The 144,179-nt window shown below is 33.5% G+C and overlaps 3 protein-coding genes and 2 long non-coding RNA genes across 18 annotated transcripts; 3 read left to right on the top strand and 2 right to left on the bottom strand.

Moving 5' to 3' along the window:
- The first annotated feature begins 14,413 nt into the window (after positions 1–14,413).
- LOC127151334 (uncharacterized) lies at positions 14,414–17,639 on the top strand. 3 transcript variants are annotated; one of them, XR_007824240.1, is made up of 5 exons: positions 14,414–14,585; positions 14,767–14,806; positions 15,865–15,925; positions 17,026–17,071; positions 17,465–17,639. It is a non-coding gene; the product is annotated as an uncharacterized LOC127151334 (long non-coding RNA). The 3 variants fall into 3 exon arrangements; XR_007824238.1 differs by having other exon boundaries at positions 14,748–14,806; XR_007824239.1 differs by lacking the exons at positions 17,026–17,071; positions 17,465–17,639 and having other exon boundaries at positions 15,865–16,982.
- A 14,481-nt stretch (positions 17,640–32,120) lies between these two features.
- Positions 32,121–68,146, bottom strand: LOC103493434 (SNF1-related protein kinase catalytic subunit alpha KIN10-like). 9 transcript variants are annotated; one of them, XM_008454150.3, is made up of 11 exons: positions 67,937–68,146; positions 67,589–67,797; positions 65,245–65,612; positions 55,785–55,916; positions 55,483–55,668; positions 50,316–50,648; positions 43,989–44,078; positions 34,877–34,966; positions 33,330–33,455; positions 32,975–33,187; positions 32,121–32,451 (listed from the first exon to the last, which is right to left on the bottom strand). In XM_008454150.3, exons 2-11 carry the CDS (start codon positions 67,776–67,778, stop codon positions 32,338–32,340), a joined length of 1,842 nt encoding a protein of 613 aa, XP_008452372.2. In that variant the 5' UTR covers positions 67,779–67,797; positions 67,937–68,146; the 3' UTR covers positions 32,121–32,337. The 9 variants fall into 9 exon arrangements, with proteins under 9 accessions (XP_008452372.2, XP_008452373.2, XP_008452374.2 ...); XM_008454151.3 differs by having other exon boundaries at positions 67,589–67,790; XM_008454152.3 differs by lacking the exon at positions 34,877–34,966.
- Positions 68,147–77,446: 9,300 nt separating this feature from the next.
- On the top strand, positions 77,447–81,099 carry LOC103491927 (uncharacterized). 3 transcript variants are annotated; one of them, XR_007824015.1, is made up of 4 exons: positions 77,452–77,615; positions 79,127–79,239; positions 80,022–80,084; positions 80,724–81,099. It is a non-coding gene; the product is annotated as an uncharacterized LOC103491927 (long non-coding RNA). The 3 variants fall into 3 exon arrangements; XR_007824013.1 differs by lacking the exon at positions 79,127–79,239 and having other exon boundaries at positions 77,448–77,615; XR_007824014.1 differs by lacking the exons at positions 79,127–79,239; positions 80,022–80,084 and having other exon boundaries at positions 77,447–77,615; positions 80,724–81,051.
- Positions 81,100–90,568: 9,469 nt separating this feature from the next.
- LOC103491925 (acetolactate synthase small subunit 2, chloroplastic-like) lies at positions 90,569–118,299 on the bottom strand. Of its 2 annotated transcripts, none has more exons than XM_008452047.3 (12): positions 117,895–118,299; positions 115,875–116,088; positions 115,672–115,755; positions 115,475–115,543; positions 110,260–110,343; positions 97,908–98,063; positions 93,400–93,486; positions 92,930–93,034; positions 92,683–92,805; positions 91,992–92,144; positions 91,052–91,117; positions 90,569–90,972 (listed from the first exon to the last, which is right to left on the bottom strand). In XM_008452047.3, exons 1-12 carry the CDS (start codon positions 118,149–118,151, stop codon positions 90,889–90,891), a joined length of 1,482 nt encoding a protein of 493 aa, XP_008450269.2. In that variant the 5' UTR covers positions 118,152–118,299; the 3' UTR covers positions 90,569–90,888. The 2 variants fall into 2 exon arrangements, with proteins under 2 accessions (XP_008450269.2, XP_050947343.1); XM_051091386.1 differs by having other exon boundaries at positions 90,882–90,972; positions 91,052–91,110; positions 117,895–118,298.
- A 14,493-nt stretch (positions 118,300–132,792) lies between these two features.
- Positions 132,793–143,224, top strand: LOC127151176 (uncharacterized). The gene is given in 12 exon segments (XM_051090598.1): positions 132,793–132,844; positions 132,847–133,003; positions 133,053–133,183; positions 134,756–134,833; positions 134,836–134,935; positions 134,937–134,964; positions 135,881–136,006; positions 136,008–136,178; positions 142,023–142,193; positions 142,534–142,606; positions 142,809–142,841; positions 143,004–143,224. Coding segments are annotated over 12 exon segments (1,341 nt in total).
- The last annotated feature ends 955 nt before the right edge of the window (positions 143,225–144,179 follow it).

Genomic DNA, 144,179 nt, shown 5'->3' with positions numbered 1-144,179 from the left:
AAGTCCTCAAATCCAGGGGAGTTTTATGTTCCTCGGATTTTCATACATTTTTTACATAAGTATGCTTTGAGGACAAACTAAAGTTTTTAAGTTGGGGGTGGGTAACTAGTTGTTAAACTAGGTTGTTAATTTTTTTTCTTTTAAGCATTTGCATGACTTGGGTAGATTAAAATTGACCAATTTTTTTTTTAGTATTATTCTGAATGCATGAATGAAATGAATGTTGTTTGCTTGAATGAATGCTTGCAAAAGAAAATGCATGGATGTTAACTTTTTTGCAAAGTTTCTTATGATGATTGACTATGATACACCTCTCTTAGCAATTTTCGTTTTGATTTTAAATAAGATAAAGAACCATTTATGAAATTGAGGTTAATTTTTAAACTTTTCATCTCTTTGACTCATGAATTAGAAAAAAACCCCTTTGTCGAGCCATGACGAACCTAGAACTCTTTAGAAAAGGATAGAATGCTTAAATTCGCTTGTTGTCACCTTGAAAGAACGGTCAATCATAGAACCTAATAGATTAAATCCAAGATTAGAGTTAGCCAAGCCGGAGCTAAGCAAAAAGCTTGCTACCAAAAATAGAATCCCTAAAAAAAAAAAGTAACAAAATGCATACTTTTAGCAAAATACTTCTATAAAAAAAATACGATTAAGTCGAATGTTAGGATTTTTTCCGTGATCAATTAGGATTACCCGATGTTAGTGAGGTACGAATCCCTACGGAAAAAGCCTATCCTTTGCCTTAGTAAGACCCGTACAATTTTATCTTAGAATTTTTCTAGTTAGTTTCAATGTTTTGACCGAGGGCCGAGTTTAAGGAGGGATCCTTCCCGCTTCAGAGTCGAGGGAAAACAAGCCTAGGGCATTTTTTTAATTCTTTCGAAGCATGTCTAGTGAGTTGAAATAGCAAAACTTAGATGTTTTATCTAAACATGATTTCAATAAATGAACTTTATTAAAAATCAACCTCAAATTGACTACTTGCTTCTCTTGAATATTTAATTAATAATAATAAAATTACTTTGTTGAATTGTTAAGACATGAGTAACATCCTTTGCATATTTGTTTGAGTTCAATTCTTACAAAATAATGTGTGAATCCCTTGCATGATGAATGATTGAATGTTAGCACATTTTTAATTTTCTTGCTCGGGACGAACAAGTCTTAAGTTGGGGGTATTTTGTTAGGGCTATTTTAGACCTAACATTATTAGACTAATTTTTCCCAACCTTTATCCATTTACTCACTAAAATGTCATTTTTATGCAGAATATGAAACTTCACCCCGATATGAGTCCAATGCCACTTAAATCACTTAAATCGGAGTTATAACGAAGAAGAACGGTCAAAAACAAATTCAAGGGCAAAACCGAGAAATTGGACGAACAAGATCGTGCCACGTGGCTGGCAGTTTTTAAAACTAATTCCACTTTTTTCTCCCATTTTCCCTTTTATAAAATCCCTCATATTTTTTGGGAGGGAGATAAGAAAATCAAAGTAAAAAAAAAACTATCTTTCTCATTCAATTCTTGTAGCAAATTCTTGAAACTCTACCAATAAAGATTACTTTTGTTAAATAAATGGATTCTTTCCTCAACATTTTTTCAAGAATTTCATCAATCTTCATGGGCTAAGGTAATCTTTTGAGACTTTTTCTTGGGTTAGATTACCATGTTTTCTTTGAGAATTAAATTCCTTTCTATATCTTTTCAATTTTTTATTTGATTGCTTATTTCCCTTTGCAATTTCTTTTGAAATTTCAATGAAACAAATACGTTTTCCCCATCAATTTTTCATTGAAATTTCTTTACAAATTCTTAAAGTGCTGAACTTAAATTTTGATTTGCAATGGTTTGTTATGTTGAATTAATTGTTGAGATTGTTTTAATTTTCTACTAATTGATTCTTGCTTAACAAGTTTGAAAAGGGCATTAATTTTGCTAAGGGTAGTGGATATCCCCTCCTTAGCAAATCTTGAATAGGATAAATTTTTCCTTGGTTTGAACATGCTTTGGTCGCTGAGATTAATCACGTTTTAATAGAGATTTGGTTACTTTCTTTTTGTAAAAATTCCATTCTTGTAAATTCAAGAAAAGATTAATTAATCTTCTTTCTTTTTCAATGATAAGAAACATGGTAATTACCCAAGAAAAAAAGTCCCTCTACTAAACTTGAAAGAAAAAACTTTATTTGAATTACTTGTTGTCACTAATCATTCCTTAATGCTTGTTCTTTACTATAGTTCAAAAATGACTTCGACAAACCCCCCCTTTTTTGTGTTTCTAATTTTCTTTTAGATCTTGAAGATACTAATCGACCTTGTTTGTGAATCTTGAAGTTTTGAATCTTAAGTGCTCTCTAGGGTTCGACACCCTTCTTCCCCATACTACTCTCAATTTCCACAAAGGTAAGAAGGGTTAAAAAGATAACTTTGAAAGGTAATTGAGGTAATCCTTAACCCTCATATTTCATCTAGTCTTTCTCTATTCTTGTATTCTTTAATTTTGAACTAGGAATAAATTCTTGTTTTGCATACTTACTGTAACAACCCAACTCCTTATACTGAATCGAAGTCATTACTAAATATAGAACAAGTGGTTTAAGTCATGAAATTTATTAAAGACGCATAAGGTTTAAGAAATTTTATTTATGAAAATTTAAACAAGGTAGTTATGCAAAAAAAAGTGTAATGCATTCTAAAGTCCTACTCGGGCCCTATCTACATAAAAAGATGCTAAGTAATGAAAAGTACTCAAACTCAAATACGAAAGTCTAAAATAAGGATAAGCGGAAGCAGTAGTCCCTATGGCCCTCCACGGTCACTTCGGGTCGCTCGCCAGCTTGCCCTTGCCCTTGCCTCGTCCTCTACCTGAAAACATAAAATGAAGAGAGTGAGTATAAAATACTCAGTAAGGGACCCACTACTAGTCCCACTAGGTGCCTGTTAACTTCCTGTCAGAGTCCTGTAACTGGTACCCAATCTCTGGCACGTTCCCGAACACGTGCAACATGCGCTCCCGTAGGAACGTATCTCTGGTCTTCGGAGCCCCGGGGGGAACACCTAGGACAGTCGGGATGCGAGGACCCCGTTGAGTCACTCGAGTCATATCTATATCCATGCTAGACTGGCGTCCCTTCGGACCACACAGTCCTCAATAGGTGGTGATCCCGAAGGACACCCATGCAGGTACGACTCTAACAGATTAAGCTAACAGGTACCCTAATTGCAGTATACATACACATGGCATCAGCATATAACATATCACATAAATCATCTCTGCCCTCTCCGTCTCGACATTCGTCGTATAGCTATAACAGCTCTCGCCACACATAACAGGCTATAGTATAACCATACCGTCATTTACATCATACTAACATTGATTTCAGGCATCGTACCGTCTAATCCTCAACATGCAAAAATTGGAGTATACATCGTCTCATATTTCTAAGCATGGAGCTAGTAGTAGAATCTCTTACCTGGAGATTTACTTGACGAGTCCTAACCGCGAGGCAGTACGCTTTCCAAGCGACGAGGTCCTAACTGTGTAATATGCCAAGATTCGTAATTAGGTCACCAACGACTAACGGTTCAAGACTCATTTGAAATGACTTACCCTAGAGAGAGGTTGCAGTGCTCAAGCCCCTACTGAGGAAATCCCCCGCTGCAGCAGTTACTTGGTCCAGGACGTCCCTTAAGGAGAAATAATCTAATTTAATTCCAAATTAAATCATTTAGTGCCCAAAAATATTGAATCTTACTGGATAATGCCAAAATAGTTGATTTAATTACCAAAATTAGGTGGAAGGGGCCAAATTAGGCTTGGCGGCTCGGCTGGAAGGAGAACAGGGATCGGCTCGGCTCGGCGCAAGGATCTTGCGCGTGCGGCTCGGCTCGCGACAGCAAGGAGGCGCGCGCGTGCGGCTCGGCTCACGACAGCAAGGAGGCGCGGCTCGGCTTGCAGTGCAGGCGGCGCGGCGCGGCTTGCACGCGGGGAGAGCTGGGCACGTGTGGGCACAGACGCGGGTTCGGTTTCGGGTTCGGGTGAGCGGGCGTGGAGCGGTTCCGGGTTCGGGTTCGACGGCTGGAGGCGCGCGAGGCTTAGCTGCTGGATTTCAGTCGGCGCGGCGGCTGGCTGACGAACGTTCAGGCTGTACTGCGTCGGATCTAAGCGGCGCGGCATGGCTGGGCGTGTGAGCGACGGCGTTGCGGACACGGCTGGCTGGCGAATCGGCTGCGGCTCCTCAGCGCTGGATCGGAGCGACGCGATGCGGCTGGCTGCTCTTCCTCAGATCGACGCGGCGCGGCGAGTTTCGGCTGCAGACACGGCGCTCGGCTGCGCGGACCGGCTTAGACAATTCTTTCGACGCGGCTGGAAGCTCGGCGACGGCTCGGTTTCGACTGCAGGCTCGGCTGCGCTGCTGAACAGAGAGGGGGGATGCTTGGCGGCTCGGGTTCGCGGCGGCGGCGTGCGGCGGCGTACGGCGGCTAGGGTTTCAATAAAAAAAATTTCCTTTTTCTTTTTCTTTTCCCCTCTTTCTTTCTTTGATTTTTTTTTCTCTTCCTCTTTACGCACGAGTCCCAAGGCCTTTTTATAAAAAAAAATGACTCTTTTCTTTTCCTTTTAAAAACCCAAAACAACCCCTCCTCTCTCTCCCCAAATCTCACCAAAACAACCAACTTTAGTTTAATAAGGCTTCCCTAATTATTTCCAATAAAAATAAAATAATAAAATAAAAAGTAATACTTATTATCCTAAACAAATATGGATTCCCAACCTTAATTACTCGAGAAAATCAAAATGGTAAGGTTCTTCCAATAAATTTAAAAAATTTCCATAACCACACTTAATATTGATGACAATGGCCAAAACAAAATGAAATATCGAATTTGTTGGGCGTTACACTTACATCCATAACAACCTATCATTTTGATAACGACTTACCTCAAATAACATCCTTTCAGTGCTGTGACCAATTCCCTTATCTGCCATCAATAAAATGATGCAGATATTCTTCAAACATACAGTTAAATTTCTCGGCTTCAACTTTGGGAGGCTTGGTCGCATCGACAACCCCAAGACTTGGCCCCTCAATCATGGCTTGCTTTAAACCATTGAAGGCGACTTGACACTCGAGGTTCCCACTCCAATGAGTGTCTTCTTCTCTCAACAACCCACTTTGGTGGCACTCCACCACATGACCCAGCACGTTTATCTGGCTCTGCATAGAACAACACTTTCCTCCCTTGGCATCGGTAAGACTAAATGGCACCACGGGGAACTCGTATGCTCCATTCCCAGTGACACAAGTCGTCTCGAGTCCCTTTGCCTTCGTTGTTCTTACTCGATCGTACCTTGATCGGATGTCTGACTTTGGGAAATACTCTATCCCACATGGGCGGTCAAACAGCCTGGTGAATGCGGGGAGTGGATATTTGCAGCGAACTATGAGCTTACTCTGGATATGGCGGTCAATACACTGTTGTGGGTTTCTGTCCTTTTTCAGATAAAGGATCGGGACTCCATACGGTGCTTGTACAGGTCTACTAAATTCTGTACTCGACAACTTCTTTGACTGTTTTTGAAGTTCAGCTACCTCAGATGGCATCGTGTGATGAGCATTCTTCGCTGGTGCTTTTGCCTCTAGCGACGATTCTATCCCATGGTTGGTCATCTTTTGTATCGACAAGGACTTGGGCCAACTTTTTGGCATTACACCATGGTACTTCTCAGGAAAACACAGAGTGTCTTTGGGGACCGTCTCCCCTAGTTTTCCTAACGCCCCAAACAGGATCACTGTGGATGGTGGTTCCTCTTGGACGGGACTCTTGTCTAGCTCTACTAGTCGGTCTTTATGGGCCTTGCCCGATGGATTCGCCGACGACATACTTCGGTCTTACTGTCAATTAGTCGATTTGACTCTGATACCACTTGTCACAATCGTAACTTTCAAACACGATTATGCGGCACTTGTTCTGCTCGGTCAACAAGTCAGCCATTCAATATTCGAAACCCGCGGACAAACTCGCGGTAGAATGTAGCCTCCCTCCACGTTCTCGGAAAAATGTTTTTATAAAACGGGAGAGAGAAAGTAAACAGTTGAAAACATCATAAAAGAAAACATTGAAGACTTTCAATTGCAAAGGAAATAGCTTAGCTTGCAAAGAGTGCGACAAGGCTTGGGCGGGGTCGGACTACTCATGTACCCCCTATAGTACATATTGAGTTTTTTGGTCTTGGCAGGCTTGCATATGAAAAAGTCGAAATGTCACACTGTGGCTCGGCGACACGAAAACGAAAGAATTAACCTAGACTACTTTCAAGACATAAAGATAAAGCGATTTAGGGATATTCGGACATACGGCCATAGGTAAATAATACCTTGGACAAGTATGCCCTTGACACCAAATACCTAGAAAGCGACATTAGTTCAACAGTCAACCTCAACGCAACTTGAACCTTAGCTTTATGCCTACTTCAACTTAATTTATTTCTCTACTAAATGATAAGAATAACACAATGCAGCAAAATAAACAAACAACTTCTCTTTATTAACTTGATAACTTGCATTCTATATATAATACAATTAATTAAACTTTTTTTTTGTACAACAAGCACTTTAACAAAGCTTTCAAGCCTTCAATGCCTAGTATAACTCCTTTAACTACAATGCCTGACTTGTTCACCTTACCTTTCTTTACTTGGCCTCAATGCCTTGAGATCTGGAGAAGGTAAACTTAAACAATAAGTCAAATCACTAGAAGAAATATGACATTTGATGTCGATTGAAAAAAATGAAAATGGATGTTTGTTGTCGGTTTTTAAAAATGTGGATGTTTGTTATCGGTTTTAAACTAATATCAAAGAGGAAGAATTAATGTCGGTTTAAAACCGCCATTAAAGCTATCCCTTATTTTCTTTTGTTTTTGTAAAGTTAATATTTCCCTTTTAGTTTAGGGTTTTATTGCTTTTTTCTTTAACCCATTGGCTGTTGTCTCAACATCTCGCATCTACTCTTCCTCCATCTTTCGTCTCCTCTTCTTCCATCTCTTCAATCTCTACCGTCACGAAGTTCCAACTCTCCTCCCTTTGCCTCTGACATACTCGCTCATGTAGTTCCATCCGATGGCGACGCCCATAATCGTGAACACATCTTACTTAGGCTCACTAGCTACCATGTTTTCGAGGAACATCTCAACCTTAACTCATCTAACTACCACTATTATTCCCTCTCCGACGTCAGAAAAACTCTAGTCACCGACTTCTTGAAAGCTACATCCGATTTGAATGCCGATGAGGTACATGTCATTATTGCTTCATATCCATTCTTATATAGAAACTGAATTGCATTTTTAAAAACTAATCACTCAATTTATGTCGAGTATCAATGATAAATCCATATTTATTATATATGAGTGATTGCAGGCTCTTGAGCTCTTAAAACTATTTGATACTGATGGCAACAAAAAGATTAGCAAGAATGATTTATGTGGCTTCTTAAAAAGGAACCCACTTCTGATTGCGCTTTTCTTGCGGTGTTTGCTACCTAGCTTGTAACTAGAAAGAACATAATGTGTCTAATATTGTTGTTTTATGAATGAGTTTTCCTTCTCTTGTTTGGTCTTTGTATTGTTATCACCTCCTCGAATGTGTTTGATTATTAGGAGGAACCCAGATATAGGAGAGGGTTGGTGTGACACCCGTACCTAAGGAAAAAAAATTGACTAGGTAGTTAAGAGAAAGTGTTTTGTAAAGAATAAGGCTATAAGAAGTAGCCATTTGGAGTTTTTATGTGAGTTGATGAGAGGGTGAGGAAACCTTAGAACGCGGGTTGAGTTTCCTCACAAATTGAAGACTTGGTGATGAGGGGTAAGGAAGTTTTTGGGAAATTTCCTAAGGATACTTAATAGGCCACATGTAAAGGTTTAAGCTAAGCATGGTTAAGTTAAACATCAAGCTTCCACGTGCACCACTAAGAGTAGGAGCTGGCAAATTATTGAGAGTTTAAGGATGACCAATATGATTTGAAGTTAGTATAAACAGAGGAAAGAATCAGATGAAGAAGGATTCTGAAAGTTTGGAAAAGAAAAGCTAAGTGTTAAGTTGCTGTTGAAAGACTACGCGAGAAGGGGAAGTGCAAAAGCAATATGAGTTTAAGTCAATTATTCAAAGTTTTTATGAGTGATTTCTTACTTTAAGTGTTTTATATGTTAAAAGCTTTCTTTCAAAGTTTTTACTTATTCAAACTGATGATTTATATATAAGTCTTTCCAAAGAGATTTTGAATGAAAGCTTATACTATGTTTAAGGTATATTTTATGATGTTCAAATGAATCTGAAATTATGTTCAAACCATTAGTCTTCTTTCTATTAATGAGCTAATTCTTATGTGCACGTAAAGAGTAAAGGAAATTATGTAGAAAAGGACTGCATGGTGGAATAAGGTTGGCCAGTGCATAAAAGATGTGTATTGTGTTAGGCGGCCTGAGCAACAAGAATGGAATCAGGTTATTTCCAAATGTTGTTCATGAAAAGAACATCGCGGTAGTCTAGACACGAGATGATGAGTCTTGCGTACGGAATGATTCATGTTTTTGGTGAAAGGATCGTTTGAAGACTAATGTGTGTTTATGCATGTGATGTGAACTATTATATTTATATTGAAATGTATTCCAAAAAGGTTTTCTTTAAACTTCCTCACTAAGTCTTTGACTAATGTTTTAAATTTTCACTCCTTAGGTGATCAGACGTTAAGGCTAAAGTAAGGAAAGGTTAAGAAGCTACTAGGCGAGAAGAGAACCAGACTTTTAGTTTAAGTTTGAGCATTGTTTTCTTGTACTTTGTAAAGTGTTGTAGAACACATGGTTAAAGAGTTAATAAAATAGTGTTTCATCTTATTCTTTGGTGTTAAGTTGTTTATATCACCTAAAGGATAAAGTTCTGTCTAAGCATAAAGTAATTAGGCAATTAAGCAAAGCTTAATGACCTCAAGCTAAGCGTTTGTATTGAAAGCAATTAACAACAACCCGAGACTTACGTGGAAACCCGAGAACCGGGAGAAAAACCATGATACTTTAGTTTTTATTATTTTCCTTATGAACTGAATACAATAGGTACAAAGGGAGAATAAATAGAGTACAATAGGAATAAGAAAGGAAAAGATCTAGGAAATATTTAGGAAATAAAATCTTATATATTATTCTTTCCAAAAGTACTATAGGGCAAAACCCTACTAACTCTAACACTCCCCCTCAAGTTGGGACGTAAATATCAATGAGTCCCAACTTGCTAACGCAAAGGTCGAAATATGGTCTGAGAAGCCCCTTGGTAAGAACATCAGCAATCTGTTGGCTTGACGGAATGTACGGAATGCATATGCTTCCACTGTCAAGTCTTTCTTTGATGAAATGCCGATCAATCTCAACGTGTTTAGTTCTATCATGTTGAACTGGATTGTTAGCAATACTAATAGCGGCTTTGTTATCACAAAAAAGCTTCAATGGTGTCTCACATTCCTGATGAAGATCTAACAAGACTTTCTGGAGCCAAATTTCCTCACATATTCCCAGACTCATAGCTCTGTATTCAGCCTTAGCACTGCTCCTGGCCATAACACTTTGCTTCTTACTCCTCCAAGTTACAAGATTGCCCCAAACAAAGGTACAATAACTGGACGTAGACTTTCTGTCAATAATAGATCCTGTCCAATCTGAGTCAGTATATGCCTCAATGGTCTTTCTATTTGTTTTTCTAAACATCAAGCCTTTACCAGGTGTATTTTTTAAGTATCTTTGGATTCTGTTAACAGCTTCCATATGTTTCTCATAGGGAGTCGCATAAACTGGCTGACAACACTCACAGCAAAGAAAATATCAGGATGAGTATGGGATAAGTAAATTAATTTACCTACAAGGCACTGATATTGTTCTTTATCAACTGGAACTTGATCATCAGAGTTTCCTAGTTTACAGTTGAATTTAATAGGAGTATCAGCAGGACGACATCCCAACATATCTGTCTCGGTTAGCAAATCAAGGGTGTATTTTCTCTAAGACACAGAAATACCTTCTTTAGATCTGGCCACCTCCATTCCAAGGAAATATTTCAAATTTCCCAAATCTATGATTTCAAATTCATCACCCATTCTCTGCTTTAATAGACTGATTTATGTTTGATCATCTCCAGTCAAAACAATGTCATCCACATAAACTATTAGAATAGCAATCTTATCTGTCTTGGAAGCCTTTGTAAATAAAGTATGGTCAGAGTGCCCTTGACTGTACTCTTGGGACTTGACAAAGGTAGTGAATCTGTCAAGCCATGCTCTCGGAGACTGTTTTAGACCATATAGAGATTTTTGGAGTTTACACACATGCTGACCAAATTGGGCTTCAAATCCTGGTGGGGAGCTCATGTAGACTTCCTCCACAAGGTCACAAGGTCTCCATTCAAAAAGGCATTCTTAACATCCAACTGGTATAGAGGCCAATCTTTGTTCACAACAATAGATAGCAGGACTCTAACAGTATACAATTTAGCAACTGGAGAAAAAGTTTCTAAATAGTCAATACCATAGGTTTGACTGAATCCCTTTGCAACTAACCTTGCCTTGTGTCTATCAAGCGTACCATCTGCTTTGTATTTGAGAGAGAATACCCATTTGCATCCTACAGTTTTATGTCCCTTGGGTAGAAAACAGATCTCCCAAGTTCTATTCTTTTCAAGAGCGTTCATCTCTTCCATAACAACATTCTTCCATTCAGGACACTCTAAAGCAGTGTAGATATTTTTTGGTATTATGGTAGAGTTAAGGCTTGCTGTAAACGCTCTAAACTGTGGAGAGAGATTATCATAGGAAACATAGTTGCAAATGGGATGTTTAATGTATGATCTGGTACCTTTTCTCAATGAAATTAGAATGTCAAGAGAGGGATCATACTCATCAAGTTTCCTTGTATGACTCTGTTCAGCTTGATCGTTACTGGTTTCTATTCTAACCTCAGTCTCATCCTCACGGTTCTTTTCTTCCATATTTTCAAGAACAGCAACATCAGACTTGTCATTCTCACTCATCGTATTATTTAGTACAAGGTTTTATAGGGTTTTCCATACCTTGGTCTCGAGGAGGTTTGAAATCTTGGATTGGAGCCGGCGGTTGACTAGTAGGGGACCCAACTTCCTTTCTGAGATTTCTCCTTTAATATGTTTTCCAGGGAACTTGGTTTGTGGTAAGATTATGGGATGAGGATCAATGTCAGACACGGTAATAGGAGTAGATTCAACAAATTCAACTTCATTCACACTCTCCCCTGAAGATGGCTAACGGGAAAGTAGGATTGGTTTTCACAGAAAGTAACGTCCATAGTGACAAAGTATTTCCTAGACGGCGGGTGAAAACATTTATAACCGCGTTGGTGAAGGGGATACCCAACAAACACACAGGCCTGAGCCCGAGGGGTAAATTTGGTTTGATTAGGACCGAAATTATGGACATAAGCGGTGCACCCAAACACACGAAGAGGAACCTAAAAAAAAAGACGAGTAGAGGGGTAAGACTCCTTAAGACAATCTAAGGGAGTCTGAAGGTAGAGGATACGAGAAGACATTCTATTGATTAAGTGAGCGGCTGTAAGAATAACATCTCCCCACATGTATGATGGAAGGGAAATGGAAAGCATAAGTGAACAGGCTACTTCCACAAGGTGACGGTTTTTTCGTTCGGCCACTCCATTTTGTTGAGGAGTGTAGGTACACGAGGTTTGGTGAACAATCCCCTTGGAGGCTAGAAATTCACTAAGGTTATGATTTTGGAATTCCCGACCACTATCACTTTGAAGAATTGCAATTTTTGTATGAAATTGTGTTTTGATAGTATGATAGAAGTTTTGGAAAATGGATGGAACCTCAGATTTAGCTGTGATAAGGTAGACCCAGGTAAGACGGGTATGGTCATCAATGAAAGTTACAAACCATCGCTTTCCCGAGGGGGTGGTGACCTTGGAAGGACCCCAAACGTCACTATGGATGAGGATAAACGGTTGTGTAGGTTTATATGATTGTGAGGGAAAAGAGACTCGATGTTGTTTAGCCTGGATACACACATCACAAGATAGAGAAGAGACATCAAGTTTAGAAAAAAGGTGGGGAAATAAATATTGCATATATGTAAAGTTTGGGTGGCCCAGCCGAAAATGCCACAACATACAGTCTTGTTCAGAAGTGCTAAAGTAGGATGACAGTGAACTAATCCTAGACAAACTACTACATGAGGTATCATCATCAAGGATGTAAAGTCCCCTGCTATGCCGGGCAGTGCCAATCGTCCTCCCTGAGCTCATGTCCTGATAAAAACCAATTCAGGTAAGAAGATAACTTTACAATGCAACTCACGAGTGATCTTGCTTATAGATAACAAATTGTAAGATAGTTTAGGGACATGCAAAACATTCTGGAGAGCAAAACCGTCAAAAGGAACTATTTGTCCTTTGCCAGCAATCGGAGTTAGAGAGCCATCGACTATTCGGATTTTTTTATTACCGGCACACGGGGCATATGATATAAAGTGTTCCGAGGAACCTGTCGAGTGATCTGTAGCCCCCGAATCTAAGATCCAGGGATTCTTCCCATCAACGCTAATAAGCCCAAGGGACTGAGGCATACCTGACTGAGTAATGGCACCCAGAGTCGGAGTCTTAATCTGGCTTGTAGTAGGATCAGTTGATTGAGAAGTGCTAGCAGGGGTAGTCTCACTAATGTAGGCACGTCCTGAGTTTTGTTTCTCGTTGGAGGATCGTTTCTTACCTCCTAGGGGACGACCGTGAAGTTTCCAACACTGATCCTTGGTGTGCCATTGTTTCTTGCAGTGCTCACACACAGGAATTGGCTTTCCACTGTTCTTGTCACTGTCATTATTTGAGGACCAAGCGCTAAAGGCAGCGGAGTCAATGGTAGGGGTAGTCAATACACCCATGGCATTAGTGCGATCCTCTTCCAGGCGGACTTCAAAACAAACTTCCATTAGGGAGGGAAGAGGTCTTTGTCTGAGTATACGACCACAAACATTATCAAATTTAGGATTAAGTCCTGCAAGGAAGTCATAAGCACGGTCAGCCTCTTCAAGTTTAGCATATTGTGTACTATCATTTGGTGTGTCCCAAACTGTCTCTCTACACAAGTCCATCTCTTGCCATAGGAGAGAGAGCTTGTTAAAATAAGTAGTTACGTCCAAGGTCCCTTGTTTGCAATTATGGACCAAGAAAAATAATTTTGACCATTTAATTTTTCTCCTGAAAAATTTCCTGTAGACGAACCCAAAGAGCCAGTTATATAATTTGACGGTAAATTAGGGAACAAAGTTACCGGGTTCTTGGAATACATCGGTAACTCGGTTGGTTTGGAATGCATCGAAGATTCGCCCGCTTCAATGTCCGATCTGTTCTGGGGTTGATCAATTCCGTTACCAGAAAACAGCGGTTGCTGTAAAGAGTCAACGTACAGCGGATGCTTACTGTACAGATTTGACAGATTTACGGTTGAAGGTTGCTGTCCGGAGCTCATAACCGGCGCGTGAGGATGCGGATGGCTGGAGGGGTTTGACAGTTGGACATCTGACGGCGCGTAGAAGGGAACAGGCTGGGTGGTGACATGAAATGGCGGCGACGCGTAGGTCCACGTGCCGAACACGGGCAGCGCGTGCATCACCTTCTGGTCAGACGGTGGCACGTACGGCTGCGGAACCACTCTCATTGGGTAGATCGGCGGTTTCTATAGGTTCTGGAGCAGTTTCTCCATGGCGGCGGCAGTGACGGGTTCAGTTTCGATCTGGGTTTCTCCTAGGTTATTTTTTAGGATTTCGTTATTGCTTTGCTCTGATACCATATTGAAAGCAATTAACAACAACCCGAGACTTACGTGGAAACCCGAGAACCGAGAGAAAAACCACGATACTTTAGTTTTTATTATTTTCCTTACGAACTGAATGCAATAGGTACAAAGGGAGAATAAATAGAGTACAATAGGAATAAGAAAGAAAAAAATCTAGGAAATATTTAGGAAATAAAATCTTATATATTATTCTTTCCAAAAGTACTATAGGGAAAAACCCTACTAACTCTAACGGTTTGACGTTTTAACACGTTAGAATGCTTAGTCATACAGCACCTCGTATTGCTTGTGGGGCGGGGTGTGATAGTTGGGGTTTTCCGTGAATATATATCGGGTAGTGGAAGAACATATATATTTTGCTACATCGCCCCCTGTGAAATTATCCACTCCTGAAACCTACATCATATATAACACTGGGGCAAGTCATTTTTCTTATGCTTTGTCAACTCCTTGAAAGGACATTTTAATATTCTTGATTGAACTTATTTGAATAGAGTTTAATAGGTTGAAACTGTCTTTGAGTTCTAAGTTCTTCAATATTCAATACTGACATCTAATTGTCCAATTATCAGGTAAAAGTCCGGTTGAGAAGATTATGTCGCAGACTGACACATCAAATCTAATCTTTTATCTTTGATATCAATTCATCAACCTCTCTCGGTGGTCATTCCCCATATCTAAGCTGAAAACATGAATGGTTTGCCTCAGAAAGCACGCAATAGCTAAAGCTAATTTTGTCAAATCTATAATATGTATTTCTTGAATTAATACATATATCAAATCTATAATCTATATTTCTTGAATGCAATTTATGATTAATTTTTTTACCTAATATTCTCAACTTACCAAAATGATGCAGGCCATGAATTTTTTTGCAGGATTGTTGCTACTCCTGATGCTCGAGGAGAATGTTTTTGGGTAACTGCTACCGTAAACTTTCTTTTCACATTACTTTTTAAATTATCTCCTCTAAATTAATTCTCTTTTATCTGTTTGAGTGTACTTATTTAAGGTGTTTCAGATGCATAATCTTTATTCTTCTATGTTATGACTTTATTTATTTATTTTTGTTTGATAGACTCAGTTCTTAATCCACTGATGTAAATTGATGCTTTTTTAAATATAATTTAATATTATATTTGTTTTCTGTAGAACTTGCAAATAATGTCCAAGAGGTTGTTTCAACCAAAGCCATACGTTCTTTGCCTAATTTTAGGAGGCTACTACAATTGAATGTCTATGTCCCTCTAAGATCATCTTTTCACTTACATGCTAATGTGATTAGGTGCCTAAAGATATTAGGGTGAACTAATTACAAAAGTTTTCCAGAACTTTGGTTGGAATAATAGATGACTATTTAGCAGGTGATTCAGAAACATAGTTGCTCACAGACTTCTAAGAACAAGTAACTATCTTTCCTATGGGTAATTTGGTGTCACCAAATATTTGTTCGCCAATATTTATTTGAAGCTTTCTTAATTCTGAAAGTCAATGACACAACAAAAAGGATTTATTCTCAAATAAATAACTTGGTTGTGATTGTTAGTGATTGGCCTGCAAGCTACACTTGAAGAGAATCTCATCCCTTATAGTTTTAGAATGTGAATTCTGTAAAGGAACATTTGTAGGAACTACTAGAGTTTTTATTATTTATCGTTGTCACTGTATTTATTTCACAAATACTTGTTAAGTTTAAATGTTATCCATTGATCATTGGTGCATCTCTTTTCCATGTAGGATTTATATTTATCTGGAGGTTCTGCTTTAAGTTTCTATGTTACTATAGGTGTATTTTTCAATTTGAAAGGCCTTCTTTAATTTTCCCTCTTATAATCATAAAGCAGGAAGATCACCATCAGTTATTCTGTTTAATTCACCCGAGTGTGATTTCCAATAGCAATGCTTATAAAATGGTATTTGGTATTTAAGGGTTTCCCTTGTTTGAGTTGATTTTAATATAAGCGGCTTTTGTGCAGGTAGTATGGTTGAAGGTTGAGTTGTGCAGGTGCTGGAGGAGAAAAGATCTGTGGTTCTGAGGTTAATACTATATTTATTGGGCTTGGCTTTTATTCTTATGTGATAGTATATATTGGTTATTGGGTGATTGCCATAAACTCCATGATGGAGTGACTATGTTCACTTTAGGAAAAATTTTGAAAAGAAAAAGATCCAATGATTTTGATTTCTTAGCAGTTTGCACCACCTAATGTTATTGAGTTCTAGTCATGTTTGTTCGTCTCATACTCATTATATCTTATCAGCACGATTCCTACATTGTTTCTTCCTTGAAGGCTTTTCAAGATTTTTTTTTCCTTTTTCAATGTGATGGGTTACGACTTATTGGTGGAGACAAGCCTACTTCTTCTGCTGAACTAACTCTTCGTGTGATTGTTTAAAGAAGATGGTTCTTGAAACTTTTGTTGTTGTTTTTTTTTTATATAATTTTTTCCAAAGTTGAGGAGCTAGAAACAACACTCATGGAAATGGTCACCGAAGATAATCGACATCCTATTAAGTGCCAGGGCACAAATCTTTTGTTTGTGAGGAAAGCTTTCTTATACTTGTTTTTATTAAGTGTTAGGGTAAAAATGTGATGGGCTTTCGAATTTTAGATACTATGCTTGCCCGGTCTTATTGTACTTAATTGAGGCTCCTTTTTGTAGTTTGTTGCAACAAAATTTACCCCATATAGACCATGGTGACGAGGGATGATGTTGTAATTTGAATTTTTGAAGTACAAGGACTTGTATGTATGCCTTTGACAAACTGAATTTTAATCTTTTCACGAGGGTGAGCAATAGTTAAATCTAGATGAGGTTGGGGCATTTAGAGTTAGATTAATGAATGGTTTCTAACAAACACTATAGTAGCTTCTTGTCATATTCCATGTTTATTGATTAAACAATACTTTGATTCCACAGAACTTTAGTTGCTCCACTTGAGAGGCTAAAGTTGGAATATATAGTTCGTCTAATGTGACTAGTTGTTGAGCATAAATTTACCTGTGTGGTTCATAAATTTACATGTGTAGATCATAAATGCGAATCTTTAATGTCTTGAGTATCTTTATTTCTATTTCATTCTCTCATTCTTGTTTTCTTCAACCATTCTAACTTGATTTGAGTTGCCTTTTGTAGTTCAAGATGGTGGCGAATGAATAGGTCTTAATTTTGATAAAGTGAGGTAAATGATTGTTTTTGTTTTGTGATGCCAACAATTTTGATTATGAATGTTGCCTTTTGTTTGCTCAAAGAATAATGAAAATATGATTTGTGGAAGAGATTGGTGCCAACCATTGATACTGTCTCTATGTTTCTTATTTCCCCTTTCAAACAATGTCCTCTTATTTTATGAGTTCGCGATTAATCTTAGTTCTTATTTACGTTCTTATTTTTGTTCTGCATTGTGCTTTTGAAATGGTATGTGCTTTAGAGGGACTGATGCATTTCAAATAATAGAACAGATTTTGCTGCATCTTTTGTATTATTTGAATTTAAGTCAATGTAAGTAGTGCCTTAACTTTTCATTTAATAAATGATTTAAACTCGCTTTTTCTATATATTTTTCTTTGTGTAGTTCAATACTAAAAATGCATATAGGCAAGAAGAGATTGACGAGATTCAAATAAAATGGGCAAGTTTTGTTGGCTGATTTGTGTAAAGTTTCACTTCTACATGTTTCTTTTTCATCTAGTTAAGTTAGTAGTTACTTTAGATTGCGGAGGAACTTGTTGTTATACATATACTCTAGTTTTGGGTTTTTCTGCTTGTAGCTTTCTACTTTAAGTTTTTGTAGGGATGGGCAGTCCTATAGTTTTTGGAAGGGTGGGCGATCTTCTACTAATTGTGTTGTTTATTATATAGAAAATTATTATGTAGTCATGATCTTACATATTATTGGAAGATTTTGAGTATTTGATCTTATAATGTCGGATATAGTGTGTTTATCCATATGTGAGTATATATAGGTGTTGGATGATGTGTATTTTATTGTAGTATTATTTGAAAGTGTGGAAGTGTGTGTTGGTATTTTAGGTATTGGATCTTGTGCATTGTAGATAAAATAGAAATATTATTGGTTTGTCATAGAGTATCAGGCATTCTAGCTAGCGTAGAAGCAATTTATTTTATATATATTTTTAACAATATATAATGATGAACATTTGACATAATACAAGACAATTAATGTCGGTTTTTAACTATTTGGCATCATAAAAAATGGACAATAATGCAACAAATAATAAAAAGAAATTTGTGAAAACGGACACAGGAGACAATGTATAAAGTTGGTTTTAAACTGACATTGTTGGGAATCTATAATGTTAGTTTTAAATAGACATTGTTGGCATCTTTAACGTCGGTTTTAAACCAACATCAAAGCATAATCAACATTAATGGAATTTAATAACATGATCATAAATGTTGGTTTAGAACTAACATTGTATCTTTTTAATGTCGGTTTTAAAACGAAATTGTTGGTCTTTTTAATGTCAACTGACATTAAAGGGCTTTAGTAACAATATCATAGATGTTAGTTACGACCTTTTTAATGTCGATTTAGCCAGTTTTGCTTAGTGAGTGAGATTTTAGAATTTTTTAGGGGATAAAATACAATCACATAAATTCATTTTTATTTTCATAAACAGGCTTTTAACGACTCATTTAAAAAAGAAACATATAAATCACAATTCACACAATTAGATTTCACTCATTTCTTTCCACAAAAAATATGAACCACTTCCACACCTAGACTTGGGATTCAGTTCACTAGCATCTTTTGGTACTTTCCTGTTCATTTCTTGTGGCTTATGTTGTTGACTCGAATGCATTTGGCCAACTTCTCAACTCTGTGTGGTCTTGCACCACCATGGTTGCTTTTAATCGTTAGGTGCACATAATAGCTAGTTCATTGACAGAAATAAGGCTAATGGTTTACTCGCATACAAGTATCACAATCATCACATAGAAACTTTAGTTTTCGTTTCAAATAATAACATCAACATCGACAACAATACAGCGCTTAAGTATTTATAACAACATAAAGACTCATAAAGAATGCTTTCAAAACTTCTTTCATTTAGAAATTCACTCGCAAAATACTTAATTTCCTTCTTTTCAAAATGCACAACTTCAGCTCCTCGTTTAGTTCTTTCTCAACACGCAGCACAACACTTAGTAAAATCTCAGCAAATCCTCTGAATAATAACACTTTCTTTAATCCTTTCAATCTTATTTATATTACTCCTAAATCGGATTAGTCATCCTTGAGCTTTTTTCAGCTCACCAAGCTTTTACTTACAACTTTATACGCATCATCTTATAACTCATCAGGTCATGCACTAAGCTTAAATTTAATACGTAACCAGCTATCAAATCAAGATTAGACATTCTCTTGAAATGCTAAATCCTTAACATCGACTTTCTTCTCGTGTCACACCAAAACACCTAACTCGTCTTGCATAAATATGCTTAGATACTTCCCTATGTCATTACTTGGACGCGTACTTTCTTCTTCTCGCGTTGTCCCACTTCAACGCGAATTCTCAAAACACATACTTTTTCTCGAAACGTCTTTTCTTCATACTTATTTAAAATGTCCCCTCTATTCCAGACTTGGGCCTCATAGTATAGTTCACACCTTGACCGGAAAGATTCTTAAATCTCATCGCTTAACAACACTAGTACCTCATTCGCAAACTCGTGCTTTTCAAACTTTTTATCAACACACACCGAATTCATCTTTTGCAAAAAACTTTCTAAACCAGTAAAAAAAATATACTTTAGAAATTTGAAAGCATGCTTAGAAACATTTAACCAGTAAACATGTTTAGAAATCATCATTCAAATCATTTTTGTCACTCACAATTCGAAGCTAGACTCTCAGGTTTATAGATTTGTTCAATCCCTTCTTGACTTAAAATTCAAACCACATTTGAGTAGTCAAACCTCCTAGTCTGGTTATTCCACTTTTATGACGAGTAAATAATGACATTCAAAAGTCATTTTCAACCTCTAGCCTAGAGAAATTTCCTTATTTCGGTAAACTTTTCAATTATACTAAGTTAAGGTCATTACTAAAAAGAAACAATTACGAGAGACACTTTCTTGAAAAGAGGAATACTAAATTTTCATTAAAAACAAAAGACTGAAACATTGATACATAGATGCAGAAACAAAACTGAGTCCCCATATGACATGTCATAGATCCTTCTCTGTCGCTCGCCAACTTTTCTCTACCTTTACCTTTGCCTGAAATATTGAACATAGAAAGAGTGAGTATAAACATATACTCAGTAAGAGACCTACTACTAGTCTCGTTAGGTGTCTGTTAACTTTCCATTAGAGTCTTATAAAGAAATACTCCTACACTGGCGCGTTCCCGAACACACGCAATCTAATGATCCCGAAGGAACATCTTTGGTCTTTGGTGAACCCAAAGGAACACCTAGGACAAAACTGGTTTTCAGTGATCTTGAAAGAACATCTAAGACAAACTGGTCTTCAGTGAACTCGAAGGAACACTTAGGACAATCAAGCTGTAAATGATCCCGTCGGACCACTCATATACATAACATCTCATGAGACTGGTGATCCCGTCGGACACCCATATGGGTGTGACTCTAATAGCAAAGTTAACAAAACGTTCATTCATAGCATGTAACATATCATAAACATCATAATATGATATGAATATTAATCATAATGTTTTTAATCATGGGATTAATATACTATGCATTATCATCAACGTAAATCAGTCATCAACATCAACACATTGTGCATCTTAGTTACATCAATGCATAATGGAAAATTACATGCAAGCTTTTAACTTCAGTTCGAAAGTCTAGTAGGAGAATCATTTACCTGCAGATTTTAGCCAAATAAAGTACTCCTTACAGTAAAAATCCTCCAATTAATTTGATCCTAATCATAAAAGAAAAATTCAGTATCTTAATTAATAAAATTAGCAATTGACTATCTTCCAAAAATTCTCCCAAATTAATTAACTTCCAAAAATTGGGGTTGAAACCAATTCAACCTTCATTGGAAAAAGTCCAAGATTAAATCTTCAAAAAATTTAGCCAATTGAATCTTTAAAGAAAACCCAATTAAATTCAAAATTAAATTAACAAATTATTAATTTAATTTCATTAGCTTACCAAGATTACTCAAATGAAGGTTGAAAAATTCTCTTATCCTTGATGGAAAAGTTTATCACTTCAAATCTTCAAGTTTTGTCAAAGGGATCAATCATAACTAAAATTGGTGAGACGACGACAGCAAATGGTTATCTAAGAAGATAAATAACTTTTTCTTTTTTCTTTTTTCTTTTTTCTTTTTTCTTTTTTCTTTTTCAACTTAAGCATTTCAATGCTATTTATAAATCCAAATAATAACAATAAGATTTATTATGATTTCCTTTCTCTTTTAGGATATATATATATAATACCAAAATATACACATATCTTCATTCCCATTATCTTTCTTCAATAAATTTCTTAAATGTACAAAATCTTAGACATTTATAACCCTTAATAATAATAATAATATTTCTTTATTATTATTATTATTATTATTCTCTCACCAAAATATGAACATATTTAAATCATCATTCTCTTCTAAATATATCAGTTTTTTCATCCAATCAAATCAACCATCTCTCTCCTCATATATTATTTTCTTTTTCAAATAAATATAATTATATTCGATCCTATAATTAACTTTACTTTTCCATATTAATTATTTATACAAAACCAAAGATTTAATATCATATTCCACCAAAAATTCAAATTATATATATATACATACATACATACATACTCAATTAAATCCAATTCCACCAAAACCAACTTTTCCCTCCAAGATCTCAAATTAACTTAAATCCTCATTTCTATTAATCGGTAACCAAATCTTCTCTAATAAACCGTTCATAACTTCCAACATGAATTATCTTAACCCAACAATTAAATTTTAGTTCCAATCCTTAATATAACACTAAAATAATTCAACATAATTAATAAAAAATTCTTAAAGATTTGGGATTTTACATTCATTTTCCCAATAATTATATTTCAATATATAATTATCAATTTTCCTTTTAAATAAATCAAATTCCTTCTCTTTCCTTATTTACTCAATCAAATCAACTTCTTTCCAGAATCAATATTTATCTTTCTCCGAAATAATTAATTATTTTTCACAATAATTAATTATTATTAATCTTTCTCCAAAATAATTATTCTTTTACAAATAATTATATTTTTCCAAAATATAATTATTTTTCTTTTTCTTCGTTAATAAATGTCTTTTCTCCAAAATACAATTATCTTTTCTTTAAATAATTATATTTCAACAAATATAATTATCTTTTCATTTCACATAATTATATATATATATATATATATATATATATATAATTATCAAATCTCCAACAAAATTTCTCCCTACAATTTAATTAAATAACATCAATAATTATTTAACTTAATTCAACTTCAACAACACTAATATTCCATAACTTTACTTAATCCTCTTAACCTACCATTTAATCAAATCTTAATAAACACAACATGCCAAAACCTCTAATTAATTAAATATTCATCCAACAAATATTTAATTAATTTCAATCCTCACAAAGTCAAATAATTTTCATTAAATAAATTCAAAATAATGCCCAAAAAAAATTAAATCTAATTAAACAAAACTAAGATAATTAACTCCAAAATTATCTTAATTTTGGGGGCGTTACAAGTCAAACCTCCTAATCTTTTTATTCCACTTTTATGACGAGTAAATAAAGACATTCAAAAGTCATCTTCAACCTCTAGCCTAGAGAAATTTCCTTATTTCGGTAAACTTTTCAATTACATTTTGGTTACCTCGACACATCATTTTTTTAAAGGTATTGTAATTCAACTTGGGGGTGAGGGATTTGAACCTGATACCTCTTGTCCTTGGGTACGTACATGTGATAATTGAGTTGAGTCATGGTTCACCTTAGAAAATTTCGAAATGTTCCTTTGCCTACCAACAAATATTTTATCCTTAGCAACCTATGTTTAGAAAAACTTTCCCTCGAATAGATCTTACCTCTGAGTTGATCCTTTAATCTCAAATACGAGTATATATTTTTGAAATACAATGAAAATGCTCGACTACATTTAAAACATACCTTCCTATAAACTTAGGTAATCAAAAGAGTGAAAGATCTACAGTTTACAATTTACCTCCCCGTTAAGAAATTTCGTCCTCGAAATTTAGAGATTCTTAGCTGAAAAGTGTAAGACATTTGCTTTTCATCTATTCTTCTGTCTCCCAAGTTGTCTCTTCCACTTTGATATGTCTCCAAAGAACTTTCACAAGTGGGATCATCTTGTTTCTCAATACTTGTTCTCTCTTGTCAAGGATCTGCATCGATTCCTCTTCATAGGATAGATCTTCCTTTAACTGTACTAATTGTGCTTTTTCAAAACATGTGAAGAATTGAAGATATACTTCCTCAACATAGAAACATAGAACACGTTGTGTATCCTTGCAAGTTGCTGGCAACTCAAGTCTATAAGAAGCTGGTCCAATTCGTTCATTACCCAATAAGGTCAATATATTTAAGACTCAACTTACCTTTTCAACTAAAACGAAGAACACCTTTCCACGAAGATAACTTCAAAAATACCTAATCTTCAACCTCGAACTCTAAGTCTCTTCATCTCTTATCTACATAACTCTTCTAACGATCTTGGGTTGTTTTAAGATTCTCCCTGATCATTCAAACATTGTCAATTATAACTTGGACTAACTTAGGATCGACTAACTTTCGCTCTCCTATTTCATTCCAATACACTGAAGTTCTATATGGTTTACCATACAAAGCTTTGTATGTAGCCATTATGATACTAGAATAGTAATTGTTTGTAACGCCCCAAGTTAAGGTAATTTATTTTAATATCTTAAGTTTAATTTTAATTAGTGTTGGTATTAATTTGGGTGCTAATGAAATTTTGATTAAAGTTGTTTGTTTAATGAGATTTGTATTTGGGAGAAATTTGATTAATTATATGTGATTATGTAATTAATTAACTTTGAAGTTGGAATAATTATATTATGTATATAATATGATTATGTAAGGATATTTATTTTGGAGGAAGATATTTTGTGGAGAGAGAGAAAGAAATTTAAAATAATAATTATATAATGGAAAATATAATTATTATTTAGTAAAAGATAATTATGTTATTTTATTTGGAGAAAGGTTGATGTGATTGGTGGAATTATTGGTTTAAAAAGGGAGATTTGGTGGGTTTTAAATGAAGAGAGAGAAGATTTGATTGTTTTGAAATAAAATAAGGAATAGGAAAAAGGGAAAATAATAATAATTGTATTATTATTATTATTTCATTAAATAGGGTCAACAACAAAAAAAAAAACCCTAGCATCATCTTCTTCCACACAAACCCTAGCCTCAAGGACCCGCTGCCGCTGCCACTTTCCCGTCCGTCAGCCACTGTCGTTGGCCGTCTCTGTCTTTGCAGCCGATCGTCCGCATCTGCCCAAGCCTTCCTTCATCGAACCGGCCATCGAGCCATCCCCGCCTCTGACCGTCTCCGTAATTCGCAAACCACTGTCATCGTCGTTTAGTCTGTCCGTCGATCGTCGAACGGTAGCCGATCCACGCAAGTCGCCACGCCCCTTCGTCGAGTTTCCTTCATGCGAGCCGTTAGCTGATTCCCTTCATTCGCCATCAATCACTGCAATCTGAACCGGTTCGCCTTCAACCCGACCCGTGCGAGTACGCCCGCGTCAGCCACCCGCATGGATCCGAGCCGCGCCCCTAGCCGCCACGCAAGCTGCAGTCTATCCGAGCTGCACGCAGCCCCAGTCGAGCCACCCTTGTGCGTGCCAGCCACCCTACGCATGTGAGCCGCCTACCCGAGCTGCCTTCTGTCTTCTAGCCAAGCCGCCTAGCTGTTTCCCCTGTTTTTCAAGCCGTTTGAGTTGCCAAGTCAATTTTTGGTCCTTTTCACCTATTTTTGGTAAGTTTTGTTTGGGTTTTGGTTGTTTCCCAACAAAAATCAATTTTAGACCTTAAATAATTTAATTATGGATTTAATTGAATTATTTTCATGTTAGGTCAATTGGGGGTTGAACCGAAGAATTTTCCCAAACCAAGGATAAATTTGGAATTATCTTCAACTTTGAGTAAGTTGAGATAATTGGAATTAGACCCTAGGCAATTAGTAATTAATTTATTAATTTTAGTTATTGGGTTCATTTGTGCTTAGGGCTTGACTGTTGGGGAGCTTGATCGTGACTGTTAGGATAATTTTGTTGTGAGCTAATCTCCAGGTAAGAGATTCTACTACGAGACCTCCGACTGAAATTAAGAGACCACATGTATTTATGGTTATGCATGGATGATAGCTAAATTGCATAACTTAGAGTTATTGATGATGACTGACATTGTATTGATGATTGATGTCATGAACTGATGTTATGTTATGATTAGTAGTATGTTATTGAGGATGATTACGTTATGTTCATGTTTACGATATTGGTTAAACATGCTATGATTGTTATGATATGTCACGTTTATAAAAATGTTATGACATGTTACATGCTACGGATAGGGTGTGCTGTTAGCTTTTCTATTAGAGTCGTACCCACCTGGGTGTCCTCCGTGATCACCACTTTTTATGACTGTGTAGTCCAACGGGATCACCAGTCCAATATGACATAGACATGATTATGAGTGATTCGACGAGGTCACTCACAGTCTAATCGTCTTAGTATTTCCTTCGGGTACATTAAAGACCAGTTTGTCCTAGGTGTTCCTTTGGATTCACCAAAGACCAGATATGTTCCTACGGGATCACAAATTGCACGGGTTTGGGAACGTGCTAGTTCAGGGGTACCACTTTACAGGACTCTAATAGGAATTTAACAGGCACCTAGCGGGACTAGTAGTGGGTCCCTTACTGAGTATATTTTTATGTTCACTCTTTCTTGTTTAATTTTTCAAGCAGAGGTAGAGGTAAGGGTAAAGGCAAGCTAGCGACTGACAAGAGGCGACCGAGGTGAGCCATAGAGATCATTTTGCTTCCGCTTTATGTCATTGTTTGGATTCCAGTATTTGCATTTTTATTTTATTCTTTTATTTTTATTTTATTTCTTTAAAACTAGATAGGGCCCGAGTTAGGATTTTATTTTCAGACTTATTTTCATATACATTTGTTTATGCCTTTAATGAGAAATTCGAGGTTTTGTTTTATTTTTCTATTTTAAATTTATAAATTTTATTTATCTTTTAAATTAGTAATGACTTCGGCTTAGTATAAGGAGTTGGGTCGCTACATGTTATAAGAAAATTTCATAAGTGCTAAGTGGGTATCCCAACTTCCCTTAAAATACATGGCACAAGCTCTCAATATGTCCTATAGGGTCCGGATAGTCCTCTCTAACTGACCATCTATTAGCAGATTAAAAATTGTATTGAAGCTCAACTTAGTTCCTATAGCTTTCTACAACCTAGGCCAAAACTTGTAAACCTTGGATTTCTATCTAATACTATAGACATTAGAACTCCATACTGACTCACTATTTTATCAACGCAAAGCTTAGCTAGCTGATCTAGCGTAATTTTACTCTGATTGGTATAAACTGCCATGTCTTGGTGAGTCTGTCCACTATAACCCATATACCATAGTATCCATTGGAAGTATGAGGTAATCCATAAAAGAAATCCATGGTGATATGCTCCCACTTTCATTTAGGCACTAGTAGTGAATAAAGAAGTCCTCCTAGCCTCTGGCTCACTAGCTTAACTTGTTAGACATGTTAGACATGTTAGACATACTCTACTATTTCTTACTTGATCATCCTAGGCCACCAATATGTCTTTCTCAAAGTTTTGTACTTCTTGGTACTGTCTGAATGCATAGCATAAGCTGAACTATGGGCTTCCTCTGAGATAACATCCTTAAGCTCTTTAATGCCTGGAACACATAGTCTTCTCTACTTAACTATGACTCATCTGATCTCAACTCAAACTCTACCTCTAGGCCCTGCTTAGATTTTCCAAGCAACTTCTACAAATTAGTCTTCTGGTTGTCTCTTCATAATCTTAGTCATTAGAGAAGATCTTATTAGGTTTATGTTCTAAAACTCGTAGATAGTGAATGTAATTCGTTGATCGTTATTAATAAAGTGTTATTATTGTAATTTCAATAAAGTGTTATTGGTTATTAGTTTTCTCTTAATAACCTAAATCCAATAAACTAACATCCTAAGTTGTTTGATGAGTCTTGAACTCTACGTAGAGACATACAGAGATCAATGTTTGAGATACAATGTAAATGATCTATTGTATAAGGATAAGGCTGAGTACCTAATCCTAGTAATACTATGGATACGACTCGCTTTGTTTTGTTTGACAGGTCAAGATGAAATAGGCCAAGTCTATAGACCAAGAATCTAGTTAAGATTGTGCGTCACAAAACAAACTTCAATAGAGATTTCTAAGCTTATTTGCTAGCCAAATTGTTTTCACATGCTTCATGTTTATCTGTTTAAGTTGTATTGTGGTTTAGCAATCTATTTTAAAAGCATGTGATATAGTTTATAAAATTTGATTAAGCATAAATTATTGAGGATGATTTCTGGCTAGCAAGAGAAATTTAGAATTGATTTCTTAGTAAGTGAGTTTATAAATGTTTTAGCAAAGCATGAGTTATGATTCCATGGCTTGCCAAGAGCTAAGTATTTCTAAACATGTTGAGTTTATGTTTTCTATATAAAAAAAAGTTTATAATTATAAAGCATGCTTTATTCTACACTGAGTCTGTATATGTTTGTTATATGTTGTTGTAAGAGTTGGTTTAGTGTATGGTCTGTGTAAGCACTAGATGTTGTGATTACTAGAGCCCTAGTTGAATGTGTCTGGGTTGTAACGCCCAAAAAATTAAGATAATTTTGGAGTTAATTATCTTAATTTTGTTTCATTAGATTTAATTTATTGAGTGTTATTTTGAATTCATTTAATGAGAATTATTTGATTTTTGTGGGAATTGAAATTAATTAAATATTTGTTGGATGAATATTTAATTAATTAGAGGTTTTGGCATGTGGTGTTTGTTGAGTTTTTGATTAAATGGTAAGTTAAGAGGATTAAGTAAAGTTGTGAATTTTTAGTGTTGTTGAAGTTGAATTAAATTAAATAATTATAAATGTTATTTAATTAAATTTTAGAGTAGAAAGTTTGTTGGACATTTGATAATTATATGTATATGTGGAAATATATATAATTATTGTGTGAAAGGAAAAGATAATTATATTTGTTGAAATATAATTATTTAAAGTAAAGATAATTGTATTTTGGAGAACGACAAATAATAATTAATTATTGTGGAAGATAATTAAATACTTTGGAGAAAGATAAATAATAATTAATTATTGTGAAAGATAATTAATTATTTTAGAGAAAGATAAATAATAATTAATTATTATGGAAGATAACTAATTATTCTGCATAAAGATACATATTGATTATGGAGAGAAGTTGTTATGATTGGGTAAATAAGGAAAAAGAAGAAATTGGATTTATTTAGAAGAAAATTGATAATTATATATTGAAATATAATTATCGGAAAAAAAGAATGTAACATCCCAAATCTTTAAGAAGTTTTTATTAATTATGTTAAATTATTTGGATGTTATATTAAAGATTGGAACTAGAATTTAATGGTTGGGTTAAGATAATTCATGTTGAAATTTATGAGTAATTTATTGGAGAAGATTTGATTGATTAAAAGAATTGAAGATTTAAGTTAATTTGAGATTTTGGAGGAAAAAGTTGGTTTTGGTGGAATTGAATTTAATTGAGTATATATATATGATATATATATATATATATATATATATATATATATATATATATATATATATATATATATATATTTAATTAATAATTTGAACTTTTGGTGGAATATGATATTAATTATTTGGTTTTGTGTAAATAATTAATATGGAAAAGTAAAGTTAATTATATGACGGAATATAATTATATTTATTTGAAAAATAAGATAATCCATGAGGAGAGAGATAGTTGTTTTGATTGGACGAAAAAAATATATATTTTTTTAGAAAAGAGAATAATGGTTTAAATAAATATATATGTTTATTATAGATTTTGGTGAGAAAAAAATAATAATAATAAAGAAGTATTATTATTATTATTAATGGTTATAAATGCCTAAGATTTTGTGCATTTAAGACATTTATTGAGGAAAGATAATGAGAATAAAGATATATGTATATTTTGGTATTATATATATATCCTAAAAGGAAAAGAAAATAATAATAATAAATATTATTGTTATATTTGGGTCTATAAGTAGCATTGGAATGCTTAGGTTGAAAAGAAAAGAAAAAAGAAAAAGGTTCTTCATCTTATTCTCTAATATAACTCTTCCCGCTAGTGCTTCACCAGTTTTAGTTAAGATTGGTCCCTCTGGCAAAACTTAAAGATTTAAAGTGATGAATTTTCTCATCAAGGATAAGAGCCCTTTTCAACTTCCATTTGGACAACCTTGGATCAAATTAATCGGAGAATTTTTACTGTCAGCTAAGGAGTACCTTGTTTGTCTAAATCCTCCAAGTAAGAGATTCTCCTACTAGACCTTCGAACTGAATTTAAGAGACCGCATGTGATTATGATTATGCATTGATAGTAGCTAAAATGCATAAGTTGATGCTATTGATAATGACTGCCATTATATTGTTGATGATGATGATTGATTTACGTTGATGATGATGCATGATATATTAATCACATGATTAAGGACGTTAAGATTAATATTCATGTCTTGTTTATGATGCTTATGATGTTTATGACATGCTACATGCTACGGATGAGTGCTTTGTTAACTTTGTCTATTAGAGTCGTACCCACATGGGTGTCCCTCGGGATCACTACTTTTTTTATGACTGTGTCGTCCGACGGGATCACCAGTCCAATATGACATAGACATGATTACGAGTGATTCGACGGGGTCACTCATAGCTCGATTGTCTTAGTGTTTCTTTCGAGATCACCAAAAACCAGTTTTGTCCTAGGTGTTCCTTTGGGTTCACCGAAGACCAGATATGTTTCTACGAGATCATAGATTGCACGTGTTCGAAAACGTGCCAGTTCAGGGGTACTTCTTTACAAGACTTTAATGGGAAGTTAACAAACACCTAGCGGGATTAGTAGTGGGTCCCTTACTGAGTATATGTTTATACTCACTCTTTCTATGTTTAGTATTTCAGGCAAAGGTAAAGGTCTCGAAAGCTAGCGAACGATAGAGAAGGATCTATGACATGCCATATGGGGACTCAGTTTTGCTTATGCGTCTATGTATCAGTGTCTCAGTATTCTATTTTTAATCAAAAATTTAGTCTTCCTCATTTCAAGAAAGTGTCTCTTATTATTATTTCGTTTTAGTAATGACCTCAGCTTAGTATAAAGAGTTGAGTCATTACATGAATTGTAAATGTTTTTATCAAGGTTACTGTTCTGTATGAGTTTATACTAGGCTACACTACATGTTTACATGAGTTTATATTATATTTCGTTGTGTTGAGTTTGTGTTACTTGTCTATTACATAAAAGTAGTATGTTTATCAGGTTAAGGTTTAAGTAAGGTCATTAGGTATCGTTAGAAGAGGACAAAGTCTATTGATTTTACGTCGTTTGTCAAGCTAAGAGCAGGTGGTCCAGGAGGGAATGTGACATATGAATTGTATCTGAGAAACATGATTTGGTTGATAAGCATGTTGAGATTTTTTATAAGGATAATATGATTAAATACAAGAGTTTTATGTTTAAATGATCATGATATATGATTGTTGATGATGATTGACTTTTTATTGATGATTTTACTTTCAAATAAAGATCATGAATCTATTAAGGAATATGAAATGATGGTTGATCTAAAAATTGTTGATGGGAGTCTTAGTGCTTGTTAATAATGCAATGATCATTAATGGGCAATATGGATGGTGATGATGTTTTGAATGTTGTTACAAATATGCTTAGTCACAGTTTTACATTATTTTATTCAGTATGTTTGGTTAATGTATGGGTATTTCTTAAATCCCAATTAATTTGAAGAATTGGTTCAATAAAATTATTTCACTGAACAAGAGTTTTAATTCTTTTACGGTTTAAACGAGCCTGTAAATCCCTCCCTTTAAAACGAGGTTAAAATACTCTTTTAAGGTTCTTAGGGTAATATGCGATAATTTGACAACCCAAAACCTTATGACATTATATAGAAAAAACTTTCCAAAAGTATTTTTGTAAAAATAATTAAATTGGCTTCGCAATGTTCTAATAGAACAATGACTATGTTATGAATCCTTATGACAACTTTTCATGAAACATCACAACGTTGCGACGATTTATACTAGCCTCCACAAAGTTATATATAACATTGGAATGAGAACTCTCTACTTTTGGGTTTTAATTTTAAGGTTAGTGTCTCATTGCTCTCCCATCTTTTTTTGGCATCTTGTTTTTTCTCTAATTTTCTTCATTATATTCTTTTCAATTATTGACACGATTTCGACCTCCTTTGGCATATTTAAATCCTTTTTAGCTCATTTTGATAGTGAAGTCATATCACAAAGATAATCTTGAAAATCACATCTAAGAAAGTTACATAATTAAAACTATATTCTAAATTGAAGGCGGACCACTTTCCATAGACACATCTACGATAGAGAAGTCAAACATAACTTCCCTTTGGTTCCACTTGATCACACTAGATACAAATATTTTGTTAACACGGTTTATAATTAAAGTAAAAATAATTTGAAAAATAATAAAAAATGTGGAGTTGAAGTTGGGTGTAAAGAGGATTTGAAGATAATGTTACCATTTTGCCTAGCTACTGATATTAATATCATTTTAGTTATATATATACATATAGAGCATAGACTTGAGGAGTTTTTCCTCGACCTATACTAAATATGCAATGACTCAAAGAGATGAATATTACTAGATCATAAAACCTCTTGACTAACTTATCCCCAATCGTAATATGACAAATTTATTATGTTTTTGTAAGTCAGTACATCTTCTCTAATCAATAAATTCACCATTAAGGCACATACAATTTAGGTGAGATATTTAATTTCGTGCCCATTGGATGCAACCATAGTAACAAACCAGCTAGTTACAAGTTAAAGTCGAAGGCACAACATAAATTTATCTCCATGGAAGGTATTTATACATATATTTTTCTATAACTTTAAATTTCAGTCTACATCCATGATTGAACTGGAAGGGGACAAAAAACTAAACACTTCACGACGTTAATATTCTATAACATTGTCGAAGCTGCCGCAAGTAAGTTGACTTTTATAGCCATTACAAAGCCTTACGTTGCATTTTACTTTGCAATGAAATAATTTCATGCTTTAAACCACTCGAAGTTGGGAAATGAATGTGGCACAAAGGTTGAAGAACAAAAACTGAGGGCCTTGAATCCTTTGCAGATCAAGCAGATACCTTTCTTCTTGTACTTTATATAGCTGTGTTTTAACAAAGAAGAAAAAATGCAAAGGTTAATTATCATCATAATTGTTTCAATATTTTACATTAGAAGTTAATCTTTCCTTCTAGGCTTCGCTACCTTCTTCAAGTCTATCTGTATATAATAAGATGGTTATTATGGGTTATTTATGTTGACAATATTTAATTATTATTTATCATAACGTGGGCCAAATAGCTAGCTAGCTACACATACAACAAAAAGACTAAACTAAAAAGATGGATAAGATCTGGTTGTGAGAAGAGATCACTTCTATCGGTGCATCTCTACAAACTACACAAGAACAACAACTACGATTGTGCTACTACGTTCGTTCCTAATTGATTTGTACCAAATGAAAAAATGCCGTGAATAAATTCAATTTGACAACCAAAAAAATATCGTAAAGAAAACAAAAAAACAATGCATCAAGGAAAGTGTTCGTATGATATTGTACGTGTCATGATATGATGATGTAATGAATTTTAATATAATATAAAAATTAAATGAGGATGGAAGTGCACCTGAACTTCAAACTTGACCACATTTTGCAATATAGTGAGATGATTAACCTCCAACCTGATTGAATGATTAGGCATGTACTGTTGGTGATGTGTTGAAGTATCAGATGTTAGCATACATTTCATATTGTAATCTCCAATCTTCTTCCAATACACATTCAATTCTTGCAACACTTTAAGCACTTTCATCATTATATCACGTGGATGTGCTTTAGCCTATCAAATTCAAAGGAATATAATATATGATCAATTTTGTGTTTATATAATTAAGTGGTTTTTATTTTAATTTGTCTAGAAACATACTGCGATTTAAATTAATATGGGTTATTAACTTTGTAACTGTTGTGGAAACACAAACCTGTAATCCAAGAGCCCATTTTCCATTATTGGGAATTTGAGGTGTAACAGCCACAGCTTGATTTTGCATTATATGTTCAAGAGAAGGTAATGGGCCAACAATTGGATCATTCATATGCTTGGGTTCCTAAACAATAACATTGCGCTTTGAGGCTCACACGTCAAAATCATAAGTAAATTTTGATAAAATAATCTTTCATATTTCGATTTTGTTTCTATATTTTTGTAAAGCTAAACGCTTTTTGGCCTCCCAGGTTAAGTTAATTGGTTTTTTTAAGATAATAATTGATTTCAATTTAATTTTCATGTATAAAAGAAATAAAAAAGGAAAGAAAAGAACTCATATATGCAAATCTATTCGACATGCATATTAATCCATATCAACCACATCATATATATCAACTATAAACCAATTTTTCTTAGAAGCTAATGTTAGACATCAATGGTATTTTTGGTTGAAAGAGCAGGAGTTACGAGACATCTATTTTTGTTTCAAAATCAATGTATGTGTTATTAAATCTTTACGGTTAGACCAACGACTAAATAATACTATCCATGTATTAAATAATTTCAACCTTTGTCACAAATATATATATTCAAATCAAATGATCAAACAAGCGTAACACCTTTTAAATGTTAAGGCCTAAATATAAATCAAATTAAAATATCAAAGTCCAAAATTTTTGTCAACTTTGAAAACTAGAAAATCATATAGAAAATATCTTAAAAATATTTAATTTCTCAAAGAAAATGAGGAAATAGATAGTGTGGGAAGAACTTTTGAAAAAACTATCCCTCAAAATTGTTTTTGGATAAGATGAACAAGAATTCAGTACAATTAGAAGCTATTAAGGGTTGTATTATCACTTAGCTTTGGATTTTAAATTCTATCTTCAAGAGGAAATAAATTTCAACTAGTACTGTTTTTTATTTTAACAATGCTCATGCTGTTTGGAAGGGGTTGCAAGAATGTTGACAAAGGAAAAGTAGCTAGACTTCACATATTTCAATTATGTAAACTTTGTGGCATGAATTGGACTCGTATCACTCTTCCTATACTTGTGATCAGATAGTTAAGTGTTCTATGGTAGCTTTTTCTTTTTTTAATTTATTAGCTTGAATGACTTCTTAGCTTTTGTGCAACTTGGTACTTCAGTTACGCTTCTTATGGCGGAGCCTAAATTCCCTCCACATTAACATAGCCTTTGTGAGCTCTAGCCAAGCTCAAGAGGTAGAGCAATGTTGTGTTCCTACTTTTTCTTTTAAAGATAGCCTATTGAATTAGCTATTTCAATCTAATATCCATCAAAACTACTCCTAATGTTGCTTGTTCGGGACAAGTTCTCTTCAACAATGATTGCCAAACAGTGGCCTATATTATGACACGACTTGTATGATGTTGGAAAGAAACTTTACGAGGTTGAAGGTAATTTGAAAGACAAATTAATGTAAGAAGAAGGCTACTTGACAAGCTTTATCTTTAGTTAATAAAAGCTATGTTAGTTAATATGTTAATGAAATCAATAATAATTAACTCAAAACTAATACCTTTACAGTTGATTCCTGAATCTCAGCACCAAGATAGCCATTGGAAATAGGGAATCGATTGCCCAATAGCAAATAATACGTTACAGTTCCCTAAGACAATGTGGAACTAATCATTTACTTCAAATATTACAAAACTATACCCAACTAAATATTTTACAAATTAAATTGTCACAAAGATGAGAACTACTTGTAAATTATTGTAGAACAGTTACATTCCCATTAAGAGAATGATGCCAATCTAATGAAATTATATTTAGCTTAAACAAAAAATTACATGGTGGTGATCAAATTATTGACTTTTATAATGATAGTTAGTGCCTACTCACTTGTCCACTAAATTTTGCACAAATTAAACAAACAATGATATAATGTGAAAAAACAGTGAGATAATCAATTAAGTCTTCAGTTAATACTAAAGTTAATAACAGTTGTAATAGTTAGAGAGACAACAGAAGAAAATAACACATGAAACTTTGTTAACCCAGTTCAGCTAATATTACCTATGTCTGGGGAGCTGCGTACAGTCTTGATGAGTAATCTTTATTAATATTCACTTGAGTTAATATATATCGATACAACATATGGTACTCTATTCAATAATATAACTTAATAACATGCGTCTTGACATCAGACTCCAGGCTCCCCCTGAATTACTTATCTTCACGATGTCTAGCTCCAGGCTCCCCCTGAACATATGAGTGAATATCTTTGGCAATACCTTTAGATCCCTCTAAAGATTCTCGTGATCATACCAATCACTTGTTTCGTCTGTTACTCATCAATTATTGTTACTACAATCAACATGACGACCTCATAGACATAAAATCATCGTACCTTTAGAACCCAGTAGCTTCTACGGACGACCTTGACGTAAAGATCTTCTTCAACTTGTGTTTTTTTTTCGTCGCACGCGTAACAACTTCGTAACGTCCTATTTATACACATATATAATATATGTATAAATCTTCTTATCTCAACAAGATTCCTAGAATAGTGGGAAACCTTTTATCTCTTAAATATCTCATCTTTTAATTCATTAATCGAAGATATTTTGTCAAAGATATTCCATAAAATCTTTTAGACAAATACTCCAACACTTCCCTTTTTGTCTAAAAAGAATTTCTTTTCTGGTTCAACTGTGTCGCACATTTGAGTGATAACAATGTGTCATAGACCACAGACTTCAACACTGATGAAACCATTTCTCAAAATACGAAAAAAAATGTTTTTAATTTCTTCAGTCATCAAAGAAAAACAACAAAACAACTTCTGTTACTAGAAGACAGACAGCAAACAGAGTAAACAATCTTCAAAACAATCTTCAACCGAACAAAAACAAACAATAAAAACAACAAAACCAGCAAAAATATCATCCTGCACCATCACCACCAATCACCAATCACCACCAACTCCCCCTTTGAACTAGAAAAAAATACATCAATCAGTACTAGGGTCCCCTCGACGTGGGGAAGAAGCAAAAGTCTTCAAATGACGAATAAGAGAATCGATTTCCAAACACCGTTCAGACATCAGACTAATGGCAGTAGCTAGTGAACGAGACTCGGCTATAAGGGAATTAAGAATTCTGGAAGAAAATTCCTTATCAACAAAGAACCCATCAGTAGCTTCATCCCAGTCCGTCGTATCAAACACTCAAGGCCCTCGAGACAGATGCACATCATGATCTATGTCAGGCACATGACTGCCCTGAAATAGTCTGTAGCTCAATGATAATGTCTTAGGATAAGGGCCAGGTGTATCGGAGGTGGTCAATACAGCAACATTTAAGTGTAGCAGTAAACCAGAAAAGAACCTTGGCAGAGCAATCGAAAGCTTGACTCCAAATGATCCAACATGCCTTAATAGCTGATTATAGATAAATGCACCAACGTCTACCCTGTCATCATTACAGATGCGATACAAGAAAGTGCCTAACACAGCAGAAACACTGGAGGCATGGGATGAAGGAAACCAATTGGCAATATCAATCTTATGCAGTATGACATACTTACACTTAGTGCAGCAGCAGATATACCATTCACAAGCCACGAGGATAATGTCCTTCTAGACAATTCAGAGGCCAAAACATCAGTTGACGGGGATGATGGAGAAAAGTTAATGGAAACAACATTTCTCAGAAAACCATTTATCACAGTAGGAGAAATTGTAAATTTAAAGCCCCTAACATGAACCGTCTGATAATTTGGGCTACTTGGGTCATTGAAATCAGTTGTCAAATTAACTATAAATTCTCTAATAAGTTGAGGATAAAACGGGCCCACGTCCGAAATAGTTTTAGACAATCCAACCTTCCCAATCAGATTCATAATGCTCACACATGAATGATGTTTATCCGAAATATTTACCTCGTCTGCTATCCTCCGTTGTACAACAAACTTCCAACGCTGTATGTTTTCTTCAAGAGGAAATGATATACCATCAATTGGGATTGATGGAATATTGAGAGGAATTTTCTTTTGACCAACTTTGGTAGTAATGTTTCGTCGAAGTTGTTGACCTTTCTTCCTAGACGACTTTGGTTCTGTAGGAACTGATAGAGTCTCTTGTTGTGCACTTGGATCGATAGTATCAACAACAGGAACTTCGTCATTATGATCATCAGGGGCAACAGGCTCAACACCGTCGACATTATCAAGAGGGGTTTCTTCACTTCGAGCTTCAGTTCCTCCTTCAAGTATGCTCGATGCAGTAGGTGGAGCAGCCTGTAAATCAGTCGGAGCAACTATGTCCGAAAGAGGAGACTGAATTGGAGAAGAATAAAGCGATGGTTCTGGTTCTACATAAGACATTTGACGAAGACCAAGGGTAGGGACGAACACACCCTCAGATGCAGTAATCTTCTTCACTAATCGAACCAGAGGAATATCATCTAGGTCATCAGAGTCCATGTTAGAGAGATGAGCCTCAGATACAACTGGTGCAGTTTCGGCATCTTTCATAGCATTCCCAGAAACTATTTCTTCGTGTACCGATTCAGTCGAACCAAGAAGGATTATCACAGAAGCCGAAGAGATAGACGTTAATCCCTATGTCGGCGCAGACAAGCCCATCATTACGGAACATACAAAAGTGCTCCGTTATTTTAGCTAATTAAGAAGCTATCTTTTACAAACTCCTAAACAGGCATGTAAATGCTCAAACGTGGTTGCATCAAGGGGTTTAGTGAAAATGTCAGCCAATTGTGAGTTCGAGCGAATGTGTTGTAATGCAATAACCTTATTTTCAATGAGATCTCTAATAAAGTGATACCTTATATTAATGTGCTTAGTGCGACTATGCTAAACTGGATTTTTTGATATATCTATGGCACTCATATTATCACAATATAAGGTCATAACATCTTGGATAATCTCATATTCATTCAACATATTTTTCATCCATATCATTTGAGTACACCCACTCCCTGCAGCTATATACTCTGCTTCTGCTGTTGATAGAGATACACAATTTTGTTTCTTACTAAACTATGAAACAAGATTATTCCCAAGAAAGAAACAACCATCAGAAGTGCTTTTCCGATCATCAGCAGAACTTGCCCAATCTGCATCACAATATCCCACCAGTTCAGAGGATGTACCGTAGGAGTACAGAATCCCGAAATCAGTTGTTCCATGAACATATTTTATTATTCATTTAACTGCATTTAAATGAGAGGTGCGTGGATCTGACTGATACCGAGCACATATTCCCACAGCATAGGCAATATCAAGTTTGCTTGCTGTCAAATATAAAAGGCTTCCAACCATGCTTCTGTACAATTTATGATCGACTGCAGTACTTACCGTATCCTTGGTAATTTTAGCATGAGTCACAGCTGCAATCCTTTTGTGTCGTGACTGATCCAGACCAAACTTCTTGACTAAGTTCTTGGCATACTTCTCTTTGTGATATAAACATTCCCCCACTTCTCTATTTGATCTGCAATCCCAGAAAGCAGGACAGTTCGCCTACTAGGCTCATTTCAAATTCTGATTTCATTATGTTAATGAAATTATTAACAAGTGTTTTAGAAAATCCACCAAAGATGATGTCATCAACATAAATTTGAGCTACAATGAGATCAGTGCTGGTTCTATTTATGAATAGTGTCTTGTTAGTCTCACCCCTGGAATATCCTCTTTCACCAAGATACTTTGTTAGTCGTTCATACCAAGCTCGAGGAGCTTGCTTTAACCCATATAGAGCTTTATTCAGCTTGTAGACATACTAAGGAAATTCATAATCAACAAACCCTTTAGGCTGTGCTACATAGACTTCCTCATTTAAGTATCCATTCAGGAAGACACTTTTAACGTCCATTTGAAACAATTTAAATTTTTGGAAACATGATATACTGAGCAAGAGGCGAATAACTTCAAGTTTAGCCACAGGTGCAAACATTTCATCAAAATCAACACCTTCTACCTATGCATAACCTTGAGCAACCAAACGGGCCTTGTTCCTTATTACACTCCCAGATTCATCAGTTTTATTTTTAAAGATCCACTTAGTTCCTATGATGTTTGCCCCATCAGGTTTAGAAACCAAAGTCCAAACGTTGTTACGCTTGAACTTTAATAACTCTTCTTGCATGACACTTATTCAGTATTCATCCTTGAGAGCATTCTCAATAGATTGGGTTCTATTGCTGATACATAGCATAAATCAGCAATCATTTTCGTGTAATCTACCTTTTCTTTTCTTCTGGTAGTAATTCCAGCTGACGGATCGCCTATTATGGAGCTTGAAGGGTAATTCTTTTTCATATGTGCAGAGGGGACAAGCACAGTTTCATTGTTTATAACCTTATCAGTTATGTTTGAATTGGTCTTAGCATAGTCTGGCTGCGAATCACCTTTAGGCATTTCATCAAGAGGAGTAGAAGGAACATCAGGTGTAACATGGGTCTCATCATCCTCAATATTAAAGTGATTGACATTAGACTCAAAATCATTAACCACAACATTGATTGTTTCCATGACTGTTCCGAATGTAATATTAAAGACTCTGTACGCTCAACCATTCTAAGAATAACCAAGAAAGATCCCTTGATCAGACTTCACATCCCACTTCCGATGATACTCTCTATCGGCTAAAATGTAACAAGTACTTCCAAAAATATGAAAATACTTAACATTTAGTTTCCTTCCCTTCCATAATTCATACAATGTAATTGTCGTACCAGATCGTGTAGTAACTCTGTTGTGAATATGACATGCTGTGTTTACAACTTCTGCCCAAAAATTCAAAGGCAAATTTTTGGCATGTATCATAACTCGAGCCATTTCTTGTAATGTTTTGTTCTTCCGTTCAACTACTCCATTTTGCTGAGGAGTTATGGCAGCAGCAAATTCATGATGAATTCCTTCAGTCTTACAGAAGTTATTTAGATCTTCATATCAAATTCCTTCCCATGATCACTACGGATCCTGATTATCTTTTGCCCCTTTTCACGTTGCAAGTTCAAACATAGACTGATACATAGTTTAACAGTATCAGATTTTCCTTTTAAAAACCGAACCCATGTGAATCTGGAGTAGTCATCCACAACAACTAACCATACTTCTTCCTCCCCCAAACTTTCAGTTTGCATAGGACCCATAAGGTCAAGATATAGGAGTTCAAGTACTCTTATTGTATAACATTTCTTTAGCCTTCTGTGGAAAGTTTTGGTTTGCTTTCCAACTTAACAGTCACCACAAAAAAAATTTGCCATTTATGTCTAACGAAGGAATCCCTACAACCGCCTCGTTTTTTATAACTTTATCTAAACTTCTCAAGCTGATGTGCCCCAATTTCCTATGCCACAACCAGGTTTGATCAATTTTAATTAAGTGACAATTGTTTGAATCATTTGAACTTCAATGATAACAGTTATCTGCTTCCCGTCTGCCACTCATGAACACTTGATTATTCTTGTCTGTAACTACACAACTAGTGTTGTTAAAGTTTACACTGTATCCTTGGTCACATAGTTGATTTATACTGATCAAGTTTGCCTTTAGTTCATCCACATATCTAACTTCATTTAGACAAGGTAGATTACTTTTGTCAATGTTTCCTTTTGCAATAATTTTTTCTTTGGCTCCATCTCCAAAAGTGACAAGACCTGAGGCACATTCTTCTAACTCAGTAAAGAAAGAACGATTGCCAGTCATATGTCTTGGGCATCCACTGTCAAAGTACCAAGCATCAACATGGGTTTGAACTGTTGTAAATGCAAAATTGCACTTCTCAGAAGCCTTCACTCTCCAGATCATGTGAGTTCCCCTCACATTATTGTTCCTTTTGGTGAGCCTACACTGATTTTGCTGGTTTATAAGTTTTGATTTCTAATGATGTCTCCTATCTCTCAGTAATTTGTAGCAAAATGACCGTGTATGACCTCTTCTGCCACAATAATAACAGACCCATCTGGAGAATTTAGCACCTGTATCGATACTTAACTTTTTACAACTTGGGTCTGTTGTTTATTTTACTGAAGTTGGAACAAATTTTACTTCTGGCGTAATCTTGACACCCCTAGTTGAAGTATCAAATTCGAGGCCATATTTACTTGAACTGTTCTGCCCTGAACTCAGGATTGAGTCTAAGTTGTTAGTTTCAGAATTCAACATTTTCACAGACTTAATTTTCTGATCATACACATTCTGAACCTCTTTCAACTTTACTTTCAGAGATGAATCAATCGTTCATTTTCGTCCATCAAATCTTGAATTCTTTCTTTTTGAATAGCTCTGGCTTTTGAGTCTTCCTTCCTTAGCATTTTGAGTTCTTCAAGTGTTAGCTCTTCATCCTCATCAATATCGGAACACTCACTATCAACTTCAGAATTGATTTCTGTAATACACGCGGTGAAAGCATTCATACCATGATCATCTGAGTCCTCATCAGACAGGGTAGCACAATAATTTTTCTTTTGTCTTCTGAGATAAGTGGGACATTCGGCCTGATAATGACCAAACCCTTCACATCTCTACATCTAAACGACCTCCCTACATCCTCATTTTTCTTACCAATGTCGTTATTTCTTTTGTAAGAGAAGTCATTACCATTTCTTATAGAGTTCTCAACATCATGTCTTCTAGTTTTTCAATTTTTCCAGCAGTATTCAAACTTTTGAACTTCCTGGCCATCTTAGAGAATTGTTTCGTCAAGAGAGCTATTGACTCATCTTGATTAGTTTCATTACCAGACTGATTTACAGTGGTCTCCTGATCATAAGCTGATTTAAAGGCTATCCCCTTACCTTTCTTACTTTCTTTATCAGACATAGCCATTTCAAACGTAAGTAGCGACCCAAATAGCTCGTCAAGTTTTAACGTCGTCGTGTCTTGGGCTTCTTCTATGGCAATGACCTTCATGTCAAACTTCATGAGTAAGGAGCGTAACACTTTACGAACAATTTTAGACCCAGATATCTTTTCACCAAGTAGTAGCGAATCATTAGCTATCTCTAGGACCCTCTCATTGTATTCAGAAATTGACTCATCTTCAGTCATTTTCAAGGCTTCGAATTTTGAAGTTATCAACTACAGTCTGGATATCTTCACTTTAGAAGTTCCTTCATATGCAACTTCCAATATTTTCCAAGCTTCTTTAGCAATAGTACAAAAATTAATAAGTTTGAACACGTTTAAATCGACACCATTGAAAATAGCATTTATGGCTCTTGCATTTCCAACTGAAGCTTGTTCTTCAGCATCTGTTCAGTCAATTTCTGGTTTTGGTACTGATACTCCATTAACAGTGACCATTGGAGGTTCATAACCACCAACAAATGCTCTACATGCTTTTCCATCCAAGGTTTTAATGAAAAATTTCATGCGAGGCTTCCAATAAGAGTAATTTTTACCATCCAGTACAGGAGAACGTGAAGCTGATGGTCCCTCTCTGATTATCTCCATGATCTAATAACCTACTCCGATACCAATTGAAAAAACAGTGAGATAATCAATTAAGTCTTCAATTAATACTAAAGCTAATAACAGTTGTAATAGCTAGAGAGACAGCAGAAGAGAATAATACATGAAACTTTGTTAACCCAGTTCGGCTAATATTGCCTACGTTTAGGGAGCTGCGTACAGCTCTGATGAGTAATCTTTATTAATATTCACTTGAGTTAATATATATCGATACAACAATATGGTACTCTGTTCAATAATATAACTTAATAACACGCGTCTTGACATCAGAATCCAGGCTCCCCCTGAATTACTTATCTTCACGATGTGTAGCTTCAGGCTCCTCCTGAACACATGAGTGAATATCTTTGGCAACGTCTTTAGATCCCTCTAAAGATCCTCGTGATCATACCAATCACTTATTTCGTCTGTTACTCATCAATTATTGTTACTACGATAAACATGACGACCTCATAGACATAAGATCATCGTACCTTTAGAACCCAGTAGCTTCTACGGACGACCCTGACGTAAAGATCTTCTTCAACTTGTGTTTTTTTGTTTTTTCGTCGCACGCGTAACAACTACGTAACGTCCTATTTATACACATATATAATATATGTATAAATCTTCTTTTCTCAACAAGATTCCTAGAATAGTGGGAAATCTTTTATGTATTAAATATCTCATCTTTTAATTCATTAATCAAAGATATTTAGTCAAAGATATTCCATAAAATATTTTAGACAAAAACTCCAACATAATGATAGTTTCAATTTTTTTTTATTAATCAATGATTTATGTCATTTAAAATGTTGTATGTGTTCAAATTTTTACAAAAATAAAAAGTTATGCGTGCTAGCTTTCTTTAAATTAACACATGCTTATAATTTAGATAATTAAATACTACTAGTGCTAAAACCATACACAATTCAAGATATCACAAATTCATCAACATCAAATCAAATAAGCTAATTACAAGAATATTCCTAATCCAAACACTGTTGTAGAAGAGGAACATGTCATTGTTGAGCACTTTCATTAAATATTCACCTTTAGAAGTCAGACAAGATCAAACTTAATCATTCAATAAAATTTTCAAACAGCTCTTGTGGTTGAGATTGATAATTTGTTTGTCTATTTTAACATAAATGATTAGTCACAATAATCATAATATATTGGATTTGTTTTATTTAAAAGAAAAATACCTCATTTTGGGTTTTGTTATGAAGAGATTCAATCAACTTATTTTTGCTAAATCCCATCATAACTACTTGTTGAAGAACATCCTCATCGATCTGGAAGAAACAACAAAAATACAACTTTAGGCAAAAATACAAAACTATGTTGAGAAGGGATAAATATATTAAATAAACTGATCAACATCTTCAAGTAAGTAGTACAATATATTATAAAATCATCCTCATGTAACAAGACTAAAAACTAACTATTATTATGAATACTTATTTCAACAAAAAGTTTCATGCAAATAACTAAAGAAATAATATTTTCGTTGGAAACGTGAATGAGTCATTTTATGGTTATTTAAAACATGAAAATACTAATATTAATGATAATGACTTAATTAAAACTAATGTCGTAACTTACCCAACAAGAAATCAGAGTTCTCCAAACGTACAAACTCATGTCGGGGAAACCAACGTCGGGAGATAAGTGTTTCCCTAACGCCATATCCCCTACATCGGTGAAGTTTGGATATTCTGACGTTGTGAAAACGAGTTGGGCTAAGGTAGGCATATTCTGACACTGGTAACATTAACATCGGGGAGCGTGTGACAATTAAATATATATTCAATTTTCTCCTATACATTTTGAGAGATGTGGGGATAAGCTTCCGTATTTTTTACGCTTGTAAATAAGGCGTCGGGGAACATCAAATATATTATTTATTTGTCACACTTTCCCCGACGCCAATCAGCAGATGTTGGGACTAGGGCTCCAATTGTCGACGTTTTTAGATCCAGCGTCGGGGGATAGGAAACAATTAAATAATATGTTTTCTTTCTCTCGATGCGCCATGCACAACGTCGAAACATTGTATAATCTATTTCGATGCCATTAATAATGTGTTGGGAGTATTGTTAAGCAATACTGACGCAATACTAATGGCATCAGAAATGGGCGTCTTCTCCCGACGTTTTTATGGTGCGTCGAGAATTCCCTTATAAAATGAACTCTTTGTGTTCTGTAAATCACATAAATGAACAAGAAACGAAAGAGATAAAGAAGAGATAAAGATTTGAGAATGAGAGAGAGGCCGAGAAGAAGAAGTTCGTCCACCTGCCGCTCACCGATGCCATCATCGTTCCTAACTCATGTAAATAATTTAGTTTTTGTTTTGTTTTAGTTTAGGTTTAGTTTAGGTTTTAGGATAAGACTAGTTTAGCTTAGGTTTTAGGATAAGATTAGTTTAGTTTAGGTTTAGGTTTTGTTTGAAATTATTTTTATGATATAGGGTTTGAATTTATTTTATGATTTAGTTTTTGAATTAGTTTTGGAATAAGTTTTAAGATTGAATTTGAATTTTATGTGTTTTATGGATTTGAGAATAGAAAATTAGAGAGGGTTGGTATTGAAAGATTAAATTGAAGGGGTTGTGTGTTAAAAATTTGAGGGGGGAGGGGGTTGATTTGAAATCTTGAGGAGGGGTGGGTTGATGATTACGGATGAATAAGGTGTCCATGCAAGAGATACATGAATTCCAATTAGATCTCGTTAAAGGGTGTGAAGTGACATCTACTAACTATAGGAATATCCCCCTCCTACACAGAATGGGTGCATCATGGAGACCTAGTTAACTTGCATAAAGGTATAGAAAGTTTTGATGAAGGAACTAGTAGTAACCCTTTTGATGTAAGAACTAGTAGTAGCCGTTTTCATGAAGAAGATGAAATGTTTGGTATGCTGAATAATTTACAAACTTTGATTAAACATGAAGAGGAAACAGAGGAATGTTTGGAGAATGAGATGTCGTTTAATATTATGGTAGATATAGAACAAAAGACAACAAACATATTTAAGGACTTATTAAATGAAGCACGTAATGAGTTATACTCTGGTTGTTCAGAATTTTTCAACTTGAATTTTTTGGTTAAGTTGATGCATGACAAGGTTCTCAATAGTTGGAGTAATAAGTCCTTTGACATGTTGTTAGAACTGTTAAGAGCAGCGTTTCCAACGTGTAGTACTACTATCTCTAGTTCATTTTACGAAGCCAAACGAAAAATGTGTGACTTGGGCTTGGGATACAAGACTATTCACGCATGCAAGTATGACTGTGTATTGTACTAGAAGAAGTTTGGCGATTTGCAACATTGTCTTACTTATAGTGAGTCTCGATACAAGGTCAGTTCTAACATAGGAAAAAAATTTCGTATAAGGTATTGTGTCACTTTCTATTGGTACTGAGATTACAACTTGTTTGTATCGCAAGAAGGGTCCGCTAACATGAGATTTCATAAGGATAAACATGTTAAAATAGAGGATGTGTTGAGACATCCAACTGATGTGGAGGGATGAAAACATTTTGATCGTGAATTTCTTGATTTTGCTTTAGATTCATGGAACGTTCGTTTGGGGTTAGCTTTAGATGGATTTAATCCGTTTGGTCATATGAGTACCTCATATAGTATGTGGCCTATGGTGTTAATTCCTTACAATTCGCCATCTTAGAAATATATGAAAGAGTCAAATTTCTTCATGTCATTGCTCATACCCGGTCCTAGATCTCCTGGTAGGAAAATTGAAGTTTACCTCCAACCATTGATTGACAAACTAAAAGAGTTATAGAATTTTGGTGTGCTTGTATGATTCTCTTACCGATTAGTTCTTTCAATTGCTTGCAGCCTTGTTGTTTTCGACATATGGTGATCTTTCCGGGTGGAGTACGAAGGGGTATCAGGCATGTCCCATATACATGGTAGATAGATCGTTGTTCGGGATACGTGAAAAAGTATCTTTCATGGGACTTTGGTGCTATCTTCTAAAAAATCACGTGTTGCATAGAAGTAGGCTACACGATGGAAAGATAAAGTGTAGGGCTCCTCTAGTGGCGACGAATGGGCATGCAATATTGGGACAACTAGATTAGTTAGAGTTTCAAGTTTTGAGTAAACATCCTTCATTAAAAGATAAGAAAAGAGAGAGAGCTCTTAATTGGGTGAATAGAAGTATTTTTTCAAACTTCCTTACAGGTCGAGACTACTGTTACATCACAAACTTGATGTAATGCATATTGAGAAAAATTTTTGTGACAACTTGGTCAATACGTTGTTGAATATCGAACGATAAACCAAGGATACCATGAATGCTTGGTTGGACTTATAAGATTTGAAGATAAGAAAGAATTTACACCTGATAGAAGTCGGTAATAGATCGGTCAAGCCACATTCGAGTTACATGTTGACTAGCAACGAACAAGTTGAGTTTTGAATTCCTGAAATCAGTTAAGTTTCTCGATGGATTCGTTTATAATATTTCATGATGTGTGAATGAAAGAGACGGAAAAATATTAGGTCTCAAAATGCATGATTGTCATATTTTGCTGCATCAACTTCTACCTATTGGTATTCAAGCATCTTACCGAAAAATGTGTACACCGCTATTATTGAACTATGTAGTTTTTTTCAGTGGCTTGTGCACAAGAATGATAAGAGTAAGTGATTTGGATAGATTATAAGCAGATATCATAATCATAATTTACAAGTTGGAAAGAATATTTCCACCAGCCTTTTTCAGCGTTATGGTACACCTCGTCGTTCACTTACCATATGAAACAAAGGTTGCTAGTCCAGTTTCTTACAGTTGGATATATCTCATTGAAAGAAGTCTATGCACTTTGAAACAGTTTGTTCGAAACAAAGCACGTTCTAAGGGGTCTATTGCAGAAGCATATCTAATGAATGAATCAGGAAATTTTTGTTCGCGTTACCTAAGTGGGATTGAGACTCGATTCACTAAAGATAAGCAAAATGATGATAGTATTCCAGATGACGAGGTGATGAAATTCAAAAATTTTGAGCAAAAAATACGATCATTAGGTGCATCAAGTGTCCGAACTCTATCATAGGAAGAGAAACACTTCTTTCATTGGTACATCATCAACAGTGTAGATGAAATATCGAAGTATCGCAAGTAAGCATTTCTAACCTTCAACTGTTTAAGTATTTGTTAAGTAGTTGTTAAGTATTTCTTATACATTGTTGTTACACAAACTCAAAATCATCGCCGTCATGAAGCATTTAAGGTTGATACGTTGGTAAGCTTAAAGCGGTACTAATTTGTATAAAAGACATCAACTGGCATCTACACACTAACATATTTTAGTGTTGTGTATATAATCATTGTCTCATGGATTTCAGGTTATAGAAATGCTTGAGAGAGAAAATCTATCTTATGATTTCTTCTTACTTGCAATGGAACCATCGCTTGATGTTCAGTGTTACAATGGATGCATTATCGGTGGGGTAAGATTTTACATGACAGAACGTGATTTTCAACGCATTACACAAAATAGTGGAGTCATGGTAATCGATGAAAGTAGTGCTAATGGAAGTGGAGACAACAATTTCTATGATGTTTTGGATGAAGTGTTGGACGTTCAATATTCGATGGGAAGATGTGTTTGGCTACTTAAGTGTCGGTGCTTTGACACCAACAACAATAAAAGCTAAAGGACACATGTGGAATTAGGGTAAACATCAATCAACACGTCCCATTTTTGGTTCATCACGAAACCAATCATTTTTGCGATGTAGGCACATCAACTATTTTACCAAGAGGACTTAAAAAAAAGTTATTCAACTGGTTCAGAATAAGCGTTATGGGACGTGTTCGAAGTGGACGATGTTGAGAATGAGCAACTGAATGTATTGGAAATTGTTGTTAGCCATCGAATGGATGAAGAGATTGAGGATAACACTTTGTGCAGGCCTAATGTTGATCCTACAGTGGTTGAAAGACCAGTTTTGCATCATGTCACTGATGACTTCATAGACAATAGTGATGAACAACTGTCACATCAAAGCGAATCAAACGACGACGAATGATAGTGACGAATCACGTATCCACATATTTGAATAGTTTATATATTCAATCTATATTAGGTAATCGTATTTGTTTAATTAATGTTTTTTTTATGTCCACAGGTTTTATGTCATCATTCCCAAGTGGTTTCAAGGAGAGAGATGCTCTATTTCTTGAGTTCGGCAAAGAATTCAGCAATGTGGAAGGTCATCCTCGATGGGCAACAATTTAGGTGAGTCTCAGTACTTTAATGATAATGCGAATATATAGATTAATTATTTTAACTTGTTTCTCATATAACTTGTTGTTTTCTTTAGCAAAAGTAACTCAACAATCTCCAATTCCTAGAAGACTTTAGCAGTCTTGACTCTTGGAGTTGGAGAGGTTGGAGAGGTACGTCAATAAGAATGATAGGATTCCCATGATCATAGCCCTTGGAGTGAAGAAGCCAATATCTCTACACGTTGTTTGGTTTAGCCAGGCCATTGGTGTGTGTATGAGACGTACATTTCCACTTCACTGTCTTAGGTGGGTTAATGTTGGGAGAGAATATATCGAGGTTGTCAAGGGCGCTCTACAGGTACATGTAGTACACAATTCGATTTCATTTCAAACATGCTTAAATATAAACCAAGCTAATGTGTGGTGTTTCGTAATGTGTATCGCTTTTTCGTGCTTGATTTCAACGATGAAGCAATGAGTAGATTTGTTGAGCATTAAATGTTCACTTCTTTCAAGGAATTCAGGGGGGATTGTCATAGACATTTCAAAAAGTACAGCGACCCTGAACAGGCACGTGCCAACGCACTATACATATTGGATGTCTAAAAGATTGACACTTCCTATTCGATCACTACATGAGCCGTGCATTTCAAGTGAGACTTATTTATTGTAATGGTACATTATTTCATCTAACATTTTAATTTAAATTTTTCTGTGAATAAATGTAACAATTGTTTTCATGTAGGAGAAATCATGGATGGACAAGGCTGCTAGACCAAAGTAGCCTTAGAATCATAGTAGCGAGTTCAACTCGTTTCTACAACAACAGCACGCTCGCTCAACAACGAGGTTATACAGTCGATCGTGTGGAGTTATTCAAGGAAACACACGCTCAGAGTGGCACGCTGAGGATGCGAATGTAAATTCAAGTGGTACTTTTGTCTTATTTTGTACTTTTATTTATGTCTTAATAACTTAATTACAAACTTTGTTGTAGAATCAAAATTCTGGAACTCCAGTCTCAATTACTCTCTGGGAACGAGATATGCGAGACCGTTTTGGATAGACACAACTGGGCTACTCAAAAGGTCTTGGTTAGGAACTCATGCTCAAGTCCTGTAAGAGTTGTGCTAGCAGTTCTTCGACTTCATTTTCAAAAGCTAGGGAGTTCGAAGACGCTAAAGAGATGAATGAATAGCAACGAGTCGAGCTTGAAGAAGTTAAACGCATGATTGAAAAATAGAAAAGGATATCGAAGCTGCTAATACCTTTCCTCGACGCTCGTTCAACAGTGTTGGGGTAAATGTTTCTAACGTTGCATTGGAAAATATCTTTTCCTGAAACTTATGGAGGACGTCGGGGATCGTGTTGTCCCAACGGTGTATCAACATCGACCACAGAGATATTAGAGACATATATTCATGACCCTGTGCTGGTTGCACGTCGAAAATAGCTCTCACGATGCGTTTCTCTTGACACTGTTCCTGACATCGCTTTGTACGTCGAGAAAGCCTTCTTTGACGCATTTCCAATCTATGCCAAAGCATTGCTACGTCGGGAGTCCCCCGACTTGTAGTAGTGTTAGTTTCATGCAACATTACCTACATTTAAGGGATAAAGTAACAGAGAAAAATATTTTCACTGATATAAAAGTCAAACAATTACAACATTGTTATATGTAAACCCTAAAAAAAACAAAACCTAAATAGGAAATAGACCTTAATCAAAATTTATAGCATCCATAAAATTAAAAAAATCGACAATTATAATAACACTGGATTTTTCAATTAAGAAAAATATAATCTATAACATTTGCATCTCTAAGGACGTGTAGGACATTTTGAGAGACAACCAACAAAATAATTCATAGGACCAATCTTATGAGCTAACTAATCTTAAATAAATATAGTCATAGGAAAGAAGCCAAATAATCTTTTAAAAAATCCAAACTGAGGGAATTGGGAAAGAAGAATTTTCCTAAAACTTTTCTATGAAAATTGGGAGAATTTTTCTTGGGAGGGTTTTAGGGAGAATGTGTTGTGTCTTATGGTCCTACTTTCTTTATTTAATCACTTTATTTAATTTAGTTTTATATTAATTCCTCTGAATTGAGTTGTTGGGCTTTGGGTGTTTGTTGCGATTCGGTCCTAGTTTTCTGATTCTGTTGGGCAGATGGTTTCAATTGCTATTCGCTCTTGAGTGGGTATAGAAGGGTGTGACAGAAAAGTCTTTTGAGAAGAAAAGCCAGAGACAAGTCCATGTACTTCTTGGTGAGTGAAAAAGTAATATGAGATGAAGTTTTTCGTTCAATGATTAGAAGAGAGATTTGAGATTATTGGAGATCATCAAATGATGATTGATTGCATGGTAATATCTGATTAAGGATGAGTATTTTCTTTGCTGCTTCTATGATAATCTCTAGTGAATGTTCTTAAAATTTATGTCCTAAATGCCGCTACGTGTCTGAGACAATGCGGACAACCGACATCCTTAAAATGGTTAGTTTCAAAACAAAATAAGAGTTGCCACCAATCTTTTTTTATGGTGTGATTGGACACTGAAATAGAGATAACAATTTTAAATAAATCATAAAAAAATGGTCTACGAAAACTAAAGTTGAGTTTGAGAGTCATTTGTGTATGAGGAAGAGGCTAGAAACCACAACACCCGATTAGAAAATGGTGACCAAATTTCAAATCTTGAATTGTAAATATTCTTTAATTTCTTTCAAAAAACAATGTATTATTTTATCCCTCATTACTCCAATATTTGAAGCACGATCTCATAAAATAAGTGGGAGCATTCCATTAATTAGACTCTATTGAAGAAAATCTTTTTACCTCACGAAAGTGAGAAATTAGTACAATTTCTTAAAATTCGTCGTAGGAATAGTCTTCTAATAAGAGATATTTTTTTAAAACATTAATTAAAATCATTTTTTCTTGTGATAAAATCTTGGACTCCAAAATATGTGATCCCTCACCTCAAGAATTCTAGAAAATCACCCAAATTTCCTAGATTTCGTCATAGAATTTTGTTTAAGAAAAACAGTATAAATTATTAGAAAATATTGATTAAGAAACCTTATGAAATAATAGATTAAATTTTGAACGTTTGAAAAACATAAAAAATTATAACTTTAAAAGAAATAAAAATTCTAAAGCTAAAGAGTTTTACGAAAGATTTTAAAATTTTGAGAATTTTAAATTAGAAGGATTTTAAAACATTGAGAATTTAAATTAGAAAGAGTTGAAATTTTTAAATAGAAAACAAAATGAGGTTTAATAGGAAAATTATATAAGTAGAAACAAGATAAAATAACATATTGAGGTTTTAATAAAAATATATCGGAGATCGATCTTGAACTTCCAAATAATCAATTTCTTCACCCAATTTCCTAGACTCCATCGTCATATGTTTTTAAAGAAGAATTATTTAAAATGTTAACAAATTTAAACAACTTTTAGCAATAACATATTAAATTAACCACAAAAGAAGGAGAAAAAATATTAAATAACATATAAAAGACAAGAATATATTAAAGAAGCAATAATCAAGATGAGAAAATACTAATGAGGCAATAATCAATGTTTTAAAATGAAAAAGAGAAGAATAAAAATGCTAATAAAAAAGAAATGTAAAGATACACTATATAGAGAACAAAGCATAAGAATAAATTAACAGAGGAAATATATAATAATAAATAAATAAGAGATAAACAACAAGGTATGAAAAAATATGTAATAAAAAAAATATAAAAGAGAGCTCACAAGATAATAAATAAATGATTATGAGAGAAAATAAAGTAGAAAAATAAGAACAAGAATGATAAGCAAATATTTAATCATTTAGTCTTTTTTTTTTCTTTTTCTTTCTTTTTCTTTTTTGTTTTGCATTTTTTATGAAAGCTTAAAGAAAGATAAATAAAACAATGAGAATAGTAAGAATATGAAAAAAATAAAGAACTTTGGAGAAAAAATAAACAAAATAATAAGAAGAAGAAAAAAGAAAAAAGAAAGAAATATTGAAATTCTAACACACTAAACTCACTTGTTGTTTGAGGTGTGAATCATTGGAACCAAAGCCCTACCATACACCTCCAACTAAGTTAGAGTTTTTTGTGCGTTGGATTCTTGGTAAGGAGAAAGATGAAGATTTAGAGGGTTGCTAGAAGAGAAAATAAAATAAATGTTATAGATCTTTTGATTTTTTTTTGCTAAGAAGATATGAACGTTAAAAGAAGTAGAGGATATGGAGGTATAAAAGCCATAACATTCTAACTGTAAAACTGTTTACAATACTTGTAACCATCAAAATAATAATTATTTATTTTCAATTGAAACATTAACTATAAATCATTGCAATGAATTTGATTAGCTCAATATATTCGGTGTGTGCTAGAGAGAGGTGGCATGACTATAATCACTAATGAGAAAAATGAACTAATTCCAACAATAATAGTGACGAGGTGGAGAATTTGCATGGACTATCGCAAGCTAAATGCAGTGAATAAGGACCACTTCCCTTGTCTTTCATTGATTAAATGCTAGATCGGATTGCGAAAAACAAATAGCATTACTTTTTGGATGGATATTCTGGTTACAATCAAATCATTATTGCACCGAAAGATTTGCACAAGACAACATTTTCTTGTCCCTATGACTCGTTTGCATTTCGTCGTATGCCATTTGGGTTTTGCAATGCACCAATGACATTTCAGAGGTGCAAGATGACAATATTTTCAGACTTCCTAAAGAGATCAGTGGATCCCTCTCAACTATGCTCTAAGCTCTCATTCGAAACATAGAAGGGAGGTAAAGGATGAGGTTGAGCTTGTTCTCCAAATTTCGGCACATACTCTATTATGAAGATATAGCCTTGTATTTATAGGCAAAGGTCGATAGGACTTAACATTGTCTAGATGTCATTAATTCTCTGATAAAGCTACACAATGCCACAGATGTCCCTTACATCTTTTCCTGACATTCGCACCAATGAACCCTTCTTGTCTTCTAGAAATGTAGATTGTGTAGCATCATTCTACTTATTGCAAGGTTATTGGGCATCTCATCGCCTGACGTTTGTCGCGCGTAGTTACTCTTTCTTTCACCTAAAAATCATGCATTTTGACATGAAAACCGTGATAAACATGTGTTTTACTCTTTTGACACTTGTAACACGTAGTCATCTTATTTTGTCTATTTTGCTACGCATTTTTTTCCATTTTCTCGTGTCAATGCTTCATTGTTCTATCTAAAAAAGGCTACAATAACTTGTATTTATACAAGTTATCGCACCCCCAAATTTAGAATAATGCTTGTCCTCAAGCATAACTCCATAGTTCTAAGCTTTCCTCCCTCTTGTTGATTTCGTTAAACTTCTTATTATGTGTTTTGAATCCAACTCACATCCTTAGCATCTCATTCTCTTTTCGATTTTTGTAACTAGTTTATAAAGTTAGGTAGTTTAGTAAGTGAGTTAGCTAGTTTTATTTGTTATAACATTCTCCCACGTAACCACGTCCATTATAAATAAAGCTCATCTCCCCCTAAATCGAGGAAGAGAATCATTTCATTCAAAATTAGAGTTTTGGTATTACACCAAAAACAACATAAAGACAAGACCTAAACAGTCTCCGAACAAAAATCCTAGGGGTAAAACTGTAAAATATTAAAATTATATTAGAATTATTAAATAAAAATAAATAATAATTTAATACCTTGGACAACTCATATCAAAGGTTAACTTTGACAAATACAACATAAAACTGCTCTAAGCTAAACATGACGTTAATTTTAAAGTTTCTATGGTTGAGTCAGTGAAAAGTATGATACACCTCTTATTGGTATATATACTAACTTTCACATTTAATTATTAAGCTAGCCTTCTTAATAATATTTTCATAATCTTGAAATTCTTCTATTTTAGATATGATTTGGGTTCATTATGTATTAGTTGTTTGGAAGGAGTTATGCTTTTTTAAAAAGGTTTTGTTAGAGCTTTACTTCTTGTCTTAATTAAGATCAAGTTGTTGTACTTCTTTTTGTTTAAAATATTCAAAATGAAAGTTAGCTTTTACGGTTTATTTTATTGTTGCATGCAGTACCCTTTTATTTCCGTTGTTCTTTAGTTCATAGTTATGAGCTAAACTCCTTCCTAAAGATCATTCAAATATATGAATAGTGGTTGGGTTTAATCGAGTTTTACAAATGAGAAAAAATAAAATAAAGTAATTCTCTTGAACTCTCTTTGAATTGGTTCGGTTTGTCTTTGTTTATCTTTGAGCAAAAGGTGGGAAAATGACACACAAGGAAGAGACAATTTGTTGTCCCCATTTTTCCAAGATCTTCAACTGTATATACAGATTGCTTTGAACATCGATCAAAGTAAATAATACAAGTATTGGAAAGTATATAGAGAAGCAAAATAGCTAACCTTTTCAAGTTGAGGTATAGCAGAAAGTGGTTTGACAGCTAAATATCGAGGAAGATGAGGTTGAAACCATGGATGTTGTCGAATTTGAGGTATGCTTATTCTTCTAAGTGGATCAACTACAAGTAAACTTGAAATCAAGTTACTTGCCTCAGCTGATAAATAACTTGGAACCTTATACACTCCATTCTAAAAAGAATGAATAACATGCATAAAGAAATAGTCGAAGCTTGAGTATTCTAACCAATATATTTCAATAAAAATGGCATCTTACGCAGTTTATGTAGATGGAGATGAAGATTTACCTTTATTTTATGAACAAGGATAGGAATGTTTTCATTATCGAAAGGAAGAGAACCACATAAAATAGCGTACAATATAACCCCACAGCTCCATATGTCTACTTCAGGCCCTGCGTATAATTTTCCAGAAATAACCTAAAAATGGTAAAAATAAATAAATAAATAAATAAATAAACCCTTCAAAATTAGGAAATTTTCAATTGGATGGAAATTGTTATAATTAATTAATATAATTTTGATTTTGACTTACACTATATTTGACCAATCATTGTTTCTTTAAAGCAAGACAATGTCTATTATACATCTTTGTGTAAATTTGAGGTAGGCGTCAATGGATTTAGTGTAAGTCAAGAAGACTCAAGAATCCTCCAACTTTGTGTTTGACTTTGTATGAATATAACAAATTAGTTGGTTTAGTGAAAAATTGGTCTTTTCATTCTTTCTCTAGACCAAGGTTCAAGCTCCCACTTTTGAAATGTTAATAATTACAACCTAACATAAAATTTAGAAATATTTTTTAAGGTGAAATGGTGCTAACAAAAAAGAATACATAACCATTCATTTTTGAGGTAAAATAATGTGAAATTTTAATAAAATTTGAATGAGTTAAAAATAAATTTAGGTTCTTTTTTGTGGTTTTTTTTTTTTTTTTTTTTGTCAATTTCAATTTATGAAAATTTGGAGTTGAAAATAAAGTTGGAAATATAGAAAACTTGGGAATTAGAAAAAGTAGTATATTTCAAAACTTTCATCCTTTCTATTGAAAATAACAGTGCAAAAAGGACCATGAAATTGAAATCTTCAATTAAGCTATGGTTACTAATTAGAAAAAAACAAAATAGAAAATTTCTTAAGGTCTCTAAATTTCCTCGAAATAGGAAAGGTAATAAAAAATCTCAGAAGATTATCAAAATGTTCTCAAAATTTTGTTGAAATCCGGAGTAAAACTGAAGATTTTTAGAAGGGCTTTTTCCAAGCCTTTATTTTCAATTTTTATGCTATGTATCATAGTAATGATCCGTTTTCAATTTGGGGAGGGTGGCTGAATGGACTAAAACGTTGGATTGCTAATTCCTTGTGCAGCTTTTTTGTACCAAGGGTTCGAATCCCTCTCTTTCCGTTTCTATCAATTATTTTGTATTTTTTTATAGCTGAAGAAAGATGTGGAATAGATAAAATGTTAAAGAACATTTCAAAATCAAGCAATGATAGAAAAGTATCTTTTAAGCAAAACACTTTTTCTTAAATACTTTTTATGAAGTGTTCTTTAATCACCCTTCGAAGCGGATGAAGAAGTGGGCAGATAAGTAGTATCATCCCATAGAGTTTCAGGTGGGAGATTATAAGGTCCTCTTCAAGCTGCGACCACAACATATATGATTCCGAGGACGTAAAGACCTCAGTCAGAAAGAAGGTAAAGTTGTCGAAGAAATCCTTGTCGATCAAGTAAGAAAAGGACAAAAGACCCACGAGAAGAATCCACGAATACCTAGCAAAGTGGAAGAACCTTTTCGTGGAAGAAACTAGTTGGGAACGTGTTGAAGACCTAGAAGTCTGGGAGCAGAAGATCGAAGAGTTCAAGCAGTTTCGCCAATAGATAGGGACGTCAACAGTTTAAATGAGGGAGAATGTCATGACCATGCTTGTCCAGGGTGTTGTTTGCCTATGGTCACATGCCCAAACATCCTCAAACCACTTTATCTTTATGTTTTGTACTTAGTTTAGCCTATTGCTTTCCTTTTGAGGTCGCCAACCATGTAAGTGACATTTCACACCTTTCATATGCAAGCTTGTTAAACCTAAAAACATTTAAAATGTACTATAGAGGAGATCCACTAGTTGAATCCCCACCAAGTCTTGTCGTACTCTTTGCAATCTAAACTTTCTTTTCAATTGATAGCTTTGATGTCTTCTTCAAATGATGTCCACCACACGACCAGGCAACATGAGACGCACTCATAGGTCATACAGGGTGCCATGCACATGTAGCAGGGGACGTCATGTGCAACGCATGGCACACGACATATGGAGCGAGAGGCCATACCTATGGCAGCGTGCGTAAGGTGTGCCCAAGGTTTGCGAGGTTAGCATGCGGTGAGGCCCCTGGGCCTGCACGTGTGCATGCAGCCTGCCACCCATGCCTTGCACGCTAACTATGCCAAAAAGCCAATTTTGTAACATTTTTTACTTTTTTGAAACTTTTTGGCAAAGTTTGGATATTCTCTGGACCTAAGGGATTAATTTGGATTTAAATATCATTATTTCATGTCATGAGGAGATTAGGTAAATTTATTGGCCAAGGATCTAGCTTTTATCAGTGAGTGACAAAACGTATTTATAGGATGAAAAATTATAAGGAATTATGAAACGTTTATTACAAATTAATTTTTTGATCGTTAAACGTTACAAAATTAATTTTTTGACTGTTAAACGTTACAAAATTAATTTTTTAACCGTCAAATGTTACAAAATTAATTTTTTGACCGTTAAAAGTTTTATTATAATAAAATTTGTAACGTTTCACAATTAAATTCTTTGGACCGTTACTAATCCTCCACCACTATAAATAGATCCCTCACTCTCATTCTCACAACACACAACAAACAATCTTCTCTCAAATTCTCATTCTCTTAAAAGTTTTTCAAGCTGTTCTTTTTTTAGTGTTTTGATTCCAATTAGTTTCTATGAAAAACTAATTGACGAAAAGGGTCTTTTTATCTTGAGGATGACGAGGCATAATTATATTTGGATGATTTAGAGCAAAGCCGCGAAACGTCTTAAAGAGAGCGTGTATCGCGACTCAACCTTTCACTAATCCAGTTTTTGTTTTGCAGTCTTTGTTTTTTTTAACAATCCGTTCAGTTGCTGCCTCGTTTCTTTCATCATTATTTGCCGGACTTGGACAATTTTTTGCATTGAAGACCAAAGTGCAACAATAATTTTAAGACGTTCTTTTCTGCTGTGATGGTCGGACAAATCCAATTCGACTTGATGTCTTCTAATCTCAACCGTCCATTCCGTTTTGAAGGAGCACATTTCAAAAGGTGGAAATAAAAAAATGTTATTTTTCCTTACGCTGAAGAAGGTGGCCACTGCTTGTACTACTGAAAAGTCGAAGGTTTCAGAAAAAGATAATACAGAAGAACAACTAAAGAACCTCGCCATTTAAACAGAAACTGACTTCATTTGTAAGAACTTAATTCTTAATGGTCTTAATGGTCTTACTGATGAACTATATGATTATTACAGTACCATGACTACTGCAAAAGCAGTGTGGGACGCGCTACAAAAGAAGTACGATATTAAAGAAGCGAGATCGAAGAAGTACGTTGTCAGTCGATACCTGAGATATCAAATGATTGATGACAAATCCGTGGAGGCACAGTCACATAAAATCCAGAAAATAGCCCACGAGATTATCAGTGAAGGTATGTCACTCGATGATCAATTTCAAGTTGCTATTATTATTGATAAATTACCTCCACTGTGGAAGGATTTCAAGAACACCCTAAGGCACGAAACCAAGAAGTTCTCACTGGAAAGTCTAATCACGAGGCTAAGGATAGAGGAGGAAGCAAGGAAGCATGATAAAAAAGAAGAGGTGAACGCTATCCCTAGAAAGAAGCCCACTGCAGTTCTGAAACCAGACCTGAAGTCGAAAGGAAACAAGATGAAACAAGAATCCAACAAACAAAACAACCCACAGTCCAGAAGTATGGTACAAATTGTTTATTATAATTATAATAAGCCTAGTCATTTAGCTAGAAATTGTAGAAACAGGAGTCGTCCTGCTGCGTAGGGGAACCTGATAGAAGTTGAATTAGTAGCTACGATATCTAAAGTAAATGTGATTGGGGGGTCTGAAGGTTGGTGGCTAGACACCGATGCATCCCGCCATGTCTGCCACGACCTTAGTCTTTTTAGAAAATATAATGAAGTTAAGGATAAAAATATCCTTCTAAGAGATCATTACACAACCAAGGTGGCCGGTATTGGAGAAGTAAAACTGAAATTCACATCCTGTAAGACGCTTGTGCTGAAGGAAGTTTTGCATACTCCAGAAATCGAAAGAATTTGGTCTCCGGATATCTCCTCAATAAAGTTGGATTCACATAAACCATAGGATTAGACTTGTTTACTTTAACTAAAAACAATGTATTTGTGGGGAAGGGTTACGCTACTGATGGCATGTTCAAATTGAATCTGGAAATTAATAAGATTGCATCTTCTGCTTACATGTTGACTTCTTTTAATGTTTGGCATGCTAGACTTTGTCATGTTAATAAAAGATTAATTAGTAACATGAGTAGGTTAAATCTTATACCTAAGTTATCTCTGCATGATTTTGAGAAATGTGCATGTTGTAGTCAAGCTAAGATAATTAAAATCTCCCATAAGTCTGTAGCTAGAGTAACAGAGCCTTTAGAATTAATTCATTTTGACTTATGTGAATTTAATGACACTTTAACTAGAAACAGTAAAAGGTATATAATTACCTTTATAGATGACTGTTCTGACTATACTTTTATTTATCTGCTTAAAAATAAAAGTGATGCTTATGAAATGTTCAAAGTCTTTGTAACTGAAATAGAGAACCAGTTTAACAAAAGAATTAAGATACTTCGTAGTGATAGAGGAACTGAATATGATTCAATTGCTTTCAATGAATTTTATAACTCAAAAGGAATAATACATGAAACTATTACGCCTTATTCTTCTGAAATGAGTGGAAAAACAGAAAGAAAGAATAGAACTCTAACTGAGTTAGTAGTTGCTATCTTACTTGAGTCAGAAGCAGCATCATCTTGGTGGAGTGAAATAATTAAGACTGTTAATTATGTTCTTAATAGGATTCCTCAATCTAACAGTAAAACTTCACCATATGAAGTCCTTAAACATAAAACACCAAACTTGACTTATCTTAGAACTTGGGGTTGTCTAGCTTATGTTAGAATACCTGATCCAAAAAGAAAGAAATTAGCAAGTAGAGCCTATGAATGTGTTTTCATAGGATACGCTGAAAATAGTAAAGCCTATAGATTCTATGACTTAGAAAACAAAGTAATTATAGAATCGAATGACGTAGATTTTTTCGAGGACAGATTTCTTTTTAAATCTAGAAATAGTGGGGGCTTATATAGTCAAACTTGTTGGGGCTCAAGTTCCAGTAGTCTACCTTCAATTAGGATCCAAACCCAAGACAAGGAAGTAGATCCTGAACCTAGAAGAAGCAAGAGAGCTAGAACAGTAAAAGACTTAAGAGAAGACTTCGAAATGTACAACGTAGAAGATCCAGAAGATCTAACAGAGCATTATCAGCAGTATATGCCAATTTATGGCAAGAAGCTATCAATGATGAAATGGACTCTCTTGAATCCAATAGAACTTGGCACCTAGTTGACTTACCCCCTGGATGTAAAGCTATAGGCTGCAAATGGGTTTTAAGGAAGAAACTCAAACCTGATGGATTAGTAGATAAGTATAAGGCTAGATTAGTAGCAAAAAGATTTAGGCAGAGGGAAAACATAAACTTCTTTGATACTTTTTCCCCGATCACTAGAATCACCTCTATTAGAGTGTTGATATTTATAGTTGCCCTAAACAATCTCTTAATTCATCAGATGGATGTTAAAACAGCTTTGCTAAATGGTGATTTAGAAGAAGAGATTTACATGGAATAATCTGAAGGTTTCATAGTTCACGGCCAAGAATCCAAAGTTTGCAAACTAGATAAATCTCTCTATGACCTAAAACAAGCTCCTAAGCAATGGCACGAAAAGTTTGACAACTTACTCATGTCAAAAGGATTCAAAATAAATGAAAGTGACAAATGTATCTACTATAAGATTGAAGGTAGGCTATGTATTGGCATATGCCTATACGTAGATGACGTATTAATCTTTGGATCAAACTTGCACGTCATAAATGATGTAAAATCTATATTGAATGCAAATTTTGACATGAAAGACCTAGGTGAAGCTGATGTAATCTTAGGCAACAAAATTACAAGAACTAAAAATGAAATTTTCTTAGATCAATCTCATTACATAGAAAAGATTCTAAAGAAGTACAATTACTTCGATAGTAAACCGACTTGTACATCTTATGACTCTAGTGTGAAATTATTCAAGAACACTGGTGACAGTGTTAACCAAACTGAGTACGCAGGTAGTTTGAGGTATGTTGCTGATTGCACTAGACCAGACATAGCTTACGCCGTAAGATTACTATGTAGGTTTACCAGCATACCCAGTCTAGAACATTGGAATACAATAGAGAGAGTAATGAGATACCTTAAGAAAACCCAAAACCTAGGATTACATTATAACAAGTTTCCCGTTGTACTTGAAGGTTACAACGATGCTGATTGGAACTCCCTCTTAGATGACTCAAAGGCTACAAGTGGCTATATTTTTAATATAACAGGAGGAGTTGTGGCTTGGAAATCCAAGAAATAGGCAATCTTAGCCCAGTCAACGATGGAGTCAGAGATGATAGCACTAGCTGCTGCTAGTGAAGAAGCAAGTTGGTTCGAAGCTTGTTATTAGAGATTCACACATGGGAAAGACCGAAACCAGTCATACTAATCCATTGGGATGGTACTGCAGTTATCGCAAAAGTTCAAAACCGTTACTATAATGGTAAGAGACGATAGATACGTCGTAAGCACAGTACCATTAGAGAATTGCTCACTACTGGTGCAGTGATAGTGGATTATGTACAGTCTGACGATAACTTGGCTGATCCTTTAACGAAAGGATTTGCTAGAGAAATGGTTTTTAAAACCTCAGAAAGAATGAGACTCAAGCCTATTAAAACTTGAATTACTGTGAGGTAAACCCAACTTGAAAGACTGGAGATCCTAAGAAATAAGTTCAATGGGTAATAACTGATCACAAGTAATATGATAAGAATCATGCTAAATATTTAAAAGTCTCATTCTTATGGTTTAACATTAGCATGACATCCTGAAGCGTATGATGAGGCTGAACTTTGTTCTTAATGAAATCTATACTTGATATCAAGTAGGGTACCTAGCTACAAGAGTACTCTTGTTAGATTCACCTTTGTGAATGTGGAAGTGAGAGCCGCTTCCTATGGAATTTTGGGTAGATTCCTAGAGCATTCACTAAACTGGGATATACGTGCAAGGCCATAAAGCACGGGCTATTTTAGAACTTCACTCAAATAATGCTCTGTGTGCAATAGCGTTAGAAGTGAAGTTCAAAACTACAAGTTACTTTACAATACTCTAAACTATTGTCACTACGTAAAGGTTCAAGTCAACTAAACACCTTTACTTAAGCACAGCATTATAGAGACAGACACTACTCAATGAAAATGTTTTTAAAAAATTTTCAAGTGCGGGACTAATAGTAAAAAATTTTCAAGTGGAGGATTATTGGATGAAAAATTATAAGGAATTATGAAACGTTTATTACAAATTACTTTTTTTACCGTTAAACGTTACAAAATTAATTTTTTAACCATCAAATGTTACAAAATTAATTTTTTGACCGTTAAAAATTTTATTATAATAAATTTGTAACGTTTCACAATTAAATTCTTTTGACCGTTACTAATCCTCCACCACTATAAATAGATCCCTCACTCTTATTCTCACAACACACCATAAACAATCTTCTCTCAAATTCTCATTCTCTTAAAAGTTTTCCGAGCTGTTCTTTTTTGAATATTTCGGTTCCAATTAGTTTATGTGCAAAACTAATTGACGAAAAAGGGCTATTTTATCCTAGGGACGACAAGGCATACTTCTGTTTGCACGATTCAGAGCAGAGCCGCGAAACGTTTTAAAGAGAGCATGTTCTGTGACTCAGTCTTTCACTAATCCAGTTTCTGTTTTGCAGTCTTTTTTTTTTTTTTAACAATCCGTTCAGTTGCTGCCTCGTTTCTTTCATCATTATTTGCGGGACTTGGACAATTTTTTGCATTGAAGACCGAAGTGCAACAACAGTATTTCAAATAAGGATTTCTATATGAATTTGGTAGTCAAATGTTTTTAACATGCTTGAGTTTAATATGATCTATGAGCTATTTCTAAAGCATGTCATTTATATAAAGTATTTATTGAGCATGAATTAATTGACATACTTGAGTTTAATTTGATCGAGCTATTTCCAAAACATGTCATTTATATAAAGTATTTATTGAGCATAAATTAATTGACGAGGTGTATTTCAACTAGCAAGAGGAAATAAGTTTATAAAGGTTGTAGCAATGTTTGGTTTAGGTTTGAGATATTATTTTCAAAGCCTATGATTTTAAACATGTTTTAGTCTATACCATGTTATCTTGTTACTACTACATTTTTACAAGGTAAGATATTAAGCATCGAGGAATTTTTGAGGTAGGGACATCTATCTTTGAGGATTTGAGGTAGGGACGCCTATCTCTAAGGTGGAATTGGGGATGTCTATCTTTGAGGGGCCAATAGTATCGATCTTACTTTACTATTTGAGTCGAGGATTGTGTAGGATTTGGTATTGATTAGCTATGCGATCTACTTAGGATTTGATATCTTGTATAGATAAGGAAAACCTAAGATTTAGAAATTGTTTCTATAAATGCTTTACTGAGCTTATTTTCCTAAAACATTTTATATTATACTTGTTTCTAAAACCTAGTCACTCACTAGGGTTTCTAAAACCTAGTCACTCACTAGGGTTTTTAGCTCACTTTTTCAAAATTGTTTACCACTTTCCAGGTAGAAATCGTGTTCGTAAGGCCTAAACGTTATTGTCATTTTTGCTAGTGGATCTCGTCTTTTTTTTTTCTCAGTATGTTGTTACATTTGTACTTTTATGTACATACAATCTTGTAAATATGCCTAAGTTATAGTGAATTTTATGTTGCAGGAAAAATGAGGGTTGGTTCTTGTAATACTAAGAAAATTATGGTCTGCATTAATAGTCTATGTAAGACTTATCTTGAAAATACGTTATAAAATGGGTTGCACTTGAGTTCTTACGTTACATCTTTTCCTAGAATTATGTTATTTGCTTCCGTGTGAATTTTAATTGTGGTTAAGGTCAACAGGTATAGTTGAGAAGAGAACGATATCGGTTGACTTCACGTCATGATATCTCGGATCAAGAGAAAGTGGTGAGAGGGAGTGTGATATAATTATTTTCCATAGTTTCTCTATTTTTGCCCAATTTTTAGAAAAGTTTATTAAATTTTGGGAACGAGAAAAAGGAATTGTTATCAAATACATGAACGTTAGCAAACGAGCTCTTAGTTTCTTAGACTTGAAAGTATATGTCTATTTAGTTCCTAAAATTTAACTATAGAATAATAGGCTTTTTAATTTTCATTTTCAATACTATGATGATTCAAAACTTTTAAAATGAATTAATGTACAAAATAGAAATTTTAATTTGATGTCTAATAAAATCCATGGTACCTATTTATGCAGGTCAATTACGATTAAATGGTTATTTACCTCTGGTGCAGCATAGTTAGGACTCCCACAACTAGTTTTGAAGAAATGGCCATCATACATGACATTGCTAAAACCAAAATCAGCAATCTTGACATTGAAATTTGAGTCCAAAAGCACATTCTCAGGCTTTAGATCTCTGTGAACTATCATATTTCGATGGCAGTGCTCCACTCCACATATTATCTGTTGAAAAATTCTACGACCTTCATCTTCTTTTAACCTACCCTTCTCCACAATATAATCAAACAGTTCTCCACATTTCACATATTCCATCACTACATATGTATCTGTTGGTGTCTCTATAACCTCATATAGTTGAACTATGTGTGGATGCTTTAACAACTTCATTATTTTTATTTCTCTTCTAACTGCACCCATCCATCCATCAATTCAATTATATATAAATACATATACTTTCAGTTGCACAGTACATGTAATTGTTAACAAATAGCATTGAGGGTGGTCCTAAGGTTAGTCAAAAGTTCATGTGCAGACCTAAATCTAAGAGGCATATAAGAGCGTACATCCCAAAAAGAAAAAAGGCGGTGCCTTGAGGTTTGGACTGAGCAACTAAGAGTGGTACATATATAACTATCGAGAAACAATCAAGTTATGTTCAGTCTCAAAATTCTGCTACCTTGTTATTGGCATTATGTGCTCAAACAAAGGCAAGTGTTAAAGGAATGATTTATTAATCTTCCAATGAGAGCTTTGACTTTACTTATTGTGTACTGTACACCTGAATTAACACTTTTTATACTAAATTGGACATGAGAGTGTGTGGTTAAATTTAAAAATGGCAAAAGAATTAGAGGTCCAAACCGTCAACAAAAGCTATTATTTCAAATAATGAAATTTTCAAATACAAAGAGTTTTTCAAAAATAAAAACAAAAAAACAAATTGTAAATTTTTTAAAAAAATAAAACTTAAATTAATAATTTAATATTTGTGATGAGATATAGATTTGTTAATGGTGATTTGACTTTGGGATGAGTTTTCAGAATCTTTTTAGTTACATACTTATATTGATATTTTGGGATAAGTTAAGACAATTTATATATACAACATTTGAAAAGATAACTTTATTAGTTACAAAAACCGATAGACGAACATTAATAATTAACACTAATAACAAAGTCTAAAAATTTCTATTATTAATAGAATATGAAATTTAATTATATTTCAAAATATTTTAGTTTATTATACTATATTTGATCCAACATTTAATTCAAACATTTCAGTATTGATCTCTTTGAATTCAATAAAGTCTAATTCTAGTCCCAAGATAAAATCTTTAGATCAAGAAGAAAAACCATATACTCCGGTCGATATAACATTGTGGTGTTTTTTTTTTTTCCTTTTTTGCATATTTTAAAAACTTGTATAGGATTTTCTTCCACCCTAGTTGTTAAATAATAATTAGCATGAGTATACAAACAGCCAAGATAACAATAATAATAATCGGTCGCTCAAATCTCCATATTCAATTGTTGTACTAAACTATAAAATAAATAAACATTTTGGAAAGCAACAAAAAATTTGTAGTCATTAGATACCACTCTTAATCCATGATTAATACATATTTTACATTCTCTAAGGCTGATTTGAGCTGTTAGATCGTTCATATGGTCCATAACAATGAAAAGTTTCTAAACTCTTTTAGTTAATATATAGTGAAAAACTTTCCATCTTTAGATTTTACCATAAATTTATTTGGGAATTATATATGTGATTTTCTATATTATTGACCACCTTTTACATATGTGAATAAATATATATACCAATGAAATAGTAAAGAGAATATAAAAAGGAAAATACAAAATAAGAATAGTCCAAAATACTAATTAGCAATAAATTAAACCCCAATTTTGTTTATGGGTATTATTCTCTCTTTTTGTTGTTCATAATTATTATTCTTCTTTTCAATCTTAAGTGTAGCTTCAATTTTAAGCTATTCAGCCACAACATCAGTCTCTACAACACACTATTTCACGCACAAGTTTTTCTATACCTTTTCTTATCTACTTTCTATTCAGTCTTCAAAAAACAAAAAAAAAAAAAAAAAGTAATAGGTTTTCAAAACCTTGTGTTTTTCTTAGAAATTGACAAATAATGTTTCTGTGAAATTGATGAAACCCATAGAAGACAAATTGGGTACAAATATATAATAACTAAAACCCAAAGGGTTGTAAAATTTGAACAGGGGACAAATCTGAATTAATTAATATTACTATTTTCTTTAAAAGGAAAAAAAAAACTTATGAATTAGGATGTATGGAGAAATGAAAATAGATAATAAATACGAAATATATAGAAAATTGATGAGAAGAAAAGAAAATGAACCTTTATGTTCCAAACTCATTTTAGCAATTTTGCGATGATTGAGAATCTTGATGGCAACTTGATGTCCAGTTAGTTTATGTTTTGCAGCTTTAACTTTTCCTGTTGAACCAACTCCAAGAATTTTTCCAACCTTGTAGTTTTTCAGAAACACCTCAATACTTCTCTCTTCATATTTACCCTTCTTCTCCATTTAATTCAAAAACTAAAACCTTCAAAAAATGTAATTATTATTCCAAAATTAAATTCCTTCACAAAAACTATTAGTTGCAGAAACATGATCGATGATCATCAATTTATAAAATCGACCATGTTAAGAAATTAAAAAAGAAAAAAGAAAGAAAATGGAACCTGTGTGGTAGCAGTAGAGAAAAGGGAGTCCAAGTCCAACCTATGGGAAAAACTAAAACTCAGCCGATTGTTATTTGATACCCTCAGGTCTTCGCTCCCTCTATGTATTTGTAGACTTTTTAGGGTAAAATTTAGGTAATGCATGTTTGATGAAAAAGAGAAATACATGGAGTTTTTTTTTTTTTTTTTTTCTCTCTCTCTCTCTCTTTTCTTTTTGTCGTTTTTGAAATAATTTAACCTTCATTTCATTTCAACCCTCTTTAATTTTGTATTGATTACTTTATTTTTATATAAAGAAAGTGATTTTTATTCAAAGTAATTAGTTTATAATCGTTTGTGTTCTTTAATCTTATTATAATTTAGTATTTTATTGAGCGTTGCTTTCGTTATTATCTTTATTCTTTTTCATGAAAAGTCAAATCATCAATGGCTTGTTTAGCAAAACAATAATCTGAAAAATTATGAATCTTTTTTCACGTTTTTATATACGTGTTTGATAGTAGATTTAATTTAGTGATGGAATAAAATATATAGAAATCATAAAATGAGTTTAATTATCTTCTAATATTGACATTTAGTTTAATTTACTGCTTTATTTAAACTTTTTTATGACTATCTCAATATCATATATATATATATATATATATATATATTGGATTTTTAAAAAAAAATATAACAAACCGGTAAATAATTTTGAAAACAGAAAAAACCTACAAATCCACGATGAGAAATACAAAATCTGTCTCAATCAACACACGATTAATTGGCTGTATGCACGCGAGTAAAATCTTCTTTTGATCGCTTGTATTACTGTCTACACAATTGTGTAGTTCTTTTTTTTACGATTAAAAAAAATGCTTCAAATTTAACGATCGTGTCACTACAAGAAATACAATATACGATAACTAACAAAAAATGCTATAATAGACTTTTTATAGCCTTTCATTATAGCCTTTTTTGAAAGTCCTGACATACCATATTATTAAAAGTCTAGGGTTTTTTATAACGTTTTTCTGAAGCTATAATGAGTGCTATTGTAGAGTATGAAGATATAACTTATATATGTTGCTATAAAAACTTTGATAGTTTTCTCCATTAGAGCTATAATAAGTTTATATAGCTTAAATAATATGCTATTTCTAACATATAATAGCCTTCTTTCCGATAGATAGCATATGAACGTAGCGGAATAAGGATCGAAAAATTACTCTATTTGCAACTTAACACTTTAGTGATTAACATGCTAAAAAAAGTCATAATTACATTAATTAGGGTTAAGAGAAAACTTACCTTTGAAGCTCTCGATCCTCCAAATCTCCTCAAGATCACGAATCTGGGACCACCACTAGTGTTGACCCGCTATTCTCTGAACTGAGAATCGGGTTGTGGGACCCATTATGTGAAGGAAAAAATAGAGAGATGAAATAGAACTGGAGGAAGGAAACAAGGAACCAACAATTGGTTATGTGAGAAAGGTGAGGGAAATTTTGATAAAAATGAGTAATTTCTAAAATTCTCCAAAAAGTCTTAAAATAATTTTCAAAAACTATATTTATAAAAACATTACATGTAAAATTGTATTAAAAAATTTACAAAATAACAACACCTCATCTCCACTAAGTTTAATGGGCTATGTGTTTACATCTTATGTAAACATTTGTCCCACTAAGTTTTTGTTGGATTGGATTTTTCCACTAATTCTAGTCCAAGGGCAATATGGTCATTTGACCAATTAAGTCAAAATCAAACTTTGACTTTTTCAAGTCAAAAGTCAACATTTCAACTTTTTACCATTTTGTTCATCTTGACTAATTTCGACCTCCCAAGCATGAATCCACATTCATTTTTCTAAAATTCAAATCACATTTGAATATAAAACCAGTCAAAGTTTGAGTTTTCAAAGTCAAAAGTCAACATCACTTTGACTTTTTACAACTTTTATCTTTTCCATCAATTCCAAGCTTTTGAATATGAATCAGTATTCATATTTTTAATATTTAAATCACATTTAAACATGAAGCTCTATAACCGACGGCTATATCACATATATTTGTCGATTTCTCTCTCTCTCTACCTAATTCACACAATTCAAATTATTTTAACATATTGTTCTAAGTTAATTTCATAAGAGCTTTTAGGGGAACCTAATGAACCTATAGATCATGGGCTCCAACGATTCGAGATTAACTACTAAACCCTTTTAGACCAAGCTAATCAACATTTGTTAACTAACGAGTCATTCCACTAAAGTTCTGTAGTTACACTCCCCTCACTATAGATATATTTGTGTCCATCTGATATAACCAAGATCAGTAAGTTAATCCTTCACAAGTTGTTCGTAACCTCGACTAGGTCAAAATACCGTTTTACCACCGAGACTACATCTTGTTTCTTAAATCTCATTAATCCACTATTGAAAATTTGGTTTAAGGTCCAACCTATAAACCAAATCCCTCTGAGACCAATGAGAGGGCAAGATCCCTTGTTCAAGATTTGGATTCAGCCTTTAAGAGAACAATCTATCTACTAACCCTAAAGCGAGTATGAGTGAATTCCATCTTGCACTTTATGTTCTTAGCCATCCACCCGATCTTACCCCTGAAATGAGAGGCTTATTGGGCCAGCACCATTAAGCTACCCTCACCTATGCAGATCTAAGGATAATACCGTTTGAATAGAAGTACATAGTTAGCTCTGGATTAAGATTAAGTTACCTAGGTCATCATAATCGAAATAGTCAGTTTATATAGTCAACATTGTTATAACTTAAAATTAACTATTTGATGGTTCCAGTCTTATGAAAACTCTTTACATAATGCTCCCACTCCCACGTCTCTACATAAACGATTTAGGATCACATTGTTTGTACTAACTATAGAGCAGGTCGCATTCATAGTGTTCCAAGAATAAGGTGTTCAACCTTATTCATACACTATAGACTGTTTGGTATATAAACTGGAACTTGATCCACGTCTATATCTCTACATAAAGTTCAAGTCTACACTAGATAGCCTCAGGACCTTAGTTAATTGGATTCAAGATTATAGTATTCTATTTTCACTAATAAGTTCTCAATAACCACTTTATTGAATAGAATATAATTTAACCACAAACTACGAGTTTTAGGACATAAATTCCAACACTTTCAATGATATAATATAGTATTTGCAGTTATAATATTAAGCTATAATAATGTTATTTAATCTTTTCCAATTATTATAATAATTATAATAATCTTTTGATAGTGTTTTGTTTTTTGCTATATAAATCATTCTATAGTTTTAACTTATAGCTATGAAAGAGGTAACTTTTTTCTTAAAATTAATTTTTAACTTAATTAGCTTTTGATAAATTTTAGTTCAAACACTCAACATTAGTTAAAGCTACACACATAAACTCCATAACACAATAAATACTAGTAATTTCAAGCATGATTCAAGAAGTAATAAAGCACAAAATGAGGATTGCTTTAAAACTAAGAACTTTAACTTCTAAGTCTAAGAACTTTGATAATAGAATTGTCCTTTGAAATAGAAACAAAATAGAAACTAAAAGTCTTTTTTTCTTATTCCATTCCTAGATGGTGAAGTACATGATAAACTAACTTGGTTCTAGCGTGTGGATGGGCATCATGGGCTCATAAGTATAAAAGATGCATGGAATAACTTATTTCCCTACCTAAAGCTTCAAAACTCGAACTAAATAGCTAATGCTCATCCTTCCACCATATCACCATATCATAAGCCTTAGATTTACATTCTAACATAGACAATGATTTCTAAATCTTTTCCAATACAAATCTCGCAGAAAATCATCACTTATAGCCATTCACTTCCCCCATTTTTATATCATGCATCATTTTCAAGGTCCATTTTGAAGATTATGAACATATATCAATTAAAAGACATTTTCAGCTATCAATTTAATCAGCAACATCAGATCACAATGCAATACATCTTTTGTGATTCCTTAGCCCCTTTAATCTAGCATATAAATATTATAACCATACGTAAAAGCTATAATTTAGAACTTTTCTTTTTCCAGTGTGTGTGTGTGATTCAATCAAGATATATGATGGCAGTACATCAACCATTTCTAATGCTGCAATTTGAAGCTTGTTCACGATTGAGTACTTTCTTCAAACACTTCAGCTACCTAACTATACCAAAGACACAACGGCTAAAGAAAACATCACCTTGATCACATTTTCCTATAACTACTTGGACCTTTCAACCTTCCATGACAAATTATACGATGAAACAGTGAATATCGAGAGAGAACAACCTAAGAAAAATAAAGATTCATTTTCCACCAATGTGAAACCAAGAAAACTAAGATGATTACTTATTGCAAGCAACTCACTAAACTAAAAGCTAAAAGACAAAAAATATACATTCTAGTTTCGAGCGAAGAATGAGAATAGATTATGACAACTTTTGACAATTGAAGTCAACATTTTTCAAACACATAACAAAACAGGTTCTTCTGATCATGTTAGATGCTTCAAGCTTAGTTTAAATATTATATTCTTGAGTTTTTGCACCTGAGTATCAACTTAAGTTTGTTGCAAGTTTCAAATATCGTATGATTCAATTTGGTCATTTATATGTGCCTATACCTTCTAGTTCAATTTGGTAATTTATGTGCCTAGGTTCAGAATCCTTTTGGTTAAGAGCTCTTTGTGATAATGGATTGTTTGTATTTATAAACCCATTAGCTTTTCACTAGTCTTCCCAAAAAAGAAAAAATATACTGGAACTTGATCCTTTAATTTATTTGTTAATCCTTATTTGGTAAAAGATGAACGACATAAAAATGTAAAAAAAAAATAAAATAAAATAAAAAAAAACTGATGTGATTCTACTGTCCTTTGTTGACCCTTTATTCCAAATCCTCTAATTCACTCCATTTTTTAGTAAGCTAACTAAATGGAAACAAACTAATCCTAAACAAACAAGACAATTCAGCATCTAAATCTGTAAAGGACTAAACAAAGAAACAAACTAATCTTAAAATTTATATAAAAACAACATAATATTTACATAAAAAATACTGTAAAATCGTCAAATACCTCAAAAACTTCAATCGATGTTGGAGGCTACCGTAGCCCCTCCAAACCATAGTGTCTCTGTGGCTAGGAGTAGGCGAATTGGAAAACAGTAGCCCCTTCAAACCAACAAAAAAAAAAAAAAGAGTGAGAAATATTTCTTCATAAGACAAAAGATTAATTCTCTTTAAAAAATGCACAAAATTGCTTCCAAAAAAACCTACGCAGCTGAGCGTATGCAAGGAGAAACTTTTAGATTTTTGCTTTCCTCATTGATACGAAAAGTATTGTATTACACATTATTAAAGTTACCTTTATGCTTAATAATTACAATTAGACATTTTTATAAAAAGAAACATATATATTAAACAACCACAATACAGTTGGGAGTCATGCAAAAGACACAAAACAAAACGTACCAGTAAAGGACAAGAAAAGCCCAATGGGGATACACCAAAACTCAAAACATCACATACCCAAACAGATAAAGACAAAAAGAGAATAGGAAAAAAACAAACTCCCAGGCATGCCAATAATATTTCTCAGGAAGTAGCACGAGCACACACAATAGTAATAATAAACCGAACAATCATAGAAACATCGTTCGAGACAAAGCCCCCACGGATGATGACACTCTTGCTAGATAAAATAAATAGGAATAAACCACAGCGTACCCCATAACTTAGACTTGACATACCCTTAGCCAACCCAACCCGGCATATTGGTAGAATTAATTTTATCTATTAACGACAAAATTTTTCTTCATGGCTTTGTACTTTTAACTTTTCAACTACTCAAATATATATATACCTTACCTAATTATTATCTTTCATTGTATAAAACAAAACCAAGACACATACAATACTACACCTTAGGAACAAGAAGATCAAGCCACTATAGGATGACTCCCCGACGCATAAATACGAATAAGTGTTAATAACGTTAGAAACTGAATTCTCGATGCAGAACACGACGTTGGGAAGACCGTCGAAAGAAATGCATTGGAAGAGAAATTCTCGATGCGTCACCAAAAAGGCGTCGAGAATACACTTCTTCCAACCTAATCGTTATCGACGTCTATTGTTCGTTGGTGACAAGGCATCCTCGACATCCACAGTTTTGACGTTTGTATATCTGATGTCATCTATGTGTCGACAATAATCATCTCCGATGTGACGTTTGCGCCATATTCCCGACGTATATACTTCATTGGAAAATATTTTAAATATGTAATTTTTAAATTTTTTTTGGGAATATTTTCGTATAATATTTTCCTGTAAGATTTAATTCCTGTAAGATTAATCTTCCTGAAATATTTGCATTTGTTTTCGATTCAATTAAAGAAAATTTAAAATAAATTAGTAAATTAGTAAATTACGAGATACAAATAGAAATTCAACAAAAAAATTAAATGTTCATAATACAAAGAAATTCAAAAAATGTAACAAAGTTCATAATAGAAATAAAAAATATTCCTCGTTCCAAAAAAAGCGCAAAGAAAGTCATACGTCTCCTAACGAGCCCCATACGCCATTCTACATTAAGGGTCTTACAATGATACAAAAGTACCTAAATTTAGTAATGCATATCATCATTGGGTACTGTCATTTCAAGAACTTAAGAATAGTGAAAACATATATACGTATTGCAAAGCTAGGGATAATGTGGTGGTCCTTCGACTCATGTCTTCTATGAACTTCCACATTCATTCCACTTCTGAAGCTAACGCTTCATGATTTCTTGTATGTTCTTCAATTCGTAGCATAGCTTCATCAAGCACAATCCGTAATTGGAGCTCTACCGCGGATTGTAAACATGAGGTCGTGGCACTGCTCGCACTGGCCGTTCTGCGAGCCTTAGGCTTGAATCCCCAACCAAGGCCTTTTGAGTAGCCTGATCGTCTACCCAACACCGTTTTGCATATCTCATCCCTAGAGAGTGTCTGAGTATCCTCTAGGGTAGGCTTGAACTGGAGTTCTAGCATTTGATTATGCAACAAATTTAAAAACTATCTTAGTAAGTAAAAAATATATTATATATTAAATAGGACAAATAAGAGCAGAAGTGTTGCTTAGATAACTTATATGCACATCCTCCGCAGCCTGGGACACGAAGGTCCCGTCTCGAACGTGTGTTTGTTAGAACAACTAAACATGGTTGACCGACTCTCCTCTTTGCTCAACGAGCTTGTGCTATCGTTGCAGAAACGACTTTGACCCGCTGCTATGATTGTAAGGCTGCTTCTGTCTAGTAGCCTTGTTCGTCCATGATTGCTTCTGCATGAAAATAATTATATTGTTTATTTCTTATACATATTAAAAGTTGAAATCATAATTAACCATGAAAAATGGTTTGGTTGCTCATCTGGAATGCACGGCTCATGTAGTGGTCACAGAGGTAGTGTCAATCCTCATCATGTCCCACCAATAGGTGTGGTGGGTTGGCACGAGCCTCTTCGAGGTCATTGTACTTTTTGAAGTGTCTGTAACAGTCGTCCCGAAACTCTTTAAAGGTGCTGAGCATCTAATACTCAACGAACCTATTCATTGCCACCCTCAAAATTTCATCCTCAACCCCCCATTAAATTTTCAACCCGTCCCCTTCGAATATTCAATTAAACCTACCTCACCTCCTTGAAAAGTTCAATTTATCAATCTTCATTTCAAAATTCCAACTGAACCCCCCCTCCCCTATTCAAAAATTCCAATTCAACCCCCCAAATCAAAATTCCAATTCAACCCTCCTCTAATTCTTAACCCATTCCATTCAATTAACTCTTCACCTTCAAATTTTCAAATTTTGGAACCAAAATTTAAATTTTCCAACCCAATTTCTCAAATAAGCCCCCTCAAATTTTCAATCCATATTTCACAACTAATTCAATATTCAATCTTAAACTAATTTCAAAAAACTAAATTATAAACCAACTAACCTAAACTAATTTCTAACTTAAATTAACTTCAAAACTAATAAGAAATTGCTTTAAACTTACTAGAAAAGGAAGAATGACAGTGCGGTGGCGAGGAGCGGTGACGACAAGGCAGACGACGGCGAAAGGAAGCTTGGGCGCGACGAGGCGACGGTCCTTCTTCTCTTCTCCTCTTTCCTTCGTTTCAATTCTGTCTTTCACAGAACTAAAACGAAATATATAGGAAAACTCCTGACGCACCACGAAGACGTCAGAAGTTCCACCGTATACTTGACGCCATAATTAATATACAAGTATTTCCAACGCCCATGCAAGTTGTCAGAAAATATAATACCAATTTCTGATGTCGGACGAGAATCATCAGATACAGGTGTCACCATGTCCGACGACTTGCATGGGACATCGGGATAAGTTAAATATTTATTTTAATTATGAACTATTCTCGACGTTGTAAACCTAGATGTCCGAAATGTCTTCTTGTTTTTTGACACGCTTCGTGAATCATCGGGAAAACGTAATATTAAAATAATATTTTCGACGAGTCCCGACATATACAAAACGACGTTGGGAACATGCATCTGTCCTGACGTTCCAACTTTCGACGTTGTTAGTGCGTCAGGAATCCCCTGATTTCTTGTAGTGAGCATTATGAATACAACACAATCACTACAAGAAAAATGACATTCTATAACAGTTCATTACAACCCAAATTGAAAGGACGAAAGAAAAAACTATCATAAAATGTTAAAATTAGTGTTTTTGTTTTCAGATCCTACCTTTCCGTGAGAAACTAAGTAGAAGAAAGGGACGATTCTCTGTGCCTGCTAACCTCCAAGTCTGCCAAGGGTGGTCAGAAGCCGCCGAAGAAGAAGGGGAATGAATCCAAGGCAAGAACCAAGAAGGAGAGGAAGAGTCTGCGAAGAAGCTGCCAAGAACAAGCTCTCCCTTCAAAGTAGCCGGCCGCCTAGTCTGACTCATCTCTTCACAGTGATTAATTAAACTAGCACGGACCGGTCAGACGAGAGGTTAGAATAGCTTGACTCTCGGGGAATGAAGTCGATTCTAATCGTCATTTCTTTCCGCTCTTCTCGCTTTCAGCCTCACCCCTGAGACCCCGGCGGATAACTGCACAAGAAAGAACTAATCAGAGAAGGATGAGAGGGTTCGAGAAAGAATTGAGGGAGAGCTCGACCGGCAGTGTCCCCGGTCCGCGCGTATTAGAAATAGAGAAAGGAAGGAATCTCCATCTCCTGGTTGCAGTTTGGCGTACCAAGGATATAATAGGCTAGTAATGATCTTATCGTGATTAAAACGGACTGGTAGATTTCAGACTCCTCCTACGCTCTCTCCTTTCAGTCGAGACCTCTGGACTATTCAACCTATTACTTTGAAAACACAAGATAAAGATCAGTTTTGATAAAGCTCTGCTCTGAAACTTCTTTCTTCTCTTCTTTGTCTTGGGAAAGCCTAGGCTTTTTTTATTTGTTGTCATAAAAGATAAAAGCATTAAATAATTTATTTAAATTTATTAAAATAAAACTTAATAAAATATGCTTCAGTTTTCCCAGATCTCCAAACCCTCATGCTCTTTCTCAAAGTCTCAACATCTCAAAACCTCACTTCACCGACCAAACTATCAGATTTGAACATCCACCCTTAACCTTTCCAAAAGCTGCCAAAATGTCGTTTGTTTCTTCGTCAAGGTACTCTCTTTTCTCTATATTTTTCTTCTTTTTCTTTAACTTTACCTTTCACTTCTGTCGAAATTTGAACTTCTAGTCGATATTGATTTGAATCCCTATTATAATAGTATGTATCTTCTTCCATAAATGTCGTTCTTTAGATACAATCTCAATAAAACTCTTGAATCAAATTCTTACACCCAATGGAGGTCGGAATTAGTGAGAAAGAGGAAAGCAATCTTCAATTTAGGGTTGGAGGAGGAAGAAAGATGGGTTGTTGGAATTTGATCCAACACTGGTGCGATTGAAGAGAAAGAGGTCGTCGTGATCGTCTAGTGGGGGGATGGGATGGATTGGGGGCGAGAAGGACGAGGATTGGAAGAGAGAGGATAAGGGAAAAGGAGAGAACGAAGGGGGTTGAGAAAATGGAGAGAAAAGTGAAAGGAATAACAAGCCTCAAGAGGGGAAAATGGGAGAAATTGAAGGAAAATTTGGAGATAGAAGGAGATTGAGAATGAGAAATGGTGATGATTATAGTTTGGATTTTTGAGAGAAGTTGAAGAAGAAGAAGAAGAAGAAGAAATGGAGAATTTGGAATTTTGGGAGAGCTTAAATTCATGAAACTCAACTACTGTGTGAGCTGTGGAGAAAGAAAAATGGAGAGATAGAGATGGAAAGAAAGAGAAAGGGATTCCAAAGGCAAGCAAAGACTGAGATTGGGAGAGGAGGAAGGAGGAGAACCCAACCTTGACTCTCAGAACCTTCTATCAATTAACGGCGTTTTCTTTTTCTTTTAATTAAAAATTGAAAATACTGTATTGGTTTTTGCAATGCAAGTTTGTTGAACATTAGTTCTCTCCTTAATTCCATATTAGTCAGCCTCTCACATTATTATATTTTTACGTTATTAGGGGTGAGTTATAATAGTTTGTGTTTGAATCGTTTATGTGTTTATCTTTAATAAAATATGTACGTGTTTATATTTATGATCAAGAACCTATTACAATAGTATGCATCTTCTTTTTATGTGTTTATATTTTCAGTTTTTATTTGAATTACAGTTTTGGTTTGATTGGTCTCTTAATTGGCTATTTTGTCTATGTTTGTGTTATATCAGTTGAAAAGCTATTACCATCTTTTTTTTCTAATGCCATATTCAATAATTTTGCTATATGAGTTGGAAAGAGATGAGGCAGTAATCGCATACTACTGTCAATAAATTCGAGGTTAGTTTGCTACATAGTTAAATAGTTATGTTGTTTTAGATGGCTGAAACGTAAATGCGAACATGTTGTTTATGGCTGGTGGTGATCCATTTGGATTTGAATTTTTCTTTTCACTTTTAGTTACAAGGAACTTGAAAAATTAATGGTATCATAGTTAAGGATGATACTACTTAAACTGTATGTCTTGTTATTTGATTAAAAGAGAGGGAAAAATAAGAGGATTTTTTAGCAATTGTAATGTTCATCTTGATAGAATGTCAGTAAGAACTTTGAATATTTGAATATAAATGGTGCTTTTGTTGGCAGAAGAATGCATTGGACTCTATGTTTGCTTGGTTATCTTGTCAAGAATTGAAACTTCATATCTTCTATTTATCTTTACCAATATGAAGATGAAGAGAAGGAGGGTGCTTGAAGTGGTATATAGAAATTTCGATTCCTTGCCGCTTAGGGTTTTGTTTTTGTTTCTTTTATTTAGTTTTTCCCCTCTTCTTTTTCATGAATATAAGAGCTTATCGGTCTAGGGTTTTCATTATATTTATATGTTTTAAAATTTTTCTTTATTGTGTTTGTTTTAATTGTTTCGTGGTTGATTATAATTCTTTTTGTTTGTTTATTGGTTTTATGCTTCTTTAAGTTGGTTATAGGACTTTGGCATGGTAGGAATGCCAAGAATTAGGATTGAGTTTGTTTAGTGTGTTTTGGGTGATTATGATCATTCTGATGGTTAATGTTTTAATTGTTTTTACTCCATGCAGTTGATGTTTTCCTGATTATGTTTGTCAGGTTTTTCTCATACACTTCCACTGAATTATGCATGTGCTCCTACATTGTTGGGAACCTATGTTACCATTTTTGTTGGCTACCAAAGTTCTAATTTAGGATGAATTTAGCTACCTTGCATCTGAGTTTACTTTTCGTCATGATTTCTAGTGGATCTCTCTCCCGTTTATAACACCTATATGCACTCATGCTACTTTAAATAACTTCTCGAGTTCAATGAGTTCGGAAAACAATGGAAAAAGATAAAAAAAGATGAAAAAATAATGACGAAGGTTTCCAGAACATAAGGAAGAAGAAGCTTATTTTTAATGTCTATCTCATGTTGGTTTTTGTGTTGACATGCTGTATACAGGGTTGTGATTCCTAGTGGATTTTCATGTAATTACATCTCCTTTTTTGTTGTTGGTTTATTTTTTAGGCTCAACAAGAGAAGGGAAAGGAAATAAAGGACAAATACTTCTAGATATTATGAATGGCTATGGTATATTGACATGCAACTGCTGAAATTTTATTAATGTGTCTATAGAGGATTAGATGGTTATTACGGTCTAATAATTGTTTGGTAATGATCATTGGAGTTATTGGCTCTATTGAGAATTGATGTCTATGCCTTCAAAGTTATAGATCGAAGCACCTATTGGATTTGTTTTTCAATTCATGTAGAGTACTCTCATTTTCTAAAAATTGATTGAAGAAATCATGAAATTTCTAGTTAAAAATTTTTAGCATGGGATCTATTGTAAAATCATATTAATCCAATCCTTGTAAGTTTTGTTGTATGTCTAATTCTTTCTACTTATTTGTAACCCTTAGCTTAGTAATAATTTACACACTATTAGTTGCTTAAGTTTAGTTGTTTGGGTGTTTGCTGTGCATTTAGGGATGACTAGTGTTGTTTGGCTTTGGTGGATTTTAGTTGGATGGATAATCTTATATGTAGGTAAATATGGGATCAATGCCAGTTTGGTTTCTATCAGAACAACTACTTGGAATAATTATTTTCAATGATTTTCGAGTTTCATAGGTTCCGTTCTTTTTTCTATTCAATTCTTCTGGTGATTTTTCATCTGTTTGATAATGGCGGACAATCCTAAAAGCCTTATGATTTTTCATTTTGCAGGATAATGGAGGACAACTCAAAGTTGCTAGATTTGTAAAATGTCACAGGACAAAGCAAAACTAACTCAATCAGTTGTTAGTGACTATTCAAGTAAGTCGTCATTTAATGATCAAGATAGACTGCCCTTCTGATTAGAAACCATTCAGGAAATGCCCCTTCATGTCTTTTATACAAATTCATAGCATTTTGAGCATGTCGACGTATTGTCTCAAATTTTTTCTAACAGGGATGAGGATGAGTTTACTTTTTGTAAGAACAATGCATAACAAATATTTAAGAATTACGAAGATGAGGAATGCTTACTTGTGATACTCTGATATTTCGTCTACATTGTTCAGTATGTACCAATGGAATAGTCGTTTCTCTTTCTGTGATATTGTTGGGTTTTATGTCCTAAAACTCGTAGATAGTAAATATAATTAATTGATCATTATTAATAAAGTGTTTTATTATTATAATTTCAATAAGTGTTATTGATTATATTATTAGTTTTGTCTTAATAACTTAAATTCAATAAACTAACATCCTAAGTTGTTCGATGAGTCTTAAACAGTATGTAGAGACATACGGAGATTTATGTTCAAGATCAGCTTAAAGGGTCTATAGTATAGGGTTAAGGTTGGGTACCTTATCCTGTTAACATTATGGATACGACTTACTTTGTATTTTGATACAAACACATTGATCCAATGTGTTCATGTATGCAACATGCGCGTGAGAGTATCCTATGTAATGAGTTTGCTGACCGGACCTCGAAATAGTAATCACTAGATGTAACTCCGTTAACTAGTTGAGTTTCTATTTCATCAGGATGACATAGGTAACTTAGTCTAAATCCTGAGTGTATTATGAGCTCCTGTTTACGAAGGATTGTCCTTTGATTTGTATGAGTGCGAGTGGCCAAATTGTCAACTCAATATGCTTATCATTTTGGGGACAAGACCGAGTAGGGAGCTGAGAACATAATCACACAAGATGAAATTCACTTTTTTCCACCTTTAGGGTAAGTAGATAAGTGTTTCTTTCAATGGTGTCGTCGGGACTTAAACAAAGGGTCCTACCCTCTCTATAGCACGAGAGGGGTTTCTGTTTAGTGGTTGGACCATAAACAGGTTGTTCATTAGAGGAGCACTGATATTTAAGGACTAGAAGTAACTTAGGGGTAAAACGGTAATTTGACCCAGCTGGTTTTACGAACACTTGTGAAGGACTTACTGATATTGGTCTATATCGGTGGACACAAAAATATATCTACAACGAGAAGAGTTCAACTGTGAGTTTTTAGTGGAGTGTACACACAGTTAACGAATATTGATTAATGTGGTTAATGAGTTTAGCCAATTAATCTCATATCGTTGTAGCATCTAATTTGTAGGTCCATTAGGCTCCCTTCTTTGCTCATAAAGAATAATGAGATTTATTTATATTGGTTGTAATTTGAAATATTCAAATTTACTTTAGGAATTAATATAATGTATGTTGATACATTATAATATGAAGTTTATATTTTAATTAGACTTTATTATATAAATTTAATTTTGGATATGATTCAAAATTATATTATGAGAGAATAAAATATTTGAATGAGTTCAAATATTAATTTAATATGAATTAGATTTGTATTAAAACTATAGGTTAAATTTAATTTGTATGTGATACATATTAAAACTATAGGTTATGAGAGAAATTTATATTTGAATATGATTCAAATTTTGGATTAAATTAAATATAAGATATTTAATTTAGAAATTAATTAATTAGAGAATTAATTAATAATTTAGTTTAATTTGGTTTAATTAAACTAATTAAATTAAAACTATAGGTTATGAGAGAAATTTATATTTGAATATGATTCAAATTTTAGATTAAATTAAATATAAGATATTTAATTTAGAAATTAATTAATTAGAGAATTAATTAATAATTTAGTTTAATTTGGTTTAATTAAACTAATTAAATTAAAACTATAGGTTTTGAGAGAAATTTATATTTGAATATGATTCAAATTTTGGATTAAATTAAATATAAGATATTTAATTTAGAAATTAATTAATTAGAGAATTAATTAATAATTTAGTTTAATTTGGTTTAATTAAACTAATTAAATTAAAACTATAGGTTATGCGAGAGATATTCATTTAAATCATATTTAAATAAAAATATTAATTAAATATGATTTAATTAATTATTAAATTAATTAATTAGTTTAATATATATTAATTTAATAATTATTAAGTTAATAGGGAACGTAGGTGATTTTTCCATGTTCCCATTTATTCTCTTTAACTTTCCACTTTTTCTGTCTGAAAAAGAGAATTTTTTGCGTAACAAAATAGGAGTTCTGTGATTTTTGAAATATCATCGCATTTTCTCTAGAAAAACTTTTTCTCCTTGAAAAAATTCCTTCAATCCAATTTTGGTTCCCACAAACCATCTGAATCAGAGAATAGGAAGGTTTCCAAGTGGTGGTGTCCAAATTGGTGATCGGTAGATTCAGAGTCGTCAACGAGCGTAAGTTATACTTCTCTGTATTTTCTTGAAAGCATGTTTAGCCATAGAATTTTGTAATTTAATTTTCCAAATGGTATTTTTTAGGTTCCAATTAAATTGAGTTATGGCTCTATTAATTCTTCCGCTGTGTAAAAAGCTTTTATCCCTTTAAGATATAGCACGAATACTTGACACACCTAAACGTCGTACTTTCTGCTTGAAAATTTCAAAGTTACCAATTACCTCGTCCTCTACAATGGTATCATCATTTCGTCCATCACTTGTGAATCGAGTTTCTATACCACTTAGGTAACGTGAACAAAAGGTGCTTGATTCATTCATGACATATGCTTTTGAAATTGACCCCTCAAGACGTGCTTTGTTTCTAACATACTTTTTTAACGTGCGTAGACTTCTTTCAATCGGATATATCTAACTGTAACAAACCAGACCAGTAAGCTTCGTTTCACATGGTAAGTGATCAGCTAAGTGTACCATAACGCTAAAGAAGACAGGTGAAAATATTCTTTCCAACTTACAAAGTATGATAGGTCACCGTATGCCGGAAAGTAATTAATCGTTCACAACAAAGCTGCATATAACTGAAATAACTGACCTGTAAGAGAGTCATACGTACGCACCCCAAAAGTCCATAACTCTTTCAATTCCCCAATCAATGGTTGGAGATACTCATCAATTTTCCTACCAGGAGATTTAGGACTAGGTATAAGCAGTGACATGAAGAATTTTGTCTATTTCATGCATTTCCATGGTGACAAATTGTAAGGAAGTAACACAACAGGACACATACTGTATGAGGTACTCATTTGACTAAATGAGTTAAACCCATCTGAAGCCAAGCCCAAACGCATGTTCCGTGGATCAGAAGAAAATCAGGATATTCAGAATCAAAGTGCTTCCACCCTTCTACATTAGTTGGTTGTTTCAACACATCATCTGTTTCAATATGTTTATTCCTATGTCATCTCATGTCAGCAGACCCTTCCTGTGATACAAACAAGCGTTGTAATCTCGATATCAAAGAAAAGTGGCACAATACCTTATGCGGAATTTTTTTCCTCTATTATGATTAACCTTGTACCTAGCCTCGCCACATGTAGGACAATGTTGCAAATCAGCAAACTCTTTCCAATACAATATACAGTCATACTTGCACGCATTGTCTCGTATCCCAAGCTCAAGTCACGAATTTTTCGTTTTGCTTCATAAAATGAACTAGGGATAGTAGTACTACACATTGGAAACGTTGCTCTTAAGAGTTCTAACAACATGTCAAATGACTTGTTACTCCAACCATTTAGAAACTTCACATGCATCAACTTAACCAAAAAATTCAATGACAAAAATTCAGAACAACCGAGGTACAACTCATTACATGCTTCATTCAATAAGTCCTAAAATATGTTTATTCTATCTTCATCTATATCTACCCCAACATTCATCGCATTTCATCTTTCAAACGACGTTCCTCTATTTCCTCTTCACGTTCAATCGGGGCTTGTAAACCATTTAGCATACCAAACATATCATCTCCTTCATTAAATTGCCTACTACTAGTTCCTTCATCAAAAGGATTATTACTACTAATTCCTTCCTCAAAGTTTTCTGTACCTCTAAAGCTTAACGACTCTCCATGATAAACTCATTTTGTGTAGTAGGGAGATAATTCCAATACTCAGTAGATGTCGTTCCTCACCCTCTAATGAGCTCCAACTTAAATTCAAACATCTCTTGCATGGGCACCTTAATCGTCTGTAGGCATCTACGTGAAACTTGACAAATTCTAAAAATTGGGTCACTCCCTGTCTATACTTAAGGGAGAACTTGTTTCTAATTTTCATCCAACCCTTGTCCATCGTTTAAGTCCCTACAACATAAATAGGTTGATTAGAAACATCTCTCTCTCCCTCTCTCACATCCATAACTTACTCCATTGAATTTTCACTATTTTTCAGTAATATACAATCTCAAAATTTTCACTAAAACTAACTTTTACATAGGCTACTATAATGGTAGGATAGCCAACACAATGTAATTATTAATAACAAAATATTGTATCTCCGCATCCTACCCACCTCTTCCAACAACGCTAACTTAACAAGCTACCCTACTACCACCCCTTGAAACCATCCCAAACATAAACAAATTCAAAACAAAAAAGGCTACCATAACTACAGGATAGTCATCTCAAATCAACAACAAAGTTATTCAACACAAACAGGCTACCATAACAGCAGGATAGTCAAAACAAATATTAACACATATTACATTTTCAATTCAAACCCCCTCCCTTCAAAATTCAATTCAATTATAAACCCCCTTCAAATTTCAATTCATCAATAAACCCCACTCAAATTTCAATTCAACAAATTCAACACACATTCAATACAAAAATAGAAAATTACCCAAAACAATTTTTTTAAAAAAAACCCTAAACCTAGAAATTTTAGATTTTAAACTTACCTTAATGCATGGCGGTAGATGACGGCAAGGACGGACGACGGCGACGACAACGATGATAGGGCACGGCGGCAGCGGTTTGTCTCTCCCTTTAACTCTTTCGTTCTTCTCAGTTCTGTGATTCACAAAACTGAAATGAATTTATAGGGGATCTCCCGACGCATCATGAAACCGTCGGGAGATCCCACTTACGGCATTGAAAATTAAGGACCTTTCCTAACGCACCATTACTGCGTCGGGAATAGTCCTTATTCCCGATGTCATCCCTGACGCATAAGGTAAAGCGTTAGGGATACATATCCACCGTAATTAATTCATCGTAAATTACGACGAGGCTTTCCCGACGCACCAAAATGACATCAAGAATGAGCCTTATTCACGACGTTGTCCCCGACGCATACAATATAGCGTTAGGGATACATGTCCGCCATAATTAATTCATCCTTAATTACGACATGGCTTTTCCGATGCACCATATCAATATCGAGAATGGTCCTTATTCCCGACGAATTTTCCGACGCCTAAGATAATGCATCGGGAAAAGCTTTTGTTCCCGACGTCTAACGTTTGGCATCGAAAGAGCAAGCTATTCCCGATGATTTTTCTGCCGACGTCTTTCTCTGCGTTGGGAGAATCCCGATTTCTTGTAGTGGTACTCTTAGAAAGTGGCTCTTCAACATGCTTGCCAAAATTGGGACCATAGAAATCCGATATAATAGATCTTCCGCCTTCTGTGGAATACTTTTCTACACTAACTTCAGTTTTCAAATAACCATATAATCTTTTGAAATCATAATTGTTTTTAGAGTACTTATAAGCAAAAAGAATTATGAATATAAAACATTTTACCCACTGATCTAATTTGTAGGCATTCCAACTACATATCATATTTAACCACATATCAAATAGTTTAATGGCAAGTTTTGAAGTAAACGTCTTTTGAACCTCGCAAAACAACTTCTTTACAAGTTTCAATACTCTTGAACCTCGCGAACCAACGAACGGTGATCCTCAAACATTTCCTACTTCATTGCCACTATTGGCAATCATTCAGTCAAGTTTCTAACCTATAAAAGAAGAAGACTAACCTCGAATCATTAGGCTTCAAGTGTAAGACATTGGACAGCGACGAGTTCCCTTGTAGAGACAACTTCGAACAGAAACGACAGACAGAGATGGAAGCGACATCATCGTCGGTTGAACGAAAGTCGTGAGAGGCCAGTCGATGAAGAGATGAGAAATCAATTGAATAATGTGAGGAGATGAAGTCGATTGAACAATGTGAGGGCCGATCGACTAGCACGCGTGTAGAGAAAAGAGATGACGAAAAGAAAAAATTTGGTCTAATTTTAGGGCAGCGTAGGATTTGATTTAATTACTATTTTTATTTTTTATTATTTTTCTTTTCAATAGCTTAATTTAAAATGTGCTATCTTTGAGGACTATTAAAAGCCCAATTTGTTGTAGTGCGTTAACCATGTTAAACGATCGTGTCAATCATGGAAAACAATCGTGTTGATTATGGTAAGCGATCGTATAGTCCAATGTAAATGATCGTTAAAAACTTCAAATCTAACGATTGTGTTGACTATGGTAAACGATTGTTTCGATCATATCAATATGATCATGTAGTTCTTTTTAAATGATGAAAAATGACTTTAAATTTAAATGATCATGTTATCATAGTAAACGGTCATGTTGACGGTGGTAAATGATCGTTTAGATCATGTCAAAATGATATTGTAAGGACTCAACTCTTTGTACTACACTAAGGTCATTACTGCTAAAAGAAATAAGAAACTTTCTTAACAAAATGAAAAATGACACTTTCATTGAAAACCTACTCATTATAATTTTACTATTCACCATAAAGTTTATTTTCGGCATTTTTGAATGTTCTTTTGTAATTGAAAAGTTGTTATTGCTCTGTTTTGTCAAGATAAGATTGTGCAAATTTTAAAACATTGTACGTGCATTAGAATCAACACTACATGACATACAAGATTAACTTACGTGTCGGTTACATATCTTGAAGTTGATTTTGATGTTGTCCTTAGTGAGTCAAGGCAGAACACTGTATCGTCGTACGCATCTTAAGTCAGTCCTCTTAGAGTACAGAACTTTTCGACTGATACAAAAAATGCCCACAGGTAGTGGAATAGTGAGATTGGAATATTTGTCTATTACCTTCTCAACATATCTGATTATCGACTTCAAAGCTATTGGTAAAATTGATGTCGACTCATAGACAACTTATCTTTCCTTGGACATTTTTGTTAAAGCCCTCCCCTAATTCAAGAAGAGCATTCACATTCAGTAAAACATAAATATTAGACATTTGAGTTTATTAATGGATCATGTACCTTGAAGATGTCCAACACCACTTCATTGTCATTTATATTAATCTTCTCCACCTTCTTCCCTTTAGATTCATTCTCTTTTGGTTTCTCCATCAATTCCACCTCTGTCCTCTTATTTTTGTTTATCGAATATTCTTGACATTTGACCACTTTCAACTTACTCTTCTCTCTGATTATCTTTTTCGACTCAATCCCCTTCAAGAAATTTGGCTTTGAACAACTCACGTGTCCAGATAGTGGGTGTAGACAAATTTTAGTGAATAAGTGCTTCTAAATCACTATCGCGCCTTCAAAGTTCTTTATTCTCAAGTGGAATTTTCTCCTTACATTTTGATGTCTTTTTAAGTAAATGAAAGTAAGTTGTAAGAACCCACTGACCCCACGGACACGACCATGATGCTCTTTCATACCCAATGCTTGGGTTAAGACATCATTAGAAAAGTTTCTTTTAAGGAACGATGAATCAGTATGCATTGAGATCTCATCCTAAAACGATAGCAAAACTAATCTAAGTTATAGAAATGCTTATGTATGGTAAATTCAAATGTGTAATCTACAAGTAGTCTTACTATTTTGTGGATGGCTTGCAGAATATTGTCGTTGTCATACTCCCCTTAGTTGTTAACTCGAGCTTTCTTCCACATGTTAGCTCGATCGAAATCAGCTTCATTTGAACCCTCTTTCTACATCCCAATTCTTCAATAAGATTAGTATAATCTTTGATAAACTTTATAATTGTGAGAACATTAGTATGGATCTTGATGAAAATCTTATTCATTATAGGGAAATTTTCATAAATAGAACAAACTACTAAAATATTTACGACCCATGTTTGGCCTATTTTTTAAATATTTCAAGTTTGTCCTTCCATCTTTCTCTTCCTTTTTCTATCGTCTTTTTTCCTTTCGTCTTCTTTTTTTTCCGTTGCGAATTCTTTCTATTGTCTCTTATTTTTCTCTTCTTTTTTTAACGTTGATTAGGTTTGGATAACAAATTTGATTTTTTTTAACCAAATCCGGTTTTTTTTTCTATTGTCTTTCTTCTTTTTCTCTTTCTTTTTCGCTGCCATTTTTTCCATCGTCAGGGTAATCAAGTCTAAAAGATCGTGTATAAAAAATCTTGAAAAAATCGTTTAGATTGAAATAGTCAAATATAAACAATCATGTAAAAAAAATAGATTAATTAGTTTGTTGAATAGTTAATTGTAGATTGATTTTGGTTGCAAGATTGAGATTCATTCGGTGATAGAGATCAGTTTGACTAAAAATACTCGTTCCTTCTTTTACAATTGATTGAGAGAAACAATTATCTTGCTGCCCAATTTTAGAAAAACCCAAAAGGATTTACTTTCTTTTAATCTTCTTTACAAGACTTCACAAAACACTCTTTCGAAATTAGAATTCTTGATTATTTTTACAAAAGATTTTAATTGTCTAAACAAAGTTCTCTTGACCCCGAACTTCCTTTTTACTATCTTTTTGTTAGTTTCTTGATTTTAAAGTTTGGGTTTAGAAATTAAATTTTGTTGGTTGTGATTTGAGTGAATCTGTAATCATTTTCTTTAAATTGGCTCCATCTCAAGAAATTTTGGTAATAGATTCCAAATTTTTGTCAAAACCTTGAATTCTAAAGATGTATATATATATATATATATATATAAAAGAAATTGTGTGTTAAGATTTCCTTTGGTGCATGACCTGCCTCCGTGGGAGTCTTGAGTTTTATTCTGAATCAGAAAAGAAAGAGAAAAAGAAAGATTTCCTCAAAACCAACGTAAAGAAGAGGAGTTTCAAGAAGAGAAGAAATGAGTGAAGACCAAGAAAGAAGGTCCAGTGAATGATGAAGGGATGATCGTGTCGTATGGAACTGGACCCTTCAGTTTATGTTTTCAGTTATTTTAAATGTGTTGGTAGAAAACTTGATGTTAGGTTTATTTTACTTTTTTTTTAAATTTAGTTTTAGTTTATTCTTTATAATTTTGTAGGACCCCCAAACAAAGGTTTTATTTATTTGTTTAATTATTATTAGTGATTATTATTTTTGTAAATTATTTTAAAGTCGCCACTAGTGTTTTAAAATAAAATATTTACATCAATAATCAAATATTTTGTATGTTTAAAAAGTAATGACCCTAATTATTAGAGATCTGGAAAAGTAGAAGGATGACATGTAATAAACGAGGTTAAATCCCAACTCTCATAAGAACAACTAATAATTTAAAGAAAAAAAGAAAAAAGAAAGAGATCAATGTTTTGATAGTTCGGTTTATAATATCCTACATTTTTTTCTCAAAATATAACATGGTAATATATTTTTAAAGGTATTAAATCAATTAAGTTTGTGGGAGAATTGAACCCTGACCTCGAGGTTTATAATACAAGCACCATACTAACGGAGTTATGCTTATTTTAGCTTGAAACAAATAATCGATATTTACTATCTTAAAATTTTTAGAAATTAAATAAAATATTAAATAAATAAAGAGAGATAAAATAGTTGTCTGATCTCAAAAGAGAAGAAAAAATGAGCAAAACTTAGATCCCACGTGGTGAAAATTACTTGAACATCAAAATATCAAATAAATAAGCGACATCAACGGTTTCAACAAAAACAAAACATTTCTCACACCATCACTTTGTTGACATGAACTTCTACTGCTTTAGTCACTTCCAAATAACATTTGGCAGAAGGGCCTCTGAGTATCTTCAACAAAACAATGCAGAAACTCTTTTCTTTTCTTTTTGTACCGTTCTTATATACACAGATCTTCCATTCCATCCACAACAATATTTGTTACGTAAGAGTCCGATGTTTTGTGCGCCTCACCCCTCAGCCTACAAAGGAAAAGAGTATCCACGAAGATATTTTGAGTCTACTCCCGATTCACGCACCAATGCTACTCGTCCTGTTCTTGCTACCTGTAATGAAAACTCGGAAGATTATGTATCTAGGAACTCAAAACGAAAGTGTGAGTTCACTTGGATCTTGTTTACAAACCTCACAAATGCCATAAGGCTCTAACAACCTCTGGAGTGCAACCATCTTATGCAAATCTCCTGTAAGCTGAAACGAGTATCAAGTAGGTTCATTACAACAAATTGTTGCTTTACAATGCACACCATTTTACTTTATTAGATCAAGTTTTGCCTTAAACCAATTTTGGTTAAATTGAAATATGAACTAAAATACATGTTGGAAAACTGATAAAATCTACAACATGGTCCTATTCTTCTACAATTGTCTTAATTTTTCTTTCTAATTTGTGTTTGAGAATTTTGATCCGACTTTTTATTTAATCTACAATACTTTGTATTTAAATTCGAATATTTATTTATGTGATTAGATATGAAATTTTGTGAGTATTAGGGTTTTTTTTTTTAATATCGATAATTATAGGTCAATCAGCTGAATAACACATCTAATAACCTCATCTAATAGCCACATCATACTATATCGGGAAACCAAGAAAACTCATAAGATATTAAATATAAAATAGATGGCCACCATAGTTTGAAGTTATTCTAAGTTCTTGAATTCTTTTATTGGTCGGTCCCAATGACCACTACCTCGACTCACCCACCAAAGATTAGTAGAAATTAAGTTTCGTGTCGGTCAAAGCCAACTCAACATGATGTATTAATGGATTCAAGACCCAATATGATAACCATTTCATTTTTGGATGTTGGTTTTTAAAAATTAAGCTTACAAGTACTACATCCACTTATATTTATTATCTACTAAAAACAAAATTGTTATCAACTAGGGCATAAACAATTTTCTAATTTGATTTAGAAAAATGTATAAACTTTATCTCTAAATTGGATGGTGGAAGTTGAAAATTTAGAACTAGTTGACTCAATAAACTAAATACAAGTAAACATGAGTTTTTATCATGAGTAAAATCGCAGCAGAAGATGTCAGTTTAAGAATTATCTACCTCTAGTGTAATCGTATGGTCGGAGACATCAACTGCCTTGGCCCTAAATATTTGGGCAATGTCAAGCACATCACGTCTAGCAGAAGGATTTGCAGCAATTTTAATCAGCATCAGCTCCCGCTCTGAAAACGGCAAGTGGGTCAGATCCCGAACCTATAGAGGAGTAACCAATGACCAATTAGATTTGAACTGTTAAAGCATAGGCCCACTAACCTTCGATATCTTATTAACCTTTCTCTAACAGGAAATAACTATTCAAATGGGATTCAAAAGAACAAGTAGCTGAAAATGTCATCGTTGGTAACTATATAAAATTTCAAGAGGATATGATGAAAGGCAAATAGCCGAGGACAATTTCTTATAAGCATGTCAAAAAACAAAAGATTAAATCTCCTTATAATTGGGAGAGAAGAAAGAGATGGAACACAATAACATCAGAATTTCTCCAAAGCTCTAGCCTCTAAGCATGAGAGGGGCTTAAAACATATAGATCTTGTAAGTGCATAAAATAAAAATAAGGATTAAGATCGTTCCAATCATGTATCAATGCAGCAAAATTCTAAATCTGATCGCAACCTATAGAGCCAGTATTCTGAAATAACCTGAGGAGAAATCTGCACTCAAGTGGTAAATATGGATACGACCGCACATTTGAGTACAGATTTTGGGGTAAAAAACTAGTGATATTTACCTCATGAACATCGGCCAGCCTATAAAGTTGCTGTACTAACTTGTAGATTGATTCATCTGTACCAGGAACAACCGTTGTTATGCGTGAAATGCCCTCCGCTTCTGCATGACCAACGGCTAAACTCTGATAGCAAGGGATTCATCAGATTTGATTAAAAGAATCCAAAGTGGAAATATAAAAAAGAAATATAATTCTGTTATCCTGAAAACATCAATGTAATTTAAAGGCGTGTGAAGTTTAAATAAACCTGAATATTATATCCCCTTCTTGCAAAAAGTCCAGTGATAATATAAAGGACCCCTGGAGAATCATTTACTAGCATAGATAAAGTATGTGAACGAAGACCATCCACCTGCAATTTGTAGTGGTTAGATGTTTCCAGTAAGATGAGATAAAAACATTTTAGTTTCAACGCGGCAAACAGACACGGCAGCATTCACTCAAACTAAGACAACATACAAATTCCACTATAATGCCTATAGTGGTTTCAAATAGAAAAGAAGGAGCCCTTAAACTATGCTAAGAAAAGGAAAAGTGGGATCTTGCACCCTACCAAATTAGTAATTGTGAACAGTAAATAATATCACTTAGTATTACCTGAGTACTTCCCAAGTGGTCACTCAACATATATAAATAATGTAACTACCACTACCCAAATATTAAGAAAAATGAATCACATGATAATTTTGAAACATAGAAAGGCTGATTTTTTCTTACATCTTCGTCATTGAGTACTCCCCAGTGAGCATCAAGAACTGGCTTGATAGTAAAGTCATCCGACTGCTCCACAGGATATACGTCACCCTACACAGTTCATAGAGAAAAGAAAACATTACTCCTAAAAGTTCACTACCTCATATCTGTAATAGACATTCAGAGAATAACATAGCGATCTGATAGAAAATTTCTTTTAACAAAGAAAGAGAAACGGCCAAACCTAATAATTTGGTAAATTTCAGTTTTTTTATTTTTTTAAACGAAACGAGACTCATCATTGAGAAAATAGATATGCAATACATATAGATGAAGTTTGGATAAAGTTTCCATGTACAACAAGAATCAAACATTAACATATACTGGACATTGCGTTAAACGCTTTGTAGATAGTTTACAGCCCTGAGCGTATTTTAGTATTTTATTTTATCCTTAAGTTTATTTCCTCTTTTCTACTACGACTTGCTAGAGTCTATGAAGTTGTTCTCCTGTAACTTTCATTGTGTGTGAAAATAATAAAAGAGTCTATCGTGGTTTTTTACCCTTATTCTAGGGTTTTCCACGTAAACTTTGTGTTTTCTTTTATACCGTTTAACATGGTATCAAATCATGGTAACAAAACACTAGCTACCACTGGTGAAAAACAACCAGTGCAAGATAACCTTAGTTCTCTACCAGTTTTGCTTCAGCCACAGCTACCGCTGTCACTGCTGTTGTTGATTGTTATCTTCAATCCTTGCATATCCATCCAATTCTAGCGCCACCACAAAGGTAAATTCTCTGCCGTGGCAACGCTTCTTGCAGCAACAAGGTCAGTTTCCTCATCATGTGTCGACTAGTAATGAACATCAAGGTTCAGTTGGTTTATGGCTGGTAATGGTACAATAACAGTTGGCTAATCTTCTAACAAGTTTTCAGCAACAAATCGCTGCTCTCGGGGCAGGCCTAGGTGCTTTCACAAACCTAAATACTAGTACATGAATTCTGACATTCCTTCCGGTCTAGCGATGTATCCAAAGAATCTGGTAACCTCTTTCCCTACTTTAACTACTACAAACTATGTCTAGCGCTATTAAAAATTCCACAAGGTTAATTGCAGAAGAAAAATTGAATGGTCATAGTTATTTCTCCTGGTCTTAGCCCATTAAAATGGTCTTTGAGGGGCATCACAAGTTTGGGTATCTAACTGTGAGATACCAAGACTTAGATCAGGGGATCCTCATAAGCGCATTTGGAAAGGAGAAGATTCTCTCACCGCTGAGTAGTAGTATGGAACCTTAAATAAGAAACTGTTGTTCTATGCTGCGACTACTCGAGATATCTGAGATGCAATTTAGAAATTATATTCTAAAAGACACAATGTGTCTCGTCTTTACACTCTGCTTAAACAGCTCATTAATGCAAATAGAGGACGATGGATGTCATTTCATACTTTAACAAATTGTCCTTAATTTGACAGGAGATGAATTTGTGTCGTGAAATTACCTGGGATTGTCCGTGTGGAGGTTTTCAGTATTCCAAGATTGAGGAAGTCGATCGTGTTTATGATTTCCTAGCTGGTTTGAACTCCAAGTTCGATGTAGTGTGAGGCTGTATATTGAGACAGAGGCCTGTACCTTGTCTTATGGAAGTGTGTTTTAAGGAAAGACACAGCCAGTGTATGAATATCATAACTGTACTTCCTATTGATTATGCTATTTTTAGTGCAAAATTATCTGGTTCTAATGACAAGAAAAATGAGAAACAGACCTCGATGTGTGAACATTTCAAGAAACCCTAGCATACCAAAGAAAAGTGCTGGAAGTTTCATGGTCAACCACCAAATGACATAAGACGTCCTCCAAATGACAAACCCAACCCTGGCCGAGCTCTTATGAGTGAATCAACGAATGCCACCAACCACAATCTTAGGTGAATTGTGAAAGTGACCCTGGTGTCTCTTCCTTTAGAGCTATTGTTCAATCAGGTACCTCTCAATTCTCAAGTCTCCTCAGCATAAATGTGAAGAAACAAATAGTTACTTGATTCAGGGGCTATAAATAATTTAATAAGCTCCTATGAGAATTTTCTATCATATCTTCCAAGTGCTGGTAATGAAAAGATTTGAATTGCAGATGGATCCTTTGTTCCTATTACGAGCGACCAAGGGTGATATTTCTCCCTTTGATGGTTTTCTTACAATTTACTATCTATTAATAAGATAACTAGAGATGAATTGTTAAGTTGCTTTCTCATCGGATAATGATTTCTTTCAGAACTTGAGCTCAAGGAAGAAGATTGGCATCGCCTGACACAATAGGGAATTCTATCTCCTTGACGATGATGCTCCCTCTAGGAATTGTTATAGGACTAGTTTGTTGTCTTCTTATTTTTCAACTTCAAAAAGAGATCATAGGTTGTGGCATTTCCAACTTGGTCCCCCAAATTGTCAATATTTGAAATATTTATTTCCTCATTCATTTAATAAAGTTGAAGTTGACTATTTCTTCTTTTGTTTATATATTCATTGTATTTAAGATAAATTTTTATTTTATTTTTCTTCTTATTTGTATTTTCATAACTTGTATGGGGTATTTCTCCTATTAAAGAAAACCATTTTCTTTCAAAGAGAAACAAGAGAAAGCACCTTTTAACACATGGTATCAAAGCAGTGAAACCCTACGAACCCTATTTTTCTAAAAAATTTAAAAACCCTACTTTGTACCGCCGCCGACCTCCAATCGTCGTTGCCGGTTTATCAAATTAAAGCTCTTTGACCACCACTTATCCACCAAAATTGTCGCCAGAATCGGGTTGGACAATTTTTGCTCCTCGTTTCCACTTGTCATTTAGGGAGGTGCTCCTTTTTGTCAGCCGGACAAGTCTGAGTCACTTACGTCGTGTCCAGCCGCCGCCGTCGGATTCTCTTTGTTATTATTTTTCTGGTTTTTCTTTTCTTCCTAAAACTTATGTTTTTTCCTCTTGAGTCTGTTTTTTTCAGCGATATGGCAGACATAAAGCCCACTACCATTAAAGTCTTAGACAACCGCACCCTAGCCAATAGTCCCGCTGTCCAAATCACTACCATTCGACTTAATGGGGATAATTTTCTTCGTTGGTCCCTAAGTGTTTGGATATTTATTCATAGACAAGGGAAGATTCGTTACATTACCGGAGAAAAAACCGCTCCTAGCCTAGTTGATCCTTCATTTGCTGAGTGGGACGCTGAAAAGGTCTCCGAGTAAAGGTCTGATGTTCAGGAAAATTGACAGAAAATGCATTGAGGCTTGCACAAACTTTAATTGAACAGGATTAATTATTGACAAATAATCTACCTCTAGTTATTGTACCTTTGTGTGGGGTAACCTATTTACTTGGAAAAGTAAGAAGCAAAATGTTGTTACTAGAAGTAGTGCTAAAACTAAATACAGAGCTATGACTATGAGTTTCATACGACTATGAGTTTGGGAATCATGTTTCACCTATGAATCTCTATTGTGATAACAAAGCGGCTATAAGCATAGCCAATAATCTTGTACAACATGATAGAACAAAACATATGGAGATTGACAGACACTTATAACAGAGAAATGGGACAATGGCAGTATCTGTATTCGTATATGCCATCTTGTTAACAAGTTGCTCATGTTTGCACACAAAGGGTTACTTAGCCCATGTTTTGACTGACGCGTTATCAAGTTGGGTCTGGTTGACATCTACGCCCCAACTTGAGGGAGAGTGTTGGAAATAAAAGGCTTTGTTGATAGCTTATAGCCTGGAAGGTATTTTAGTATTTTACCTTACCCTAAGTTTATTTCCTTTTCCATATTAGGGTTTGCTAGAACATATAAAGTTGTCTTCTCTTGTAACTTTCATTGTGTGTGAAAATAATAAAATAGATTCTATTGTGGTTTTTTCTCCCTGTTCTAAAGTTTTCCACGTAAACCTTGGGTTCTCCTTTCTACCGTTTAACAAAACAAATTGGGTACATGTTGAACACTTGCTACATACAATTGGGATGTATAGAACAATTTGAAACAACCATAAATTCAACATTGGCTGGATGCTACAAAATTTTAAAAAATTATTTGCTTTTTGGCGAAAGAAATATAAACATAAAAAGGAAATAATTGTGAAAAATAATAAATTTGGGGAATGAAGAACCTAAAACTTGTTTCTGTTGGCTCTTGTAAAAATCAAATGCCTCTAGTAGGTGGATGTAGACTCATAATTGAAAATACACACACAAATACTTAGATCTATATTGTTAGAAGTTATAACATATTTTTTGGTTGTAAATAAGATTTAGTTGTACCGTTATCTATGATTTTATTTTATTTTATTTTATTCTCATTATAATTTTTTCCTTTTTTGTGTAATGCTCCTGTACTACAAGGCTTTGTATCTTACAATAAAGTAGGCACACAAAATATTCTAATCCGTTTGATTCTAGAATATTATATCATAGTTTCAATATAGAACATGCAATGTCTCTGGTCAGGACAAAAACCAGAATGTAGGAAACCCCTTACTGATGAATTGGATTCACTCAATTCACTGTTGAATGCTTTATTTTCAATTCCCATGGAAGCATCAGCAGGCCTCTTTTCTTCAAGATCTGGATAAGAAGCTGCAGAGTATCGCCAAAATGGGGCAGATGCACCTAGCTTTTCTCTCCTTAAAGCAATCTACAAGTTGAAATAGAGTTTCTATTTTTACTGATTCACGAAATTAAAACCCGCAAAATATATAAATTTGAATCTAAATGAACTTCTTCTCCCTAACATTTCCGAAGTTTCAATCTGACTTTAATGTAATAATAGTTTTCAGTTAACTTCCGCTTAACTGTTAAAGTTCATTAATAGGTATAGTAGTGATATGTGTCACTAAAAGAATATTTCTTTAAATGATACAAATGTGATTGAACGATATGATGCATGTGAAATAAAATTGGAACTTGCAAAATATAGGTGACTGAAATCCTGATACAAATTTAGATTGAAACATTAAACTGGTAATTTGATAGAACTTGGATATATTGAGACATAAACAGTAACGAAAGTACAAGATCAACCAAGTAATTTGAGGTACTTGGACCCTTCTAATCTCTTGAGATCACGCTCAAGCCTTGATCCACTCACCAAATTATTCTCTTCCCTCCTCCTTCCCTACTCACTGTATTTATAACCAAACTTCCCTAACAAACTACTTAACTAATTAATAACATACCTTTAATATGTCTCTAATACTATTCCTATTATAATCATAAATATTTAGAGTAAATGTATAATAGTCGTTCATAATGAACTTCAAGCTTCTAGGTGAACTTTACAATTTTAATTTTAAGTTATCCTTTTAAAGTTTATTTAGAACTACAATCATAGTTTTATAGGAGAAATTTTGATAAGAAAAATAACCGTGGGAGATGAAACATCCCAACCTAGCTAGGGCTGTGGTAGACTCCCAACTAGCAAAGATATGAGAGAAATATAATTACAAGAGACTTTGAGAGAGAACACCTAAAAAAATTCTAACAAAATCCCAAAACTAAATGCAATTAGCAGCAGCCACCTTTTGTTTGCATTAACTATTCTCCCATCGCCATGGAAGAAAGTACCATTCATGAGTTCTTCAAAAACAATTGAGAATATATCATTATTGTTGTTTTCATTATTGTTATTTTTTTAAAAAAAATGGAAATGGGCCTCCTTATTTTTTTTGAAATGGAGACAAACTTCTTTATTAATAATAAGAACTCAAAGTACAAGAGAATTATACAATGAGCATAACAAAGAAGTCTAAACAAGAGAAAAAAAATACTAGGGAATCAAAAGGTACACCCGAACATCTCAACTAGGTTGACAACCCCTTAGCACCAAAACATCATATCCAAAATAAGACTAGCCTATTACAAAAATGAGAACGAAGTCCAGCCTATTACAATAAGAGCAAAATCCAGCCTAGTACAGCAAAACTAAAAAACCACCGAAAACTAGAAAAAAAATAAGGCAAAAACACAATGTTCAATGTACAAGAGTATTATACTAAGAGCAAAAAGGACAAGGGAAAATACAAGCTAAAACTAAAACACAGGGTATACCCCGGCAACATACAATGATGACAACCTAAAACGATCACAAACATAAAAGCAACGAGCTAACCAAAGCAAATTATATTCGAAACATTAGTAGAAAGCTAGATACAAAGCAAAACTTAAACGCTTTCTCAAAAAGAGCCCACTTGAAACTGAAGTCTCGCACCCCAAAATCTTCAAGATGAAAGGAGAAAGCAAACACAAAGAAGAGGCACCCAGTTGCATCAAGACTATCTTGCCAATGCAATCCTTTGCCTAGAGGAACTAGATGAAGTCTTCCAAACCACAGTTTCGATAACAATGCTTTGGCAGCAATGGTCCAGAGAAGAAATAGGACCCAATAATCAGCAAAAAGAATTAAGGTGGCACCAGCAGTTGTTCTCGTTGGTAGGCATGAAGTCGAAGACCAAGCATACAAAAATTAACTTCAATCTAGCGAAAGCAATCAGTGAGACATTAATCCCTCTCCCCCATGCAGAAAATTCTTTGGAAAAGTAAAAGTTGTTTCGCCAGCGGGGGAAGACTAAATTCAGCGGGTTCAAAATCAAATTAGAATAATTCCACGGTTGGTGGCTATTGACTTTAGATGAGCTGGAATTTTGCACAACTAAGGATGAGAGAGAGTAGCGAGGTCAAATTTTCAACTATCAGTTCTTCCTCCCAATGAAATAGGGGATTAAGATCTGTCTCTAATGGCTCAAATTGTCTCTACCTCTCAAGCTCAGTGACTTATCAAAATGCTCCATCTCCTCACTACTTACCCTGAAAGAAGAATTGAATGAGGACTCACCCTTCTCTTTAGAGGGAGTGATTGGGGTATTGCTCGGAGAACCCCTAAAAAATTTCACCTTCGAGTTGGGAAAGAAAAATAGAGTACTTAAACTGTGGAGGATGATAAGATTGTGAATCTGACTTAGAAGAAAGGGTTGAAACTTGTGTTTGTGTATACCAACTTCAAAGAAGTCAAGGTTCAAATTTGAAATTAACTTGGCCTTGGAAAATTTCTTTTTGAAGATTCCTTTACTCTCTTTCTTTTCAAAGAGACAGCTGACCGGAGGGTTCTTGACTGCTAAACAGGCCGCATATGGGTGGATGTTTAAATTAAGCAATTGGGCGCATTCTTTATCTTATGTTGTTGGTCTAAACTCTGGTTCAAGTACATCTCATATTGTTGTGTATGATTGGCAGAAAAAAGCCTAGGGGAAGAGATAATCGATGGAAAGATTGTTTTGTACAAGAGGGCCATCTATCAGTCAAAAATAGGTCTCAATCTTATGGATAAAGGGGTGAAGGAACTCTTACATAACATTTCTGAAAAGCAAGGAAAGCAAATGGATTCAATGGAATCTGCAAAAGATATTCCACATTTCATTGAATCTTTCAAGGATCAAATAAATATGATTAAGGTGAAGCACCCTTTGGATTATTTCAAGACATTTAATGAATTCTTCATAAGAGAGTTGAAGCCTGGTGTTAGACCATTTGCACATGTGGAATGTGGTGATGTTGCAGTTAGTGCTGCTGTTTGCTCTAATGGCATTTAAGCCATTTGATGACAACCTAAGGGGCGGAAGTTTTCAGTTCAAGGTCCTTTAGGGCAAGATATAAGTGCAAGTGCTTTTAAGGATGGGTCATGGATGATATTTCGATTGGCACCAAAAGACTTTCATCGCTTTCATTTTCCAGTCTCTGGTTTCGTTGAACAAATTGTAGACATACCTGGATGCCTGTATAATGTTAATCCAATTGCTGTCAATAGCAAGTATTGCAATGTCTTCATTGTGAACAAGTGTTCAGTAGCTATTGGAAATTGGAAATGCCTTGTTGGCAGCTTAACCTTCAAAAAAAGAGTAGGGAGATGATGTAAAGAAGGAGAAGAGCTTTTGGTATTTCTCTTTTGGTGGAAGTTCCATAATTTGTATCTTCGAAAAGAACGCAACGCAGCAGCTTGGTGCTATCTAAATAATCATTTTGTGAATTACTCCACTCAAGCTCTTTGTTTCAACTGGGCAGTTTTTATCTTTCAGCCAGCCCCATAGGCCCTGTTCTGTTTTAGTGACTTTGCTTTGCATTTTGACAGCTTTGTTTTCCCCTCTCTGGCCGGCCTTCTATGGAGAATAACTTATATTTTCTTTTGGTCTAGTATACACAGTAGCAGCTTTTGCTTTTTTCTATAGGCTCAGTACAAGCCTTTGTACTGTTGTGTTTGCCCCATTTCCCTTTCTTTATTTTCTTTATTTCTCTGTCTCAGCTCTCTGTATTAGGCTGGACTATGTCTCCATTGTATTTTGGCATATTTTATTTCTAGCTTTAATTGGAATATGTTGTTTTGGAGCTAAGGGGTGTCAACCTAGTTGAGATGTCCAGGTGCACCTTCTGATCTCCTCTCTTATTGCTCTCTAGGCTTCTTTATTACGCTCATTGAATAACTCTCTGATAGACAACTGATTGTTATAAAATATAGTAGTAGGAAAAAGGGGGAAGTGGCACGTGCACAAGGGGAGGGAAGTGGAAGAAGTGGAAACCACCTTGGTGGGGACCACGGTTACATGGGAAGAGGTTAAAAGGGAAAGAAGGAAGGGAAGATGGGGGTGGTTATTCTGATCTGGTAGTGGAAGACTTTTCCTGAAGAACAGAGACTGCAGAAAGTGTTCAGTTACTTGAAGTTTCTTAGCAGTTGTTTCCTTTATCGTGTTGTATTTTTCTATCTTTGATGTTTTACTTCGAATGTGGTTAATGTTTGTATTAAGCTTTGTGTTGAACTGTGTTTGAAGACTGGCTTTCTAGTACTGTTTTCTGTAATAGTTTGGTTGTTTATTGAATACATATAACACACTACTTGGTGTGCTACTATTTTGGTATCAGAGACATTCGAATCTGTGAAGTTTATTACCATGGCTCAAAAGCGAATCGAGGCGAATCTGTGAAGTTTATTACCATGCCTCAAAAGCGAATCGAGGAGAAGTTGGAAACGATTGATCAAGAGATATCTGGCATTCAAGCAGAGTTACATGAATTGCCAACGATCAAGGAAGACATTTCATCATTGGCAAAGAGTACTGAAAAGCAAGGAGTGTAGGCGGAGAAGCAACAATAGCAACAACAAACTTTGCTGAAATATAGAGAGGGAATGATCAAAGGGAAGACAACAATGGAAGAAGTACTAGAGGGTTCATCAAGTAAAATAAAAAGCATGATTGATGCCAGTGAATTGATGGTGATGGGAGGAAAATATGAGGAAAAACACACCAAGTTGGAGGGAATTAATTCTGCAGGAGACCGAAGAAAATTCAAGAAAATCAGAGAAGATGACTGTGTCAATCATTAGTTTTGATGGAGCAGCCTTGGATTGGTATAGATCTCGTGAAGATCATGAACCGTTAGTTAATTGCGAAGATTTAAAGAGGAGACTTATTATTCGATTTAGATCAGGACATGAGGGATCAGTCTTGGGCAGATTTTTAACGATAAAGCAAGAAACTACAGTGGATGAATACTGGAATTTATTTGATAAATTGGTCGCACCATTGCCTTTTCTGCAGAAGGCAGTCTTAGAATAGACATTTATGAATGGTTTGAAACCCTGGATTAAAGCAGAAATGGAATGTTGGGAGCCTGTTGGGCTTGCCCAAATGATGAAGTTGGCCCAAAAGATTGAGAACCGAGAAGTGATAAGGGGAGAATCAGGCTTCAAATGTGCAGGGGATTGTTTAGTCCAGGTTTCTGCTTCTTTTAAACCTCAAATTCATGTAGTTTCCAATGAAAATAAGTCAGGAGGGGCTGTTCCAATGCAGACTATCACACTTTGAGGAGTGGTTGGGGAAACTAATTGGCGGGAAGGGCCATTAAAACAACTTTATGATGCTGAGTTTCAGGCCAGACGGGAGAAAGGTCTCTGTTTTTGTTGTGAGGAAAGATTTTTTGCAGGCCATAAGTGTAAAGTGAAAGATCAGAAGGAACTCAGAGTTCTAGTTGTTCGAGCAAACGGGGAAGAACTAGAAGTAGTGGAAGAAGAAGATTTAACAGAGGAAACTGAGATACAAAAAGCCAAAATTGGGAAACAGGAAGAACCAGTGATTGAATTATCATTGAATTCGGTGGTGGGATTAACAAACCCTGAAACCATGAAAATTAAAGGTCTGATACGGGAGAAGTCAGTAGTAGTGTTGATAGATTCCGGCACGACACATAATTTTATTTCTGAAAAATTAGTAACTCAATTTTATCTCATTATAGAGTTATTTTCGGTTTCGGATCAGTTGTAAAACGAAAGGAAATTTTTAACCAAGTGGAATTACTGTTGGGTGATTGGAAAATTGTGGATAACTTTCTGCCATTTGAATTGGGGGGAGTGGATGTAATCCTTGGTATGCAATGGCTGCATACGTTGGGAGTAACCAAGTGGATTGGCGAAAGCTTACTTTGACATTTATACATAATTGGAAGAAGGTCGAGCTAAGGGGAGATCCAAGTCTTACCAAGGCTAGGGTGAGTTTGAAACACATGATGAAGACATGGACAAAATCTGATCAGGGTTTTCTGATTGAGTGTAGAGCTTTGGAAGGTGAAATGACATTTGCATAATTGTATGGGGTTGATGAAGTACCTACCATTCACGAGTCTATACCAGTTGTGTTAGCAAAATATGAAGACATTTTTTATTGGCCAGGATAGCTACCACCACAATGAGCCATTGAACATTATATACTAAGAAGGGGGCAAATCCAGTCAATGTCCGGCCTTGTAGATATGCATACCAGCAAAAGGAGAAGATGGAAAGGTTGGTTGACAAAATGTTGGCATCTGGAATAATAAAACCAAGTACTAGTCCATATTCGAGCCCGATGTTGTTGGTGAGGAGAAAAGATGGTAGTTGGCGATTTTGTGTAGATTTACTGTGCGTTGAATGGTGTGATAATTCCTGACAAGTTTCCAATTTCAGTTATAGAAGAATTGTTTGATGAACTCAATGGAGCTAGTATATTTTCGAAGATTGATCTCAAGGCGGGATATCATCAAATTAGAATGTGTAAGGAGGATGTGGAGAAAATAGCCTTTAGGACTCATGAGGGTCATTATGAGTTCCTTGTCATGCCTTTTGGGCTCACTAATGCACCTTCCACCTTTCAAGCCTTGATGAACAGCATCTTCAAACCTTACTTATGCAGGTTTGTCTTAGTCTTTTTTGATGATATTTTAATTTACATTAGAAGTTTGGAGGAACATCTCCAACACTTAGAATTATTTTTAATTTACAATAGAAGTTTGGAGGAACATCTCCAACACTTAGAATTGGTGTTAGAAGTGTTGTGGGAGATTGAATTATATGCTAATTGAATAAGTGTGGGTTTGCCAAAGCGAAGGTGGAGCATCTTGACCATATAATTTCGAGCAAGGGAGTAGAGGTAGATCCCGAGAAAATTAGATCTATCAAAGAATGGCCTGTGCCAACCAATGTTCGTGAAGTTCGTGGATTTCTCAAGTTGACAGGATACTATCGAAGATTTGTAATGAATTACGGAAGTGCAGCTGCACCTTTGACTCAATTATGAAGAAAGGAGCTTCTGAGTGGACTATTGAAGCACATAAGGCTTTTGAGAAGTTAAAGATGGCTATGATGACTCTCCTAATCTTAGCACTGCTAGATTTTTCTTTGCCATTTGAAATAGAGACCGATGCTTCAGGGCATGGAGTAGGTGCTTTCCTTACTCAAAATAATCGGCCAATTGCCTATTTTAGTCAAACCTTAGCTATGAGGGATCGTGCTAAACCAGTTTATGAGCGAGAATTAATGGCAGAAGTATTGGTTGTGCAACATTGGAGGCCTTATCTTTTGGGCAAGAGGTTTGTAGTGAAAACGGACCAATGATTGTTGAAGTTCATATTAGAACAAAGGGTTATCCAACCTCAACATCAGAGGTGGATTGCTAAACTACTTTGCTACAACTTTGATGTAGTGTATAAACTGGGCCTTGAAAACAAAGCAGCAAATGCCTTGTCACGTGTTCCTCCTACGGCTCCATCATTATTTGATCATCAACTCTTAAAACAGAGGTAGATAGGGTTGAGAACTTGAAGGAAATTGTGGCCAAGTTAGAGAAGGAAGAAGACGTTGCTGGTTTCACTATGCAGCAAGGTATGCTGAGGTATAAAGGGCGACCGGTAATTTCCAAAAGTTCTGTCTTATTGCCTACAAGTCTTCATACTTATCATGATTCAGTATTTGGTAGGCATTCGGGTTACTTGCAGACCTATAAAAGATTGACAGGTAATATGTACTAGATAGGAATGAAAGCTGATGTGCAAAAGTATTGTGATGAGTGTATGACATGTCAACGCAACAAAACACTGATTTATCTCCTGCTCGATTACTCATGCCCTTGGAAATATTGGATACAATTTGGAGTGAGATATCCATGAACTTTATTGATGGTCTACCTAAATATGAGGGACATGAGGTAATAATGGTTGTTGTAGATAGACGGAGTAAACATGGTCATTTCATTGCTTTGAAACATCCTTACACTGCAAAGACCGTAGCTGATGCTTTTGTTAAGGAGGTAGTTAAGTTACATGGCTATCCTAAATCTATGGTTTCTGATCATGACAATATCTTTTTAAGTCATTTTTGGCAAGAGATGTTTTGGCTGTCAGGTACTAAATTGAGCAGAAGTACAGCCTATCATCCCCAATCTGATGGACAGACAGAGGTGGTCAATAGAGAAGTGGAAGCGATGTTTTTGTGGACAGAGACCATTGGCTGCATTGGACAAAGTATTAGTATAATACCACGTACCAAAGATCGATTGATATCACTCCTTTACAAGCAGTTTATGGCCGGCTTCTCCCACTACTAATCTATTATGGAGATATGGAGACCCCTAATTCTACGTTGGATCAACAATTGCAAGATAGAGATGTTATTTTGGGAGCATTGAAGTAGCATCTCCGGATTGTACAAGATAAAATGAAGAAGTATGGCGATTAAAAGAAACGGCACGTCGAGTTTCAAGGTCATATGGTGTTTCTTAAACTTCGGCCATATAGACAAGTTTCATTGAGGAAGAAGCGGAATGAAAAGCTGTCACCTAAATTTTTTGGGCCATTCAAGGTGATTGCACGAGTAGGACCGGTTGCCTATAAACTAGAACTACCTCCTACAGCTACCATTCATCCAGTATTCCGTGTCCCAGCTCAAGAAGGTGGTCAGGAATCGTACGGATGTGCATCCACTGGTTCTTTTTTAACAAAAGATGTGGAGTGGGTGGCTATCCCTGCAGATATTTTTGGTTATCGAAAAAATTCATCTACAAAGGAACAGGAGGTGCTTATTAGTTGGAAAGGACTTCCACCTCATGAAGCTACATGGGAGAATTGTGATGATTTTGCCCAACAATTTCCTCATTTCCACCTTGAGGACAAGGTGTCTTTAGAGAGGGAGAGTAATAATAGACCACGGATTGTTATACAGTATAGTAGGAGGAAAAAGGGTGAAGTGGCACGTGCACAAGGGGAGGGAATTGGAGGAAGTGGAAACCACCTTGGTGGGGACCAAGGTTAGTTACATGGGAAGATGTTAAAAGGGAAAGAAGGAAGGAAAGATAGGGTGGTTATTCTGATCTGGAAGTGGAAGGCTTGGTTTCCTGAAGAACAGGGAATGCAGAAAGTGTTCAGTTACTTGAAGTTTCTTAACAATTGTTTGTGTTTCCTTTATCGTGTTGTATTTTTTTGTCTTTAATGTTTTACTTTGGATTTGGATAATATTTGTACTAAGCTTTGTGTTGTACAGTGTTTGAAGACTGGTTTTCTAGTACTATTTTCTATAATAGTTTGGTTGTTTAATGAATACATAGAACACACTACTTGGTGTTCTATCACTGTCTTGTACTTTGAATCGATTTTATTAATAAAGTAGTTTATCTCTATTTCAAATAAAAAAAAAAAAAAAAGATACGGTTTGCCTTTAACAAGTCCAGAGCTTGATCTTCAAGAATCTGGACTCTCAAGGAACGCTTAAACGAGAACTTCCTTGATTTTTTCCTTCAAATGAAATGCACTTCAAAAGGGTTTGAGACAATGTGAGAAGAGCTTTGAAGATTTTTTTCTTTTTGGTTTCAACTCTTTGTCTTCTTTAGACGATTTACCTCCAAAACTGCAATTCTCTTTCAAATTTATTCTGACAAGATAAGGATTCCAGCAGGATGAGGATGGATCCCCAACCAAAAAAGCTTTCACAGTGTTACCAATGAGATCAGCAGAAGGGTTTCTTGAGAAGGTTGGCTTTGAGACGAACAAAGTGAGAAAATCCCATTCCAGATTTAAGACATTCAAATCTAAACCTTTTATCTTTCAAAACTTTCTTAATTCTTGCTAAGTCAATCAGATTGAGAAATCCTCGAAAAGGGCATTTTGAACGATTGAAGATTCTTCCACAACTTTAATATCACCAAGATTAAGATAGAAATTTACACGAGATTCATCCTTAAATTCAATTGTTGCCAAAATAAATCCACTGAGGTTTTTCTTACTTTTATTTATGGCTTTCAATACATTAATCATATTCAATGTGTCTAAGGATATGCTCTCGAGTCCGCCGAAATAATTCCCAAATTCAACAAAAACATCCTTTATTTCCAATAATCAAGTGGTAAGTTATTGATGGATAACCATCCTCCAAACCCTCGAATAAGTACTGGTTTGCCATGTTTAAACTTGTTCCATTTTCAAATAAAATATGAAAGGGCCCAAAAGGCTGGCCATTTACCAAGATTCTCGATCAAATTTTCAAAATTCCCTCGGTTAAGACGGATTAAGGCCTTATCTGCAAATAAAGAGTTGATGCAGATTTAAGTGTTCCTCACAGATTTTAACGATATCCTTCCAGCCATTATAAAAAAATAGCCTGGAAAAAATCCATAGACGGTTGAAATCTTCGACAGTAACCTCGTTATTTTTGTGAACCCAGAAAGAAGAGCTCTTATTATTCAAATAATGGAAATTTTCAGGGCTTGAGAAAGTGCTCTGTTCTGCTGCCATCCAAACAGAGGCCTGAAGAGACTGCTCTTCTGGCTTCAGAACCGGGGAGGCTTTATCTGCAAAAAAGTGAATTTTGAAACTGTGAAGGAAGTTGGGCCGGAAGACAATGGCTTGAAAACATTTCTTATAATCCAAATTTGATAAGAATATTTCCAATAGCTAGAGAAAGGACAACCACCCCTCTATATCAACCCCTGGAGAAACTCAAATGGTTGAGCATCCACCTAAAGCTAGCCAAAAGTTGCAGCATAAGACCCAATCGCTTTCGAGTCTGAACTTCGAAAGCTTCGTTCTCCCACGGTCTAACTCCCCAAATTTCAAAAAGAAGCTATCTTCAAGACCCCTGACTAATTTTGCAATCACGTCGAAATACCAGTTCAGATGGGCTTCCAAGACAACTAGAGAACCCTGAGCTTCCACATCTTCCACGTGATTGCGTTTATTATCCAACTAGACACAAAAATGCGAACGAAGAATTTTACAGCTTGCTACTTCCTTTGAAATGTAGATAGACCGGAGAGAACTCTATAGAAAAAACGGGAGGTAAGGCCGAAGAACAAAAGTGGAAAGGAAGATACACCAGAGCAATCATCGGAAAGAAGCAGAAGTTCAAAAGAGAAGACGGTGGGGAAGAAGAAGAGAGACGCGAGTAGGTTTAAAACAAGATGCATAATTTTATTGGATCAGAGTAATGAACACTAGCAAAAATTAGCAGCAGCCTACAAAACTCAACCGCTACTTCATCTTTCAAAACTTTATTAATTCTTGCTAAGTCAATTGGATTCAAGAAATCCTTGATAAAAAAGGCATTTTGAACGAATGAAGGTTCTTCCATAACTTCAATATCACCAAAATTAAGATAGAAGTTTCCACAAGATTCATCCTTCAATTCCATTATTGCCGGAATCAATCCATTAAGGTTGTACCTTACTTTAATTTTGGCTTTCGGTACAATATCATATTTAATGTGCCGTTTTTTGAATACAAATACTCCTTTAGAATCTGATCTTAACACGCTGTTTCGGACAAAGGAGATTTAATTACCGAGAAACGGACCTCTTTTATCACCCTCGCAAACTCAACATTGTGAAATTCCAGATCACTTGAAGTCAATTGTTGAGAAATGTGGAACTATTTTGGTTTGAGTACATAATCTAGACTTGATCTTGTTTTTTCAGCCGATTATTTTTTAAGTCTGCTTTAGTGGATCACAATAGGTTTGACGAATGCTTCTATTATTTTGACCCTCTAAAGTTCTTATGAAACATTCTGGTTCTAGTCACTCACTCAAGATTTAAGGACGACTTAGGAGGCATATGTTTTCAACAATTCTCGGAGGGCATAAGAGAGGTTTCCATTTGGAAAAGATTTTTAAGGTCTATCACTTTCTCGTGGTTGAAAGATTCCAGCAAAGCTTCCTGGTGACAGAATTGGTTTTTTTCCTCTAATCGGACTTGAAGCTGCAGGGTTGTTTGCTCTCCCTTGGTGTTTCCTCCCCATCCATTTTGAAATTTTTAGTCTGCAATTTTCAACTGATTTTGGGCTTCTTGTTGAAAGATTTTTAAGTCTGCTTTGTTTTCAGTTTTCTATTGTTTGCTGGGGGTTTTGATTGTTTTGATCACTATACTTTTGTTTGTGATCGTTCTTTTCACTCTTAGTATAATTCTCTTGTACTTTGAACATTAGTCTCATCTATTAATACCTTTAACAAAGAGCGTCTATTTCAAAAAAAAAAAATTAATTTAATTACTGACCTTTCCAGTTCTAGCAATTTCTCTAATTCCAAATTTGCTTAAATTTCTTTGGAAAGCGACCATCTTCCCTGGATCCCCAGTTACCTACACGAAAGAAATAGCTTTAAAACAATAGAAATATTGAGGCCTCAAAAAAGGGGGAAAGAAAAGCAAATCCAGGATATAATTAATACATGTTGATTATTTCCTTTATAGTAGATATTTTCATTTTATTTAAGATATACTTGTATGTTTATATTTTTCTTAATTGTATTTTTCTACTTTGTACTGGGTAGCTATTCTATTTAAGAAAACTCTTTTCTTTCTAAGAAACATGAGAGAAAAAATAAATTTTACACACAGTATCAGAGAGGAAATAGCAATGAAACCTAAAGATCCTATTTTTTAAAAAACTAAAAAACTACTCTAGTTTGTGTTGTCGTCGCCACTGCAAACCCCTCTCTAGTCTGCTGCCACCTCTAGTCACTCAGACCTTGTCGAACCATGTCTCCGCCATAATTTAAAACCACCGAAGCAATCATCCTTCTTTGCGTTACCGGTTTTTGGTTCGGATTTTGTTTTTCTCCACCGGCCATTACATCTGAGCAACCACTAACACGTTTGTCGTCTTCAGCCGCATTCCGCTGCCAGTCGTCGTTCTCTGATTGTCACTGCTGTATTTCACCTCTTTTTCTTGTTTTTCTTTCCAGATCTACCTCTTTTCTCTTGAGTTTGTGTTTTTTCAGCAATATATCCGCACCAAGTCCGTTACCACTAAAGTCTTACAATCGCACCCTAGCCTACTGTCCCACTATCCAAATAACTACCATTGGACTTAATGGGGATAACTTCCTTTGTTGGTCCCAAAGTGTTCGGATGTATATTTGTTGACAAGGGAAGATTGGTTACATTATTGGAAAAAAAATCCACCCAAAGCCCAGCTGACCCTTCTTTTGTCGAGTGGGCCGCTGAAAGCTCCGTGGTTATGATCTGGCTAGTAAATTTCACAGTTGAAGACATCAACTGAAACTACATGTGCTACTCTTTAGCCAAGGAATTATGGGATAGTAATACTAAGATGTATTCCTATTTGGGCAATCAGTCACAAGTATTTGTGTTGGATCTTAAACTAGGTGATACACTGTTGATTACTTCCTTTATTGATAATATTTTCATTGTATTTAAGATATATTTGTGTATTTATTTTTTCCTTATTTGTATTTTCCCACCTTGTATTAAGCATTTCTTCCATTCAAGAAAACCCTTTTCTTTCTAAGTGAAATAAGAGAACACCTCTTTTGTAAGCAGAAACGAGCCTACTTATAAAAAAACTACAAAACCCTGGTGGGACCCACCACAATCGCCGTCACTTTCCGACTCTTCCTTGTTCGTCATCGTTGCCAACATCGCATCTCTGGTGGAGTCATCACCAAAGCTTGTCTGAAGGAGTTGTCTTTGCTCGAGGTTAGCACTGTCCATAGGCTGGTCAAGTCTACAGCCACTGTCGCTGGTCGTCACCGCCCGTGTTTTATCATTTTTTTTCTTTTGGCGTTTCTTTCCAAATCTTCTATTTTTCTCTTTGGGTTGGTGTTTCTTAAGGAATATGTCAGACACTAAGTCCATTACCTCTAAAGTTTTAGAAAATCGCACCCTAGCCAACAATCCCACTGTCCAAATAACTACCATTTGACTTAATGGGGATAACTTTATTCCTTGATTCCAAAGTGCTGGATGTATATTTGTGGACAAGGAAAAATTGGTTACATTACTGGAGAAAAAAACCCCTCTAGCCGAGTTGATCCTTCATGTGCTGGGTGGGATGCTGAAAACTCCATGGTTGTAACCTGACTAGTAAATTCCATGGTTAAAGACATCATCTATAACTACATGTGCTACTCTTTTGATTCTAAATGAATTCAGCATGCCAAGCTTTTAGATCTACCTTTCACCATTCTCAATTTTTTACTAAGGACAAAGCCAGCCCATCCACTATACTCTAATCTGCCCAAGTTTCTTCTACAACTTTGTTGCATTCTTTGATTGTCGACCAACTGTTGCAAGACCGAAAAGGGGAAGGACCCCAAGTCACTGAACTTGCTTCTAGTCGTAAAAGTGAAAATAAGCAAGTCTGTCTATACACTTTTGAATTATCAAACTCCTCCTCCAATTCCTTATTAATGAAAAATCTATCGAACAAAGATCTAGCAACCAACCATGTATATCTTCTGTTTTGGAGTGGGAATCAATAAAACTATTGAATTGCCACATCCCCTTGGAACTCTTCCAATCGAAAATCTTTCATGTGCCCATCTTGCTATATTGAGGTCCCCCAACACACCACGCCTCTATGCAATAATCCGCAGGGGAAGTTCACTCCAACCAAACAAGTCTCCTTTCTTTATAGCCGTTGGGATTGTAAACGTTAGTCACTCAACATACTTATTTGTAAATTGTGATACATTTAACTGAAAGAGAATATCCCCCTTTTAAGTGTTTCAACCACTGAAAGTTTACTTTGATCCCACAACACCAGAATGCCACCAGAAAGCGCAATAGATTCAATGAATTCCCAACCAATATCCTTGGAGCTCCATAACGAGCTGAAGTGTTTGGGTATCAAAAGAATAAGGTGGGAGGATGGGAGGTATTAGTGAGTTGGAAATGCCGAGACATGAAGCTACGTGGGAAGCTTACGATGAAGTCCAACAATTATTTCCAAAATTTCACCTTGAGGACAAGGTGGATTTGGAAAGGGAATGTAATGATAGACCACCTATTATCCTACAGTACAGTACGAGAGGAAAGAAAGGTTTGGCATGTGTGAAAAGAGACCACAAGGGAGTTCAAATTAATTAGAGTTTGTTACTAATTTTGGAAGTATAAATAGCGTCTTGTTTAGGGAGGGAAAGTTAGTTGGTAATTCTGAATTTCTGTTTCATCATTGAGAGATAGGATAACAGATAGAAGTGTGTCCTAGTGATTGAATTGAGACTCTCTCGATTCATTCATCTACAGTTCTTCACATTGTACTGTATAATTTCTTCCTATCAATAACATCAAAGCAATTTCATTCTTGAAATTCAAATTCGGGCTCCACCAGTATGTTTGATATTATTCTTAAAAGAAATGGTGAAACAAGGCTAACTATAGTGAAAAATACCTAGCTAATGATTTCCAAATTAAGGACTTCGGAAGTTTAAAGTATTTCCTAGAGATGGAATTTGCTAGGTCCAAAAATGGCATCATGGTCAACCAAAGGAAGTATACTCTTGATCTACTTGAAGAGATGGGATTACTTCGGGCGTAGAACAACAAAAACTCCTCTTGAGCAAAATTTAAATTGCATGTTGCAACAATGAAGGAGGTAAAAGGCAGAAAAATACCAAAGACTTGTGGGAAGACTTATATACTTCTCTCACGCTCGCCCATATACTACCTTTGCAGTTAGCATGGTAAGTCAATTCATGCATGGTCCTAGATTAGCTCACTTTGAAGCAGTTTATAGAATCCTCATATATTTGAAAGTTACTCCAGGAAATGGCATATTATTTAAGAAACATGGTCACCTACATGTTGAAGTTTACACTAATGCCAATTGGGCTGGTAGCACCACTTATAGAAGATCTACGCCAATCCACTGTTCCTTTGTTAGAGGGAATCTAATAACATGGAAAAGTGAAGAACAAAGTGTGGTGGCTAGAAGCAGTGCAGAAGCATAATTTATTGGAAGAACTAAAATTCTCTTAAACAAGGGCGATAGTACTTATTGGGACAACAAGACAATCATCTCCATCGCCCACAATCCAGCCCTTCAAGATAATACAAAACATATTGAAGTTGATCAACACTTCTAAAAGAGAAGATTGATGCTGGAGTAATTTGCATTCCCTACCTTTCCACAACTAAACAAATTGCCAATCTGTTAACTAAAGGTCTCCCAAAGTGGCAGTTCAACAGCTTAATTGACAAGCTAGTGATACTTCACACAAACTTAAAGGGGAGTGTTAATTATTTCCTTTTATGTTAAATATATTTATTGTATTTATTGTAATTATTTTTGCTACTTTTGTATTTTTCCTTATTTTTGTTGAGGGTTTCTCCCCTTCAAATAAAATATGAGAAAAAGAAATATTTTAAGCATTAATCAAAGAATAATATGCATCCCTTATCTTCTGACAATAGAACAAATTGCAGATGGATTAACTAAAGGTTCCGAAGTGCCAATTCAATAATTTAATTGCCAAGCTGGCTATGGATGATATATTCAAGCCAGCTTGAGTGAAAGTGTTGATTATTTCCTTTATTGTTAATATTTTCATTGTATTTAAGATATGTTTATGCATTATTATTGAAAGTGACGAAAAGAAAAAACACACCGATACGTGAAAACCCTACTACAGGGAGAAAAACCACAATGGAGACTTTTCTTATTATTTCCTTATGAAACAAAAAAAATACAAAGGGGAAGAATTAACAGGCAACAAAAGCCTAAACAAAAATAAAAAGGAAAGAATAACTAGGGTAAAACAATTTAAATAAATACCCTTGGGCTTTCAACACACAACAAACCCATAAATTATAACAAGTATATTTTCCTTATTTGTATTTTCCTACTTTGCATTGGGTCTTTCTTCTATTTAAAAAAAATCTTTTCCTTATAGAAAAAATAAGAGAAAAAAAATACATTTTACACAATACTGCATAATAATACTTGAATAAGTTTCTTTCTTTCTTTTCTCATCCCCCCCTCGCCAAAGAACCAAAATTTATCGAGAAAAACGAAAGAAGACAAGGGCATCCAAGAAACACAATCCCACAAAAAGAAAGTACTGCTAAAGAAAGACACTCAAATCAAGTAAATAAGACCTAACAATTAGTTACAAAATAATATACCACCAACACCCAAAGATAAACATAAACATAGAACTTAGTAAAGAACCGGACATCGCAAGGGCCCCACTCCACTCCTTTGAAGGTCCTATTGTTCAAGTCCTTCCACAAACCCCAACTTACCACAAAATCTCCCCTTCTCTTAAAAATGCCAAATGGAGAAGGAACTCCTTGATCATCTCCATGTAGTTGTTGTGTCTGACAACCTAAGCTTTTTAATTATTATCCATACCAAACTACTACAGCAGTTTAAACAACTGTAAAACCAAAGCAATTTAACAAGCCAAAGCTAGCAACAGATTAAAGTCAAATTTCACAATTGCCAAAAACCAAATTGTATTCTCACCTCAATTGTTACAGAATCATCTGAGATATCTACAATTTTTGCTCTGAAGACATCCACTAGTCTCTTAATCTAAAAGGCAAACCAAAACGAAATCACGGAAGATTAAAGAATGTAAACTAGCAAAAATAAAGCAAATGACTAGGCTTTGGGCACTTTGATAAGGGAAATCCTGAAGACATAAATTGCCTATAAACTACCTCAGCACGATATGTAGGATCAGCATTTATTTTTATAAGCATCAGTTCACGTTCCACCTGTTGCACACTGGAGAGATCTTCAACCTGATCAGAAGATTAGTATCCATGAGGTAGTTACTAATATGGTTCCTACAAGAATGGAAGGCCTAAATAGATGCAACCGAATCATAATTAAAAACGATCCAAAAAGATAAGACTGTAACCTTCAGAACATTTACAAGCTTGTGGAGCTGCTCGATAACTTGTTCTAACACCTTTTCAGTCCCGGAGACAACTATAGTGAAAAGAGCCTTGTCCTTGTTCAAGCCAACCGCAAGTGATTCGATGTTATATCCCCTTCTAGCAAAAACTCCAGCTATACGATTAATCATTCCACTTTCATCACCAACGAAAACAGAAATTGTATGTCGTCTCACCCTGGGAACATAATAGGATGCACCTCATAAGTATTTAAATCACAGCCATCTAATGAATTAAATTATATAAAAAATGTCATTATGATCAGTAACATAGTTCAAACAATGTCATCACAACCAAATTAGGGTAAATTTTTCAAATTTTCAAATTTTGATCGTCTGATTGATCACAGCAATAGACAACATCAAAACCAACATAGAAGATAGCTCCACTATCCATCAAGACCACAATAACATTGAATTTTAGTCTGATTGGATGGAAATGATCTAAGATACAGTGAGCACATACACTTTATAGTTTTGTTTCTATCACATGATTATCAGTTGTGATTTGTTCAAGAATAAAATTCACTAAATGGAACTACCACAAAGAATAATATGAAAATTTCAGAAGATAAAACCAGATGGCCAACAATTAAGTCCAACAAAATGTGGCATATGCTTGATATGTAATGCCTTTTTTTAAAAGGAAACGAGCCTCTTTATTGATGATAATATATGAGGCTAATGCTCAAAGTACAAGAGAATATAGAAAGAGCAAAAGAACTAACAAGAAAGGTACATCCTATAACCTTGCTAAAACACATCAAAACAACGAGCTTAGTACAAAACTACAACCTACTCAGAACCTTCAAAACCGAAACAACAAATGAAAGCTTAGTACAAAAGATCTAAAATAGACTATCCAAGAGAGCCCAAATTAAGCTGAAATCTTGCCCACAAAATGCTTCAAAATGAATGGAAAGGAAACACCAAGAAAAAATAGCCAGCATTGCTATAACTTCATTACAATGGTGCCACAACAAAACTGCAATAAAATCTTTATTTGATCTTCCAGTTCAAAAGCTTTTTTGGGCCCTTCGTATGATGTTGAAAACCCTACCAAGATAACAAACTTTCAAACAAAGCTGTGGAAGAAAGAAAAGCTCAAGCCAGACAAACAACATTTCTTCCGATGTTTCCATGACCTTTTGCTGTGAAAGACTACCCTACCAATCTTATTTGTCACAAGTAGTTCCAAGCTTGCTTAACTACGTTTTGTGTCCCATAATGACAACATGCCTCCCACAATGCCGTGAGAAGCAACCTTCTAACTACACATGCTTCACTATGTTTGATTCGTAGTGCTAATGTCCGGATAAAGTTAACCATATATATTACTTCACCCCAGAGTTCAACTTGTCCTCAAAGTGTGATCAATCAGTAGGTAACTACAATGAACAATCAACTGAGATTTATTGCCAGTGTTCGGAATTGAATTAAAATAAGGGTCTTGCAAAACTACTAAGAAAGAGATGTTGCTATTTGTAGATAATATCTCTTTACATTGAGAAAAATTGAAAGAATACACGGGCTTCTAAAAAATAATAATAACAATAGCAACAAAAAGAGAGCCAACTACAAGAAGGGGATCCAATCCAATATAACAAGACTTAACGAGTAATTACAAAAATCCTAGACACCGAGGCCTGGAAAGAAACAAAGAATCTAACAAACAATCATTTAGCATGAAATGATCATACAAACGCATTTTTCCATCCATTCCTCATATGGAGATTCCTTATATCCCTTATCTGCTCACTCTCTCCTTTCTAAGTTTAAAGGTGAGATAATTTTCCATCGCACGACATACAGACCGATCAGGAAGACACTAAAACATTCACAATAAACCTAACGTCAAAGCTAGAAAAAACTCACGATTAGATGAGCAATAAGAAACCGAATCTCTAGACAGAGCATGGAGCATGGTAAATAAAAATACGAAAAGAAAACAAACATCATATTAAAGAAAACAATACGTGAATACCCGGATATAATCTTTGAAGAAGAAGAAGAAGAAGAAGAAGAAGAATTTCTAGAAAATGAGGGACCGGGACTTGTTTCAGCGATGCTTCGCACAGAGAGAGGGGCTTTCTTGATCTCATGGTTGTAGGTGCGGAATTTTGAAAAGGAAGAAAATGGTAGAGAAGAAGGTTTGGAGTAAGTAGGAAATTTGAAAGGGAATTCGGAAGAAGTGGGTCTGAGGGAAATGGAGGAGGCTGAGTCTAGTGAAAGGGCGGCCATGGGAGAAGGAGAAGGAAATATTAAGCAATTCGTTAATAACAGTACCGAGTTAATGTGGAGAGATTTTTCGTCCAAAGAATTTATTTGGCGGCTCCGTTGATGCCAAGCGGTGAGAGAGAAACGGAGTTGTGCGTTTATCGTTATGCCCTTTTCCCCTTGAAGTAGTGGCAGATTAAAAAATAATCTAAAGAAAGATTGTAAGAAGCTGTGTTTCAAACTACATCTCCACCGTTCATTTTATCACTACACTACCCACTCATATCTGTACTTTATTAGTTTTATCTATAATCTATAATTTATAATAATCTATAATAAGAGCCGGGATGTCTTTGAACTGACTACAACCAAGGCTGCTTCAACCAAAAAAAAAGGGCGACGATGAAGATCCATAAATAAATAGGAAGAATGATCTTTGCGAAGGTTCAGCTTCATTCAGACGTTCGAAGAAAGTCGACTGATAAGGAGAGGAGAGGGTCAAAGATGAATAAAGAAAGCGAAACGACTGTAGTGGGATTTGTCTTCTCTTTTCTTTCCTTCTTCTTCTTTGTCTTAGAATCGTCTTAACGGCTCCGTGGGGTAATTTCTTTGTCTGATGTCTGACCCTTGCTTTGCTTGTTAATACGGTCGAAGGGGACTCCCTAGCTGATTAAGCCAGATCGAAGATAGAGTAAATGCGCTTCAGCCTCCCCCTATGGTGGTACTTCCTGATAGAGCATTCCTTCCTATTCCTAAACAACTGAAACCTAGGCTTTTTTCTTAGGAAGAAGCTCAAATTCTTTGAGCCTTGCCTAGGCTTTCTCTTTATTTCTCGTCTTATTCCTTTAAGCCCAACAAGGCAGTGAACCGCTCTCTCCTTTTTAGACTAAGAGAAAACTCGGACTCTGACTCTTCAAGGACAGCGTCAACAGCAAGCCTCCAAGACGGGTCTTTTGTGCCCCTGCTCGACCCGAGGTTCTCGCATCAGTTGCTGGATAAGAAGTGGCTCTTTCTTTTGTTCTCGTTGTCAAAGTCTCATCCCTTTCAGAGAATGATGAATATAGGGCGAAGAGGGGAAGAAAGCCAAGGAGCGAAGCCACTCGACTGAGGTTAGGAAGGTTCCCCGCCAAAAAAATCAAGGTCCAGGTGACCAGTCCGAAGGACCTATCAATCCATTATTTTGAGAGCCTTGCCTGCGCCTCTCCTCCAATTCCAATTGAACCGGCTGGCTCGAGCCTTTGTTTTTTCCTCTTTTCATATTATAAAAGCTTAGAAGTCGAGAAACTTATAGACAGGCTTAACATAGTTGTTGACAAACTCACTTTCCCTTAAAAAGCATTATGAATATACAGTTAACTTAACGACATATTATATGATTCACATACATAGATGTTATAATTTTATATTTAATCATGATATATACCTTCATAAATCTCAACTTTAACATTGGTTGCCACAATTGTAGGTTTATTGACAGCATCTTCTTCAAGTTCTGAACCTTCATTCTCGGCCAAATCAGCCCATAATGTTAACTTCATTGTAGAGCAACTGCAAAATGGAAAATTGATTGAATATATATGAAAAAAATGACTAATGTGAATGACAATAACTTGAATAAAAATAAATAAAATTTATGTTTACATTACTCTTAGATAAGATAAATATCTCTTTTTGACAAACTTTTGTTGTTTGAGTATTTTGTTTTGATTTCTATTACGGATCTTACAGAAATAACAATTCCTACAAGATCTATTCATGAAATAGAATTTAATTAAACAAATAAGTAAACGAGAAAAATAACATAAACTAACAAATTAAATAATCAATGTACACACCTATTAATGTTTTTTTGTCAACCAATGATGGAATTGCTTGAAATTCAAAAAAATCAAATTTCAACATATTAAAATCGCTAGACTCTTCTAGTTCTTCGATCTCTAACAAAGGAGAAACTAATTTAAATGTCAGGATTAACACATGGATATTTCATATTAGTCGACTTCACATTTCCATTTTGTATGAAATATGATTTATTTTTCTTCAAATTCTTTCCAATTTTTTCAATTACGTCATTAAATATAACGACTTGTACTTTTGTTTCCTGCAATGATGAAAACAATGATTGAATTAAAAAAATATATAATTGAAGAAGAAAAACAACTTTAAAACAAACCTCTTCATCAACCAAAATGAGTTTGAAAATTGATAGATCTTTTTCTTGGTTGCAAGATTGGATGTTTGTTTTTCGAAGAACTATTACTTTAATTCTCCATGATTTGTTGAAAGGCTTCAAATCTCTAATCAAACAATAGGATTCAAATGTTAACATTTTTTAAATCAATAGACTTTCAAATACAGAAGATTTGAAGAAGATACCCAATAATGTTATTAGAAAAAAAATACAATTGAGCCTTTTATAGAATAATGAAAGTTAAATAAGTGTTACAAAAACTTTCGAGATTATTTATATTGTTAATTATAATTAATGTAAGATATTTAATTTTAATTAATTTCGAAAATGTAAATAAAAAACCTTCAAACTTTTCACATTCTTCGTAGTTTATTTTTCTAATTCAACTTTTCACATCCTAAAAAAACAGTTTACATTATTACAAATAAAGTAGTGTGAGAGAGTCCATATGAATTTGTTTATAAAAAAAATAAATAAATAAAAATGAATTTACCACAAAACCAAAAGGAGATTTGAAAAACAAAGCTTAAAGCAAGGGCATAAAGGAGAGGAAAAAATTTCTCGACTTTAGAACTTTTATATATAGTATAGATATAGATTATTTTAAATATAACCTCATATTTTTCTTTTTAGAAAATATCTCAGTGCTTTTATTGATTAATAATGCAATATTACTTCGAGAATATTTATTTATGTATACCAAACAACTATTTTAATATATACATTTATAAATAACTTTCATTAATAGTTATTTGAAAGTTTATCAAATTCTTAGTTTAATTTACTTGTTATTTTATTTATTTATTAATTATAAGTAATTACGTTGAACGACTATTTAAATAGGTGCTTGGATTTCTTTTTTCTTTTAACAAATTATTAGGTTATTTGTTAACATTTTCATGTTTGTTAATTAACTTTTCGAATTCCTAGTGTTAAATTGTAAACATTAAGTTTCTTTTGCCTCTATACTTATCATAAATTTCATTTTAATATTATTTGAAGTGTACAATTTAAATAATTTGTAAGTTTTTCATTTCAATAATCATTAAAATAAAACCAAAGTGTGGTAAAAAATTGATAGAATTTCTGTTTAATTTTTAAAACTAATTGTTCGCCAATAATTAATTAATTTAGATTAATTTTCATAAATATGATAAAACATCCAAATATTTATGGTTTGGGTAACAAAATAAAAAAACCATGATATTTTCATAAATTTCAGATTTGCCCTTAAATATTGTGAATGATTTTTCACTTCTTTTTCTTCTTATTTTTTGCGATTTATTCTTTTCCTCTTTATATTATTAATTTCTTCATATTATTACCTCATCTTCTTTATTTCTCACTTGTTCTGGTTTGTGATTTATTCATTCTCTCTACTAGAATTTCTTGCTTCTTCGATTTTCACTTCTTTATTTTTTCACTTTTTCAAATTTCCATTTGGTAAACGATCTTCCTCATTTCTCATATATTTCCTCTTCTAGATCTAAATGATAGTATATCAAAACTAAACGATCTTGGTTCAAGATTGTGTATCAAATATAAAATATCTTGGTACACGATCTTAGACAAAAATTATTTAGATCTTAGTGCACGATTCTGTACTAAGAGCTAAAAGATTATGTACAAAACTAAACGATATTGGTACACGACCTTGTACTAAATTTAAATGATCTTGGTACATGATCGTAAACCAATATCATTTAGATTTTGTACATGATCGTTTAGCTCTTGGTACGCAATCGTGTACCAATATCTAAACGACCTTAGTTCACGATCGTTTAGAAGAAGAATTACACGCACGCGCTCGTGTGATCAGTGTTTATACTACCTATAGGATCATGTATCATTTCCTACATGGTAGTGTGTCATTTCCTACATGATTGCGTATCATGATCGTTTAGAAGAAGAATTACACGTGCTCATTTGATCGATTAATCACTGTTGACTGAGACATTTTTTGTATTTTCCATTGTGGGCCTGTGAACTTTTTTCGTTTTCGAAATTGTTCTATACAATGTAAATTTTTACCGATTTATTATAATTTTGAATAAACCCCATTAACTTATATATTAACCAGACTAAATTATGTGCAAAACTTAGATTTATTGAAATTGTGGAATAAAAAAAATGTTCTCTCCTTTTCATATTTGGTCTAATATTTTTTTCAAAATAATGTCATTTTAAAAAGATTTACATTAGAAAAATATATATCCGAATAGAACTTCAAACGATGTAACAACTATAAGATTTTGGATGTGAGGAGGTGTTCACTTTTTTAATTTGTTATGGTATAAACTTGTAAACAATTATAAATTCTTATAAAAGTTTCAAACTTTATTAATTACAACTTTTATCATCATCTTAATTATAAAAAATGAACTAAATAATTAAATTAAAATAATGCACTTCATCTCTTTTTATAAATTAAAAGTTTAAGAAAGTGAAGTTACGTACCCTTGAATGGATAAAAAATATGAAGAATTATTGAATTATTAAAAAGTAGAAATATAATAAAGAGAGTACAAAAAATAGAAATGACTAAACAATCATTTTTTATATGAATGATTTCAATCTTCATCTTCATCTTGATCAATCTTGAAGAATCGACAAATAATTTGATAAGCATCAAAAGAATTTTGAGTTTATATATTAGGTTTGGACTTAATTAATTATCAGTCTTTTTTTATTTAAAATTAAAATTCAATCTATAATAGTAAATTAAATTCAATATAGTCAATTATTACTTTAATTATTCAATTATATGTTACGTTTATGCTAAAGAGAGCTTGATGAGTCTTCTTAAGAGTCAATTTATGTAATAAATTTTTAATTTAATACATTTAATTTTAAACTGTTCATTTATTTTAAATTAAAAAAAATATAAATGTAATTAATTAAAAAGTAGAAGAATAAATCTCTCTAGAAAAGTTCTTCTTTTTTATTGCATTTTATATATTATAAATATAGATAGACTAAACAAGAAACATGTGCGATGCATGTGAAATCTTGTAGTTTCAATTAGTTATTTAATTTTTTTTAAATAGTAATTTCTGAACGTATAATAAATCAAATTATGAGTTAGATGATGTAATAATTTTTATTTTAGTCCTTTCATATTATTGTCTTTTAGAAAAAATAATCTTCAATCTAGCTTAAAAGGAAAAAAGCATTTTAGTAATTAAATTATTGAATTAATATGTTAAATTCTACTATTGTAATATATATAAGGGATCTTTTCAAAAATATAACAAAGCGGTAAAATATTTACATTACATAGGACAATTCAAAAAATGGAAAAAATCTAGAGACCCATCGTGGAAAATACTAAAAATGTCTCATCAACCACGCTGTCAACAATATACGTAATATATTTGGTACACGATCGTTTATATTTCGCTATTTTTTGACACACAATCATTTAAATTTAGTTACACGATAATTTAGATATGAGTAGCCAAATGTAAACCATTTATTTTTTAAATTTTTTGTACCCAAATCTAAACGATTTTTTTTTTTCAATATTTGGTATACCAATCTAAACGATGTTTTTTAAGATTCTTTCTATACATGATCGTTTATTTTTTTGTTTAGGTTCGTTTAGATTTGACTTTTGCTACCCCAATCTAAACGATTTTTTTTAAGATTCTTTGTACAGGATCGTTTAGATTTTTTGTATACAATCATTTAGATTTGGGATCTTGAATAACCAAATAATAAAGTTTGAAAAAAAATAAACACAATGAACCAAATAACAGTTTGGAAAAAAAAAGAAGAAAATAAATAGACGATGGAGCAAAGGAAGATGGAAGAAAAGAAAATAAATGGCTAACTTTAGAGGGTTTGTTATACGAACAGTAAATATTTTACTCGTTTGTTATATTTATGAAAGTTTTCTTATATATAATGCAATAAGTTTATTTTAATGTTTTTAAACATGAAATGATGTATTGTTTCATCATATTTGTAGCCACCTAATCTTATCCTACATTTTTTTATTATTCTTTAAATTATTAATTGTAGCAATGGTTAAGATATTTTATTCATTTATTTTGTTAAAAAAAAAAAAAGTAAAATCTTTTTGTAATAATATGAAATCTTATGTTTTTTTAATCTTTTTATTAAAATGAAAAATAAAGTCATTAATGAGAATATCTATTATTTAAAAAAAAATTAAAATCATTTTTGACTTATCACTTTAGGAAAAAAGCAAATTAATTTATTTATACAAAATCTCTTTTGATTTATCATATTAGGAAAAACAAGATAACTTATTTTATACAAAATTCTTTTAATACCATATTTGATTTATCTTTATCACTTTAGGAAAAAAAAGCAAAAAATTTATTTTGGACAAAATCTTTCAATATCATATTTTACTATTTTAGAAAAAAAAGAAAATTAATAAAATTACATAATATCTAATTTGATTTTATACTTATTAAATTTTCCTAATTTGTGGCACACCCCGGGTCCATAAATAGGGTCCTTTATCATTTGGAAAAGGGAAAAGAAATTGTTTTAAAGAAATAACTGAGGAAAAAAATTTGTTTAGAGAGAATCTCTATAGAAAAAAATGTTTTAGAGAGAATCTCTACAAAAAAGTTTTTAGATAATCTCTAAAAAAAAGTGTTTAGATAGAATTTGAAGAAACGTATTCATCTGCAAATAAGATAGGTCATTAGCTTTTTCGCTTTATTGTTTTTATTTTTATCTTCATATTGTCTTTCTTTTTTTACCCTAATTCTAATCGCATAAGGAAGGAAAAACTTAGTTGAAGTTTCCATTAGGTAGGGTTTACTCCTAATGATCCGCACCTCATACAACAAGTAATTTTCTTCGGGATTGAATACTTATTTTGTTCTTCTCTTTTTAAACATAGAGAGAGAAAAAAATGTATAAGGAATTTTTTTTCTTCATTTTACTACCTTTTTATCATCATGCTAATCATTTATTTATTTAATTTATTTTTTACATATTCATTTGTTTATTATTTTATTTAGTTTTGTTTTCCATTTTTTTCTCTTATTTTCTTTATGTCCTCTTTTCTTCATTTATTTATTTAATTTCTTTTTTACATATTCATTTGTTTATTATTTCATTTAGTTCTTTTTTCATTTTTTTCTCTTATTTTCTTTATCGTTATTATGTATCTTTTCCTTTTCTTTTAACTTACTTTTTATTATTATTGTTATATTTAGTATATACATACATTGATATCCTAAATTATTTGCCTAATTTATTGTGTAGTATATTTGTTATTTCTATTTGACTTTCATTAAAAATTTCTTGAAAATTTTAAAATACTTTTAACCATAATTTTATTTAATTTTGAATTTTTTTAAAATTTTTTCTTTTTAAACTATTTAGAATTTTTTGTTGCTTTAAAATTATTTCTTTTAAACTCAAAATTAAATATATATTTCACAAGGTTTCCTAATCAACCTTTTTTTTGTAATAACCAACATCGATTTCGCTAAAAGAAATTCTGCTAGAAATTTCTGGAAGTCCGTTATTTCTAGATTCTTGAGGTGAGGGATCAATATCTTTGAGAGTCCGAGATTTGATCCAAAAAAAAAAAAAAAACAAATTTAATCAATGTTTTTTTTTTAAAAAAAACTTTGTTCGTATACTATCTTATGATAGAATTTGAGAAATTGTAATAATTTCTCATTCTCTTAAGGTGAGAATTTTTTCTTCAATATAGTCTAACTAATGGGTGAATTCCACTTATTTTATGGGATCATTGCTCCAAATATTGGAGTGGTGAGCAATGAAATAAGACATGGTTCTTTTTTAAAAAAAGTGAATTTTATTCAAGACATTAAATTTGGCCACCGTTTTCTAAAACGGGTGTTACGAGGTGCTAACACCTTCCTCATACATAAATGACTCTCGAACTCATCTCTAATTTTTTCGTAGACCAGTTTTTATTTTATTTAAAATGATTCACTTTATTTCGGTGTCCAATCACACCGTAGAAAAAAATTGGTGGCGACTTTTTTTTTTTGTTTTTAAAATTAAACCCTTTTTAAGGATGTCGATCGCTCCGCATCGTCTTTCGGCTACATGGCAACAATATTTATTATTACTTTCATTCAATTAAAACTTTTTTTTTAATGTTTTCTCTAAATTTTGGATCTCATTAATTGAATTGTTTTTTAAGAATATAAATGCATGTATTTATTTTTTTTTCTGCACATTCATCTTAATCAATGTACTAATGTAACACATCTCCACTGTAACGACCCAACTCTTTATACTAAGCTGAGGTCGTTACTAAGGAGAAACAATGACAAGAGACACTTTTTTTTGAAACGAGGGAAGAATAAATTTTCATTAAAAATGGAATATTAAAACGCGGAAGCAAAACTGAGTCCCCATATGGCATGTCACGGATCCTTCTTTGTCGCTCGCCAGCTTTCCTCTACCTTTACCTTCGCCTGAAATGTTAAACATAGAAAGAGTGAGTATAAACATATACTCAGTAAGGGACCTACTACTAGTCCCGCTAGGTGTCTGTTAACTTCCCATTAGAGTCCTGAAAATGGTACCCAATCTCTGGCACGTTCCCGAACACGTGCAACATGCGCTCCCGTAGGAACGAAAATCTGGTCTTCGGTGTCCCGAGGGAGCACCTAGGACATGCTGGTCTGTAGTGAACCCGAGGGTAACACTAAGACAATCGGGATGCGAGGATCCCGTCGAATCACTCGAATCATATCTATATCCATGCTAGACTGGCGTCCCGTCGGACCACACAGTCCTAAATAGGTGGTGATCCCGAAGGACACCCATGCAGGTACGACTCTAATAGACAAAGTTAACAGAACACCCTATCCATAGCATGTAGCATAACATAACATCATAACATGGCATGAGTATTAATCTTAACGTCCTTAATCATGTGATTAATATATCATGCATTAACAATCATCAACATCAATCTACCAGTCATTAACATAACATCAGTCATCATCATCAACCATCAACATAATAATCTCAGTCATCATCATCAACATCAACTATCATCATCAATCATCAACATAATAATCTCAGTCATCATCATCAACATCAACTATCATCATAATCTCAGTATAATCATTATCATCAAATTGTGCATCTTAGCTACCATCAATGCATAATCATAATTACATGCGGTCTCTTAAATTCAGTTCGAAGGTCTAGTAGGAGAATCTCTTACCTGGAGATTTTAGCCAAACAAAGGTACTCCCTAGTTGACAGTAAAATTCTCCAATTAACTTGATCCTAATCATAAAAGGAACACTTAGTATCTTAATTAATGAAATTAGCAATTGGCTAACACCCAAAAATTCTCCCAAATCAATTAACTTTCTAAAAATTGGGGTTGAAACCAATTCAACCTTGATTGGGAAAAATCCAAGATTTAGATCTTAAAAAGTTTAGCCAATTGAACCTTTAAAGAAACCTCAAATAGATCCAAAATTAAATTAATAAAATATTAATTTAATTTCATTTGCTTACCAAGGTTACTCAAATGGAGGTTGAAAAATTCTTTTATCCTTGATGAAAAATTCATCACTTTAAATCCTCAAGCTTCCAAAGAAACCAATCTTAACTTCAACTGAGGCGATGACAGCAGAGGGTTATCTTAGAGAAGAAGATAAAGAACTTTTTTCTTTTTCCTTTATTTTCCAACTTAAGCATTCCAATCTATTTATAGACCCAAATAATAACAATAATAATAATAATTATTATTATTTCCTTTTCCTTTTCCTTTTAGGATATATATATATATATATATAATACCAAAAAAATATACATATATCTTTATTCCCATTATCTTTCCTAAATCAATGCCTTAATCTTAGGCATTTATAACTATTAGTAATAATAATAATACTTCTTTATTATTATTATTTTTCTCTCACCAAAATCTACAATAAATATATATTTATTTAAACCATTATTCTCTCTTGCAAATAAATATATATCTTTTTTGTCCAATCAAATCAACCATCTCTCTCCTTATGGATTATCTTCTTTTCCAAACAAATATAATTATATTTCATCATATAATTAACTTCACTTTTCCAAATTATTAATTAAATATATATATCCATATATATATACTCAATTAATTACAATTCCACCAAAACTAACTTTTCCCTCCAAAATCTCAAATTAACTTAAATCCTCAATTCTTTTAATCAATCAAATCTTTTCCAATAAATCACTTATACTTTCCAACATGAATTATCTTAATCCAACCATAACAACTTCACTCCATAAAAAAATATTTATCTTTCTACATAATAATTAATTATCTTCCACAATAACTAATTATTATTTATCTTTCTTCAAAATAATTAATTATCTTCCACAATAGTTAATTATTATTTATCTTTCTCCAAAGTAATTAATTATCCTTTTACAAATAATTATATTTTCCCAAAATATAATTATTTTACTTTTTCTTCTTTAATAAATATTCTTTCCCCAAAATACAACTCTCTTTTCCTTAAATAATTATATTTCAACAAATATAATTATCTTTTCCTTTAACATAATAATTATATATATATTTCCACATATACATATAATTATTCAATCTCCAACAAACTTTCCACCCACAATTAAATAACATCCATAATTATTTAATTAAATTCAAGTTCAACAACACTAAAAATCCACAACTTTACTTAATCCTCTTAACCTACCATTTAATCAAAAACTTAACAAACACCACATGCTAAAACCTCTAATTAATTAAATATTCATCCAAGAAATATTTAATTAATTTCAATTCCCACCTAAATCAAATAATTCTCATTAAATGGATTTAAAATAACGCCCAATAAATTATCTTAATTTTTGGGGCGTTACATCCACCTTGGACATATGCATTTTATCTCGAAAAGTCACGTCCTATCAACATCACATGTATTAGGCCACCTAGAATTTTTTTCGAAAAGTCACAACCACTCGATGAAGGGTAATGTAAAACTACAGGAATAAAAGGAGCATGTAAAGATTTCTCCTACATAGCCCTTTTTAATATAATAGATATTATATATTATTATCATTACTATTACTACTATTATAATTATTATTTACAAGTTGTAAGGAGGGCTAAATAGGTAAATTAAGCAAGACAATAGGAAAATTGAATTGTTCAGGTAAATATATCTATTTAGACTATATGCATACAAAGTAAAAATAAAAGGAAAAAAAAAAGGAAAAAAAGGAAAAAAGAAGAAGAAAAAGAATAAGAAAAAGAAAAAGAAAAAAATGGATAATCTCAAGTGAAGAGCCTATGAGCTAGGAGCATCTGGCTTTGTTAGGTTGTGGACTATGTTAGGAATTATCAATAATGAAAAAAAGAGATACTTGCAACGATGGCAAAATTGAAAGTTAGAGTTGAAAATATAACAAAATCTGTGTGGAATAAGATTTTTAACAAAATATTGACATGCACATGTATAGTTTTTGATAATTTTTATTTTATCCCTGATTTTTTATGTAAATCAGATTTTTCACTTACAGTATTTTAAATGTAGAGGATATTGAGAAGATGACCGAATTTATGAAATGTGTATTTTGCTCAATTGATTATGAGATTATATCCTAATCGAATCATGCTCCAAAAGTTTGTAGCAAATCTTTCCTATATTAGTAGAATCTCTATCCTTAAGATTCCTTGGACTATATGACTAACTAAATCTCTATCTTTAATAAATCTTTATAGATTTATTTAGTAAGATTTCGGAAATATATATTAATAATTTATAATATCTTTTTAGTTATATTTCAAAGTAGGTTTATCTTATTCCTTTTTATTATTTAAAAGTTATATTAAACTAATTATATCTATACTTAAAAAAAATCTTTATATGTTTATTTACTAAGGTTTCGGAATATATATATCTTTATATGTTTATTTACTAAGATTTTGGAAATATATATTTAAGAAATTGCTAATATATTTTTTGGTCTCTTCAGTAAGTTTTCGAGAATATGTATTTTTAATAATATTTTGAAATTTTTATATTTATCTGATTCGTTTTTTTTATGTTAATATTGTATTAAACTAATTTTTAGACAATATCTTGTTTGTTTAACATGATTTGTGTATGCTAATTATATTCTATGTAATATATTTTTTAGAATTTTAAAAAATTGTGTTTATTATACAACTTAAAAATAATAATGGAACTGTAACGAAATAAGTTTTTGTTATGGCTTTACAACGGGCAAAGACTATTTTCTCCGGTAGATGTATCACACGATTATTGTGTCGTTGAGGTGTATGTTCCATTTGCCTCTTCATTTCAACAATTTGTCAAATATATTCAACGTAAACTTTTTCCGTCCTCCAATCTATATGTGTCTTGCTTGACAGTTTATTGGGATATATGGCTGCAACAATTTGAACCTCATTTAATTTGTCACAGTTTACTGGAATCATTAAGTTGGGTTGTTGACTCTATATTGGTTAGTGCTGCTGAAAGTACATCGTATTTGAATAGTGAACTACCAATACCTAGAGTATATAATGATTTTACGCAGTAAATTAAATAGCAAATACAAGATATTTTGTATTCACATTTTTCATGGTAAAGTTTTCTTAAATTCTTTAAAATTTAAGTATTAAACTTTCACTTTTGTTAATATTCTCGTTACAAGATGGTTTAATTTTTAGATGATAAAGATTTTTTTTTATTGAAATTTATTTTTCAATTTAATTATATTAGAATTGTAAACCAATTTACAAGATATGATTTAATTTTTAGATGATAAAGATTTTTTTTTGTTAAATGACTAGGTATTTGTGTGTTTTTTAAATGTAAAGTAAAAACATATATTTTCTTAAAAAAAATAAATTTATGTTATTGAATTCCTAATTTTAAAAGATGGAAAAAGTTTATCTTATAAATTTAAAGATTATTGGTTATTCAATTAAAGCGGTTGGGATTTGAAATTTGTTGTATTTTTTAAATTTGAGATTTTTCTTAATCAAATCATAATTATAGCTATTTGCTTTTATGATATTTTCATTTTCCAATAATTTGAATATTTTATTAAAAATATTTTTTAGTCAAATTTGAATTTTTTTGTAGGCATGTTGATATTTTTTAGAGGAGAAATTTGATAGATACTATCGCAACCAATTCATGGTGGTGAAAGGCTTTTTGCATCAATCTATGAAAGTAAACTTTTTTTGTCCTCCAATCTACCACCTTTGCAGGTCACGATCGGCAAGGATGGAGATGTTGTCAAGGTAATTGGCCCTATGTTATTAACTATGATCAATTTAACTAAGTTGCAGGAATCGAAGCTGAACGAAAGAAGAAGAAGAAGCAAAACAAACTTTGTTTCTACAGAAACCGAAGTTGGAGACCTTTCTTAGGACTTTCTATGAACAACCGCTGCTCTTTCGATGTCAATGAAGATGAAGAAGATGAACGAAAGAAGGTTTTGAAACTGGCTTCAATGGAGATGAAGAAGACGAACGAGTTTGGAGGAAATTGGGGTATATTATAATCAACCCTATAATAAGAACTACCAAAATTTAGGTGGGAGTGCCTTTGAAAAATACCTAATCATTTCAAAAGAGAAAGAGGGTTGAATTCTTTTTCCCCCTAGATCACAACAAAAGTGTTGATCTTCTTCGCAGGTTCACGTGACATAAGCGTTTTCTTTTCTTATATCTTAATGCATGTTTTCTTCCCTTCTCCAAAATCACAATTTCATTGTCCAAGACGACGTGTGAGTTTTCTTTTCTAGATTTTGCCATCAACACTAGGTATTATATATATATGTACATGTGTATATATATATCTCAAACCTAACTTAATGAAACAATAAGGAAAATTGTATAAGATGACAAAAATATTTAGAAAAAAATAGTTCATGATACTTTTTTTTTTTTTTTTTTTTTCATATTGCGAATATGATAAATATGACAAGTAATTAATGATATCAGACGACTATCGGAGGGTTATCAACTTTCAAATTTGTTGCTTTTACAATTTAAGAAATGTAGTCACATGGATTCTATTATCATAATTTTTTTCTATTTTTGCAAGTACCCCAAACAATAATTCCATACTATATAATTAGTCCATTATTTTTCATTTACATTTGAAAATTTGCCCAACTTAGAATAACGTGATGTTAATGCCATATATTTCAAATCACATAATAAATAGAAAATTTATTGTATATGATAAATTTGTTAAAAACATTTATTAGTAAATTTTTATATTTTATCAGACACCGATCATAGCAGACAAGAGTATTTATCATCGTTAGAATTTTAAGTGTTGCTATATTTTGTAAATATTTTTAGGTGTGATTCGTTATACTATATTTGATAATAATAAATAAATAGATGCATATTCGCATATAGAATACTATAAAAGACTCCCATCTCTCCCTTCATATTTTTACGTTCACAGCTTAATTTTCTCATAAACAAGAAAACAACATATGACAATCCAGCAACATTCGCCTCTTGAGCTTGAACCGTGGAATGACTTGAACGCAAAGTGGTGATGGTGATTGGAGCATCCTCGAGGCTTGGTCGTGAGTTATGTCTCGATCTCGCTAGAGCTGGATGCAAAATCATTGCTGCAGCACACCGAACCAATAGACTCCAATCTCTTTGCGACGAAATTAATGAACTCGATTTTTCAGTCTCGTCATCGGCACTCACCCCCCCCCCCCCCCCCAATGGGTGCAGTTGAGAGCCGCCGAGCCGTGGCTGTGGAGCTTGATGTTTGTGCCAATGGAAAGAGTATTGAGGAGAGTGTAACGAAAGCATGGGATTATTTTGAATTCATTGACACATTGGTTAACAATGCTGGTAAGTGCGTTAATTGTTTCACCATGTTGAATTCTAATGCATTTATTTAGAGATCATGAAGAAGGAGATGTTAGAATTCTTCTTTTTCCATTATTTTAATTATTATATCTAAGTGCAAGAATTGAATATCTAACTTTGATGTCAGTAATATAAATTATTGCTAGTTGAGTTAGACACATTTGTTATCGATCTGTTGTTATAAAAGCCAATTTTTGTTGCTTTAAACACATATTTGGGTTAAATAACTTTGTTGATAATAACTTTTTTGATTTAGAAACAAAGTAAACAATTTGATTCTTATAAGTCATATTTTACCTCCCAACTTTGAGAAGTGTAATGATTTAATCATATACTTCATACATTGTAATTTTAACCTCAATAAAAAATTATTTATAAAAATGAATTTTTTACTCTAACTTAAGAAAACGAATCATAATCAACTAATTAAATATATACTCTATATTAAAGAAACTAACTAAATATATTGCTAATATTGTTTGCTCATTATTAATTAGTTAAGCAAATAAGTAATTTGTACTTATAAAGTTTAGTTAAATTAATATTTTGATGAGAAAATTGTTTAAAAGGTAAAATTACTTAAAAATATTTTCAAATATATCAAAATGTTATAGTCTATCAAATGATACATTAAATAGATGACAGTAGTCTTTCGATATTTATCAATAATACAGAGGGACATCTTATTATATTTGTAAATATTTGATTTATTTTGGTCTATTTAAAAACACCTCTAATGTATTCTTAGGTAAAGTACTAAAAAAGTTTGTAGTAAATATAGATTGAGGTGATGGTATGTGTGCCAAACCTTCGAGTCTCCAACCAAATAGGCCTTATCAGTGAAAGTAATATCGTCTATAATCGGAAATTGTTTTTAACTCTTAAATGAATTAACCAAATAAAAATAATTTTGTTATAATTTCTCGTCAAATCATTTTTTTTAATGAAATTTGAATAAGAATATTTATTTTAAATGACAAAATTGTTGAAAATTTTTTCAAATATAGCAAGACTGAGACCATGAATGATAGAAATGAATTTTTGTACTACTATTATCTATATTGGTCTATTTTGTTACATTTGAAAACAACTTTTTGAAGAATATATCAATTTGGTCTTCAAATTTTAAAATTGTAACATTTCTCTCAAACCCACCCATTGCTCCTCCGACCAGTGTGTAGACATTGGTGTGCCTCTCTAGTAATATACATAAATATTATATTTGTTAGGAATGAGTTCGAAAAATTCTATTTTTTTTTATTATTGTTATTATAGTACAACAACTATAAGGTAGGAGATCTATTATTTAATCTTGAAGGAGCAAGGCCAAAATAAGTATTGCTAAACTAAACTAAATTTGATAAAGAAATTCTACACTGAGAAATTGAAAGTTGGTTTATTATTTATGTATAATACACTTATTTGTATTAAAATAATCTTTCCACAGTAGTAGGTAAAATTCAAACTATTTAATACGGAAGGCATGTCGAAAGTCAAAGTCATTTTTCCCAAGAAATAAAATGATATTATTTTATTGACCATTTTGTTATATAACATTATTGCTCGTAGGGAATGTAAAATCTCCACTTGAATTGAGTGAGAAAGAATGGGATGATACAATGGGAACAAATCTTAAAGGACAATGGTTGGTGTATGCATACTCACAAACAAAGCTAACAGAGGTGGGTCTATTATCAATATTTATTCCATTAGTGGTCTCGATAGAGCACTACAGTGGGGAGCACTTGCTAAAGGCTGCCTTAAACACTTTGACTAAGGTAAACTCATTTTGACAAATTTAAACTTTCTTCGGGAGATTATTTTTTCTTTTTGGTTTGTAGCTTTAATTAATTATGAGATCCATCAGGTTTTGTACATGTGTGCGTTGGTGTGTGCATGCACCATTTATGATCTTTTTTATCCTTAAGTATGGCCAGCTTACATATATCTTGACTTCATCTTACGATAAAATCCGCCTAATCCTACATAATATTTGAGTGTCAAGCAAACTTGTCTCATATCTTCTTTACGGCTTTGCCCCTATGATTTAAAGAAGTACTCTGTTGTACAAGCTCTCTAACCTTAAAGGTAATGCTACTCTTTAAAGGAAATAATTAACGCATTGTTATTAAACTATGTAAAATGTCTAGTACTAGGGTATTACTAATCTTCTTCTGTTTATTATTTATCATGTGTCTTTAAATGATTTATTAACCTACGGTTATTTATTTATTTTATAGACTCCGTATAATTATTAAATGCTACAATTATAGCGGGATGAAAAGTTTTCAATTTTAGTGTAGTGCTAAAAAATTTTCTTGAGTACACGGCAAAGAAAAGTTTGAGAGAAGGGGAAAGGCGAACACAAACAAGAAAAATGAGATATAAATAAAAATTTACGTAAGAACTTGAGAGGAATTAGATAGATTTTTTTGGTTGGAAAAACATACTTGAATCTAGTTTCAATGTTAAAGAATGTTAATACTTTTAATCACTATTTAGTCTAATTTTGATGTATATTATATTTCTTATATTTTAAAATGTCACAATTTTATTTATGAAATGGTTTGGTTTGAATTTAATACATAAATTTGAAGATTTATAGTTTTTTAATAACAAATACTCATTTTCTGTTGTTAACATTAACTCTATTAATTAATTAAAAATAATGATGAATTGTAATTATTGTGACAGGTTATGGCCAAGGAATTAGGAGCACACAATACTAGAGTAAATTGTATATGTCCTGGACCATTCAAATCTGAAATTACAAAAGATCTTATGGAAAAAGATTGGATTAAGAAGGTAGCAAGAGCTAGCGGTCCCTTTAGGAACATTTGGAATTTCACATCCACCATTAACGACAATCGTTCGATACTTGATGCACGACTCTTCTAAATACATCTTCGGTAACATTTTTATAGTCGATGCAAGGAACTCATTACTTGGTGTTCTAATCTTCTCATCCTTTAATGAATTATCTTTGCTTTCGGTTAATAATTTATGTATGATCATATTTACACTTGAAATTATAATTTGATCGACTTAATGAAATAATACAAAATAGAACTTTGATTTTGTTATTATTTTGTTTATATTTTAGTCTTTTAAATCCACCATATCAAGGAAAGAGAATCGAGGATTCTTTTAAAAAAGGATAAATATCTTTTTGGTCCCTCAATTTTGATGAATAATATTTTTAGTCTCTGAGTTTTCAAGTTAGTGATTTTAGTCTTTTAAGTACTAAAGAAATCGTTTAAGGTTCACTTTCTTTCATTAAATTTCATATAAAAAATTATAAAGGTTGAAGTGGCAAAATGACGTAGAGAAAAGAAATATATATTTTTCTCTCTCCTCTCTCTATTCGTCCTTTCTACGTGTATTGTCTTTCCACAGTTTTTACAAATGAGACTTAGAATCTAAACCCAATAGAAGAAAAGTCTTCCCTAGAAGATATAATGAGAGAATATATCCTTGAATGTATGGTAAGGGAATTCATTAGAGAAGAAAATGAGAGGATGTGGGTGACTTAGAAAACTTTGTAGAGAAAATAGGAGCCAAATGGTAGATTAAGAGGTGGTCGTTAACCACATAGAAAATCAACTTAGTCAACTATTTGATACACTTGGTGCCTTTTAGTGAGGAAAAGTCCTCCGATTATTCCAAAATAGAGGGTCGTCCTAGGATGAGATATTTAGATGATGCCGATAAGATTGAGGTTGGTGAAGGTGAGAGTTGAGACAGAGAGAGGGAGTTTGCACCTAATTTTCTTGAGGAACACCAAGAGATTAAGGTTGAGGTTGAAATGTCTTAGTACACCATCTCTAGAAAATCCTTTCCTTCTAGATTTCTCTCCTTTCTTATGAACCTGCCTTGAGTTCAACAAGGTGTCGGTTTGTGAAATAAGGAGAAATTTGTCCTTAAATTTGAAGATTGTCAACAAATAAAGTTGGGGTGGAACCTCCAACTTCTTTATTATGGAAACAATGTTGATAAACAAATGTTCATCATTGTTGTGCCGTATTGAACGACTGCTTTGAAAGCAAAATTCGAGCCGACCTCAATGTTGAATCGTATTTTTCAGTTGCTCATAAGCTATTTGGCCTTGTCTGATTCTTCTATTAAAAGACTAATCGCAAAAAGAGGAAAAATCTCATCTATAAGAATGCCCCTTTTCCCAATCAAGTTCTTTTCTTCTACAACATCCTAATTCAAGCGCACTCGTGGGAGGAAGGAATGGAATCAAAGAAAATCATGCTCAGAGAAAAAAATTAAAGTTTTTAGAAAGGAAGAAGAATCACTATGCCAAGCTTTTTTCTATTCAATGAAACAAATATAGTATAAAGGTTTAAGTCTAAATTTAATTATTTTAGATATATAACGGTTAAAGTATTAAATTATGTAACATTATTATCATAAAACGGTTACGATATTTGTAACTACCAAAATAATAATAACAATGATAATAATTCCTAATAATCCCCACGAATAGCTACCATTACATTCTAGTTAAAATAGTAATAAACATTTTCTCTAAGCAAAGAAAGAAATATCAATAACTTTCTATTTGAATTGATGTATAGTGAGGTGCGGCAACAATCTAACTAAAGAAAGTAATTTACCTTTGAAGTTTTGATAACTACGGTTGGGACCTCCACAACATCCTTACTGTTTTAAAAACTTATTAGAGTGAAAGTTCTCTCAACAAACCAACAAAAGTCATTTCAGCATGCTTTGTTCTCACTCATATGCATCACTTAGGACCTCTAACGTAGAGTTGCTCTAGGCTAAGCACACTTAACATTGAAGTTCCTATGATCAAGTCACCGAAAAGGAAGGTGCAGCTTGTTGGTATAGGTATTAACTTTTAATTTTTTTAAGCCTTTTTTAACATTACTCTCATGTCCTTATGATCCCTCTTATTCATATGTGATATTCGTTCATTCATGTCTCCCTCCTAGACTCAGAACGTTGCATATACAAAAATAAAAAAATAGAAATTATAAAGAGATCGAAACTTATGTACGTTGTCGACCCTGTATTTGCCAATCACCAATTTTAGGGTACCACCACATGGAAGCCTCCCTATTCTCTGAGAATGAGAATTTGATTTGTGGAAGCAAAAATTGGAATGGAAATTTTGCAGTAAGATTTTTTTCTTTTTTTTTTTTTAAAGAAAACGCAGAGTACCTAGAAGCACCTTAATTTGTGTATTCTATCGTACCCTTACCTCCTAACCTTTAGACTGAAGAAAGATGAGGTTAGAGAGAATTTGGGATATGTGGGAAAATCATCTACGTTCTTTAAATAACTCCCTTACTTAAGGGAGTTATTAATTAAATTAAATTAAATTAAATTAAATTAAATTAAATAATTAATTAAATTATATTTAAATGAATACATTTCACATAACCTATAGTTTTAATATAATTAATTTAATTTAATTTAATTTAATTAAAATATTAATTAATTTTTCAATTAATTGCTAAATTAAACATCTTATGTTTTATTTAATCTAAATTTGAATCATATTCAAATATAAATTTCTCTATAACCTATAGTTTTAATGTGTATCATATACACATTAAATTTTAACATATAATTTTAATATGAATCTGATTCACATTAAATTAATATTTGAACTCATTCAAATATTTCATTCTCTCATAAATTAATTTTGAATCATATCCAAAATTAAATTTATTAGAACGGACGATGGATTCGACCTTAGGGAAAATGAGACTTGACATTTGTAACTCAGTAGGGATGGTCAGCAGGTATCAGTCCAATATTGAACGTGATCACTGGACAGACGTTAAAAGTATTCTAAAATATCTTAGAAGAACAAAACATTACATGCTCGTATATGGTACTAAGAATCTAATCCTTACTGGATACACTGATTCTGATTTCTAAACTGATAAAGATGCTAGAAAGTCTACATCAAGATCAATATTCACTCTAAATGGAGGAGCAATAGTATGGAAAAGCGTAAGGCAAACTTGTATAATTGACTCCACAATGGAAGCTGAATACGTAGCAGCTTGTGAAGCAGCAAAGGAGGTAGTATGGCTAAAGAAATTCTTGACAGATCTGGAAGTTGTTCCAAATATGCATCTACCAATCACTTATACTGTGACAACAGTGGTGCAGTTGCAAATTCAAAAGAACCTAGAAGCCATAAATAGGGAAAGCATATCAAATGCAAGTACCATCTTATCAGGAAAATCATACGTCGTGATGATGTTGTAGTGATCCAAAAAGTGGGGATATTCTATGTAAAGAGTTTACATAAAACTGAACCATGAAATAGTCACTTTTACGTTATAACACCGTTTACTATTTAAAACTGACTATTTCGATTATTGATAACCTAGGCAATTTAATCTTAACCATGAGTTAACTATAAACTTCTATTTACATGAGATTTTTCTTAGATCTACATAGGTGAGGCTAGCTCTTTAGTGCTGACCCAATAAGCCTCCCATTTCAGGGGTAAGACCAGGTGAATAGTTGAGGACATAGGGTGCAAGACGAAATTTACTCCTACCCGCTTTAGGGTTAGTAGATAGGTTGTTCTCTTAAGGACTGAATCTAAGTCTTAAACAAGGGACCCTACGCTCTTATTGGCTCGAGAGTGATTCGGTTTATAGGTTAGATCTTAAACCAGTTGTTCAATAGTGGATTAGTGAGACCTAAGGAGCAAGATGTAGTCTCGGAGGTAAAACGATATTTTGACTCAATCGAGCTTACGAACAACCTGTGAAGGATTAACTTACTAATCATGTGGTTATATCAGATGGACAAAAATATCTCTATAGTGAAGGGAGTGCAATTACAGAACTTTAGTGGAATGACCCGTTTGTTAACGAATGTTGATTAGTTTGTCTAAAAGGATTTAGCCAGTTAATCTCGGATCGTTGAAGCCCAAGATCTATAGGTCCATTAGGTTCCCCTGCTAGCTCATATGGAATAAACTTAAATAAGTATGATGAATTGATTCAAATTGTTTGAATTAGGTAAAAATAGAGAAACCTATGAATATATATGATATAGTCATTGTTTTAGAGATAGAGCTTTATGTTTAAATATAATTTAAATATAAAAAATATGACAGATTCATACTCAGAAGCTGGGAAATAATGGAATTGGTCAAAGTTGTAAAAAATGTTGACTTTTGACTATTTTGACTTTGAAAAGTCAAACTTTGACCGACTATAAATTTAAATGTGTTTGAATTTCAAGAAAATGAATGTGGATTCATGTTTTGAAGGTTGGAATTAGTCTAGAAGGTCAAAATGGTAAAAGGTTAAAAAGTCAAAATGTTGACTTTTAATTTTAACTAGATGGTCAAATGACCATTTTGCCCCTTGAACTAGAGTTAGTGGGCTAAGTGGAAACTCATGGTAATGACACCAAGCCCACTAAGGAAAAATGCAATGGTGATTGATCCACTAAGTGTAAGAGGAAAGTGAGGTGTTGGAATTGGGTAAACTAATTACATGCAGTGTCCGTTTGGATTGCCTATGAAAAAAATATTTTTTTAAGAATACATTTTTGAATAAATATTTTTTGTAAAATGAGTTTAAAATCTAAACACTCACATGTCTGGTTTGACCTTTTTATAAATGTTTATATGCAAAATTGTTTTTGGTTTAGATTGTCCTATACTAACAAAATGTTTATATTTATGAACTAATTTCATAAAGAAATACACACATTTTGATTCTTTTTCATAAATATATTTTAAAATTAATTGTACGTTATCTTGATATTATTAATTTTTTAGTTACTTGAAACTAAACATTAATTCATTTTTGTATTAATTTTTTTTTGAAAAATTCAATTTTAGAAGCACAAATATCTTGAAATGTAAATACATAACCATAATTTTTTTTATTTCTATCAAAAAAATATAAATAAGATAAATAATTTTTTTCAAGACAAAAAGAGGTGCAATTCGATCACATTCTTCATTCTTCTTTATTTCATGAACCGAACGATCATGTTCTTCATTGATGTCCTCATGATTTCTTTCACAGATATTATGGCGAAGTAGATTTGGTTGAAAGAGGAACATTTGCTAATCTCTATATTTAAATGTGTATTCATATACATTAAAACAATATTCAAAGTATTTAAAAATTGAAAGAAAAAAACGAAAAGAACGACAGAGTGAAAAATAGATAGTAAAAAGGAATAGAAAAAATAGAGGAAGAAAAATAGATATTTGGAAGGGATTCCTCATTAAATATCAAATAAACATTTATTCTAAAATTTGGTTGCATGTGTTTTCTCTCAAATGATTTATTTCATAATCTCACTTTTCTAAAAATTATTTCAAACAAATGTCATACACCTCAATTTAGCTTAAAATGAATTATCTTAAAAATTAAACATTTCAGAAATCAATCCAAACATACCCGCAATAGTTGCATGTAATTAGATTATTTAAGGAAAGCATTTTCAAGTTATGAAAAACTTTTTTTAAAAAAAATTAAAATTCCTTTTAAAAGAGTTTCTCCACAAAATAAATCTCAAAATTTCAACCTTTGAAAATTATCATTGATCTTCCAATTCCATCTCTCTCTCAAATCTCTCTTTCAATTCTTTGATCAATCGGGTCTTACAACCCGATTTCGAGTTCAGAGGATAGTATGTGATTACTAGTGGTGGTCTAAGTTCGTGATTGAGGAACAAACAATATTTTTGGAACTATAAAGGTAAAACTTCACCTAAACCCTAATTGTTTTTAGTTTAGGGTTGCATGTTAATTAGGTGCAATTAGGATAATTCTCAATTCTTTTTTTCACTGCTCATGTCTTATTTCCATCAGAAATTTCATGATAATGATTTACTTGTGGTCGTTGACTCTGTATCGACTGGTGCTGCTGGAAATACATCGTATTTGAACAGTGAAGTACCCAAATCTCAACATTCACATCATGATACAGACATTATCGACATTGATGCCTTTGAATCGCTATATGCTGGAATACCTATTAAAGTGAGATTAATGTTTAGAAGTAAATCACTATCGACGTTGATACCTTTGAATCCCCGCATGTGAATAATAGTTTTGAACTTGTTACTATTACGTCCAATCTTACCTCGTTTGATATTCGTTGTAGGGATTTGTCTTGTCCTTGGTATTTATGTGCTTCCGTATTAAAAGAAGGTGATATTTGGATAGTTCATAAATTCACAGATATGCACCAGTGTGCTATTGACATCGCTAAAAATGATCACAGGAAAACATCTTAGATTGTTTCAAGTGTATGAAGTCATTTTTTAAAATGAATGACAAGGCTCCATGTTGTCCTTCTGACATTATTAATTATATGAAGATTCATCATGAAGTGAATGTAAGCTATAACAAGGCTTGGAGAGGGTGTGAGATTGCATTGAATTCCATTATAGGTACTCAGAGGCCTTATATGCTATGTTGTTAGCATTCTCAGATGCATTGATTCAGAACAACCCAGGAATATTAATTACAAATACACTGTATTTCCATTATTTGAAAAAATTCCAATTGGTTAGTATGTAGAAATACACTGTAATTTACATATACTCTTGTCAACTTTTAACAGTATTTTATATTTTATTTCACTGTTTGCAGGAACGTATACGGCTAAAGAAGCAGATAACGAAGGTAGGTTTAGGTATTATTTCATGGCACTTGCTGCTTCAATTGATGTATGAAATTATTGTCTACCAATAATTTCAGTTGATGGCGCAACCATGAAGAATAAATACTTTGGTATGCTCATTTCTGTCTGCACTATTGATGATAATTCTCAAATTGTGCCTGTAGCTTTTGTTGTTGTTGATTCCGAGAATGACTTGTTATGGGCATGGTTTTTTCGTAATTCTAAAAGTATTTTTGGAGAACATAATGAACTGGTAATTGTGTCTGATGCTCATAAAAGCATAGAAAATGGGTTTAATGTTGTGTATGAAACAACTGAACATGGATTATGTGCTTTCCATTTGTATAAGAACTCGAAAAAGAACCATAAGTCACTTCTAATTTAAGATTCCTTCCATAGTTGTGCTAGAACATATAAACCCTTGGATTTTGAGTACTACACGAGATAACTTGATCATCTTTCTCCATCAATTAGGCATGAGTTGGAAGGTTAGAAAACATAGGTGGGCTAGGGCATTCTTCAGGAGAAAAAGATACTTGGTTATTACAACCAACATCTCTAAAAGTATGAATTCCACCCTGAAAGAAGCACGAGAATTGCCCATAATTGGACTTCTAGAAACAATTCGTAGTTTGGTTCAAAAATGGTTCTACGAACGTCGTACCATATGGAATTCTCAACGCACTGAACTTTCATTATATGAAGAAGATACGATTAAGAAACTTTAAGTGAAGGTCGTTCAATGAATGTAAGTTGTTTGATATTTGAATAATAAATGCTATAACTATTAACACACTCATTTGTACATGACATTTATTTTCATGATTTGGCAGATATATCCTATAAACAAACATGAATTCGAAGTTCACCATCGTAAGGAACAATATGTTGTCAATATTTTAGACCGTACATGCTTTTGTCATCAATGGGACCTCGATATGATCCCTTGTTCCCATGCATGTATTACATTGTCTACAAGAAATCTTCATATGCATATGTACACTGATAAGTTCTACTATGTTTCAAATTTAATAAACTTGTACTAAAAGGGAGCATGTCCTATTGGTAGTCTAGACCAAATTAGGAATATGTACCAAGGTGACAACGAAGGACTCCTTCCACCGCAGGTTAAACGTCCAGCTAGGAGGCCTAAAAAAAGTGGTTTTCTTCATTTTTAGAAAAAAAAAAGCTACTGTTCATTGCAGCAGATGTGGTCAACGAGGTCATAATTGTAGGTCTTGTAAAGAACCCATACAAGGTTCAGTTACCGTTTTAGCATTTCCTTTAGTTCTTAGTTATCATTTTTAAGTACATGATTTTGTTATGAAATTATCTATTCT

This window comes from Cucumis melo, chromosome 10 (assembly GCF_025177605.1).
Source record: "Cucumis melo cultivar AY chromosome 10, USDA_Cmelo_AY_1.0, whole genome shotgun sequence".
Taxonomy (NCBI): domain Eukaryota; kingdom Viridiplantae; phylum Streptophyta; class Magnoliopsida; order Cucurbitales; family Cucurbitaceae; genus Cucumis; species Cucumis melo.
This window is presented reverse-complemented; position numbering and strand designations above follow the sequence as displayed.

What these genes read in the sequence shown, in the direction of transcription:
- LOC103491925 (XM_008452047.3), bottom strand. Translation starts at nt 118,151, where the DNA reads ATGGCCGCCCTTTCACTAGACTCAGCCTCCTCCATTTCCCTCAGACCC. An exon ending in TGAGTGAATCCAATTCATCA is followed by an intron (nt 93,487 to 97,907) that starts GTAAGGGGTTTC and finishes TGAACTGTGTAG; the next exon opens with GGTGACGTATATCCTGTGGA. An exon ending in GGCTGGCCGATGTTCATGAG is followed by an intron (nt 92,145 to 92,682) that starts GTAAATATCACT and finishes ACTCCTCTATAG; the next exon opens with GTTCGGGATCTGACCCACTT.
- LOC103493434 (XM_008454150.3), bottom strand. Translation starts at nt 67,778, where the DNA reads ATGGAGAAGAAGGGTAAATATGAAGAGAGAAGTATTGAGGTGTTTCTG. An exon ending in TGAACGAGCGTCGAGGAAAG is followed by an intron (nt 44,079 to 50,315) that starts GTATTAGCAGCT and finishes TGTTTCTTCCAG; the next exon opens with ATCGATGAGGATGTTCTTCA. An exon ending in TGGTCAAGTTTGAAGTTCAG is followed by an intron (nt 32,452 to 32,974) that starts GTGCACTTCCAT and finishes GTTAAAACACAG; the next exon opens with CTATATAAAGTACAAGAAGA.